The 144,179-nt window shown below is 38.4% G+C and overlaps 3 protein-coding genes across 6 annotated transcripts; 1 reads left to right on the plus strand and 2 right to left on the minus strand.

Moving 5' to 3' along the window:
- Positions 1–1,241: 1,241 nt before the first annotated feature.
- On the minus strand, positions 1,242–61,249 carry RAB8B (RAB8B, member RAS oncogene family). Its single transcript, XM_063089690.1, has 8 exons — positions 61,046–61,249; positions 19,104–19,164; positions 15,072–15,132; positions 10,724–10,801; positions 9,687–9,776; positions 8,403–8,468; positions 5,811–5,861; positions 1,242–4,586 (listed from the first exon to the last, which is right to left on the minus strand). The coding sequence occupies exons 1-8, from the start codon at positions 61,167–61,169 to the stop codon at positions 4,494–4,496; spliced, it is 624 nt and encodes a 207-aa protein (XP_062945760.1). The 5' UTR covers positions 61,170–61,249; the 3' UTR covers positions 1,242–4,493.
- Positions 61,250–85,926: 24,677 nt separating this feature from the next.
- RPS27L (ribosomal protein S27 like) lies at positions 85,927–89,232 on the plus strand. 3 transcript variants are annotated; one of them, XM_063089539.1, is made up of 5 exons: positions 85,932–86,035; positions 86,430–86,621; positions 86,888–86,996; positions 87,659–87,769; positions 89,032–89,232. In XM_063089539.1, exons 3-5 carry the CDS (start codon positions 86,978–86,980, stop codon positions 89,058–89,060), a joined length of 159 nt encoding a protein of 52 aa, XP_062945609.1. In that variant the 5' UTR covers positions 85,932–86,035; positions 86,430–86,621; positions 86,888–86,977; the 3' UTR covers positions 89,061–89,232. The 3 variants fall into 3 exon arrangements, with proteins under 3 accessions (XP_062945607.1, XP_062945609.1, XP_062945610.1); XM_063089537.1 differs by lacking the exon at positions 86,430–86,621 and having other exon boundaries at positions 85,927–86,035; XM_063089540.1 differs by lacking the exons at positions 85,932–86,035; positions 86,430–86,621 and adding an exon at positions 86,769–86,785.
- Positions 89,233–100,067: 10,835 nt separating this feature from the next.
- LACTB (lactamase beta) lies at positions 100,068–116,622 on the minus strand. 2 transcript variants are annotated; one of them, XM_063090516.1, is made up of 6 exons: positions 116,217–116,622; positions 115,624–115,690; positions 114,071–114,261; positions 113,421–113,772; positions 112,061–112,226; positions 100,068–100,780 (listed from the first exon to the last, which is right to left on the minus strand). In XM_063090516.1, exons 1-6 carry the CDS (start codon positions 116,571–116,573, stop codon positions 100,255–100,257), a joined length of 1,659 nt encoding a protein of 552 aa, XP_062946586.1. In that variant the 5' UTR covers positions 116,574–116,622; the 3' UTR covers positions 100,068–100,254. The 2 variants fall into 2 exon arrangements, with proteins under 2 accessions (XP_062946586.1, XP_062946587.1); XM_063090517.1 differs by lacking the exon at positions 100,068–100,780 and having other exon boundaries at positions 112,097–112,222.
- Between the last annotated feature and the right edge of the window lie 27,557 nt (positions 116,623–144,179).

Raw genomic sequence — 144,179 nt, forward strand, 5'->3', positions numbered from 1 at the left:
AGTATCAACAAGGCTGGTGCCATCAAATTGTGTTATTTCCAAGGGAAAACCAAACTACAGAAATTAAATGTGCAAGAACTAAGAAAGAAGGATGATCAATTTAAGGCTACAGGTTCTACAACAGAAAAACCTCAATGTATTCTGAACATTCTAAGTATGAGCAGGGGATCTGGCCATTTTTCCAAGTTTTTAAGCAACTCTAGATCAGATATAAAGTTTGCTAAAACATCTCAAGTCTACCATAGTTTGAATCATACACTTAGATTTGTAGAAACATTTTAAAAATGTAAAATCCATTTCAGAAAGTCATGAGTATTTTCATTATGTAGTTTTTATTTTAGACGAACATTATTATAAAAAAAAAGTTCACCTGGAATAAAATCCATTTAAAAAAAAACAACACACAGCAAGAGTATCAGTACATAGTTAATCAGTTGGCTTAAACAAGATTAACCACATGACAGATCCACTTTATCTTCAGGAGCTTTTCACATTAAGCCATTAGAGCAAAAATAAAATGTTTAAACACACACAGTAGGATAATTCTATGGAAAAACTAGATATTTTCCACTAGAGGCAGGATTTTAGTCAAACAGTTTATGGAATTTTGTATTAAAAGAACTGCAGTATCAGCTGCAAACAAGATAAAACTCATCTCTAAGGCCATAGGAATGAACTTTAATAATTAAATTCACATTTTTAAAAAAAGGTAAGAAAATGAAATAAGTTCTTTTAAGTCTTGGCCACAAGAAATACAATTTCATATGGCACACACATTTCAAAAAGTAAAATAAAATCTGAATATATCCTTAAAATAATTGTTTGTAAATTTTTATTTCTGTACATTTCAGTCACTCAGATTTTTTCATAATGAACATGACACCCATTAATTTTTAGTCTTAAAAAAAAAGACTGATTCTACTGTGAAACTGTGCTAGGATTTGACATTTTATTAGTATGTTCTGTTCCTCTAGGTCCCTCTGCATTAAGGGATTTCATTTCTAGTTATTCCTTTCCACCCCTCATCTACTTTTGGATGTAATTAGAAAAAAGGAATCTTTTCTGTTTAAAAAAAAAATTCTAAAAAACCTGATTGCAGAAATGAGCACGTAAAATTTGAGACAAGTAAACCAATATAAGAAAACGTGGGTTTTAAAGTTTTAAGCTTAGAAGCTCATCTTTAAAGATTAAGAACTAAATTTACAAAGGAATCTAAGTCATGAACTTGAAAAAAATGTCTGCTTAAAAGTATCACTTACTGATTACAAGAAAAACTTTATAAACCTTAATACAGACTCAGCATTCAGAACCTGTAAAATGGAGTTAGAATCTTTTAGAAATTTCTGCAAAAATGTATCTATATTGCACAACTAAATTTATTAATGGAAACAGGGAGATAATACTTTTTTTATGCTATTGAATATAACACATATCTTCTATTCTAAACTAAGATACCTCCTACCTTTCCCAAAGATGCCTTCAGTTCAAAGCAAAACATATAATCTAAATTTTGTTGAATGCTTAAAGGCTGGCTCACTGTTTTTCTACCAGGTATTAGAATACTAGTTAGCTAAATGAGGTATAATTAAAAAATAGTTCTTCAAAGTAAAGAGTATAGTCTTCTGAAAAGTTATAACAAAGAATGCACAAAATGTTCATGTAAATAGTAAGAAACCCTGCAGCATCTACTAACGGATGCACAGGTAGATTATTTTATCATAATCTGTCTGAAGTAAAATATAGCTAAAATAAGTTCCCAGTGAAACATTTTAAAATCAACTGATTTACATGCTACTTACATTTTCATTGTCTGATGCCCCTCAGACTCTTATTTGAAAAGGTCTAGTCTAATCATTGTCAAAAATTAGCCCATTGATAATAAAGTGCAGCCACTGAACCACTAATACTGCTGCAAAAATCTTCATGTACCTTATCCATAAGACCACAAAAATGTTCACAAAAATCTAGATTTCTTGTTTCAGCAGGGAACAGACAATTATTTGTCACTAAACTCATCTACAAATAGAAAAAATAATGCACTGTATGTACATTATTAAGCAAAGTGAAATATGTATTGGGTCATTTTACCATGCAGAAAGTGAATTTTCCTATGGTCTTAGCTCAAATTATATACAATTTAGCAAAGCTAAATGTAAGAAAATAGCAAGGACAATTTATATCTACATAACAGAGCATATACTCCCAATTTGCTGCTACTTCAAAGAGCACTTTTAGACTCATCTAATTTTTACAGGCTCTTTCAAAGGGAAGTTCATGGAGACTAGTTATTAACCCATATAAGACAAAAGAAGAGAAACATTCTGTTAAGGAAAAAAGAAAAAACAAAAGCTAACCACAGAATATGTCAGTTTTGGTTTGCGGACAACCCCTGAGATATAAACCAAAGTGTTAAGACACCAAATAGAGGTAAATTATTAAGAGAATTACATTCATACATGGTGTCATAGCACTTGCCTTTTAGACAGTACTTTGTTACCATCCAGAAAGCTTAACTGCTTGGATTTTCTTTTTAGAAAATGAGTGAATACAAGATGTTTCTAAGAAATTATTTTTTCTTTTCCAATATTTGTCTAATTTGAAGATGGTAAACTTATAATCAATTTTCAATCATGAAGGTACTGATTATACTGGGACACAACAGGTGACTTTAAGCCTATATGTAACTACAAAAAAAAAAAAAAAATCAAGGAGGCTGAAATTTGTCAACAATAAGTTTAGTGTATTCATCAAAAATAGCTCTGGTATATTTGCAGCTACTGAATTGTTCATAAGTTTTCAAACAAGTAGTAAAGGTTGACTGGTTCAAGCATTCCTATTATATATCTTAATTTGAAGCAAATTAAGTGATAACAAGCAATCCATTTTTACTTCCATATCTTGTCCTTAACTATCAAGCATGATAGCCTTTGTGAAGCAAAATAGGCATAATGGGAAAAATAATTATTAACAGAATTCATTTCCCTAATCATCTCTTTATTATCCCCTTCTGTGTTATGACAGTGAAGGCTAAATAACAGCAATGACATAATAATCTGAATTTGGCACATAAATTAACACTAAATACTTTTTTTTTTTTATGTGATGGTTTTATCTACAAAAGGTATAGCAGTACCAGTGTTTGGTAAGAAAGGCAACTAAACTTTTGGTTGGCTTTGGCCCAAATGACTGGACCAAGTTCCACAGCAGTGAACCTAAACAGATGGAACTGGATTCTACACATTCAACAATAGCTGTTTTAAAACTGAAACTTTGATCATATATTCTCTAATGAAAAGGCGAGACTTTCCTAGAGGATGCACTAGGTCTAATTACTTTTATTTAAAAAAAAACCCCGCCCCCCCCAAATAAAAACAGAACCAAAAATCATTATTTTCACCATTACCAAGAGCTATCTCTATTAAATTTATATCAACAGGTTAACCTCTCTCCCTCTAGGTAAGCTTTCTGCAAACTAAAATGTAACTTTTGTTAACTCTTGCAGACAGGGATTATGATAGGAATTCGATATTACAAATAGCCAGCAAGCTAAGGGGTAAACCTAAGAAAATATATAATACATATTCTGATGTTAGATGCTGAAATAAAACCTTAAATGATACATCTCTCTGCCTGTGTAAAATTTTACCTTAAAAGGTTCACAGATAGAAACAGACAACAATGTTCGAATAACTGAGGCATTACTGTAAGTCAAACATGAGAAGGAATAGCAAATACAAACCCCAGGAAAAGTGAGATTATGGTGATTTCCAAATTCAGTTTCTATAGATTAGGCATAGGTAATCAATTTAAAAAGTGATTCATTCAGCTACTCAGACCCTGGCAAAATGGTCAGGAATGAAGCAAAGCTCTTAATCTGAGGAAATGAAGAAATGAAGAAATTGTGGCCTCTGATGAATTGATGGGCATTTTAATGAATTTTTTAAAATAAATTTTATCGGAATTTAAGATTCTTATTTAAGAAATCACAAATCAAAGCCCTTAAATTAAAACTACTAATGCAATAACATTTGGCTGTATGAACCAGACCAAGTTTCCTTTTAGTATGTTAACCTGTTTTAAATGTTCTGCTCTCTTTTAAACATCCCCAAATGTACACATTTCTCTAGAACTTCATGACACAACAGTGTGCAAATATGATTCTAAGATTGTGCTATAATAGGGAAAGGCTAACACTGATGTGCAAAGTGAAAAAGAAAGATAGCAGCTTCTGCAACAGGCAATAAAATAAAGAAAAAACAAGTTAGGTCCTGCATGTGTCTCCACTTCATTGCTTCCAGGTTTGAAAAAAGGAGCCTATTCTTTTGCTAGGTCATGAGGCTGGAATCCACTTGACATTCTGTGTCGAGAGGTCTAAGTTCAGTGGTGCTCTCAGCAGCAGCCGGGCCGTGTGATTCTGAGGCTGGGTGACCTGTGCTTTCAGAGAAGCAGGAAAGGGCCCTGGAGGTGTGCTGCAGTCTCTCAGAAAGAGTTCATCAAAGTAGAGAACAACGGAAGAAACTGGTCTTCTTTGATCGATTTTCTGTTATTTTCACTGGTCCGCCTGCCCCTGCTGAATTGCTGTCATTCTAAAATATAGAAGATAAAGTTACTAAGGAAATGAAAGTTTCATGGTTTAACCCCAATAACCTAGAAAATAAAAATAACAAACCAGACCATATGAAATGTGTATTGTAGTAAAATGTTTATTCATTAGAGTATTTTATTAAAAAGGAAATTAGTTAAGCTCCAATGTTATCTTTTTCTTTGGAAACAGTGAATTAAAACCAGAAAAATGTCCTTAGATAGCACTTTTGATGTTAATAATACATTAGATAGAAAGCTCCTATTTCTAGTTCAAAGAAATTATAACCAATGGAGTATAAAGTTTCAAGGGTAATGATGGAAACAGTGTTAAGATACTGATATAGACAATCCTGTCAGAGGTAAGCAGAGTTGGTAATATAAGGTATACAATTATATTCAGGACTTGGGTTAAAACAAATATTCAAGGCTGTCCTAATGGTTCATCATACTTTAGCAACTTCAAGATCATAATTATATAGATAGAGATATCTGTCACATGAAGACTGAACTATATAATTTCATGGCAAAAATGTAATTTGTACCATTATTATTTTCATTATTCTGATAAAAATTCAACTAAAGACGACTTAAAGAGTCAGCTGAAAAAACTGAAACAGCTGCAGTTCAGAATAAGAACCATAAGGAAAGAGAAATAAAAATAAAAATTCAACCAGATGAATATCTAAGTCAGGAAAAAAATGAATTTAATGTGTGCAGTGGATTGAATTATGTCTCCACAAAACTCACAGAAGCTTGAATTGTGTACCCCAAGTTTTATGTATTAGAAACTTGGTCATCACTGTGACTGTTAAGAACGTGGGAAATCCTAATATGTAACTGAAAGCTGGAGCCTTGAAGCTGTGATTAGATTGTAGGATCAAACTGTAGTGAATGGATTAAAACTGGTGGTCAGGGGCGTGGTTCTGAGGGCTATAAAAGAGAGAGGAGAGTTTGTCTTTCTCTCTGCTCTCTCTGCTTCCACCATCTTACAATGTGAGATTCCTGGGACACTACTGCCACCACTAGATGGACTTTGGACTTCCGAGACTCAGAAACTGTAAGCAATAAATTTTGTTCTTTATAAATTACCCACTTCTGTGTATTTTGTTATAAGCAATAGAAATGGACTAATACAATGTGATATATTATAATCAAGCCTATGCTTTTTATCAAATGCCAACTTAAAAAGCAGCATAATGGAAATAAAAATGATAAGCAATACAAACCATTTTTCTGTTGAGTTTTGTCATTATATCTCGTGCAAGTGTAAAAAATGCCTAAAGGTAAAACAAAAATTTTCATTATTATATATTCATAATATATTTAAAAACAGAAATATAGAATTTTTCATTATTTCTTCATAAATATATTACTTTAAAGTTTTTAATTGAGAAAAGACCATAACTGTAATCATAGTATGCATATGAATGTTGTATGCTCTTTTAAAATTATTCCATAAACGTTTTCTAGTGTTATCAAACTGTTATTCATTCATCAAATATTTTCTTCACATAATATCTGGCACAAGTTCCTAATATGACATGTGCAGAATTATGAGTAGCTTCCTCAGTACACCAAGAACAAGACAGAGCCTCTAAGCCACCCCCGCATCCCCGGAGTGGGGCACAGTGCCTGGTCTGGTGTAGGAGATGCTGAATATCTGTTGAATGAATGAATGAATGATTATGTATCACCCTATAGCTCTAAAATCTGTCTTTACAAAAACCCCTACCTTTTATTTCTGACATCCTCTTTCAAATTACTTTCACTCTTATACCTAAATATGTATAATTTTCTGTGTCTTAATACTGCAAAATCCCCACAATTCCTGGAGTTCAGCTAAATTCCCCACCATGGAAATCAGTTCAAATGGAAGCAGTACAAATCAGCTTGATCTCAGTAATATTTTATTCGTCCTGTCTCCTGACCCAAACAAAACATTTTTTAAACCCATCATTACTTTGCTTTGTTTCTACAGAACCAAGAAGTCTTAAACCTTCTTCAGTTGACTCTATACTAAACTCACTGTTATGTCAGCCTCTTTGTTCCCAACCACTCCTGATCCTCAAAAACTATTCAGGAAAAGGATGCTTTCCAATCCAGTTAAATAGAAACAATATGAAAACTACCTATTATTACTCATTGTCAGTGTCTCACTGTCACACTGATCTCTGATGAGTCTAAGTTTCTAAATAAGTCCATCTAGTTTTTATGAGGGTAACCATACTAATTTAAAGCTCTGGGAAAACTGCTAACTTCTGTGGAACACCTGGCTAGAATAAGCAGCTCAGGCAACTCCCAGCTTTATATTTCCATAACTCAATGCTCTCTCTAAGCCAAAGCTGTGATTAGGGTGCACATACTAACAGAGACTAAGCCTGCTCCCTTAAGCCAGGGTATGGAGTTCACTCCTTGGAAGCAATCCCATGTGGGTCATCTTAGTGAGCATGCTTTTCTCCCATCTCCATCAAACTGACTTAAGAAGCTCCCCTTTTCTGATGGAGAAATATCCTTTAGTGGAGAGCAGAAGGAAGCATTTTTCTGCTTATCTATGCTTTTGTAAATAAATCAGTAAAGACTTCCTGTTTCCTAACACCCATTAGCCAACCTGAAAAAATGAGTGTTAGTTATTTAAAACAAAAAAAAAAAGTTCTAGGGGCCAGCCCATGGCTCACTTGGGAGAGTGTAGTGCTGATAACACCAAGGCCACGGGTTCGGATCCCTGTATAGGGATGGCCAGTTAGCTCACTTGTGAGAGCATGGTGATGACAACACCAAGTCAAGGGTTAAGATCCCCTTACTGGTCATCATTTAAAAAAAAAAGAAAAAAAAAGTTCTGGTCAGTGTCAACTGGCCAATAAATTCAGTTAAGTCTCACTTTTTAGCCATTATGTTATGATGAACAGCCTAAGAAATCAAATGTTTAAGAGACCATCAGTATTGAGTGAATTACATTAACACATATTACATGTATTATTTTAATGATCAGTTTAAGAAACGTTTTTGGAAAAAAAAATACCATCAACAATTTTGCCCTTGGTGAAGAAAACCTATTCTTAGAAGACCTTAGATGATTTGGTTTTCTTTAACAGCTAACTTAATGAAAATTTATTAAAGCTACTCTCTGGTAAGCACACTTTATTTCTATTAAATGCCATTGTGTTACAATGTATCATGCTTAATCTACTTCAAATGTATACACTAAGGGAATCTGTTCAATAAACTAAGAGTTTAATTCTCTCTTGAGAGAGTACAGACATGAATGTAATTTAACTCTTCTGCTACAAGCTACCATAGGATGACATGAATAATGACAAATGAGCAGAGGACACTTCTTGGTCTGCTAGTCCAGGATTTCAGCTTCCCAAATAAAGGGCAAAACTGAACTTTAAACTGAACTACTATAGTGGATTTTTTTTTTTTTTTTTAAAAAGATGACCGATAAAGGGATCTTAACCCTTGACTTGGAGTTGTCAGCATCACGCTCTCCCGAGTGAGCTAACCAGCCATCCCTATATGGGATCCGAACCTGTGGCCTTGGTGTTATCAGCACCACACTCTCCCGAGTGAGCCACGGGCTGGCCCACTATAGTGGATCTTAACTGAGCAATCTTCTATAACCCATATGGAGGATGGATGCTAGAAATTCAACAATCAGAATCCACATGAAAGTGAGAAGCGTGAAAGTGCATGAAATGGAGGTGGGTCAACACAAGGCATGCACTAGGTCAGAAGATACCAAGGCTTTGAGAGTTGCTTAAATACAGGCACCTAAGCACTGGTGCTACTACACAAGTCTCCAAATGTTTCCTTCTTACCTCCTCTACATTTGTACTGGATTTTGCACTTGTCTCCAAGAATTTAATCCCATAGTCAATTGCTAACTGAAAAACAAACAGAAACATTTAAATTTAGGGAAAGTTGCTTGAACATATAAAGCATTTATATATTTTTAGGTTTTTGAAATACCCAAAGGCAGGTCAGAACTCCTGTTCTTCTCAAATTTCTTTGCTTTCTTTTATTGCATTTGGAATTTAATAATTTAACTTGAAATCATCTTAAGGAAAATGGTATAACTTCCATTTAAAACACAATTTAAGTGTTTTCCATTGTATTTTTTGTTCTCTAATATACTTAACAAGAAAAACTATCAGATAGATTCTCACCCCTGCCATTACCTTGGGATTCATTTGCCCCTTTTATCTCCTTCAAAAGTACAATTCTTCAACTGACTTTTAATTATTTTTTTAATAAATTTGTCCATAATGGAACAAAAGCCTAAATACTGAAGTATTCATTGCTTTGATTTTTGTTGATTGAGACAAATTGTGAACTAGTCCATACTTCCATCACTCCGAAAAAGTTCCCAGTTCATTTACAACACTAACCTTAAGTGAATGTTTTTAAGGGAAAAAAGTTTGAAGTCAGATTGAAAAATAAAATGCATTTTGTATGTATCACTAAAAACAAGGCTAAAGCAAAATTCCAAGAGTTAAAAAGTGAAGACTCGAAGTTCAATTTAGAAAATGCCATATTAGTAAATATGTACATAAAATAAGTTCTTTTGCTTCACAGGACACAAAACAGAGACATGCCTACACATGACCTATAAATTACGTCCACAGCTGGATCAGTTACAGGGAGTTTATCCATAACGACCTAAATCTAATGTGTAGTAAAACAGTCTTAGAAAAGACAATGAATTGTAAAATGATTACTGTTGAAACTTCACTTATCCTATTACTTTTTCCCAAAGAGAATGAATTACTTTAACTTCAAAACTGGGTATTTTCACACAGATCTGTGCAAAATAGCCTGAACTCTAAACTGCAAGACTCTTAAAAAGGACCAATTTGTATCACTCAGAAAACATTAGCAAATTCTTTAGGAATGAGTCATGACCACACAGTATATGGAGTTGGATCACGAATACTAATTCACACCATTCAAGTATGGCTTACATCTCTTTGTTGTTGATATGCAATTTTAAAGAATTAAAACATAGATATTTTAAAAACTTAAATCGATAATAAAATAATACCAAGAAAATAAAGGCTTAATGTGAGTAGATTCCAATCTTTATCCATTTAGTTCAAATTTACCTTCTCCCCTCTTTCTTTTGACACTTGTCTTTTGTCATTCATATCACATTTGTTACCCAGGATCATTCTTTCAACATCTGAAGAGGCATGCTGCAGGGAGAAAACAGTATGCTATAAAAACAGCCTGAGAAAAATCAGTTATTCAATAGACAAATCCCAACCTTTCAGAAACACATCCATGCATTTAATAATAAGACAACACAAGTCCTGATTCAGAGAAAAAGTTTAAAGATGGGAGAAGGAGAAAAGCTACAGCCTAAGAGCCTTCACAGAGCCTGTGCAAACCATTTTCCCAAGGGCTCACAATCATTCTTGTGTCTTTTTTTTTTGCACATGAATAAGCAGAAATAAAACTTATGATTATCTAATGACAAAACTTCCAAATATTTGTTTCAAAGAAGGAAAAGAACTTGCTACTGAGTGACCAAGTGAAGAAGGTATTTTATTTATTTAAAAAATAAATTCATGTGGGTTAATATAAACGTGTATAAAATTATTTCAGAGTCAGACTTCTTTCTTAAATGTCAAAGACATTAAAACAATCTTAATAGCAATTATTCCGGAATTGAACCAAATTTCAAATATCTCAGATGGAGAAAATATTAGAAGGGCAAAATGTTAGATGGGCGAAAAGCTGCTGGAGTAAAGATATATTTATGCCAGTCAAACAGCATGGTGGAATAGCTAGAACCTGGGAAGCAGATGCTTTAATTCTGGCTCTACTTTTTAAAGGCTGTATGAGCACAGGCAAGTTATTTCTTTCTGGCCTCAGTTTCCTAGTGTGTAAAATGGGGTCTTGGATTAAATTGTTTCCAAGATCCGGCCAGAGTTTCAATTCTGTAAAAATTCTCCTCTCTCCCACCCCCTCAGTAGTCAGACTGGCAGCACTAGAGATCTAGCCCTTTACGGAACTCCTCAGCCCAGCCTGCCCAAGCCCTACTTCTTAGTAGTTCCAATGCCTCTGAGAAAGTCAGAAGGGGCCTTTTACAAGCACCCAGCAGGACTTCTTGCAGGTATCGTTCTCTTTCCATACATACCTCCTCAATGTTTCTTATCCAATTTTTAATATTGTCAAAAGATTTTTCATTTGTGATGTCATAGACCAGCATAATTCCCTGTAAGAGGTAAAAAAAAAAAAAAAAGATCTTTATTTAGTACTTTATATAAAGTTATAGTATATAATGTCAATGTACTCCTTCCCTCCAGAAACCTTTTGTTTGTTCTTTCTTTGTCTTGAAAAGGGGGTTCATAATAAATTTGAAAAGTACAGAGAAGTAAAAATAAATAAGTTCTTTCATGGTTTCATCACCTAAAGAAATAAAAACCTCTGTTAACATTTTTATTGTTAACCTCTAATGAATTAGTGATTGCAGTAAAGGTGATACACCCTTTCTACCTGACTGCACTTGATAACAATCAGTACCAACTGGAGCTGAAAGTGTTTAAGTTAAAACAGAGATAACATTGAGAGTAAGCAGTAATCACTTCCATTGTGAACTTGTTTATTCCAAGTAGAAACCGTCTTGCTTTTTACTCTTCTACTAAGATTGAGACCACACTGCTTTAAAATTATTTCTTTTTATATAGTCTGATCAAAATGTTGCTATTTATCTAAGTAAATAACAGACACTTAAAATATAATGCATCTGTTATACCGGTTAAATGAAAAGCATAGTCATATTTTTAAAGACCCATATCTGGTATTTCTAGAAGGTTTATTTTTACCTTGCAAATGTTTCAACTAGCATCTGAATGCTAACTATTCCAAAATCAATTTCTTTGGTCCACACTCCTGTACTAAGTGCTACAACCACTCACTTGTCCATCCATTCAACAAATATGTAGTGAGCACACAGTAATGTGCCTGATACTAGGTTTTATCAGCAGTGAACAAGATAGACAAGGTCCCTTCCTCTTGTGGATGGCTAGCAAAGAAAACAATGAACCAATAATTATACAATGAGTTATGATTTTGACAATTGCTATGAAGAAGTCCGGGGAGCTCTGAGCACATACGCTAGTGATGTAATCTAATCTGGTTGAGAGGCTGGAGTGATCAGGGAAGGCTTCCTTAAGAAAATGATATTAAAGTCAAGGCCTGAAGTGGGCAAAGGGGTTGGGGCTGGGGTGAAGAGGGGAAGTCCACAGTGCATGGGAAATAGTAGAAACATTATAAATATCTCGCAGACATTGAAGGTCCAGAGCCCACTAGACTGAGTGAAAGTCAGCTGGGCAAGAGTACACAGATCTAATGGGAAAAGGGCACGAGATGAGGCAGAAGAGGTGGCAGGGGACAGATATGCCTTAGAGACAGACCACTGTCCAGACATCGGCTGCTAGATAGCCCCTGCAGTCACTGCAATGAACCAATAATTATACAAAAATTACTTAATTTACAACTAAGTAAAACATGAGATTGCCTTCGTCCCCTCTGAATCCTCTTTTCGTCCTTGTACTATCATTTTGGTGAAGGGCAATACAGCCCATCCAGCAGCCCAAGCAAGCACATGGGAGTTATCTCTCCGCCCATAGCTAATCAGTCACTAAGTCCTGTAGACCCAATGACCTCAAAATTACCAGAATCTGATCCCTCCCGACACATATGACCTCAATCAGATTCTCATCAATTAGCCTTTACTTGGATTACTGTTAAAATCTTTAATTGATCTTCCTGCTTTCATTCTTAACCTCCTCTAATCCATTTTCCATAAGGGCACCTGAGTTATCACTTCATTGCTCAAAATCCTTCAGTACCTCTTCATTACGCTCACAATTAAATTAAAATTCTTTAGCTTGGCAGGCAAAGTCCTTTGGGTCTGGCCTCCAACTTTATAAGTAAATATAAAATATAAGTAAATATAAATCATATAAAACATATATATGTGGGTACTTCAAAAAATTTATCAAAACATAAAATTGAAGGATAATATGAATCTTCCCATGAAGTTTTACAAGTACCTTTGTACACACACAAAGTAATCCAGGAAATTGAACATCAACAGAAGTTATCTCTCAGGGTGATGGAAGTTTGGATGGTTTCTTGGGATTTTCAAAGTTTTCTATACTACCTGTATCCTTTTTGCAAGTGGAAAAATATATGTTATTGTTTAAATAAAAACAATGTTCTCCTCTATCCTTCCTCGTCCCAGCCTCAAATGCAAATGCTTCACTTTGGCTACATGGTATAAAGAAGATTTTACAATTCTCTCAACTTTTTCTTAAAAAAACTCAGAGTAGAGAACTGTATACTTAAAAATGGTTAAAATGGTAAATTTTAAGTTAAATCCACAATTTAAAAAAGTGGATTCTGAATAATTCCCAATTCAAAGTGTTTAGCTGTCTAAAATTAACCAAATAACTGTCATAGCTCTACTATCCTTTGGGCTGTATGAAAATCTTCATCATTTACATGCCTTTGGCATGAAATTTGGACTGGATGAACAGTCTTGATCATTTACATACCATGTCCATCACGGCCTTTCACTTCACTTGGTTAGCACAGAAAGTGTGAACACCATGTTGTATTAAGAACATAGGCTCTGGTACATTTCAAGATAGCCAGAAAAGAGGATCTTGAATGTTATAACCACAAAGAAATGATAAATGTTTAGGTGATAGATATGCTAACTATTCTGATTAGATAATTATAACAATCCTCAAATATAAATTAAATAACCCATGTCAATGACCTCTTTCCTCATACCATAAACTAGAGCTGGACATCCCAGTGAAACATGTACTCCACATTCTCAGTGTTTCTGCCCACTCTCTACTGAAAATAAGTGTGCAAACAGCACCAACACATCACTCCCAGAATGCAAAAAACTGGTCAAGAAAGGCCTGTGTGTCTAAGATGCCACTTCAGAATTACCTGTAAACTACGCCAAGTCATCCCTGCTAAGATTTTCTTTTTACCCCTAAAATTGTTCATGGGGGAAACAAACAAACAAATGTCTTTCTGGCACACACAAGTCCCTTCCTTTTGATTCCAATCTAAGCAAAATAGAGAGCAGGTGGCAACTGTCTTTATTAAAATGATGACCCTTTACAATCTTAAAAGTATTACAGTAGGAATGTGGAGAACACATACATATAAAATGGTTAGTGGTATGCTACAGCTTTAAAAAGGAATCCCCAATCTTTTTGTGGGGATAAGTTACTGATACTCAAATAATCGAGGGTGAGTGGCAGTGGAGGAGGAGGGGAGGGCAGCAGGATAAAGAGGGACCTGTGGGTTCAGATCACATCTTCCTGGAGGCAAGGGGACAGTGATCACCCCTACGGCTCTGTACCCTAGCACCACTCCCAGAAGTCCAACAGTCTTTTAAGCAATGAGCTGGGGATGATGGAGGCTGGTTCTCCACAATCTACCAGGTTGGGCTTCATGATTCCAATGGCTCAACCTTCCAAGACTCTCTGAGCATACTGGGTTTCATCATAATTCAAGGCTCTGACTTGTGGTTAGCTTAAGCCTAAAAGCCAGATGTAAAGCCATGGTCTGGGCCTGATGTTCCACACATAGCTCAGCATAGCTCTGCTTCTTTTTTTTTTTTTTTTTTTCTCGTGACCGGCACTCAGCCAGTGAGTGTACCGGTCATTCCTATATAGGATCCGAACCCGCGGCGGGAGCGTTGCCGCGCTCCCAGCGCAGCACTCTACCGAGTGCGCCACGGGCTCGGCCCAGCATAGCTCTGCTTCTAAGCTGCCAAATTCACCACTGTACTCCCAGCACCACAAAGGTTCTGCCCAGAGCCAAATAGCGATACAAATGCATTGAACAGATGAAGCACCTTAGGATGGAAAGGAACCAAATGATGAACTTATAATAATAAGGATAAGGCCAGGATGCAGCAAAGAAGAACTCGGTAGTCAGGATTCACCAGATTCTAAGCCTCAAAGACCCAGAGATCATTTGGCTACTTCCTGGCCAGCTGGCAGAATGCTGGTCAAGCATACCCCAGAGAGATGAGCCAGGAGCAGTGAATGTTGTGGAGGTGGTGAGAGATAAGGGATGCTGGTGGCATGGATGAACGACGAGAGCGTGAGAGAAAGAAATACTTAGTCACAGGGCATGTGGTTTGCTAAGACTGCCAAAAAGCATTAATAAAAGGAAAAATAAAAATATATAATCACCTCAGAATATGTGGAGGAGCTCTAGAGCATCTACAAGCTAATCACCTGATTATTATTATGAAAACCAATGGCAAAGTATACAGTTACTAAACATAAACCAAACCAAAAAACGCTTTGAATGTCTGTTTCCACATCAAAAAATTTATTTTTCTCCATTGTACCAGACTCTGGCTTGAATCCTATAATCTTGGCAAATAAATATTCATGTTTTACTTCCACCTGAAGAATTACAAAACCCTAAAATACACTCACCATGGCTCCTCTATAATATGCCGTCGTGATTGTTCGGAATCTTTCCTGACCCGCTGTGTCCCTAAAATGTGAAACAAAGGAGGGGGTGGTTTTAAAAGTCATCACCAGCATCACTGAAGAGAGACCACAAGTGGTAGGAGATATAATTCTGGTCCGCTCACAGTGCAGTGGGCACAGGGGAAAGGGGAACGAGACACAAAGGAACCCACTGTGCATCTGTGAGCTGGAGGTGGTGGTGGCCACAGGAGCTTGGCAGGAGCGCACAATGACTTAGATGAAAAACTTGGACCTTGATGATAAAAGCAGCAACAGGAAAACACAGGCCCTGCTAAGAACTGGCATGTTATATCAGTTGAACACATGTGGGAGGGAGCAGGAAATAGTTCTAAATTCTTAGACTCCCAGAGGTAGTTACAATCCTTTTCATAAGTGCTTAATAATTAAGGCATTCTACTTTCTTGACTGAACGTCTGATTCCTGTACAAAGTAAGCAGTTGAGCTGGACTTACTACTGTGTATGTTCTGCTCAGCATAGTACAATTGAATGGCTCTCCTCAAGAACTTTTTTAGCTATGGAGCCCATGATTTCATAGGAGCCAGGAGTTCAATGCATGTCAATACTTGACAATGTTTTCAAAGCCTTTTAACAATGAACCACGCCTCGAATTACATAAACTTTCATATATTCTTGCTTTTTAGCTGATGGCACAGCAGTAAAATACATTCTGAAAAATACAAGTTTCTAATTACATTTATAGAAGAAATCCTAAAAAGGAAGTCAAATTTCGATATTTGGCCAAATCAATATTTTCAAATTTGCCACTTACAACCAGAACTAATTCATTACCTGTGCTACTAAGACAAACTAAATTGTACAATTTCATTGCAGGGGAAAAGGAGGCATTTGTGGAAATGTATTAGAAATCTAATATATATCAATCCCTAACAAGAGATGAAGGCCTAAAGGAAATATAATAAATTAATAACAATAAATACCTTAACATTTATGTACACCTTACAGCCCAGTGTGAGGGGTATTACCATCACCCTCATTCTGCCAAAAAGGAAACAGGTTCAGAAGGGCTGTGGTCCCAGCTCTGCCTCTAAACAGTTCTTACCTTTGAATGGGACTCAGACATCTTGGGTCTCAGCTGTTCAGCACAGGGCCAGGCCTCACACCAAAGCCATCTTACCCTGTCAGTCTCTCACTGATCAGGATTAGATATACAGGGCACGTGTTTGGGGCACAGGAAACAAATCATGGGGAAAACAGAAGCCAAGCATCCTTGAGCAGACTAACCATATTTCCTTGCTTTGAACACACTACTGATTTAGAATAAGCTTTGTGTGAGGATGCAAGAGAAATGCAGGTTGTGAAGACTGAATGGAGACTTTTGCTGCTGAGAGTAATGATAAATAGATAGTGGCATGATATTTTGGCTACTCTATATTAAGTTCTAATTAGCTGATCACCCATAGGCTCCTAGATACACTCCTTATTGCTATGATCAAGACAGTATAACACAGAGTCAGAAATTCTCTTTTGAAAATTTTGTTTCATATCTTTAAAATATTTGGCTCCTTGCTAAATACCAGTAGATGAAAAGGGCAGCCTGTGGCAACCTTCACAGTGTTTTCCAATGAATACGTACTGGGAACCACTCACTATATTAGGCCAATACATGAAGCTGATGATATGTTCCAGGAGATCTGGGTAGTCGTCCCAGCTTTATCTCTAACCAAGCCATATGCCCTCAGATGGCCGTAGCCACTCTAAGTCCTAGTTTCCTCCTCTATATAAGAAGGACTGGGGGATTTCAATATAATATTTTAATTCCATCCCAGTTCTGAGATTAAAAGAGGAAAAAGGGCCCAAGGAAAAAGCTCATATTTGTTACTTTACTATTTAGCCCTGTCTCCTTCTTAGTCTACAGTGCTCTGAATTTCTAAGCTTTGTCTATTGCTGTCATCATTACATGTTAGATCAGCAAACATCACCAAAAACATTCCTCAGGGCTCCAAACCTATATGGCTCCATGCAAGACACGGTACTGAAAGAAATCAAACAAGCTTCCAGGAGGTTAAAAAAAATCTAGGAACTTCTGAGTTCAAGTAAAAAATATTCAGATTTGCAATCTGAAAGAACCATGTTTATTCACTGTAGTTTGACAAATTCTTCAGGAATTTACCAGCCTGAGATGAGTGATAATAAGGAGATCTTCGCTTTGCATATTGCAATATGAGAGCTGGGAGACGTGCTATGTACTGAACATTTGTTTTCCCCAAATTCATATCTCAAAGCCTAATCCTCAAAGTGATGGTATTTGGACGAGGGGCCTTTGGGAGGTAATTAGGTCACGAGGGTAGAGTCCTCATGAATGGGATTAGTGCCCTTATAAGAAGAGACGCGAGGGAGATGATCTCTCTGGGGGCCATGTGAGAACACATGTGAAGCAGCTATCTGCAAGACAGGAAGCAGGCCCTCATTAGATACTGGATATGCTGGTGCCTTGATCTTGGACTTCCCAGTCTCCAGAACTGTCAGAAATAAATGTTTATTGTTAAAGTCTATGGTATTTTTGTTACAGCAACTGTGACAGTACGATATAGTAAAAGATGTATATTTCTGGTTCTTGGCACACCTCCTAAAATCCTTGGAATCTCCAAAGTGATAAGTTTCTTTTTTTATGCGAATGAGATGACTAGTGGCTGAGGTTCCTGGATAGTCTCAGGATGAGAGGGCTGGTTGCCAGGAGAACCAACCAAGTGATTAGAGGGTTGAAACTTTCGGTCTCACCAGGCTGAAGGATGAGTTGATCACCACTGGCCCATGATGTAATCAATAATGCCCATGTAATGCAGCTTCCATAAAAACCCAAAAGGACTGGGTCTGGAGAGCTTCCACATAGCTGAGCATATGGAGATGCCTGGAGGGTAGTGCACGTGGAGAAGGCATGGAAGTTCCGTGCCCCTTTCCACATGCCTTGCTCTGTGCATCTCTTCCATCTGGCTGTTAATCTGTATCCTTTGTAATATCTTTTATAATAAATTGGTAAACATATGTAAAGTTTTTCCTGAGTTCTGTAAGCCTCTATAGCAAATTAATTGAAACTGAGGAGGGTACGATGGGAACACTGATTTAGAGCTAGTTGGTCAGAAGTATTGGTGACAACCTACTACTTGTGATTGGCATCTGAAGAGGGGGCAGACTGGTGGGACTGAGCTCTCCCCTATGGGATCTGATGGTATCTCCATGTAGATAGTGTCAAACTTAAGTTACAAAATGGGATGCCCAGTTGGTGTCTGCTGGAGAATTGCTTGCTGTATGGGGACAACCTCCATTACATCTGGTGTCGGAAGTGTTGTGCTGACTGTGTAAAAGAAGAAAAAATGTCTTTATATCTTATAGAGCAGCCTGAATTGATTAAGACATGACTTTCTCCTCCTTATTTCCCAGTCCAATAGTCCTCATTTTTCTATTTAATGAGAAGAAATATGCAAATAAATTATAAAATATCAGAGATGGAGAGAAACTCCAATGTCATCAATCCAACCAATTTACAAATGAGTAAAAGCAGACCCTGGGAGAAGGGAAGCAACTGTCCCAAAGCGCTCAATTTAGAGGCATCATGGCTAGAACCCAGGTTCCAGGTAGGAACCCTGCACTTCCTGTTCAGGTTCCTATCAATTGACCATTTTGCCTTATTTGATTTCACAGCTGCAACAACTGTGATCAAGAAGTTATTTACATTCTTTAGGATTTAGTTTCCTCCCCTAAAAGAGTAGAATTTTGGAAGAATGAGCTCTCAGTTCTCTTTTGGCTTCCTCACCTTCCCACTCTTGGTGGAGGTAGCTTTGAAAGATGCTCAATACTTAGCCATTTCCCCTTGATTCTGATAAAGAAAAGATGTTTTAGCTATCACAAGATGCCTCTAAACTCATCACAATTCACATTTTAATTCTCACTTCTCATGCCCGATTAAAGTAGAAACTGTGTACACACAATTTTTTGTTGTTGTTGTTTTTACTTACCATATCTGAAGCTTAATTTTCTTTCCATCTAGTTCTATCGTTCTGATTTTAAAATCAATTCCTGCCAGAAAAACAAAGAAAGTTATGCTAAGTTTCTTCAAATATAATCCAAGTCTTATTAGGAAGAAGACAAAGATTTCTATTGAAAAAAAGCCCTCCAACGCACTGGAAAATGTGAGCACAGGGAGGGTGTGAATGGTATGTTTCCTCTGAATACAGGCTGAAGAAAGGAATGCTAATTACTCTGCAAAGAATTCCCACACATGTTAAATGCAACGTATTATATGCCTCATTATTTTGACACAAATGGACTGAATCCTGCAAAGTTACGTAATTTAGATAGACTGACAACATGCCGTATTTTCTACTTCCTGAAATACATATAAACAATGCTTCCTACCCCTCACCCCTCCACCCTTCCCTAAAGAAGACTGTGGGACCTCTTTAAAATATCTTTCTCCATCTCCTTCCATTTGTTTCTTCAGAACCTACAACTAAGAAAAAGAAAAAGAAGAAAACCCCCCACCTATTTCATGGCAGAGAAGGAAAAACCTGCATGTCTATCTTATACAGTTAGCAAGTATTTTATATACATTTTAATAAATGTTCCCCACAGATTACTGGCTAGAGCTGAAAGAGCTAGAATGGGTTTTAACCCTGGCTGCACTTTAGAATTAATTACCTGGGGAACTTTAAAAAATACTCATGACTAGGCCTGCTCCCTTCCCAAAATTCTGAGTTTCTGACTTAATTGGTCAAGGGTGGGACCTGGGCAGTAGTAACCTTAAAAGCTCCTTCCCCAAGTGATTCTAACCTGATATCAAAGTTAAGCACTCAACATGGCCTGACAGGAAGCATGTGAGTCATTTGGGGCTCTGGCACTTCAAAATTCAACTTCACTCATTTCCTCTACTATGGTAGCTCAAAATGTTTATAAGAGTTGTGAACTCTGATATTTACTTTTGTTTACGCTGCTGTCAAGAGCCAATAGACAAGTGCTGTAGAACACAATCAAATTTCACATGGAAAAAAAAGCAAGCAGGGACCTCATATAGGTGACATTTTTAGAAAGTAAGAATTTCACTAAAAATGAAAAAGAAATCATTTATATTATTATCAAAAAGCACTGAACTGGGAAATCAAAAGACTTAGATTGTAAGAGTAGGTTCAGTCATTAACAACTTCTGGACAGGATGCTTAACTGCTCTGCACCTCTATACCCTCATCCATAAAAAAGGTTGAGAGGATCTAATTAGATAAATTAGATAATGTGTGTGAACACACTTTGGGAACTCTAAAATTCCATATAAACCTAAGAGATTACACATTCAGATTCTATTATCTTACAGCTCTTGTCACTTCACGCATGGATTATTTGTAATAGCTTCCCAGGATGCTGTGCCAACATCTCTCCCTGGTCTAATTCCCCTTCATATCGCTGCTAGAATAACTTTCAACAATCCCTGTGGCAATGTCACTGCACTATTTAAGAAGCTGTGGATCCAACCTCTTCAGCTTGATGATACAGCCTTTTCCACCACATGCACATTCTACTGACACTGCAAGCCTCAGAGCTTCTCCAACTTAGGTCTTGTGTTTCTGAGTGGGCTCCACACTTCCTCTCTTCTGCTCCTGCATGGCTACCACCCACTTTGCAGCCTTCTCTGAGGATGCCACTCCACCCATGAACTTCTCTCCCTTCCTCTTTCTTCAGCTTTCCACTCAGCCGTGTCCATCCCTACCTCAAGGCCTGGCTTTTGCACAATGATTTAATCCTGTCTTATTGGGTTGCATTAATATATTGCTCTGTAATTGCTCTCAACTCATGCAAGAGCTCCATCCTCTTTTTGCTAGGTAGGTTGTGCACAGAAACATGTATATAGAAGATATTAAACTGAAGGTAAAATACTCTTACATATTTAAGTGGAGGTGAAATACTGTTAAATAAAATTATGGGAGGTCATTGGTTCTGGATTGAGCTCCTGCACTAGGTCCAAACTGACCAGCTAAAACCAAAATGGAGTCACTCATGCTAAATACCTCATAACCAAACTGAAATTTAAGGAAGTAGAAAGAGCCCCAAAACAGACTGGTTTCTCCTTAAAACAGGAGATTCCAGTCTACCTGAGTCAGCATAGTAATGAAGTCTCCTCTGCTTCAACCCTTACAAAAAAGTGACCTGAAGTAACCTGTTCACCAATTAGCTTTTTTTCTATTGTTCTGTTTCCTTGTTCCCACCATACAAAACCCACTGTTCTGCTGTTGGCCAGTGGGAGCTCTCATTCTATTTTGTAGAATGGAGGCTGCCCCAATGCATAAATGGCAAATAAAAGCCAATTAGAGCTATAACTGAATGTGTTGTAATTTTGTATTTTGACATTACTAAGTGTGAAGATGGCTTTAAAAAAAAGCTTAGAAGTTCAGTTTTCCTAGCGTGCTACAGCAACAGTTAGGATGCTAAGACACCTTATTCCAATAAGAAAATGAAAATACTTACATTACAATTTGCTTGACAATAATATCAGTAGAAATATATAGTGGATTAACATTCACTTTAAAATTTAAAGAAAACATTACTTCCTGAGGCTACTCCAGGGATTAAAAGAATAATTAGCTGTAAAATGATAATATAATTATATCAACTCGGATGCTTTCAGCTGCAAATAACAGAAACCCCAAATCAAACCAGCTTAAGGTAATTTGTTGACTCATATAACAAGCCCAGTGGTGAGCCAGAGCTTAGGGATGGCTTAATCTAGTAGTTCTGCCTCATTTTCTGCACCTGCCTTGGATCTGCCCTTCTGGGAGTATCAATTTCATCCTCTGACTGATAATACTTCCGACCACAACACCAATACCAAGAAGAAGAGATCACCTTCCTGTGCCTCTCTCTTAAAAGTGGAAAAATATTTCCCCAAAGCCTCTGACGACTCTTTCTTCATGTCTCATTTCTGAACTTATAACCATGAGAAAAACATGTTCCAGGAGGCTAGGACTGAGTTCCTGAGCCAATCACTGCTGTGGGGAGTTATCAAGATTGGATTAATTTGAAGCCATCCCTAAATTTAGATTCATCAAGGCCAATCCCTGGAGCTGGGTCATTCCCCCAATCCCACAGGGCTGCTAAACATAGTAGACAGAGCGGATCAACCAATCAATCAATCATAATACTCTCTTCAATAATACTTAAATCTACCAGTTAATAAAAATTTATATTTATAGTTTTATGAAATGGGCAAATCATAACAGCTACCATTTATTACCCTGACATGAATATCATTACATTTAGTGATAAACTATAGAACTTTTCTAAGGGTAGTTTCATCTAGTGTTCAGCCAAGAATCAGAAAATAAGAAGGAAAAAGCAAGACAATGAGCAACCCAAGTAGCTGCCATGACATCTCCATGCTTACACTGTGATCGTCACTGCGAGGAGAGTCCCCCATCCCACAATTTCAAACACCTGGCTTATCCCCTGGCCCCAGATGATTAGAGACTGAAAAGGAGAAGGCTGTCAAACCAACAGCAGCAAGAACCACAGCTCGTACTGACAGCAAGGAAGCAACTTAACTTTTTTTTTAATTTAAAAGAACTACAAAATCTCCAAAAACATAGTTTTTGAAGAGCATTGCATGTAGGGTCAAAAAGCCCTCTAGATTTCAATAGCCTTTCAGAGAGCATCATTTTTCAGCAGTACATAATACAGTAATTCATGTTCAAAATGACAACCCTGAATCATCCCGACTCATGAGCAATCCACGACCCACCAGGCTATATGCAGCCTGCCCACCTGGCAACACAACCCAACTAAGTTCAGGTGACAGATTCCAAAGTTGCTGCCATGTCGCTCAAATATGTCCCAGCACTAATTTTTTGATGGCTTTAAAGCAGTCCCAGTTTCCTCATTAATATTTATCTACTCAATAAAATAGTAAATCTAGGGCCGAGCCCGTGGCGCACTTGGGAGAGTGCGGTGCTGGGAGCGCGGCAACACTCCCGCCGCGGGTTCGGATCCTATATAGGAATGGCCGGTGCACTCACTGGCTGAGTGCCGGTCACGAAAAAGACAAAAAAAAAAAAAAAGTAAATCTAAATTTTAAGAAAACATTCCCAGGGAACTCAAAGCCATTTTCACTTTGAATTTAAATACACACACACTCTCAAATAGATTTTTAATTCTTTTCTGAATTGATTCTTATGCTAAACGGTTGACTAAAACTGATATACAATATATTATACATTATAAGGAAGCAGAGAAACAAGTATGAAAGAGAAGCATAGAATTATAGACCTGGGAAGTACCCTAGAAATTGTTTAGTCCTGCCTTTCCTTTGTGGCTAAGAAAACCGAGGCCCAGGGAGATGATGCAGCAATTTACCCAAATTCACAAAGACCAGTGCAAAAAGGGGTTAAAATCAAATTTTGGTATTTAAACATCAAGCCTTCCCAAAGAGACATGTACAAGAACATCCATGTCTCAGTGGGGAAGGCTTCTTTTTAAGGGTCAAAGTAAAACAAGGGTAACAACTGAAATGTCCACTAGTAGGAGAAAACCTTGGTATACAAGGGAATGAATACTCTGGAGCAGTGAACAAGAGCAGCGTGTATCAACATGGATGAATCTAAAAAAACAATGTTAAGTGAAAAGAACAAGTTGCAGAAATATACAGTTAAACCATTTCTGCAAAATGTAAGAAAAATGTCCAAACAATAGTATGAATCATTCATATATACATCAATGTGTAATTGAGGTGTAAAACATGCACAAGGATGATTAACAAAAAATTAACAATAACTTATCTCTTCAAAGAAATGGAAAATGAGGGATTCACAGGATACTTTGTCTCGATAATTTATTGTTTCTAAAATTGAGGGATGGCCAGTTAGCTCAGTTGGTTAGAGAGTGATGTTATAACACCAAGGTCAAGGGTTCAGATCCCCATACTGACCAGCTGCCAAAAAAAAAAAAAAGCTGAGTGGTGGGTATATGGACATGGGAATATTTTATGTTAGCTATACTTTTATATGCCTTAAATTTTTCAGTTTTTTAAAAAGCAAATATTAGTTATCTAGAAAACTGACATATAGAAGAAAGCACACATTCACTAATGATACTAGGAAAATCAAACCAAATTTTAGAGATAAAAGGCACCTTAGAAGATTTAGTCAGGGGGAAAGCAGGCACTACCACCGTTGTTCATAAAGAGGGCCTATGAGTCCCAGGTGACCAGGTGTACCTCAGAGGAAATGGCAAAGTGGTACTTGAGGTCTCTGCATCGTCCAGGCAACCCACAGGACACAAGAACTGGCAGATACCTGGCTATAAGGCACTAGTGAGAGATACGGAGTGAGCACTTACCCAAAGCACTACTTACTGTGGCATAGTTGGAGGCAGCTAGAGGGAGCGGCTGGGTCAACAGAACAGAAAAGGAAACTTTGAACTTGGCCCAACCCATAGTTAACAGATGTAACAGGGAAAAGGAGCTTGGAATGAGCAGTATTGGGCCACCTTCAATTCCAGAAATTATACATAATTTAACATGGAGAAGGAACAGATTGACAAAACTTTTACACTAAAGTCAAATTAGTCAACAGATGTTAATAACATAACCTTTTCTGAGAATATGAGGTTGCCCCTGGGTTTGTGAATGGGTGAAAGGATATGGAGTATGGGAAACAGTACTCCTCCCAGCCTTGGGAACTCTCTGGTTAGGGCCAGCTAGTTCTCCTGACATTCAGTATAAGCTGTGACTTGATGCATTTTGCCCTGTGGGTGCTGCAGCTTAGAACACACACAGCTCTCTCTTCTAATCTTGGGCACTAACTTGGTACTTGGCCCAGGAAGATCTGGGGTAAAGAAATAGCAGGGGCCTTCAGCTGAGGTTTTCTACACCTGGTTCCCACTGAAGTTCTTTTAAAAGTCCAATTTAGCTGTAGATATGAGAACCATAAAAAAATTCAGATTTCTGGGGTCATTTAGTCTTTCAGTGAATGACAACAACAAAAGATTTCAATGCTGGGTTTATTCACAGTGCTGCACATTTTTCTACAGTGGTTATCTATTCCCTTTGACCCACTTTAAGAAGCAGAAGTTTAACACTGCTTTTACAATTAAAAAGAAAAATGTACTTTGTTTCAAAAGTACACTTGGAAACATCTGTGATCCCAGGCTATCTCTATATGGGTTATGTGGTTTCTCTATTTACATTTCAGAGATCTTCCAGAAACAGGAAAAAAAAGTTTCCCAAATATTGAAATCTATTTTAAAGAAATGCGACATTCACTTCCTTACTCAGGATTTTTATTATTAACAAAGAGACGGTACAGACGGATCTTGCCAGTTTTGAAATTTTCTCTGGCATCCATATATATAAAAAAAGCTCATGCTTTTTTTGTGAACTTAAACATGGAGGTTAATGAAATTTTAGAGTAGCTGACTTTAGGATAATTAGTTGAAGTATCTAATTAGAAAAATGGATTACTGAAATAGGAAAAAATGAGTCATAGACTTAAGCTTTGAAATATTTTTTTTTTCCAAAATAAAGAACTTGGAGAAAATGTGTAAAAGTAGAAATAAAATTAAGAATGTTACTTAGATTGAGAGAGGGCCCGCAACCAGGCAAGCGACAGAGCATGAGCCACCCCGCCCTCGCCCGCAGGCAAGCAACAGAGCACCACTGGGGTCCTGAGGCAGGGGCTGCGGGTCACTGCCCCTGCCTGCAAGAACATCGTAAATGCATTTATTAGCCACATGTGTTTCTTTGGGGTGTGTAACTTGTCTGCTCATGTCCTTCACCAAATTTCTAAGATTTTTCTAATTCATTTTTAAGAGTTCTTTATGCATTAAGGATGTTAACCTTGTGTGTTAAATTTCTTCCTTATCAATTGACTTTAAATTCAATTTGTGATGTTTTCCTTCATTTGTACATTGAGAAAATAACTTTCTATCTAAACATTAAATAATAAAAAAAAAGTTCAAGGCATTATTCTTTTGCAAATAAACATTATATGTTACAAAGCTATTTTCACCACGTATCAGTTTTGCTGCATATATTTTGAGCTATTTAATTTTTTGTATATTTATATTAAAATTTACAATTTGTTTTCTTATTTGAAAATAAGAAAGTCTAAAGTTTAGAAGGAAAAACACATTAAAAATAAGTTTAGAAGATATTTTAACAACAGTGTGAAATGATCACTGGCAGCCAAATATGTTTATGTTAATTTTGTTAATCCAACAGATGAAAAGGGGGATTTTTTTAAAAAGGTGGACTAACAAGTAGTCTGCAAATATAACTTGTCCTTTGGCAAGACCCTTGATATACTAAGAAGATGGACTAGAACTTCTCGTATTTCTTTGGTTCTTCTATTCTATGCATAAGAAGTGGTCAATTAAAACCCATTTATGGTATAAATCAACAGTCACACACTTACCACTTCCTGCTGAAAAAACTGCATGGCTTCACATTGTTTCAGAATATTCTACTTGTTACTGAATTAAATCCAGTTCTTGGCATTCTTCATGTGACAGCTGTACCCATGAAATCTAACCATACCAACAAAAGATAACTAACTCATAACTAATTCTAGAAATTAGGAAGAATTTACTAATTTTTCTCTGAGCCATAAACATGCATGACAGACACAAAAATAGTGCAGTTAAGAATAGATTTAAGTAATGGCTATATTTGAGAGTTTCAAAAGAGCTTTAATCTATAAGATAAAAATACAATGGTATAATCCTTAAAATGTCTTTAAGAAATAAAAGGGCAAAATAAATAATTATGTATCAAATGATAATAACTACTAAAGTATAACTATGGCTAAATCACAAATAAAAGGTTTTTAAATGCTAGAACTACCAAATTTCAAGAAAGACAGAAATAGCAAAGTGTAATAACACAGATACAACAACTCAGAAAAAGTATGCACAAACACCTAGAAAACACTGAGAATTTTAAATCTGATTAAGGAGCCAGTAGAGATTACCCAGCATTCAGCTCACCACTTGAGAATGGCCAAATGAATGCATGACAAGTCTCTTTTGCAAATCTTGCACTTTGAAAAGGAAATGTATTTTAAATGTTACTCAATCTGGAAGTAGCAATGAGCTTGATGATGCCAAAATGTGGATTTTAGAAATTTTCAATGAACAGATGTTTTACCTTCAATAAAATTTCTTTCCGTAAAGGGTCTAATTTGTGAACTAACCTTTCTTGAAGAATAAAAGTTCAGAATGCCTCTGAGATTTCCATTCCTGTCCCTATTATTAATTCAAGACTATCTCAAGAACCAAACAAAACAAGTTGCATCTCCTCTGCTCCATCCATTGTTTCCAAGAAAGTGTAACTTTGTGGCAGGAAAACCCCTTTAGTATGAATCACCACCACTTTCCTAAACCTAGAATTTCCTTGTTTGTACTTTGACAACTCAGAGTCAGGTCTGTTTCATTTAAGGGTGAATGGACTACTGTAGTCACTCAAAAATGGAGGATTAAGAAAAAAGCAAATCCCTGATTTTAGGCACTATTGCTATGGGAAAACCATACTGCCAAATCACTGGATATCACTGGAAAAAACTACAACTACATTCCAATGATGTTGCACCAAAAATGCAGCAAAACTGATCCTTTGGATCTTCCCGAGAATTGACTAAGTATCACATTTTCCATTCACTTAGAGGTAAGTGAAAGCTAAAAAGAAAAAAAAATTATTAAGTAATGGAACTAAGTAATAACACTACATAGTGTAACTAACTAAAAACAAATATCTTTCCCCCCTCTTTTAGAATGAGTTCTTAAAAGAGGAAAAATAAAAAAGATTATTACCCATGTAATATACCAGATAGCAAGTAGGGTTAAAACAAACTTTAGCTACAATTTTATTATTTTCCAGAAAAATTCCCAAGCTACTTTGTTTAGAAAGGTTTCAGCTTATATTGGTATAAATATAAAATTTAGTAATTTTCCTCACCCAGTTAATACAAATCAACAATTTTGGGGGGTGGGATGGGGGGGATGTTCTATACCAAATTACTACAAGCAGAAGAGAAGAATCTAAAGTCATACTCTGTCTCCTTCACACCCACCTCCCCCTTTCCATCCTTTTCTCCCACTGACTTTTCTCCAGATAAAAGGAGAGTGATCAGAGATTACAAAATAAACAAACATAACTGCAAACTCACAGTGCTCTGAATCTAGTTAGCAAGAGCTTTTCCTTGATCAAAACCAACATCAATGCTACAAAAGTATGGTAAAATTAAGTAGCACTTACAGCTCACTGCATATTGCTAATGAGTATGGTTAAAACAAACAGATAGAGTATATGCAAGTAAAAGGATGAGACAAAAATCAACAAAAATGACAGAAACAGCATATAATTTTTCCCAATCAAAAATGAAAAACTACCAATGACTATATCATCCAAATCTGTAAGCACAATCCCCTATGATGCAAAAGTTTAAAGTTGACAACACTCTATAAAAACTTCATACACATAGTAAACACTTCCACAAGCTGATTATGCATATCTATTATATGTAGCCATTCACCTTAAAATTATTAGGACATTTTTCTAACTTTATAGGGTGTATAAAGGATTCTGTCCTCTACAACATCCTTGGCATAGCTTTTAAAACAATACAATGTTACAATTGAGTTGGTAAATCCAAGATCATCTCTAACCTATGTTTTAGATTTAGGGATGCAATCTGGACCAATGAAGGAACTTGAACACATCATATATTCTTTTGTCTCCCCTGCTCCCCACCTAATTGCCACTTTAAGCTTTAAACACACAAAGAATGAGTAATAACTATATTCAAAACATAAAATGAGTGGTTTGTCACTCCCTCCCTTCCCCCCAGTAATTAAGGAAGAGGCCTTGGATATTATAGGAAGAAACTACACAGTTTACACCGACTCCTCCACAATCATGGATAGAACGATTTAACCTTGTTTCCCTTACCCACTTTCAAAATGGACATTTTCCCCCAAATCCTGGAGCAGTATGTTAAGGAACACTGAATGTCTATGAGCACACCTGTTTTCCTCAGTCAGATTTTTCAAAGATACAAAGTATGCTTTTTAAACAGGTCATCATCAAGCCCAGCTGACAGGCATGTAAGATGCAAAAGATTCATTTGGAAGTCTCTAGCCTGACCTTGGCCCCAGAGAGCAGTGGTCCTTATTTCCTACAACAGAATACCTGGGAGTGGGCAACCAAGAGCTATGTCTTCTCTTGGACAAGCACAGACACACTTCTTTGAAAATAGCTCCCTCCGCCCACCTTATTCCTCAAAGCTGAAGCACCCATGAAGGCTATGTGTTTTATTCACCATGAAAAATATTCTGAAGTTACTAACAGTGGTCCTTGATCATTATCAAGAAAATTGGAAAATATTGTTGTTATACTGTTATAAAAGCAGCAAAATATAAAATGCCCTGTGTCTGCAACTATGTAGAAAATATACGTAGAAATGGAAAGCAACATGTAAAACAGTAAAGTAGTTATGTTAGGTAAGTATGTTAATGTAATATGATTTTCAAAATTATGAACTTAATATTTTCTCTTACTCTTACATTGTCTTTGCCTTAAGTGATTCTGAAGAGAATATCACACATTATGGTTGAAATTGTACTTACCACAACTATAGTTCACATTCTGGATTAAAGAAGCTTTTGGGGGCTGCCCTTGCAAAATCTTAGCATTGAGTATAATGTTTCTATGGGAAAAAAGCATAAAAAAGCACACCAGACAACCAATCACATGCTCTATCTGAAAGAGTTGGTTTTAACTGGGGACTGTAATCATTATCTACGTAATAGCCCAGACAAATTTGTTTCTCTTTCCCCAGTCCTGCAGTTACAGTTTATTTGCTGTCACCTGCAAAAGAACTGTGTGGGAAACAAAGAAAGCGATAAAGACGTGCACGTGCTTTCACATGATGCATTTTGTGGCATTTGTAGAAACACACCCAGGAGGTAAGGCATCGTCTGCAGATTTCATTTTTCCATGCTATCCCTGTCCCTAATTAATGCAGATAATTCTGAGTTTGCCATACTATAATTTATTAATCATATTCAATTAATCTAATCAGCTGTAAAACGGGAGAGGTCAACAGTGCAAGCTTTAATAAAGTGAGCTCATTGGATTTTAAAATCTGCTCAGCTGAGGAACATGGTGAATTCCCACACAGATAAAGGGAAAAAGGGGCCTTGGTGAATAATCTGCTTTGCATATTTTAAACTCATCTTTTTGCTCATAAGGCCCCAAACTACAGGGGGGTTAAAAACAAAACAAAACAGCAAGTGTACACAGTTTATTTTAAAAGTAAATTTAGAGATATGCAGGTTGAAGAATTCTGGGTTCTTAGGTGTGCAGGAGATGGAGAAGGCCAGAAAGTTGCCATATATACATAGCTGAAAAAATAAACCAACTAAACAAAATTGATTATCATGTTGAAAAATCTACCTCTGTAATTGAAAAGTTGGTGTTTTACTGATCCAAAAGTACTCTGGCAGCACCCTAACAGTAACCCTAAGTTACTAATATAAAAAACAAAAACAGAACTATATCCACTCACATGATCAGTTCACAGACACATTGTAATTTCAAGGCAGCCTGGGGCAGGATTTCCACATCTGGTGGTCACAATTTTAGTGCTCCCAGTTTGACCAGCATAGTCATTAAGTCAGGAAATGCAATGCATACGACAGTGATGCAAAGAAGTTAAGAAACATGAAACACAATGATTGTGTATTTTTAACCCCGAATGTCCTGTCAGCAGAATGAGGAGCATGAAGGAAAATGTCACTGGCCATTTTGGAAACAGAAAAGATCACAACCATTGGACTGCAGTTCTTTACATGAATTTCTGAGAGTGACAGAAGAAAGCAGAAAAAATGTGTACATTCTGAAAAAGTGATATTTAATCTACTTCGGATAAGCAAGGTATGTTTTGAGATTATGATACCGAAGTCAGAGACATGGCAGATGTGGCCTCTTCTCAGATTTAACAACCAATTCCTCAGCCTACATGTGAATATAATCCATTTCTCAAATGACAGAACAGAAAACTGACTGAGGCTGCTTCATTTTAGCTACATAACAGATATGGTTAAAGAATGTTTAATCACATATGATAGATACAATAATAAGGTTTAGCTTAATCAAATATGTCACATTTAATGAAAATCAAGTTGAATAATTCAAGGGCAAATTTCAATATTTAATTTGAGAAAGAATTATTGAGCACTTTCATGAGCCTGACACTATGCTAGGCACTGAAGAGTACAAAGATGAAAAGCTATGGGCCTCAAGGAACTCCTAGGCTAGTAGTCACTAAATTTCATAATATGAAAATCCTACTCTATACTTGTATCTTTTGTTAAAAAAAACATTGTAAGTTTTGCTCTTCAGGAGCAGGAACTAACAATAGATGATGAACGAACAGTAAACATGATTTCCTAAGATATGAAACTGGCTGCTTTAATTCTGTCATTTCCACAAATATATAATTATCTCCCCAAAGGCTGAGAGTAAAGAAGTGGCATTTGTGTGTAACAAATGGCAAAGAGGGTAATAGCAATTTTTCATGTTGTTTAGAAACAAATTTGGCTTAAAATTTAAGACAGTAAAATAAAAAAAGTACTCAATATATGAGTATCATTACCTTCATATTCCCTCCTAGCTCTCCAGTAAATAAACTATAGTCCTGGTCAAGTTTGAAATTCTCTCTGAATTCTAAGAGCTTTGATGGATGACTAGCTAAAAATAAAAATTATCAACATTTTTATAAAGAATAGTAATATTAAAAACTCTTAACAGTTTTAAGTTATATTAACAAAGCCTAGGGTGCTCAGCAAACCTCTGTAGCTCAGCTACAGTCTTAAATTCCTGACTCCAAAGTCTTTTGTTTGATAAGCATGATGATACTATATTTATGGTGTTCTTACTATGTATGAGGTATAACCCTAGGAAATAGTATGCATTATGCCCCATTTCACCAATAAAGAACCTGAGGCTCCAAGAGGTTCAGTAACTTGTCAAAGATGATAAGCTAATAAGTAGCAGAGCTGGGATTTTAACCCATGTCCACCTATCTCCAACACCTGAGCTCCCTTCATTGGGTTAGGATGAAAATTCTTTGTCTCTAGTGACTCTAACAGGAGAATCACCTTTTAGAGTCTGCCCTGGAGGTACTTGCTCAGATTATAAAGGATTTGGGAAGAACCAGTTTCCAAGAGAATCCTGAAAGCTAAACCTAACTAGGTCATGTCTAGATCACAAAAGGAAAATGGGTCCACTCTTGGTGGGCCTGAAAATTAGGTATTAGTTCTTTGAGACTCTCAGCCTGCTTTGTACAGACAATTTATAAAGAATTCTTATTTCTAGATGAATCTGAAATAGATCTGATTATCCTGGACTCCATCCATGTAGGTCTGTTTTGAGTAAGACTGAATCTCTCCCAAGGCTCAAAATAAGGGATGTTCAGGAGATGGGGCAATAGGCAATTTTCTGCTCATGTCATTGAAATTCACTCCATGTTAGCCTATGTAACAGGGATTGTGACACTTGTGCTGCCCCAGGTAACATGCTCTTGGTTCTATAGTAAAGCTAGGAAGAATAAAAAATTTTGAGATACCTGGGGTATTACTAGTGGGGTATTATTACTATACTCATGGGCCATTTGGAGGATACCTTTTAAATGCACATCAATATCTTTCAACATGAGATGAATACTTTATACTCATACAACTTTATCTAATTGTAGGTGCATCTTCCAACTCTGTGTTTATAATGAGAAATAAACTATGTTGGAGCAAGTAGAAATGCTCATGAAATTGAATTATAATCAGCTGATAGACTGTTCTGTAACATTACTGAGACTCCCTGCACCACTTGAATTAAAGCCTGATAGTTTATAATGCATTTCCTTGTTTTGATCATCACAGACAACCCTGAAGATGTAAATATAACTGGAATTATAAGTACCTCCATTCAGAGACTAAATGACTTACCCAAGGCTATAGTGCCGTAAATGACAGGGCTAGGACCCTAACCTGGATCCAGTGATTCCAAATCCAATACTCTTTCTACTACATCACACAGCTTCATTAGGAGACATTGTGTGGGATAATAAAATGGGCTGTTTTATACCTATTTCTTAGGCCTCACTATAGAAAAAACAACAAAAAAGATTTTTTAAAAACACCCTTTTTTGGAACAATGTATTAGTAAGGGTCTAATTAGGAAAAATAAACCATTTCAAGTATTTACAACCAAGGAATTTGATAGAGGGAATTGGTTACACAAGCCATGAAGTTGCTGAAAGTCAAATTGGGGATGGTAAAAGGCTTAGCTGTAGCAGGAAGCCACTACCACCCCTATGCCAGAAAGTCAAAAGGAAGAGATGTTGTTACTGAAGCTGAAGGCCTAGAGTCACCTGACAAGAGCATGGAACCATTGTAGGTCTGTCAAGTGGGAGCTGGAGCCACACAAAAACAGTCTCTGCTGGAGAAGCCCCCAGAGGCAGAAAGGGAGGAGAAATACCTTGGTTTCCCTCTTTCTCCTCTTGCACACTCTCCTGCCAATGTCCCTGATTGGCTGAACCCAATCTGAAGCCAGCTGACCCAGGACTACAGTTAACCCTCCGCTGCAAGAATCAAATGTGTGTGACTGTTGTATGCCATTGAGATTTTGGGTTGTATAATAGCAAAAGCTGATTGATACATACCTCCACAAATAATGTCAAAGTAGGTAAACAAATAAGCAGACAGAAAAGTGAATAAATGAAGAAACAAAAGTAAAATAACAGTAAGAATTATTTTCAATAATTGCTTTGAGAAAAACATTTTCCCCATTTATTTGTGATCCTAGGGTGGAGGGCAAGCACGTGTACTGACCCCCAACCATGCCATGGTCCTGGAGGAGAAGTATATTCACAACCTGTTTATGAATGTGCCAGGCTCCCCAGCTAGAGGTGGAAAACAGCCCCGGCTATAACGATCTTGCGACTTCACAATCAACTGGGCAGTTCAGGACAGGATGACCTGGTGAACTAGGAGTGTCATATGCTGGCAAGACAGGAACAAGGCCTTCCAAAAAGGAAGTTTGTCACTGAGTCAGCAGTGTCACCAAGCCCTAAGCCAGAGCAGTACTAATATAGCTCAAGGGTAGCCACTGACAAGGCGACTCCAAGCTTTTTCCTTACAATACTTTTACCACAGTACTAGCTTCTGTAACAATACTCATAGTACAGCCTCGTTAGTTACTTAGAATCCCTCCCTTCTCCCAAAGTAGACTGTAAGCACCTAGACTACAAGCACCGCAGGATGTGGGGAAGCTTTTTAGCTTGTGTAACTCTACAATTACCCACCTTAAAATACATGGCCTCACCCAACATATGCAACCATATTTTCACAATTCCTCGGCACACAACCTCAGAAATGCCTCCTAAATATTTTTCAGGATTCCCCCACAGTCTGGACTATTCTCCATCCTTCCCCTTTGTATCCTAACTGTGGTTCAAGACTCAGAAACTCTACCTCCTCTGTCCTCAGGTATCCCAGCTGACTCTGCTCACTCTCTACCCTAAACTCCTACAGAATTTAGAATAAATATCATTAGAGATGGCATGTATTTTTATTGTTTCACATTATAAGTTTTGCCTTCCCAATTAGACTTAAGCAGAGAACCGAGCACTGTACACAGCTGATTGAGTAGGTGCCCAATAAATGTTTAAAGGGATGAATGAAAGACAAGCCCTTTAAAAAGCAAGATCCTCATCTTTTACTTACAGCACTTCTTTTGGAATCTCATTCCTGTTTGCCGAGTAACAAGCACTCAGTAAAAACTTCTTGACATTGATTAATTACTCTGAAATACAATCAGGTTCACATGTATCTCCCAGTTGATCCTACTGGAATCTTAATGACTGGCAAAAGAAGTTACATATTTAGATAACTTTAGGTGATACACACAAAACACTACTAAGCATATGTAAGGTAGATGTCCTTATTTTAGAATGGAGAATTCAGTCTCTTCCAGAGAAATAGAATTGAATAAAAGGTTTTGTACTACAGTCTTAATTCTAATCCTTAAAATCACATGTTAATTAAGACAGGCTTAGGGGTTTAGGTGATTTCTAAAAATTCACATACAATGAAATAAATACCAGTTCTGTAATTATATTAGGAGGACTAAGAAGTGCTACCTACCACCAGGGGGAAGAAAAGAATTGGGTATTTCATGATATTTAGGAAGTTTTACTTTTTTCAGAAACCATAATTTTCTTAACACTTGAACAACAATCACAAAACTGTATGCTGCAGATGTCTCTATGCTGTGTGGGAACTTCTGCCATGGCTCCAACAACCAGAATGGCTTCCAGGGTTCACGTAGAAAGAACAGAAAGCAGGAAACCAAAAAAGGAGAGAGACAATAGGCTCATTACCCAAGAGACCCTTACAAAAACACAGCCAACAGAGCCCAAAGCTGAAGCCCTCCATCAATAAAGGCTTGACAGTTAAAAGGCCCAGTTTTCTTTCACGGAAAAAAAGGCATTTGTCTGGTCAAATACAGCCTCCATAGAATTGTTTTTGAAAAAACTCTGAGAAGAGCTTGAGCTGAAGGGCAAGCTGAGCCTTACAGCAGTGGCGTTCTAGCTTTTTTGACCCACAGTTAAATACTTTTTAAAGACATTACACATACGAGTATACTTCAAAAAGTTCATGGAAAAATAGAATGAAAAGATAATACAAATCTATCCATAAACTTTACGAAGACTCCTTGTATATAGAGACTTATGTAACTGAAACAAAAGTTTCATAAAACAGCACTTGACCTTTAACTCTTTGTTACTCTTATACACACAGTGGACTCTGTACTGTCATTTCTATTCTCTTATGTTCTGGTTTATTCCTTTCCTCTCCATTTAAAAAAGAAAAAGAAAAGTTGGTTTGGACACACTAAATTGACTTCATGACCCAATAATGGATTGTAACCAACACTGAAAAACATTGTCCTAAAGAACATTCTGGAAGTCAACCAAAGGTCACATGTTATTTCTTTCTTTCTTTTAAATCCATTACTGGTAAGAAAAGGCCACTCTGGCTTCACTTCTTAATGAAAGAGAGAAAAAAATGACAATTTCAGGGCCTTGCAATATAGTAGGCACTAAAAATATTTCTTAAACTTAAGAAACCATTAAAAATTGGATTTTTTCCCCCTATTTTGTGGGTAAAGTAACATAGCAAGGAGCAGGGAGGCAAAGACTTAAAGGAGGAAAGGAGAATCCCAATAATGGAAATACTGCCTGAGCAACATGTCCGATATTTTGAGCATGACATTGCCAGGAGTTCTGCTTCTTCCATCACCTGAGACGCTTTGATCTGTCAGCCTAAGTCCAAAAAGCAAAAGAGAGAAAAGACCCATCACAAAAGGGCAGAACTCAACAGAGTTTGGTAACTTCCCTTACTCTAAATGAATAAAATGAGGACTTACCCTTTAAATGAGGGCATAAGTGCCTGCAAAATCAAGGACTTCTGCTTAAATCAGTCCAAAACGGCTAGAGCACAAATTGTACAAAAAACAAAACATAGCCAAACAAAATGAACATCAGATTAGATAACCTTGTATAATGGGATCAAATAATATCCCTCAAGATACTCTCCGGAGACCACTGCTCAACAAATAATGATGCTGACAGCTATAATGGGATGGGGCTATTGTTAACAAAAATAGATATCACTCCTCAAAAACCCACTTAGTGCCAGGCACTGTGCTAGGTACTTAATATAATATATCACTATTCTCATAGCAAACAAGCCTGCATGGGGGCATTTATCCCCATTTTATACAAGAGGAAACAAAGATAAATAATTTGCATATAATGATACACCTAGAAAGAGACAGGGCTGGGACAATGAACTCAACTATGATATTTTAAACTCTCCTCTTCCAGTGGCACATTTCTTTGCCAGCATAAGGGATATGAACATAAAAATAAAGAATGGATAACCAAATGTACAATATACATGGATTATAAGAAGGAAGGAAAAAAAGGAATTGGGTCTTGTAAATAAGAAAGACAAATTATTTCAGAAAACAACAGCTTCATTTAGGTTGGAACTTAAGCTTTAGCTCTGTAGTCCTAAGTGCCTATTTTAATAGTAGTTATTACTATGTAAGCTCTGTACTGTCAATCTAGGGAAAAGAATCTTGCCACTAGAAAGAAGAATTCCAATTTCAAATTGAGAGTTTGCTTGATACAAATATTTGATACAGAAATTAAGTTGCACGAATATAGCAATCTACCCCTGACTCCCCTGTCTTTATCAGATTTGATTTTAAATTGCTTAGATTTTTTAATTTCCTTAAATTAAATAAATAAACCCAAGTAAAGGGAATCAAATTTACTAAACGTGATGTTTGAATTATACATAGGGCAAACCACTCAGTTTGCACATGGAGCATCTTCACTGAATGAAACCTTTCTTAAGCTTGGGGAAATCACTCAGAGATATTCAAAATCATTAGTCCTTTGATCTTTCATTTGGTTTCAAATGGCCATAAATAACACCTGGAAGCAGGCAAGAGAGCACACCTGGAGTACTAAGGCAAGGAGCCAAGGGAAGCACCCTCTGCCCAGAAGCAGGCAAGACAGCATGCCCAGGGTCCTAAGGCAAGAGCCAAGGGCACCTCTCCACCTGGAAGCAGGCAAGAGAGTGAACCTAGGGTCCTAAGGCAAGAGTTGAGGTCAGCCCCCACCACCTGGAAGCAGGCAAGAGAGCATCCCCAAAACACTACTTCAGCATGGGTTGCCCACCACAGCCACCATCACAGCTTTGGCTGCTGCAAAAGCATCTTGATGCCACAGCAGTAACTTCAGACACCATGCAAGCAGCCCATGAGACACTCAACTGCATTGACACAAGGAGAGTCACCAGTAGAGACCACAGAAAGAAGAGGACATCTCTTTCCTCTAAGCCTAACCCAGAGTAATAGAAGAAGCAACTGTTCTACTGGATGACCAGATGTCACTATAGAGATACTAGAAATACAAAAACCCAAGAAAATATGATACCACCAAAAGAATACAGTAATTCTCAAATACCAGATTGTATAGAGCAGGAAAACCTTGAGAACTGAAAAGGAATTCCAAGCAACAATCTTAAGAAAACTGACTGAGTAGGAGAAGATTCAGTGAGACAACATAATGAAACAAGAAAAAAATCCAGGATATGAAGGAAGAAATTTACAAATAGATTAATACCTTAAAAAAAGAATGTAGCAGGGCTGGCCCCGTGGCTCACTCGGGAGAGTGCGGCACTGGTAGTGCCAAGGCCGCAGGTTCGGATCCTATATAGGGATGGCTGGTGCGCTTGCTGGCTGAGTGGGGTGCAGACCACACCGTGCAGAGGGTTGCAATCCCCTAACCGGTCAAAAAAAAGAATGTAGCAGAACTTATGGAACTGAAAGTTTCATTCAGTGAAATGAAAAACACAACCAATAGCTTAAGCAGCAGGCTAGAACAAGCAGAAGAAAGAACTTCTAATCTTGAAGACAGTCTTTTTGAAATAACCCAGGTGAGAAAAAAAGGAAAAAAGAATTTAAAAAATGAAGAAAATCTAAGAAAGCTAGCAGACAACATTAAGTACACAAACATTTGACTCATGGGTGTTCCAGAAGGGGAGGAGAAAGGAAAAGGCACAGGAAACATATTCAATGAAATAATGGAAAACTTCCCAGGTATAGGGAGAGACATGGACCTTCAGATGCAGGAGTTTCAAAGATCCCCAAACAGATTCAATCCAAAAAGATCCTCTCCAAGACATATTATAGTCAAACTGGCAAAGCTCAAGATAAAGAGAGTATCTTAAAAGCAGCAAGAGATAAGCCTCATCTATAAGGTAGCCCCTATCAGACTAACAGCAGACTTCTCAACATTAGAAAAAGGGGTGATATATTCAGAATACTAAATGGAAAGAACTGCCAGCTAAAAATGCTATACCCAGCAAGGCTATCCTTCAGAAGCAAGGGAAAAATAGTGTATTTTCCACACAAACAAAAACTGCAGGAGTACACCACCATACAACCAACCCTACAAGAAATTCTTAAGGAAGTCCTGCATCTGGAGTTCAAAAAAACATCAATCACTACCATGAATACATTAGAAAGGACAAAACCCACTGGTAGAGCAAAACTCCAAATGAGAAAGAGAAAAAATTAAATCTTACTACCACAAAAAAAACCCCATAATGGCAATGTAATAATGCCCCTGCTTTATTTCTGATTTTAGTAATTTCAGTCTTCTCTCTTTTTTTCTTGGTCAGTCTGGACAAAGGTTTACAAAATTTGTTGATCTTTTTCAAGGATCAACTTTTGGTTTTGTTGATTTTCTCTATTGTTTTTTTAATTCCCTGTTTCATATATTTCTGTGGTAATCTTTGTTATTTCCTACTTATATTTGCTTTTGATTTGCTCATCTTTTTCTATTAAGGGAGAAGTTTACGTTACTGATTTGAGATTTTTTTGTTATCTTTAATACAGGTGTTTACAAGTATAAATTTTCCTCTAAGCTCTGCATGAGCACTGCGTCCTATAAATTTTGATATGTTGTGCTTTGATTTTTATCTTAAAGTACTCTCTAATTTCCCTGTGATTTTTCTTTTTACCCACTGTTTATTTAGGAGAGTTCTGTTTAATTTCCACACATTTGCGAATTCTCTAAATTTCCTTCTGTTATTGCGGTCAGAGAGCATATGATCTTAGTATTTTTAAATGTATTAAGACTTGTTTTGTAGCCAAAAAGACAAAACAAAACGACAATAACAATAAAACAAATGGCCATAAATAACTCTCCAAACTTGGTCAAGGATCTGGAATTGTTATACACAGTACCACCAAATAATAGTCTTCATTAAGGCATTCTCATTGAACCAAAAACACAGTACATAGTGAAATAAATGTTTTTCTTAAATGTCTAGATTGCTATTGGAATAAATGTCAAGAAAGATTAGAAAATTCTAATGGAAAACCCTCATGCTCCAGTCAATCTTTTAAAATGTAAAGGACCTTTACTTTTACCTCTTTTACACAACAAGAAAACAAGCATCCCCATTACACCAACTTAGTCCTCAAACCAATGGGCCCCTATATGTACCATCTCTTCATCAGTCTCTTGGAAGTACCTCAGTATTCCTTTTACCTGACTGATTATATATGACTTCTCTGATGAGATGGCTGATTTTTCTTTCTGAAGATGAAGGAAACTACCATGGGCTCAGATTATATCATAAAATGAAAGAAAATCAGATTCGGTGGAACTAAGAGAAACATAGATGTAGTCAACTCATGTGCAACTAGTCAAAGTCAAAATTCTACCCAGAAAAAATCCCCCCTTATGGTAGTAGCAAAGACTGCTGCATTGACACCATCTTATGACTGAAGAAGGATGAATACTTTACAAGTCAAAACTTTTAAATCAGTGGGACTCAATACTTAACATTGGACTGAAACATTTACATGACATTAAAAGAGGAGAAAAGTCAAAGCAGATAATATATGTGAAAAATTATAGAGAAGAGAAACATATCCTGTGGTGCTAAGATGCCAATTTTCATATGGACTTTTGGATAGGGTACATTTCTCAGGCCAAATATAATATGGTTCCTCTTTCCTCTGCATCTTCTGCCAATTCTCACTTCAACTTTCAGTAAAAAGTAAAGGGCTATAAAAATAAGACTTAGTTGACAATTCCAAAGCTAGCTAAAATTAATAAAAATAAAAATTATGAGGACCCTAGGGTACTTTTCAAAGTAAACTAGAAAGAACTCTCCTTTCACAGTCCATTTTACAAGTAGCTAAGTATATTACACAAGGACTCTCCATTCCTTAGAAGACTACAAAGAAATATAATACACGTATGACAAAGGTAGAGCATTAGATCAGTTAAATTTTTACATAAGTATAAAAACTACGTCCTACTCTTTACAAACTTGACATTCACCAGACAGCAGTTTTTCACTCAGTATCTTTGAAAACCAAGAAGTAAAGTGAAAAATTCCAAGACAGCTTTTGGAACACTTTAATCAATTGAATAGAAATATACAAATGAATTTTAAAGCAAAATCAATGCATCAATGAGTAAGATCTAACATGAAAGTACTCACCTCACACCTCACAATGAGACTATGATCAGATGAAGGCAAAAGTCTAAATCACAGGGTAAAGGAGGGATGGGTATGAGGGAGGGATTGAATTATCAAGAGAGAGTTCTTCAATTTCCAGATTCCCAGGGCCCCAGTTGGTAGTTTAGGACAAATGTGGTATTTGGTCACAAATAGCAACAATAGGTATCTTTTATGTCTGGGATGGGGAAGGAGCTCAGAACCTGTGGAGATTGCAGACTCTTGACTCTGTGATAATGAGACAGAAGAGCTCTAGATACCCTATTCAGTTTTAAAGATATTAATAAACAAGAAAAATATCAGCTGGTTAGAGCATGGTGTTAAACACCAAGGTCAAGAGTTCAGATCCCATACTGGCCAGCTGCCACAAAAAAATAAAAAAATAAAAAATAAATATACATAAATACTCTTATGTGTTTTCCACAGAAAAAATGCAGTTTTAAGTTAGGAGGAAAAAATAAAAAACATGAGGGCCGGCCCATGGCTCACTTGGGAGAGTGTGGTGCTGATAACATCAAGGCCATGGGTTCGGACTCCTATATAGGGATGGCCGGTTGGTCCACTTCGAGAGCGTGGTGCTGACAACACCAAGTCAAGGGTTAAGATCCCCTTACCAGTCACCTTTTTAAAAAACAACAACAACAAAAACATGAATTCTCAAAAGCAGAAACTCACATTTCAAGGGTTACATAAGAAAAGAGAAATGAACTGCTGCTGAAATTGGAGGCAGGAGAACCCGCCCTGGTCATATCCATTGTCAGATGCAAAAGCTTTGTAAAGTGTTAGAAACTGAGCACACCAATTTCCAAAGAATTCAACATCATTGGTGAATTCTTTCTCAAACTGAAATTAAGCTCTTGGATAAATGCATTAGACTCTACCTCCCACACTGTAGTAATTTGAAAACAATGACCAACTTGAATTTTTTTTTCTTTTTTTTTGTGTGTGTGACCAGTAAGGGGATCGCAACCCTTGGCTTGGTGTTGCCCGCACCACGCTCAGCCAGTGAGCGCACCGGCCATCCCTATATAGGATCCGAACCCGCAGCCTCGCCGCTCCCAGCGCCGCACTCTCCTGAGTGAGCCACGGGATCAGCCCCCAATTTGAATTTTTAACCACTAGAAATTTCTACATTTTACAAAGTTGGTAGAGAGAAGGAAGCCACTTTTGTTTTGTCCTTGAGAGCAGATATGAAAGATAAGAATACATGGAAAATGTAGAAAAATATTTGGAAAACAGAATTAACTCGTTTTAAGTTTCAATACTCACATAAACAAAAGCAGTTGGAAAGAACTCATGTAAGAATGCCCATAACCAGAAGGAAGATTGTTTTGTTTCGGGTTTTTGGGTTTTTTTTAGTATCCACATTACAATGTAAATTTGCAACTTAAGCTTTTATCGTTATTTTAAAAATGAAAGCTGCATCATCTATAGTCATAAATGCACAGCCTACTGAATTTAAAAGAGGAGCGCATTCCAGTTTTAGGTACAAGTAGAATGACTAAGTAGACTTGAACAACAAACTCCTTAGGCAGTACCGTGAATTTCCTGAGCTTGTGGTAGTATATGGAGGACCATGATTCACTAAGCACCAATCATTGCTCCCCTAACCTAACTTCTACCTCCCTTCCCACATCCGCCTTCCACACACATCAACCTCGTTTTAGTAGAGAAATAGTGCCAAGAAGACATTTATCCTCATTGGATTTTATTGGAAGGAGGAAATCAGAAAGAAATCATCTAGTATAACTTAGTTATGATTTCAACTACCAGCTAGGAACCAGAAAAATGAAAATTAATTTAATCTGAGCACAGGTTGCAATTCTCTAGTTTTAAAAAGAGAATAGTTAGAACATAGAGAGTTCCCTTTTGATTCCACAGAGGAGGGAGGGAAGAAAAGAAGGGAAGGAAGAAAGGAATAAAGGAAGAGAGGGAGGGAGGACTTGGGACACTAAAACATGCTTTAGGTTTCTGCCAAAGTCTTATAAAAACCTAACATGAACCTCATAGTTAACTACTGACAGTGGCATGTGCTTTTAATTATATTCTGAAAATGTGCAAGCAAGCAAGGCAAAATTATATCATGGTTCTCATTTACATTTATCATTCCCTCACTATGGGAATATATAATCACTTACAGACATCTGTGGATAATTATATATGAAGATGGGCCTTTCAAGATCAAGTTTAAGAGTTCTAGTGTCTTTCTATTCATACTCCAATCACGAGGCAATTTACTAGAGCTGCTTTAGTGAATAGGGAAATATTTGGGGAAGTCCAAGGCTTTCTCCCTACCATGTATGAAAATTTCATAATAATAATTTCCTTGACACCTCCCTGACTTCCCACAATAAAGCTCAAAGAGGTGATATTTCCTTTCCCGTATCTAGTTATAAGAATCACTTTGTACTTTACAACACTTTTTAAAATAAGGGTTCTGTATTTTTTCCTTGAATCAAACGTGATGCCAGATTATCACTATTATATCTTGACTTTTCTGATCCCCAATCAGAACTCCCCTTCCCCTATTTGAAAGTGACATTTTCTAGTATAAAAAAATTCCAAGAAAAATTGGGTTAGACTACAATAAATATGAGTCACAGCTGAATATGAAATGAAACAGAAAATGTGCTGGTGAAATCCCTCCCTTAACTTTATCTCACAACCCCAGATGTCTAAAAACGATAAACATGGTGACCTATCCAAGAACAAACTGGATATCAAGTTTTTGCTATTGTTTAGTTTTTTGCTGTGACTTATGTGAGAAGTTCAGCATGCTCTGCTCATTAGTCACCAAGGATGATTCCACAACAACTCAGAAGGAAGGACCACAATACATTGTGCAGAAGATGGGGAGGGCTCTCAATGGTGCTGAACGATCAACGAGGGGCGTTTCATGTTCAGATATGATAGACATGACATGTACTGGTCAGGTAATACATGACACTACTAAGGAAAATGTGGTGCTTGGCAAAAAATCCACCAAAACCATGACTGGATCTAACTGGAAGTTAATTTTGAACTCTACCACACTCACTTTTACTTTTAACAGGATATATTTAAAGGAAGTATTTGCTAAATACTCATAGTACCAAGAAGCTTTATAAAGAAAATTTCAAACTAAGGCTATTTATCTCTAAACTCTTGCTGAAACATTCTTTCCTGTTCAAATGGCTACCAAAGTTAAGAATATAACAGAGTTAAATAAGCCTGTCATTGAGAGATACACTTAGTGTATACAGTCTGGGGTGGAACACAGTTATAATATCCCAGTAAGTGAGACAGGAATCTCCCAACCTCCCAACTCAGAAAGGGATAAGAACACACACAACCTGCTGCAGTTTCAGACACATCTGTGAAGCATGTCCCCATAATCTCAGTGATTTCTATACTTCTGATCTACAAAGGGTATTCATTCTATTATTTGTGTCCTTGTCAAAAAAGAAAAGTTAGGCCAGAGAAGCCAAAAGAGATTTTAACGCAAGACACTTAAGCTAATAAAAGCAGAGTTGATCTTTCACTTTTATTTGGGCTTTTGCAGATAAGATACACATCTCAAACAAGCCATAGAATCTTCCCCCAAATTATGTTTCTGCTTTTATCTTTTGATATTGCAAGGGCTCCAATGGGTCACTTGTGTAGTGGTATCTTTTGGTAAAAGAGGTTTCCTCAGGCTGAATTAAGCCCTGGCTGTTAAGCTAATTAGAACCATATCACATAACATTTTGAGTACGCTGCTCGAAAACGCTGTGGTGTGATGTGCAGCCTTCATTCAATTTAAGAGACAATTCAAATTTCTCACCTTTTATTTGCATAGCAGTCACTCGTAACACAACCAGCCCACTCTTAGAAAAAGAAGGCCAAGACTGGCTGCAGCTGCCTCCAGTGCCTTCACTACTCACTGCCCCCCACCCCTTTTTTAGTAGAAAAGATAGAAGAGGCAGTGGCATACTCTTCCTGCTCTTTTCAGGGTTTTCCATGTCAGAGTCCTGCCACCTTTTCCAAGTCCAAAATGATCTTAGTACTTTGTTGGAAAAAAATAGAAAAATGGCTCCACTGAAGGTCAGCAACCCAGAGATAGATGGTACTTGGACAACACTGGAGGTTGCCTCAAGCCTATACCAGGAGGCCTAGTTGTGGTACTGCCTGTCTTCCATCCAGGTTTGCTTTTACACAACTCAAATGCAGTAACAAAAGATTCTGGGGTAGAGGGTAGGGGCAGACAAAGCAGGAAGAAAAACCTAATTCATTAAAAAAAATTGTTTTTAATGAAGAATGAAAGTGGCAGGACTGTATATGGCACAAAGATGGCTTTCCCATAGACACAGAGAAAGCTTCATTATCTAGATCAGGCCAAGATTCCCAGGGTGCTGACAGCTCTAGAGAGGACCAGAGGCAAAGAAATTGTAGACTATTACCTGGGGAAAAGAAGATTGTTAGGGCCTCTTCTATCAAATTGAAATCAAAATCAACTTTTCAACAAAGGTTTCACAGAAGAATGCCAAACCACAACCACAGCAGGCCTGAATCCTACTGAGATATCTAGAGTTGCAGTCTAAGATTATTATATCTTTAAAAGATAAACAGGCAATCATTTCAATATGTTTCAGCAAGCAATTATAATTTTAATTTCAGAATCATCAGAAAAAATTTCTAAGCTTTAAAGGTCCTCTTTCCCAAAAGATGAGAGTTTTATTTCATCAAGTTATTTCATCGGTATTATCCCGAAATTTCAATTCAATAACAATTTTTTCGAGTACTAGATATGTACCAAGTACTATACAGTGTTTGGCAATGCTAAGAACACAAAGTTAAAACAAATTTATGTGCTAAAGAAATTTATCATGGGAGTGGGGAGTTGGGGAAGTAGAGAAGGAAGACGGTTCTATGTGGCTGTCAACTGTACATTCACTCAACAAACATTTACTGAGAGCCTTCTATGCTCCAGGAACTGCACATTTATATATGGACATAAATGAAGTTAGCAGGCATGTATTACTACAGATAAATGCCTGGGGTAGAAAAGAAACAGGTTGGTTTTATTGCTCTCGCATCTAGAAAAAGACCACAAGCAATAACAGGTGATAATTACACATCCTTTGAAGCTTATGTATGTGTTAATGGATGAGATATCACTATTGCAAGATCCCAAGATCTCTTCCTCAGAAGGAAATATAGTGTTAGTTCATTTATTCAACAAACAGATACCGTGTGCCTGAGCATCAGGTAAGCGAGTGCTGAAGGGACAAGTCACGGTTCCTAGGGGCCGGCCCGTGGCTCACTTGGGAGAGTGCGGTGCTGATAACACCAAGGCCACAGGTTCGGATCACTATATAAGGATGGCTGGTTCGCTCACTTGGGGGAGTGTGGTGCTGACAACACCAAGTTAAGGGTTAAGATCCCCTTACCGGTCATCTTTAAAAAAAAAAAAAAAGGTCACGGTTCCTGTCCTCCAGGAGGTTCCAATCAGGTGTGATAGGTCCTGAAAGCTTCTTCTCTTTCCACCATTTTGGCACATTTCATTGCTTGGTACTGAGCATTAACTGAACCCACCATTACAAATCTGTATGCTTCATTAGAGAGTAAAACTCTTACCATTTAAACATTTTTAACAAGATACCTTTCTGTATAAATCATAATTTTAGGGAATGGACTGAATCAGAGAGTTCCATGGCATGGTTTCTCATTGCCATTAAACCCCAAAAGAACTCTCTTAAAACCGCTGCAGCTTAAAACTATAAATAAATGGGTCACTTCCCTGCACATAACCCTTTCATCTACAGTCAGAATTAAATCTATCCTCCTTACACTGCCCTCGAGGCCCTTCATGACCTGGTCCCTGACATCTCTTGTCCCATCCTTGATTATATTTTTTTAACCTCACCTGCCTGGTCTAAAGCAAGTACTATACCAAACCAAACCCAGTTTGGGCTTTATGCCTACCACAGTCCATGTAATCATTATGTACTAAATATCATAAGGGGGAAAGTGTTACAGGGGCAAAAGAACATGTTTTATGTTCATACTGGCACATTTATTGGCACATTTATTTCCGTAATTCTCTTGATGAGACAGTATAACGATTAAAAAGAAATAGCATGTATCCTTACTGTAAAAGTATGATTGATGACTTTTTTGAGATTGAAGTATCATCATCTCGATTATTAGGTAAAGAAAAACCTATTAATGAACTTTCAAGTTGGGTAATTTACTTCATTAAAATCAGCTATGGTATTTCAAGATTTAATGTATTGTTCAAATTCATGTATGCAAACAAACTCATTAAAATTCAGAAGACTTCAGCTCAGAAGCTCACTGCACTTAAAATTCAGGGCCCTAACAGAGGGCATTGAGCTGGAATATTTAAATTGAAACAATTGTCCCTTCTAGACAGGGCTTTCTACACTGTTTTTTGTTTTTGTTTTCATCCAAAGTAGAAATTCAAGATGCCCTAAGAGTTTGCAGCAGTTGGAAGGCCGAGAAAAACTTGCTCCTTATGTTACACTGACATGCTGCACCCAAGGTCAAGGGCTGCTTTTCGATACCTTCTTCTGAGGTCAGGGATAATCACCTTCACTCTGAGAATGAGTTTAAAGAAAAATATTTCTAATTCTAGCTTTGTAAAATGCGTGTAGTCCTAAACTTTAAGAACCAATTTTCTAGAAAACTGAAGCACATGCCATGAAGTAACCAAAATGTTCCCTTTCAAATTGTTTATGGAACTCATTCTAACAGGTGCTTCTTAAGTTACAAAAACCCCTCACCATTTACTGAGCCTTGCTGCATGCTAGGCCCTGTGCTAAATGCTTTACTACATTACTTCATTAAACCACCTCACAATCCTTTGCAGAGAAAAGGAAACTGAGACCAAGAAGGTTAAAGAATTTGGTGACATCACCCAGCTGGTAAGGAGTGAGGCCACAGTTCACCCTGCACCAAAGATCTGTGAAGATAATTTTTAAAAAAATTTCTGAGCCAATGTTGGGGCAGAAAGGCATAGAGGTTAAAAACACTATTCAACTATTCTGGGCCCTAATTACTTCATTTGGAAAGTGGGGATAATAAGAGAACACAACTAAGATGTTGTTGTGAGGATTAAATTCAAGAAAATTTTAATGCCTAGACCAGGACTTGGTGTACAGTAAGCACTCAAAAAATGTTAGCTCTTATTAAAATCAAGTGCTGTAACAATGAAGCCCCCCAAGGATTACCAAGGTTTTTATAGCTTTCTGGGTCTGGAACTACCCTCAGTGAACTAAGACTAATTTCATTCATATACATTCACACACATCCTTTTTTGTGTGTGTGCTTCCCGTCTGCCAAAGATAATATACACACAATAATGCATTTAATTCTCAACTAAAACAAAACAAAAAATCTTGCAAAGGAGTCACTATGCTCCTTTCATCAGTTAAAAAAAAAAAATGGTAAAACAATTTGCCCAAGGCTCTCAAATAGGAAGTATAAACGGTTCCCAACTTAAAATGGTTCAACTTACCAACTTTACCATGGTATGAAAGTGATATGCATTCAGTAAAAACTGTACTACTTCGAGTACCCATACAATCATTCCACTTTTCACTTGGAGTACAGTATTCAATAAATTATATGAGATATTCAACACTTTAGTATAAAATAGCCTTCGTGTTAGATGATTTTGCCCAACTGTAGGCTAATGCAAGTGTTCTGAGCACACTCAAAGAGGGCTAGGCTAAACTATGATGTTCAGAAAGTTAGGGGTGTTACATGCATTTTTTGGCTTCTGATATTTTCAGTTTAGGATGGGCTTATCGGGATGTAATCCCATCATAAGTCAAAGAATATCTGTAGTACAATAAGGATTTGGACTTGGGAGTTGCTGTGTCAGAAGCCCAAGTTCTTTTATCTACACTGTTATTTTGAGTTCTTATGTCTACTTTTTCTATTTTCTCAGTGAGTCCATTGGTTGTAACGTAGGATCAGAGTTCTGAAAGGGACTTTAGAGTGTATCTAGCACAATATTCCTTTTTTTGCACATGAAGAAATGGAAGCCCAGATTTACTACTGACTTGCCTGAAGTCACATAATAAATGTTATTTCCACAGGATCTCACACTGCCACTTTTTCCTCTCAGGTGTTGGTAGCCTGCCTCTATGAGGCCCTCAGCCCGGCTTCTCATTTTTTAGGGGAAGAGAGAAACCAATGACTACTGTATAAATCAAAAACGCAAAGGCTAGGTGAGGGCCCAGAGGCTCCCCTATGAGGCAAGTTCATGAGTTTCAGCAAGTAGACTTCGTTATGTCAAGTCTAGCTGTTTCGGCTTTTCTGCTTCCTGGCTCATAGCAGCATTCTGGAACTGAGAGTTAACAAACAAATCAGGTGTTAGTCTAGTTTACAATGCTGCTGTGACTCTGAGGAAAATTCTGCCAAACAGGAGTTTACAAACAAAAGCTACAGTAGATACAATTTCACCCTCAAAAAAAGGACAGGCGAACATGAAGTTTAAACCTAACTTGCTAAAGGAAGGTAGCTCACAATTAAGGTAGCTGTTCCTAGCCCATTACAGTGTCTCTAAGGCCAACAACATCCAAGCATAACAAACTGATGGCCACCTGTGGAGGCAATGCTGAGATTTCTGATATAATTAGTCTCCTTTTCACGAAACAGTAGGATTCATAATTAAACTCTGTCCCTACCTGCCCCCGTTCTGCTGTGCACATAGTTGATTGCTTCCCAAGGGACTGGGTTGGAGGCCAGGAGACAACCCAAAACCACAAGTCCACTGACCTGGGGCCAAAAGGCAACATGATGCATGTTTGCATTAGCTATTACTGGGGCTTATCCAAGGAGAAGTTGGTTTCATCTTTCCACTCAACACACTTCCCAAGAATTTGTTGGTCAGTTTGCATGGTTCTTACAGACCACTGAAAGGGATCGCTCCTATGGCTAAGTGCCCAACACACTGAGTCCCATGGAAAACTCCAGCACCTGTTCTAAGAGGAGCAGGTTGTTGTGAACAAGGTGTTGTTCAGAATGAAGTGTGAGGCTAAAGTCTTGGCTCCTCTACCTACTTACTGGACCGATCAAGTCAATTACCCTCTCAGAACCTTAGATTCCTTGTCTAGAACATGGAGATGGTAATCTCTTTCCATCTTGTATGATTAATGAGGAGTTTACATCAAGTAATGTAAGTGAAAGGACTTTGTAAACAGTAAAGATCCAAGTGAAGGGAAGGGATATCTGTCTTCTAGCCTCCTACTTGTTCTTCCTTCAGTGGCCCCCACACTGCCCTCAGGATAAAGTCCAGGCTCTTGAACTAGGGTGAAAAGCTCTTCACAATCTGCTCTCTTTACCTCTTCTCGCCACCTCACCTAAGGCTTCAGCCAAATGGGAGGTCTTCAAGTTCCTCCACAGGGCTGTGCTGTCTCTGGCATCTGCAGGAGCCGCTTTGCCTGGAGATCCCTCCCTGCTTACTCTTTCCCACTCTACCCAACCAACTCCTCCTTCAAGTTCTGATTTGAGCTTTGATGTAATTTCCTCCTAGAAGCTTTCTCCTATCTCTCCTAGGCACTCTCATAACCTCTTAAATTTATCCCTTTGTAGTCCTTTCATTACTGTTTAAATTACCTGGATGCTCATTAACACTTTCTCCTCTTAAAATTTTATGGACTAAAAAATGTTGTTGACTGAATGAGTAAATTTAGCAAAAATATTAATGACTTAGTGTTTTAGATGAGTAGTTGGTCACTCACAAATCACTACAGGTCCCCCATCCAACTTCATAAGCAATAAGGAAAAAAGTTCTTGAAGATCTAGTTCAACCTCACCACACCCCACCCCCAGCTCCTTTTCATTGAGAAGAAAACAGGCTGTGAGAAGCTAAAAGGCTTGACCAAAAGCAAATGGCTAATCAAGGACAGAGATGTACATAGATCCTAGATCTCTTAGTTCAGTTTCTTCCTTTTCTCTCACAAAATGTTAACTATGTCTAGATTGTATGCTAAACCATCAGTGTCTTTTCAAAGCAAGAGAACTGAAGGCAGATGAGGTGTAAAAGAAGAGACTTGAAATCAGAAAATTAATGTTCAATATCAGGCTCTGTGTGACCTTGGGCAACTGCTGTGCCTTTGGGCTTCAGTTTCCTCATGTGTCAAATGGAAATTTAGCACCAGCAAAAGACTTCCAATTATTTTAGATTACTTTTCACCTACCACATCATATTTTATGTGAAGAAAATTAGAATATTTGAAGACGCTTTATATATCTCTTCTCAAAGAAATATTTTCACAACTTTCGAGTAGTTATTTTTCTGGTGACATTTAATTTATTACTTAAACCAAAGCATTTTTAAGGACAGGGTTCAAAAACAGTAAGCAGTTTCTTTAGTACTACAAAAATGTTAACCAATTTATAAGATCAACACAGGTTTGTTTGAATTAACTAATGCTACAACTTCTCCCTTCTGTCTTCGTGTCATCAAAATGCTAGTATTCACCACTGCAAAGAATCCTCGTCCACAACCATTAACTGAAGAATGAAAAGGACCAACCTTTTTCTTCACAGACGTTGTTTGATTTCACAGACTCACAGAATGCTGCAGCCAGAAGAGACTAAAAACCAGCGAAGCCTGCACCCGCCTTTCATGATGAGAAAACAGGCCAGTCTAATGTCTTTGGGAGGGGGCTTGTACCATGACTGAATGGAAACATGCACCAATTTTTTTACAGTACTTTATTTTACAATAATTAAGAAATGATTTGAACAAAAAATGTGGTAAATCCTATAATGAGATCACAACTTCAATTTAAAATATAATGGTGTTTATCAAAGTTGAAAGCTGAAGGGCAAGCTACAGACATACTTCTGATGATATTATATACGCATTTAAAAATTTAATTATAATGGAATTTTGGGTATGTGAAAGAAATTATTTCACTTTTCCTACAAATGTTTCATGTTATTATAAGACTGGAAAATTTCAAAACAACGTAAGTAGACAAAATAGAAAAGGCACTAATTCAAATTATTTTGTTTGTGAACAGCACCCTGGTCTGTGCGTCACTGTTCATTACTGGCTATGACAAGCCCCAGTTTTTTATTATCTAGTTCTAAACAATATAAGAGAATCATAGCAGTCAAAGGTCACTATTAATTCTCAAACTATTTTAGGCAGAAGTTTCTAACTCCTCACCTAATAATTTACTCCAACTGCTAACAAAAGCAAAAAGGAAAACAAAACAAAACAAAAAAAGCTGAACAAGTAGCCAAAGAAACCGATAGGGGAGGTAGAATGAATGTTGTTTTTATTCTTCTCCTCTTACCAACTCAATCCCCTCTTCCCAAATCCTGGGATGGGTAAGGTGCTAATGGGTAGTGAAATGAGAAAGTGGTCTGAGTCATTCCAAAAATGGAATAGTTAGCTCTCAATAAAGACTTGTTTTCCATGTTATATCAAGATTTTATTCAGAGACCTGTACAAGAGAAAAAGTAAAAAAATTTCTTGTTGAAACCATAAACAGCTGCCCCATCCAAATTTATAAGCAATAAACAAATTATAGTAGGGTTAATCACTGACATCTCACAATGCAAACTGTTTTTTTGTGTGTCATGGATTTTGTGCATTTGTGCATATGTGTGTATGAGGAGATTAGAGTATTTTACAATACCTATTCCAGATAAACAAATATTTCATAGGGTCATAAGAAAATAACTTACAATTCAACTTTTAAATAGATCACCTATACGAGTATTTCACATCAAAATTTGACCATCCATCTTCAGAGATTGTCCTTCCATTTTATACATCAGGAAAATATCTATGATTTATTAAAATAATTACTGCCAAGTTCTTTATCAAAATATGTAAAATTGTAATGTGATGTGGTAGCCATGGTAGTCTCAGTTCTGTCAGCAGAAAGCTGTGCAACTATACATTGCTTAATAGCTCTGTGGTTGGTTTTTATCATAAGGCAGGATTTCATACCTAACCCAGTTTTTGCAAAATGCTTTGAAATCCAGAGATGCTGTCATGAGACTACAAGCAGCACCGTTATCCAGTCTATCTTAGTGATAGCAAGCCTAAATTTGATGAACATGATGACATGCAGAGCTAGCATTTACCCTGGCAGCCAAGAAATAAAATTCTGGGCTGAGGAAGATGAGAGCTCCCTGGAGAAAGTCCAAAGGTTCAGCAACAGGTAAATACCAAAGTGCCTAATTAAACCGATGCTAAATGCTACAGGTAGGACAGCGAGAAAACACTTCATCAGGGCTAACAGGGCAGGGCTGCTGGGAGAACTGTTTCTAAACTATTTCTACCACTTTATGTTGCTTCCCAAAGGAAGTCCTGAGTAACTAACTACGTAACTTAAAAAAAGCAGATTTATTTCCCCCGCTAAAGACAATTAGGTACCGACTACCTTTTAGGTTCTTATTGATTCAACTCAAAATAAGAAAAATCCCCAAACACAAAATTGAACACATGAAAAGGACACATCTCCAGACATAACATGTCCAATAATTATTCACTAATAATATTGTTAATACTGAAATTTGGCATATTGGACAACAAATAGCTACCTATTCACTTTAGAAAACAGCAAATGTACAGGATGTTGAACCCTCTTTCTTCCCTCATTGCCCATAGCAGACCTTAGGAATCCATCCCAGCCCTGTCTTTCTAGGCTCAGATTGGACCTCAGAACTATACAGAACACAGCATTCTAGGCAGCCACTACTAATCTGTCAGTATTGGCATTTTTTCATCCCAATTTTGTATATTCCTCAACACACTTTGCTAAAATATTGAAATGGGTCTTTAAAGAAAGCCACTTTGTGATAGTTTCAAGACTAGAGTAAAACTTCATTTAAACAGTAAAATGGTAATCTTTTTTCCTAAAATAAGGGCAGAAAACAACCATAAACATAAGTTTTACTCTAGATATATGCTGTTGCAGTGAGATATACAATCCGTTTTATACAATAAATGTTCATTCACATCTTTTTAAAAATAGAATTTGGCTTTATTCAACTCAAACACCCAGTCCAGTTCCAATCCACTCACTACCCTGTCACTCAAATGAGTGTCGGGCAGAACACAGACAAAAACACAGCTCCATCTGCTAATTAAAAATGGGCATGAAACTGTTAACAGGCATCTGTTGCATTGTTTGAAGCTTAATGGGCAGAGACAAAGCTGAAATGGCTCTTCTAATGCAAACCCAGTGATTTCACTCATTTTCTATTTGGTATTTATGTTAGTGGGGGGTTGGAAGCAGGGTGTTAAAACAGCTTATTATGGAGACAAAGATAAGTGAAATATCTTTCATACTCTAAAACAACTCTTTCAAACTAATTATAGAAAGATATACAGCATTTTGTACTAGGGGAAATACTATTCTTGCGTTAAAAATTCAAATTAAACACTTTTAATCTTAACTCAGACATCATGTAATCATCTATAATACTATGAAAGGTAATAATAATAAATTCAAGCAGTGCTTTACAGCTCATATAGTGTTTTCACAATTTATCCATCCATCCATTCATTCATCCAGTTGAGTAGTCATTTAATGGGCCTTGAAGATTTAAAAGGTGAATAAGACTTGATTCCTGCCTTAAGGAACTCACAGCAACCTGAAAGGTAGGCACAATTTTATTACACCCTATTATAGATGAAGGAACTAAGGCCAAAGAAGGACAACTGACTCACCAAAGGCCACAAAGCTAGGAATGGCAGATGCCTGGACATGAACCCAGATCTGACTCCAGACCCATTGCTCCTCTTACTTCAACATGCTATCTCTCTAACACCCAAACATGAACCACTCCACTTCATCTTCCTGGAAAAAGAAAATTTAGGGTTTTGTCATGCAAACACCAGCTCTGACAGAGGATCCATTTTAAGTACCATAACCACCATACATCCTTGACCATCAAGCCTGGTTTGCAAGGTGGTGTGGCTCATAGGTCTCATCTAGCCCACAGACATGTCTGTTTGGCCCTTACTGTAATGGCCCTCACACCGGTTTTCTGCTTTGCTTCTGCTTTATTAATTGCCCCTAAACTTGTGTTTTTATGAGAAAATTTCAGCATATCTTGAAATGTGAGAATATTTTCCAGCACGGCAATGGTAAAGCGGCAGCTGAAAAGCAGCCACTCCCTTAGGGAATATACTGTCTGGTTTGCCAGGATCCACACGACACCCTACTGCCTCCCATTCTGGGCCCACTCCCCTAGTCATAGTTTCTACCTGACCCATTTGAGTTTGCAATCTATGTTACCAGTCTATAATCTTACCCTGACTTTCCTTTTTTATCTTTCCCTGGTTACTTTCGTTTTAGAAGCTCAATGATTTCATACTCCACAATAATATTCACCACCTAAAATCTACTTCCCCATTCCCACTCCAACCCTCTTCTCATCCTGCTATGAAAACTCTGCTGAAAAACGTTCCCAGGTAACAACTGTAACACACACAGGAGACCTGATCCCTAGAATGGAGCTTTGCACAGGCAGGCAGACCTAGACTACAGCCAGCCTCGGGCCATGCCAGCAGCTCCCTGGTCTTCCACGTCAGGCCCTATGGGTTCTTTTCAGATTCACTTATTGGATTCAATTAAAAAATGAACTGCTAGATTTTTCCTCGTCTTCAAGGACTAGACTTATTTCTTCCTAAAACAATATTTCCAAACCTATTTCCCTCCAACTTTTCTCAGTGGATCCAAACAATCTTGCTGCTATTGCCAAGAGAACCTCCTACCTGACTTGCTGCCATGTAGAACAGCTGGTGAAGCTCTTTATTAAAGTACACTTATTCTTAAGATAGATCCATATCTGTACCCAAGACTCAGTTTCCCCACACCCATCCTTAATTTGTAGAAAGGCTTTTTTCGTTCAATAGAACACAAATTGAGGAGGTAAATTTAACCCTTTATCATCAAGTATTAAATTCTACTTTTCCTGAACTAGCATTATTATCAAAGCTATCACTTAGATGGGAAGTCTACTGACAGCTTTGAAGGAACACAATGACATTAAAATAAGGCTTTATGTACAAAATGTTCAAATTGAACTTGCATGTTCCTTGCATATTTTTGTTTGAGAAACTGAAGCCAAGGAAAACAACTACAAAAATGAAAATCAACTTGCTCTAAATATCTGGATTACGCTCGGCCAAATGTTGGTATCATCTTGGATAAAAATGTAAATATGACAAAGTTTGTTTTTCAGTCAATAAGTCCTGATAAAAGCTTTGAAATGCTACCAACAAAAAACAGTTTTTAATTTTAAGCAAGGGTCAGCAAACTTGTTCTACAAAAGACCAGTCAGTAAATATTTTTAAGCTTTATGAGATACATATGGTCTCTGTTGCATATTCTTCATTGTTTTGTTTTATTTTTTAATAACATTTTAAAAAATGTAAAAACCATTCTTTGCCTGTGGACTGTACAAAATCAGGCTGTAGGCCACATCTGGCCCATGGGCTGTAGTGTGCCAACCCCTGACTTTAAGGAAAGTGAAGCAAAGAAAAATATGCCATGTTAACAGAATAAAACATCTAAAAGTGCTCTGAGACTATGCTGCAACAATTACCAACACACCGCTATTAATGATTTCATTAGTTATTTTGCACATGGAAGGAATTTTAATGACAGAATGCACTTTGATCTAATAACCTGCAACTACACAGAAAAAAGGGCAAAGGACAGCTATGTGCTGAGTTATCCCAGTATAAATTCCTACAGAACTCTGTCACTGTACTAACATTTACTATTTCTCTGAACAGACTTAGCTAATCAAAGTGGAAACATCTTAACTTTCCTCACATAAAGACATATGTGCAAAATCTAATTCCTCCCTGGGAAAGGTGATGACTTGAATTTATGGAGAGGATCATAGTGATCAGAAATAGCAGCTCAACTGTGAAAAGTGACACAGATTTGGATCTGGAGTTTCACTAGAGACTCTGCTACAAACAGCTGTGTGATTTTGAGGGCGTCAAGTAAACCTTTGTTTTCTCATTTATAAAATTGGGGCAGAGGGACTGGCCGGTTAGCTCAGCTGGTTAGAGTAATACGTTGATAACATCAAGTCCAAGGGTTCAGACCACCGAACCGACCAGCCACACACACACACACACAAAAAATTGAGACGGAGGCATAAAGTATACAATTTCTAAGACTTTTTCTGCTGTCAAACTATGACTATACTAAATAATGAAACCACTCAGGAAATACCTAACAGGAAGAAGGGGGCAGGGCAGGGGAGAGATGGCAAAGGGAAGAAGCTTAGATTGTCCTGTAACAGGACAGGGCTAGATTATCTTCTTGTTTGGTACAGGGCCATTTCAAGATGTCGATATGCCCTCATGTCAATATTAAAATGCATTCACATCCCATAGTAAATATAATATACAGCTAACTGTATTTCTATACCTAGTTGTCTTAATGTTACCATTTATAGACATTTAATTAACTGTTAATTATGATTATATAAGGGTTTTTTTTAAGCCAATCAAAAATTTTTTCAATTTTCAAACATTTGAACTGAAAGGTTAGTGGGTCCTAGGCACTGGGCCTGTAATTTCAAATGGATAAAACATTGCTACAAAAACATTTGTTCAAATGGATAAAATATTATCTGATATACTGGAAGATCCCCAATAAATCAGATAAAAGAAAATCGACCTTCCACCATCCCAAAGAGCAAAAGGGAAATAAGGGGACCTGAGATATCACAGAAGATAGCAAGACCTTAGAGAAGTGAGAAGAAAGTAGCTGTGAGACAACTGTATATGGAATCAAAATGACTAATTGTCTCCTTTTCATGATGACAGAACCCCTATCAAAACACTGTTTTAAGAAGGCAGAATGTATCTTCTTAAAATGTATCTTCATGGGAAGAAACAGACACGCATACATATCTATCAAAACATACACAAACAAAAACCCCAGGTGTTAAGAAATGAATCTTTCCTGTGATGTAGAGTTTATCAAGTGCTGTCAGCAATGCTGTGACAGACCTTATCAAAACCCAGTCAGAAAAGGCCAGGAACTTACACATCTAGATACCTGAAGAAACAATTATGACTGAGGAGGACATGGACCACCAACTGTCACCATGACAACTTCAGATCACCTGTGCATGGGTAAGGGGCTTGGGGTAAGAGGATATTACTGTGAACCCCCCAAATCTATGTTTGTACTCAGTGAAGAGTCTGTGGAATTTTTCACTAGAATGGTGTTAACTTTTACATTATCTTCCAAACTTAATTTTAACTGCAAAGCATTAAGTTTCAGGTATATAAATTCTTCTGCTGTTTGAAGGCAGTGGGCTACCACTTCCTGTTGGAGCTCTGGGGCTAAGTAAGAGGCACGGGATTTCCCCTCCTCTATGTCAACTGAAGACACAGCTCACAGCCTCTTTTTACTATATTCACCACACAGAAAATATAAAGACCAAGATCTCACATGAGATTCACCCCTTTTAATGGGTACCTCCTAGTCTAAACTGTTTTAGGACACTGGTTTTCATACCTTAATAGCTGTAACCCTCCAAAGAACTTTTTTCCAATCATTTAAAAAAAAAAAAAAAAAACCCACTCAAGAAAAGTTCTAATCCTTCAGAATGAAAAGCAATTTTTAAAAGCTGCTATTTTAAAAGGAAGCAGACACTCTTACAGGAAATGTGGGACAAAAATTAACACAAAAAAGAGAAAATTAATAACACTATTACAAACAAACAAAAAGTCATCAAAGGAGCTTAAGACAAACAGCATCAGAGAGATTCACTCACTCTCAAGGCAGGAGGATACTTCTGGGTGGGTTGCACATAGAATGAATAAAAGGCCACCGACTTGACTTGTTAGAAATTGTCCTTTATCACCTATTCTACAGTATGCCTTCAAAAATGAAAAAGAATTATTTGGGGTTTTGAAATTAGTATCAGAGTCAAAAATTAACTCCCTTTAGTTGTTGTACCAGCTCCCACCAAATCTCTTAGGAATGTACTAGAGAGATGACATTTAAAATCTGCTTCCTCAGAAAAGAAAAAGTCCCACTCAAGACTGACTGCCAAGAACTTGGAAGTCAAACTTCCCTAAGCCCAGACATCATAACACCCAAGAGGGCTTAGACCATTCAATTTGTATGAAAAAGGCCAGAATGAACAAACCATAGCCTTTCCTAATACTTGAATTGATGAGTGTGCTATACCCAAATATTTTTTTTAAAGATAAATTATCCTTAAGACACACAAATATTTAAACACTTTGTTACCAAAGCACTAGCTCTCTACTATTTCCCAACCCAGAAATTCATGGTGAGATATGCTGAAAGAACCATTTGAAACATGCCTAAATAAGCTACTAGTAGAGGTCAGAAACATCACCCGGACAACCAAAAGCTGAGATTCTTAAGGTACTTAATTAACTGAAGCTATTTAACAAGGGAAATAATGTTAAAGTCACTTCCATAGGCAGCTTAAAACCAGCTTTGATTTGCTCTTCAGTTTAAGGTGAGTTAGAGATCTTGTTACCTGAACACAATGTCTTCCAGTACAAAAGTAGGAAAGACAGCTCTCATCCAAGATCAGAAAAAATTCTTAAATCAATTGGAAGTAATTGGGGGTGTATATTACATGTTGTGATTCATTTAACAAGTAATAATTAGAACCAAAGCAAAATAGACAGGGAGGCAGGCAGAATGTAAGATCAATTCCTTGGCTGGGAAGTTATTAAACATTCAAAGCCAAGAATTTAAAAAATTAAGAAGTGTTGTTTCTCAGGAAATGGTAGTAAAGGGGTGAACCATATTTTCCTGACCAGATCATTTCCCAAAGTCACCAATTCCCTTAATACCCATTAACACTCGTGGAACAATTTAACACTCCATAGACATTATCCCATGATTAGTCACTTTTTGCTTTCTCCTGCACTTGATCCAAAGACAGTAAAGAGAACATGGTAACCAGTGCTCCCAGTTACTGGAGAAAGTCGTGCCCCCCATTGCTTTCCATTTCCTCTCCCTTTTCCATCTTCTCTGTCTTCTCTGCTCAGCCTCTTTTTACTATATATGCTGCTTCCCATTTTCCTTTCTATCTCACACCCAGCTCTGCTTTACTTTCTCCACCAAGTATCCTCATCCCGCCCTCTGGTCCCCTGAACTCTTCTCCCACCTGCAATTTTCTTCTGTCCCCTCCCATGGCATCTGTCCAGACTTCTTGTAGCCAGTGCCCCCTCATCTGTCACCTCCTGATCACTCATTCTCAATTCCCTTCTGATTACCTACTTCTCACCTCTCTTATCCCTTGCGTCCTCTGTCCCTCTACTTCACATCTCTCTCATGCCCCAACCCTTCATTTCCCCTTCACATTTCCTTCCTCTTTCCTGTCGTTTAAACCATGTTCACATCCACTATCCTCTTCTCTTTCTCCATGAGATTTCCTGTGCACCCCCCTACACTGTGTCCCTCTAGGACCCCTCCCTGTCAGTCCCCGAACCTTCTCGTTTCCCCAATACCCCTAGTCCTTGTTCCTCTGCTCCCCTTCCCTTTCCTGTGCCCCCAAGTTCCCGCTTCACCCCCTAGCCTCACGTTCCCACCCGCCCCTCTCCCTCACGCCTTCGCGCTCTCTCACTGCCCGCACTGCCCTGCGGTCCCCAGGATCTCCTCTCCGGGGCTCCCGAGGACGCCCCCCCCCGCCCTCTCCCCGGTCCCTTGTACCCGCCCCCCTATATCTCACCCCCAGTCCCGGGCCGCAGCCCCTCCCTCACCGATGGTGGAGATGAAGGTGGTGTTGAAAGCGTCCTCTGAAAAGCGGAACAGGAGGCAGGTCTTGCCCACTCCCGAGTCGCCGATCAGCAGCAGCTTGAACAAATAATCGTACGTCTTCGCCATCTTCTCGCTCCGGCCCTCTGACCGGGGAGCGAGAGAAGGCCGCTGAGAGAGGCTGGGAGGGGGCCGCGGGCCAGGGGGCGTGCCCGCCGAGCCGCGGCCGCTCGCCCCGCCCCTCTCCCCGCCCCTCCACTCGGAGAAGGCTTGCGCGCCCCGCCCCTCGAGGCCAATCCGCGGGGGTTTCGTCATCACCGCCCGCGGCCCGGCGCTTCATGGGACTTGTAGTTTCTTCGTGAAAACTCGGGCGTGCCCGGTGTAGACTGTCCAGGCGGCCCAAGCGGATGAAAGATCTGCTCTGGGCGAGGGTGACTGGGTGGACTATGCGTTTTCTCCGGTGGTGGGAAGGGAGGCCCCGTTTGGAACTCTGCGCGTTGCGCTGCCGGCGCTTAACTTCGTTGTTTCTTTGTGTGCTGGCGCCTTTCAAATCCAGGACCTCGGAATCTGACTCCCGTAGTTCGCGCATCTTTTCCGCTGGCACCCGGAGCACAGATGCTCTCTTTCCTTGGGGCTGTTGTGGCGCAGCCTGCGGATTAGCTGCAGAGTGTATTATCCAGCTTCTCCTCCAGTTCTAGCCCCGCAGTCACAGAGCTGGGAAAGAATGATTACCGTGCTAACTTAAACCCCACTCGTGCCCCCTTCTTCACGCCACACAGAACAGACCCCAATACGATGAGTATTTTAGAGGACCTGCTACGCTGTCCGCTCCCCTCTGCCCGCAGGAGGATAGACTAAAAATCTGGGAAGGCTTGTGCTACAGTTCTGCGCCCTGTAAAACTGCAAACATCGTGTGAGGCGGGCACTGTAGCCATGGGAATTTAGAGAATAAGATTTGGATTTAGTCTTGGCTCAGCCGCTTAAGCGCTGTGACAAGTCACGTAGGCTCTGTACACCTGTTTTCTCACCTGTAAAATGGTTGTAAAAAAAAGCTATTTGATAGGGTTGTAGTGAAAATGAAATGAGATACTGAATGTGAAAGCATTTTGAAACCCATCAGGCACTATAGGAATGTTAGTGGTGATGACTATATTCTTCACCTCTCAGTAGGGTCTCCCTTAACGATGACAAATGAAGGGGGGAAACTATTCTGTTATACTCGATGTAAACCTTTATTATGTATTGTCTTAGACTAATTCTTTGTTTTTTGGCTGTATCGTTCGGTCCTCTTTCATTCCCTAGGGGCAGAAACCCAACCAGATCAAGCTCTCATGAAAGGGGGTTTACTGGTTAGGGTTTTGTGAAAGCAAGTAGATAAGGAGGTCTGGGACCAGGAGCTCCATCCTGTTAGGGCTTTCTGTCTGTCATCTTTTCTTCTCCCTTCTTATTTTTAATTTCTAATATGTCAAATACTGACAGACAAAACTCACATGAAAAAAGCTCTTTAGAGTTCTTAATAATATATAAGAAGAAAAAGGGGTACTGAGACCAAAATATTTGAGAATCACTGGCCCGGACATTTGCCTTAGATATAAGGAAACACTTTCTGGAGGGTTAGAGGTTATTAAAGGAACCAGGGGACTCAAACATTTGTGAAATAAGAAAAAAACTTGTACAGTTAATTGAACAAGAGCGCAGCAGGCTTTTCTGAGACACACTCTGAGTACCTTGTGACTTCATGTACAAGGTCTGGATATTTCATTCTCAGTCCTATTGTGGTAGAAGACTTAGTCGGCCCTAGTATTGGCCTTCACCTTCTTTTTTTTTTTTTTTTTTTTTTTTTTTGTCTTTTTCGTGACCAGCACTCAGCCAGTGAGTGCACCGGCCAGTCCTATATAGGATCCGAACCCGCGGCGGGAGCATCGCTGCACTCCCAGCGCTGCACTCTCCCGAGTGCGCCACGGGCTCGGCCCTGGCCTTCACTTTCTATGTGGATAGAAGATGAAATGCATCATCATTAACTCACACTTATTGATCCTGTAGTACTCAGAGAGCTGCTGCTGCTGTTGTTTACCAATGTCTAATCCTTAGAGCCTGCTTGATGGGAACAAAGAGGACAAAATCACAGAATCTGCCTCCTAATAAGGAGGGATTCTGCCCTCTGGCACAGGCTGAGCCTCCTTGCCCAAGCCAGTCCTTGGCAAGCCTCTGAACTTGGCTTTAGCCAGGGTCTAAACAAGTGTGGACAGCTCAGTTCTATACCTTCATCCTCATTCCTGGAAAAGAAGGGGGAAAAGTATTCAAAGACCAGTGGAATCTTTTTTTCTTTTTAAAAATGTGTACTTATTAAAATAACTTTCAGACCTACCAACTGTATGCAACTATTGTCATTCTCTTTCTGTATGAATAAGAATACACTGATATGGTAAAGAACTTAAGTCCAAAAAAGAAGCTAGGGGCCAGCCCGTGGCTCACTCGGGAGAGTGTGGTGCTGATAACATCAAGGCTATGGGTTCTGATCCTATATAGGGATGGCCGGTTCGCTCACTTGGGAGATTGTGGTGCTGACAGCATCAAGTCAAGGATTAAGATCCCCTTACTGGTCATCTTTCAAAAAAAAAAAAAAAAAAAAAAAAAGAAGCTAGAGTTAGGAATTTTAAAGTCCCTAAATTTCCATTGGGGAATTTTTGTTAATTGATGGGAATTTAAAAAAAATAATTCTGTCTTATTTTCACTTCCCCAGTACTACCAAGCATATGTATTGTTGGGACTTTCTGGCTGGTAAGTTTCTGCACCACTGTTGAACCATTCAACCATTTTGATATATTGACACTACTTCCAGAAGAACCAGATTTTTTTCTTTCACATGTTATTAATGTTCATATTTTGAGAAACAATATGTTTTTTAGAGATCAGATTCTGGCAGTAGTAACTGAGTACTATTGAATCAAGGCATTTTGCTCAAAGGACTGGACATTAAGTATATTTGTAGAGCTGAGAGTACCACAGGTGACAGGTTGCTGGTTGCCACTGTTCCTTCTTTCTCCAAGAGCTTATCAGTGGACCCCTTTCTAAAAATCCATGTTACAATGATCTGAGTAAACCATATCAATACTTTTTTCCAGTTGCCCAAACCCACCCAGGAAATGCTACATCACTGTAGAGCAGTAGGCAGACCAGCACATTCAATTTGCTTTAGAAAATGTTTACTGAAGCCTTCTGTAGGGTTAACACTGTACATGATAGCTTGACTACAAAAATCTGTATGTCCAAGGAGTTTATCCTCTGTGGATTTTGTTAGGCCAACACTCTTCCCATTTTGGAAAACTGTCCTCCCCCACTGGTGGCTATGAATCATGGTACTTCGCTCCTCCAGCCACAGAAGTAGGCATATGACCCAGACTGTGTCAATCTGAGGTCTTCGCTGTGAGCTTTCTAATGAGGTTGAGTGATGACTGGTATGAGATTATTTGAGCTTTAGGCTAGTTTTGATCAGAGCTTTAGTTCATTTTCCTGTGTTCTCTTGTTCCTGCGCTCTCTATGTTGACTTTGCCTTCAGGCTGGCTTTTCTCATGGTAGTAAGCAAGACTGCCATGTTGCATAATTCCAAGGACATTATTCACCTCCCACAGTAGTTTATTCATCTTGAGGGTCAAAGACCTCCCAAGAATCTACAGACCTATTCTTGAGGGTCTGTGCATTCTCTATGCAAATTTTCAAAATAATTTAAGAATTTTAAAACTGTTTTACTTATTTATTTTATTTTAAAAAGATGACCGGTAAGGGGATCTTAACCCTTGACTTGGTGTTGTCAGCACCAGGCTCTCCCAAGTGAGCCATGGGCTGGCCCTTAAAACTGTTTTAAATTACACCATGACACTTGATTGCAAGAAATGTCATCTTTCTTAATTGCTTAAATAGAGTTAAATTTGTCTGAGACCCCTACTTGTTAAGGGCTGACAAAACCAGTATCAGTCATTATTGGGAATTTTCTTCCTCCTAATTGTATCCTATAAGAATACAGGAACTTACATGGTCCTGAAAAATTAAGGGCAAAGCAGCCTCTGACCATCAGTCTGTACCCGTCAGGGTTGATGCTTCTGTCCATCCACTCTTGGGTTCTGGCCCTCTGCCATCTGTTGAGCACAGCTGTCATGGTGGGCCACAAAGATGTTCTTTATGGTGATTATCTTCACTGAGTGATGACTCAGCTGTCGAATAAGTTCTCTGTTATCGAATAGTTTGTGTACGTCTTTGTCTTCTCCCTTAAAACTTGAGCTCTTTGAGGAAAATGGCATTGCTAATTTCTCACTGCATCTCCAACATGCTTAGCATGATACTGTACACATAGGGGGCAGTCAACTAAGTTGTCGAATGAATGAATGAACATTTGACTGTCATGCCAACAGTCTATCTAATTTAAAAACATCTGGGACACCTTTAGTTTATTATTTGCTATAAGACATTATTCACAAAATATCTAGGTTTCACCTAGATATTTTGGGTCTCACCAATACCTTTCTATTTATACTTTACCTTGTATTTATATGTTATTCATTCTATAAGTGCACCATTCACTGTTGTGTTTAAGAAATCAGTGTGATTATATATTATTTTTCTAGCTTGTCAAGATCACATTGAATGATAAGTCCTTAAAAATGCCAAGTTCTCTTATCACCTCTGTGTCATTCAAAAAAATGCTATTTGTTTAGTAATATTCAAGTGATATAATTCTATCATTATCCTCATCAGAGAGAGACTAACCACTGATAACTTTCTACCCACTGATATTTCCTGAGCAATCACTGAGTGAATAATGTCCACTCAAACAAACATTCATTAAGCTCACACTATGAAACCAGCTCAGCAAGGTCACTTAGAGGATATGAAGAGATCTATCATGTGGTCCCTGCCCTCTGTTTGCTATCAGCTAATTGAGGGGAGAACCACAGTGAAAAGTTCAACAATAAATGTGAGGCAGATATTTGGCTAGTACATGCTGTGTTTACTCTGATGGGTCAAGAGTCCATTCTGATTGCTCGATTTTTAATTTGGATTGGGGAGGCATCCATTCTCATTGGTTGGATGTCCATTTTGATTATTTGAGCATCCATTCTGATTGGTCAGGCTTCCAATTTGGTAGAGTGCTCATGTCAAGCTGATTGTTACATACTTTGTATATTACCACTGGATGCAAAAGTTAAATAAAGATGAGATGATACTGCAAAAACAGATTGCTACATGAAAGTACAGTATTTGCTTGACTAACAAACCTCTACAAGCCTAGCTTCTTGTAACAAAGTCAGCATGGTGTAAAGGTGATGGAAAGACATTGTGCATCCCTCAGCCCTGGGTTAATGAACATGACTGAACAGGAAGCTGTCTTTGGCACAAGTCCCTAGAATATGGACAAGGGCCAAGGTCAATGACCAGATGAAGCTGAAACTCTTTTCTTGGGGTTCTAGTCACCTAGAATAGAGAAGAAGACACCCAAGTCGCAACTCTTCTAGGTGGCTCCATTTCTGGATAGGGGCCAGCCCACAGAGATGGGAGGTGCAGCTTAGCATGCCTGGAGAGTAGGGCTCAATATTTTACTCTACTAAAGTGTGGTTTAGAAGGAATCCATTCCAATACCTCTTGTATTATTTCTTTCTCTGATAATAAAGTTTCTGACAATAAAGTGTTAGTAAAATTCATTCCTTTTATTAACCTAGGCATTGCTATTTTGTAGGATTTTGTGTCAAGTAAGGCATAAGTGCAATAAGCACTGTGTGTTTTGGGTAGAGCTTCTTGAAAAGGTGAGGGATTAAAGAAAGTCTTTTGAGGCCAAATTTAAAATGGACTCTGATCCAATAGCAAAGTCAAGATGTGCCGAAACTCACAATCAACATCATAATAGATATTTGGATGTTTATGGTAGTAACAGAACACTAAATGACTTCAATAATAAAAATACTCATTTAATTACATCCTAAAAGAATCAGATAAACTCGTAGGTCTAGTGACTCGTAGGTCCAGCAGCTCAAATGACACGCCTGGGACCTGGTTTCTGTCTCTGTTTCTTAGCAATGCTTCCTCAAAGTAGCATTTATTTCAACAGGCTGGCCATATGTGGTTGCAAAACATCTTCCTGAAACTCCTTGCTTCCACATTCAAACAGAACAGAATGTAGAGAATACTGTTCCCCAAGAGTTCAAATAAATGCCCTGATACTGAGTTCCATGGGCCTTGACTACCCTTCCCTGAACAAATCAAGAGCCCAAGAGAATGGCCTAGGTCAACTGGCTTAAGGCATGGAATTGCGTGTAGGGTCAATCTCACCCTAAATATAAGGTTCTGTTAGAAATAGAGAAGACAGGAGGAGACAAGGCTGGAGAAGCAACAAATCAACATGATCACCTGTGTTTGTGTCAAATACATATGGATATTTTGAACCCAGGACTTATTCTCTTAAACAGAGGAATTGATTTTTAACTGGAAAGAAGGCAATTTGACCTCCTTGAGAAGGGGATGGCTGGTCCAAAGCCAGAATTAACATAGGCACTTGGACACCTGCTCCCTTTTCTACTGTTCTTAAGCAAACAGTTAACGTTAAAGCTCAGGTTAAACTCTTTGGCAGCCTCTGACAAGTTCGTCCTAGGACTTTGTAATGGAAAAAGGATTGGACTAAACATCAAGTGACCTGGACTCTGTTTCCAGCTCTGCCACTAACTAGTTCTGTGACCTTAAACAGGCACAACGACCATTCTGTGCTTCAGTTTTCTCTTCTATAAAATGAGGGGGTGGGGTGGGATTAGATAATCACTTTCCATCTGTAAATTCATTTAAGCTCCTGAATCCAGGCTTCCATAACAGATGTCCTGAGATCTGGGGGTGCTGGTCTTATAGACATTGGTCTCCTAGTCCACCTAAACACCCCGGTGAAACAAGGGGGGTTATCAGCAGCCTCAGAGGCTTTGTGGGTCCCGTGGAGATTATGCAGGGTGTGGTGCTGGGAAAGGAGCCCAAGACACCTAGTTCCCTGTTCTAAATAGCATTCAATTCACCCTTATGACTCAGTTATAGGTACTTCTCTCTTTCCAAGGAGTGCAAAGTTTCAGTCCTTTTTGAGATAGCAACAACAATTTTTTGGGTTGCCAAACTATTGAGTTAAGAGAAAAATGAAATTCTGCTTTGTATTTTGAGTCAAATTCAATCAGATTCCTGACTGCAATTCCTACTTAAAATGGATAATCATTTCCTGAATAATCTTAAACACAGACTTTTTATTTTTTTCTTCCTAATTTAACAGCAGCCAGGGTTTAGAAACAGAGTTTATCAGGGAGCATGTTGAATTGCTCCAGAAATTATGATAAAACATCCTCTCTCTTTGTGAAATTCCTTGCTATCCCAGTTCAGACAGAACTGAAGAGTTAATATACAATCAAGTAGAGTTCTTTGATTACTCATTTTAAAGATTTATAATTATAAATGACAGTGATAACCTAATAGAGTGCTGAAGAAATAAGGCTGAATAGGTGATTCCTTTGGGCCAGGATGAATATTCAGATTAAGAACAACTACTAATGAAATCCCAATCACATAGACATTTCCCATCTATTACTTTCTGAAACTCAAATAGCTATATGGCCTAATTAGACCTGTTCAGGGGATTATCACAACATCTTATTTCTTCAATGAATGGCATCGTTTGGGGTTTAATATTTATTGAGGCTTTTATGAAACAGAGAGGTTTCCATATGTCTCTAGAGCAAAACATTTGTGTTCACCATCTGCTACTCAAGAGTAGTTTTGTAGAAAAAGAATGCAAATTGCTTGGTTCTTTAATTACTCTAAGGCTAGGCCATACTATAGTTGTGACTATGGGATAGCCAATGCACTGCTGGGAGAACAATGTTGTTTACTTAGCCACCAACTTAAAGAATTCTTTACAAGCAAACAGCATGAAAAGAAATTGAAGCCTAAAATTATTTTTCTCCTTTTAACTTGAGGCAAAAGCCATGTGAAGTGATGTGAGACTTTTTCAAGCTGGCAAAAAGGAGACACTATCTAGAATACTGGGCTTTACAATCAGTATAGCAAGTATCAGTTCTCTTTCCCTAGTCCTGATGCCAAAGGAATCTATGACTCATACTTCATCCTTTAAAAAAAAAAAAAAATCAAAGGATCTCCTCTGGCTAAGTAGCAAAAAGTGGTAATTTATTCTTTGTCACCAGGAGCTAATTACCTGGGCTTTGGACTCAGTACTGTTTTGTTTCTCCTTCCCTTTTTCTCATCGGCTTCTTGAATTGTGGATAATTGTCTTTTCATAATGTCTGCACTAGCCTATGGATAGAAATCGTTAGAACAATATTTCAAACCAGTTTTGCTTAATCAGGAGTAACTTTAACCACCAACGCTTAACCAAAAGTGAAAACTCTGGAGCTCAGGGATTATCTGTAGATTTCAATTACTGATGTTTTTCTAGCTCCCTCAGTAAAATTTCATTCATCAGGGGTATTAGAAAACAAAATGTAAGAAACCAACAAATGAAGGGACTTTGTCTGGCCACTGACTAACTGTGAGATCCTTTACAGGCTACCTAACTTAAATGGACCTCTGAGTTCTAAGACTATTTTCTGCTTTAAGATGCTATAAAACAAATTACTATAGAGATTGTTTATTTCAGTGTTTCTCAAAGTTTGTACCTCAGAACACTAAGTGAATCAGCAATGCTAGCAGGTGACAGTAGAAGAAAGGGTTTTGTGGTTAAAGTCTTTTGAGAAATGCTGCTGTCATATTGTTTTGATGATGTAGCTTCTCAGAACCTTTAATATGGTGAGGTGCATCATGACTCCCCGTGACAGGGTGTGGCACACATCTGTTCCCACACTCCTTTTTGATGGAGCATCTTATGGGACCTGCGTTCTGCAGAATGTATGTTGGGAAACTCTGATGTAATCTAAACCCTTACTTTTAGATTTGAAGATACTAAATTATAAAATCCTACAGTCAAGTTGAAAATCAGCATGTTTACAAGAAGCTGTCAGAAAGGAAGGCAAATCCATTACCAGAGTTTCTGACAAACTGGGCCAAGAACACCTGTCCCTGCCTCCCACGTTTCTCCTGAGTCCCAGGGCAGGGCTCCCTGCTGCTGCCTGTCACCAGCACACCCACAGGAAGATCAGCCAAGGACTGGGGACACTGTGATGGCTGTGTCCGCCGCACCTGGGGCAGCTGCTTTACCCTCAAGTCCTGGGGGACTGGCAGACATTGTACTAAAATGAAATGAAAATCACCTTATGTGAAGAAGCGCATTTGCCCAGAATTCTGAAAGTGCAAAAAACTAGATTCTTAAATGAATATATTGTATGCTGTGTTTTTGAGAAAAAGACCAACATCAAGTAATTAAACTAACATTCATGGTTTTTCTTTCATATAGTTCTGTGTTTTGAGTGAATTATAGGATATGTTAGAGGGTCACATCACATATCATGCCACAGTGTAGGTTAATTTCCTACACTGACATTTATAGTGCTATAAATGATCTGCACAATAAAATGTTTTAGAGAGAATTAAATTTCTTGAGGGTATGAATTACATTGACACTGTATCCCTAATGACTAACACAGGGCTTGGCATATATTAGCCACATTGTGATAAATATGTTTGCATTAATTAGTAAACTATAATCTAATGATTGGGTTGAATAAAATTAAATAATGGTAATAATAAACTAATAGTACTAATGGTATCCTATGTTTTCAAAAAAATCTTACAGATTCCTTGACCTATCATGGTAGAGGACCATGAATTCTGGCTGAGGCTTGTAAACAAAGGCTATTTAACACTTTTCATTTGCAATCTTCTGGTTTCATAAACAATTGCACTATAATGTGTTGTTTCTTTTAGATAATAATAAATGGAATCTATATTTGATTATGTTTGACTTTTGAACACACACACACACACACACACACACACACACACACACACACACACACACACACACACACAGACTTAGAACTGGAAGGAGTTGGTAGATACTTAAGGTCTTATCTTCCAGTCACTGCAGAATTCCCCTTTGAACCAGTTGGCCTGTTCTTAAACATCCCCAGAGATAACACACATAATAACAACCCTGAAGAAATGTCAGATCCTGGAGAGCCTTCTGAGTCATCAAAGAAGGATTAAGTCATGTTGGTAAATTATAGTTTGTGTTCTATATTTTCATTCATTTAATAAACAAAATTTTTAGCACCTACAATATATAAAGCAACTTACTAGGTACTATAAAGGGAATAAACATAAAACTGTTACAGACCATCCCTTAAGAAGCCTATAGTCTTACAGGAGAGGTGAGGCACACACATAAATAATTACAGTACGGGCCGGCCCTGTGGCTCACTCGGGAGAGTGCAGCACTGGTAGTGCCAAGGCCGTGGGTTCAGATCCTATGTAGGGATGGCCGGTGTGCTCACTGGCTGAGCGTGGTGCAGACAACACCGAGCCAGGGGTTGCGATCCCCTTACCGGTCGAAAAAGTAATAATAATAATTACAATACTATGTAGAAAGGATTAGGATATGCTGATAATGTGCTGTCATGTTAGTTTATAGTTGTTTCAAAACTAGTAAATATTACTTTCAAAACTGGTAGTCTATAATTAAGCAGATTACCCAGTGTATTCGAACACCCCATTCCCTATTTTGTATAAATGGAATGTTACAAAGCCTGATATCAATGACATCAGGTTTTACTAGTAGTCATCATTATCACCCAAGAGCTGTGCTTCTCATTAGATGACAGGACAGGACCATCCCAGCAAGGTCTTGCTGACCAGCACTGGATCCTTTACTTCGGACACACAATTCATCTTAACTGGCTGGGCAGGAGGATGAATCACAGTGACATGGGCACCTGAACTGTGTTAGGGAAGGCTTCAGAGGCTTTCAAGAAGTTGGATATTTGTGCAAGCCAAGTTGTCAAGTGACAACCAGAAATGGGGTCAGTAAAGGCACACATATTGTTCCTGGCTCTGCAGAGTGGCTCTGTCTGAACAGATAGTGAATCTGTGGGGGAGAAGGTTAAGGAGGCAGGAGGAGGACCTGTCTGTCCATACCCCAGAAGTGACCACCACCTGATGGTGTGAAACAACTCTTTCATTCTGATTTGTGCAGTATTTTTATCTCCATCTTAAAAGCAAAAATTTTCAAAGGAAATTAATTGATACAACCAACCTCCAAAAAATCATTAAAGAATACATCCTTCATCATATATTAGGAACAATGCTGTGGGAGAAGGTTGGACTAGCCCTTGCCTGAGCTAAGAATCCAGAATTTAATGCTGTTAGCACTGAAATACACGACAACAATAAATTAGCATCAAACTACACAATGTACACATTTCCTTGTTTACATCTTTTGCCTTGAGAATTTGATGATAAAAGTACTTTTTTATATGTGGACATATTTCCCTTAAAATTAAGTGTTGTAAATAATTAATTTAAATAAAAATTGAGACCTGAGTTAACAATAAAGAAGCTCATAATATTATCTTCTTTGCATCTCAAGCCAGGATTGGGATCATAATACTGATTCAGAGGAAAATGATGTGGACAGAGGGGTCTGTTTTTTCCTACAGCGTCTCTCAACCTTGGCTGACCCAAGAACCCCCCACAAAGAGCAACACAGCACATGCCCGGTGGCCCAGGGAGTAAAGCTTCCCTTCTTCCTCCCTCTCGGTCCATTCTGGGGAGGCAGCAGCAGTAGTACCCACCCTAGGATCACCACCTAGAGTTTTTTATGGGAACTCATCCTCTCTAGTAGAATATTTAATTATAGAGCTCATTCATGTGGTTTCTGGACCCCTATCCCTACTGGAGATCATGACTACTCCAAGAATAAGTAAGTTTTTGTTGAAAGCTGCAGATAAAACACTTGAAACTTCTCATGTTTTATAGTTGAGGTAGAAATTATTTATGGTATCCAAATTTGTGCAGACTCTAATATTAATTCATGCTTTTGGCTTATATATCATTTGGCCAGATATGAATTGCTCTTAGGTCTTGGCAAGAGGGGCCCCTCCCCTGGGACCGACTATTTAGAGAACTGTACTCTTGCCCTCTTCTGGTCACTCCTCCTAATGGGCAAGGAGTCCACAGGCCAAGAGGATTTACTCACCCAGAGCCATGACACCGTTAGGCCATACTCCAAGTACCCAGACCCCAAAATTCCCTGCCAAAGGCCCCACTTCCGAGACTGCTATGGGCCTCTCCCCCTGATCTACTCTTCTGAGGGTGGACTATACAATTGGTGTAACACCAGAGGCCAAAGTGATGGCCAAAAGGGGGTGGAGAAATGGCCAGAGCTGGACATATGGGCTGGGATCCACATCATGTGTGTGTGAGGCCCTTCGTGGTGTGGACCAGACCTAGGAGCGGAAAAGAAGAGCATGGGTCTGGGCCAGGACTGCTCTGCTTGAAACACAGTGTTCTGGTGTGGAGCTCTGAGAAGCTGGAATACTCTAAATTCAAACTGATTTTCTCTGTCATTATAAATGTGTATCTGTCAAGGTAGGAAAGTAGTTTGTTGGCTTTGGCTGTAATTTTGAAATATTTAGACATATGACATATGAGTTTTCATTTTCTCTCTTACTCCAGGCCCACAAAATGTGGGACGGGCACTGCTCTTGGAATAGGTTTGATTTTGAGTTTGTCTGAAATTTTAATATAAAGGATCTGGTGATGGGGAATGAAGTATGAGTAGTGGGTGGGCCATTTTATCACCAGGTCAAATGCAGCACTGCTCCCAAGCAACATTCCAACTATATCCCAAAGTCCTGGTCCTGTTTCCTGGCCTGACAGGAGAGACTCTGTGGGGTATGTGTATGTGTGTGTTTGTGTGTGTTTTGCATACACTGAGAACCAAAAAAATATGACATGGTTGTTATCAAATAATTCAAGTCCCACACTGATGCCCTAGTCTAGATTGCTTCTGTTGCACTGTCAAGCCCTTCTTCCCAGTTGACTCCCTTAAGCTGCCCGGAGTTCAGAGCTGGGCACTTTGAGGGCCTCTTCCAGGCAAAGAAGAATGAATTAGAAAGGGAATTGGGCCAGGCTTCCTTGATTGAACACCACTTCACTTCAGCAAGTCCCTAAGCCTCTCAATCTGTTTTGTCAGCTATAAAATGAGCAGACTAATTCAGCCCTATCTCAGAGGACAATGAGTGGCAGGTTTAATTAATGATGATTGTGACAGGCTTTGTAATGTAAAGTTGTATATAAATGAAAAGGGGCATTAGAGCTATTTTATTCAAAGTTGGCTAAGTTTGGAGTGCATCCTGCTCTCCACTACCAGGGTTAAGCCTCTTAAGTCCTGATCACAGACTACTGCAGACTGCAGGGGTGTGGAAAAGTAGTCTGGGCTTGCATTACCTGAATGGAAATCAGGGCTTGATAATGGGAGTGGAGGCAGAGTGCATAATCAGTGCACGCTTCAGATGTCTGATGGCAGGCAGCACCACGACCCACTGAGTCCAGTTGGTGGCGGATGATGGGCTGGTTTCTGCAATCACAGTACAAAGGACAAGGTGCATCCATTTATCCCAGGGACTGTTCTGGAGAGATCCTTGAGATCTAAAGTGTCACGCTAAAGTGTCAATCTTCTTTCTGAAGATCTCCTCTGCAGTTCTATTGTCTCTGCCTTAGTTTGTTGGCTGACAGCTCAACGACATTCATACGAAGCAAATCATCACTTTTATATTCTTATATACTTACATCATATACTATATGACCTTTCCTTCCCTTAATCTCCCGGAGCCTTGTATTTCTAGGATGGCAGAATGTATTCAGTGTTGTATTATAATTATGCTTGTACAGCCTCTTGCTTAATACTAGACAACCTTGAGCTCCTTGAAAACCCTAAGGTCTTAATCATTTTTACACAGCCCTTGACGTCACTGCCTTCCTTATAGGAGACACAAAAAAATACTTCTTCAAATGCATTGAAAATGAAAAGATCTAATGAATGATGAAAATGATAGAAAGGCCTAATGTTCATTAGAGAGCTTCATTTTCAAAAATTTTAAATTCTTGTTGGAAGACCTACATATATTACATTGGTTAATATCAAAGTATTTCAGCTTTAGCCAGATTTAGGTTTATATCTTGTTTCTACAAGTTACCATTCATGACACCTTGGGAATGGTACTTAACTGTTTCTGTGCCTTATTTTCCTCATCTGTAAAATGGGAATATTAATACCATCCACCTCATAAGGATGTTATAAAGATTAAACAAGATAATCCATGTGGAGTACTTAGCACAGTGGCTGGCACAGAATAGGCTCTCAGGTGATATCATCATCATCATCATCATCATCATAGCCTAAGAGTACAGCCTTCGGATTTTCATCTTCTCACCCCAAATTTCAGATTTTATCTTTTGGCCACTTGAAGAAGTATGAATAAAAGAGTTCTCACTCAGACATAATGTGAGGGCTGTTTAAAAAGGCACTTTGCGAATGAATCACTTGTGTATTATGCATAATAACTTTGTTGATTATAAAATACATTGTTTGGCACATGTAGATCCTTGTAAACTGACCCAGTCTCAATGTACCTGGTATGTCTTTAGTTTAAATGGGTTCTCCCCTCAACACGTGGTCCCCAGATTTGATCATTCTACATGAAGAAATGTGTTTTTTTGGTAGATATTTGTCATCCATTTGCTGAAGTATATGGAGAAAATGTTTTCAGTTAACAAACTATGTCTGGTTAATGTTCAGTGTTTCAGGGAGAAGACAGAGCAAAAATGAGACAGCCCAAAGGGGAGGACTTGGAGCTGCCAGCTGCCAGCTGCCAGGCCAAAGACAGTGGTGCCAACCGTCTGGAGGGAGTAGGCACCTTGTGAGGTTTCCATTCGGTCTATTTCTCCTTTCCTAAGAGCTTACCCCCAGCCCCCTTCCACAGGGAGCCACTATCACCCCAAGTGCCCCTAAATCTCTGGCCAAAGATGATTGGGGTAGACACCTGTGACCCAAGTGTAGACAACCAGATTCTCTCTGGAGCATCTGGAATTGGGACACAGGACTCTGGTCAGTCACTCTTGACCCTGGAACTAGGACAGCATATAATAAGGGGCTGGTGTGGTCATTTTCACTATGTACCCCAGGATGCAGAGAAAACTGGGCTGCGGAGAAAGGATACTGAAACAGTGTCAGGGAGAAGGAGAGATGAGAAGCTAGGTCGCCCTGAGAGAAAAAGGGATTTGGCAAGAGCATAGCTGTCTCCATTCCCAGTGGCCTCTTAAGGCTTTGTTCCCACCCCCAGGAGGCCCCCTGCCCTTCCTGCCCTGGCCCATGTCCAGTGCACTCTCCATTTTAGCTCAGGTAAGTTTGAGATGTCTTTGCCACTTGAAACCCATGGAGCCTTGGCTAAGTCATTGGGCTGGCAGAGAGAAAGGCTAAGCCAGGGATTCTGGTTGCACAGAAGGGATCTGCCTGGTGATGCACTGACCTGTCAAAATCAGACATGCACACAGGTTGTTTTTACTGATGATAAAATTAAATGCATCAGATTCATGGTTATTCCTGAAAGAATGTTCTTCTTAGTCATTTCCAAATACACTTTGTTGTGTAGTAGGGAAGTGGGTGGGATTATAGAAGGCACATCCAAAATTTTGTCTAACCTTGAATATTTCTACAGGAGTCTGTGTACCTGTGGCTGTCATTGGCAATGTATGTTGCAGCAACAAAACAAAACAGGATAGGCATTGGTCTTGTCAGTTCCTGTAACAATTGGCCAGCCCTCATTGCTGGGGCACTCGACACTCATCCACAGCTTTGACCCTGCCCCAGATTCAGGGGGAAACCTATGTTTAGCTGAAGGTTTTAAGGAGCCCTGTTTCAGCAGTTCAGATGACACAGTTAGGTTACCCTGTGACTTTTTCTGCTCTGAACAAATGCTCTGGTCCTGGCTTCTGAGCTTCTGCCTTCATCCTGGGATTGAGTTTCAGCTCTGATTCCCTGTTGTAGGACTCGAGTCCTTGATTCCCCAGGACTCAGCCCCAGTCTCTATAACCCAACCGGGACCCTGGGCCATTCAAAATCAGGACTCTAATTTGCTTATACCTGTTCTCCCCAGGTAATGCACCTGAAACACAAACCAAGCTGAGACCTTGCTACCTGTTCCTTATCCTGCCTGGGTCACACTACCAGTCCGAGTCACTCACACTGTTTTTCCCAACATCTCCCCACCATTCTATCACCTCCACTTTTACCACTGCCAGTAATCATGTTTGCTTACTAATGGGACACCTACCTTTTGCCACCTGCTAGGTCTTTCTAAACTTGACGCTCTCTAAACCACCATATCACCTGTTATGACTCTGAGAGTACACATGGTCCTGCAGTTCTGCCTGCCTGGCAGACCTCCTCCTGCTGACTTCAGCTGGGCACCAATCACAATGCCTACCACACAGCAAGGTAAAACAGAAGCAGTATGGTAGAGTGGCATAAGAATGACAGGAGCACAGGCATGTGATCAAACCTGGGTTCAAATCCTTTCTCCTCCACTTGGACAAGTTTCTTAATTTCTCTAGAACCCAAAAGGATTGCACCAGAAAAGTGCCTGGCAAAATTTAGTAGGTATTTAATACAATACACCTGTCTTTCTTTCCTGCACTTAGAATTTTTAACAACTTTATTGAGATATAATTCACATACCATACAATTCACTGATTGTACAGTTCAATGGTTTTTTAGTACATTCACTGCACTTAGATTTCTTAAAATGCCATTACAGCACAAAGGATATGAGGTTCAATAACAGTTAAACAAACAGTGTATTAGTCCATTTTTGTTGCTTATAACAAAATACTTGCAACTGGGCAATTTGTAAGAAAATGAAATTTATTGCTTACTGTTTTGGAGGCTGGAAAGTCCAAAGTCCAGGGAAAAAATCTGATGAAGACCTTGTCGGTGGTGACAGTGACCCAGGGGTGTCACATGGCAGAATGGCAGAGCAGAGAGAGACAGACTCTCATTGCTCTCCTTTTAAAGCCCCCAGAACCACACCCATGAACTAGGGCATGGTCTTTACAATCTAATCACCTCTTCAAAGCCCCACTTTTCAATTATCATAACAGGATTTCCCACCCTCAACAGTTACAATGGGGATTAAGCTTCAATGACTTTGGGGGGCCATTCAATCCACTGCATTTAGGATTTTGGTCAGCTATAAGTTTATGTAAATCAATAGTGTGATACTATTGCATTGCCTGAAAGCTTATATAAGATTGGGCTGTATTGATACACATGTAATGATCAGAACAGGACAAATAACGGTTCCCTGTTATTCTGAGCTGGCAATGGGTTCAGTCACTGGGCCTATTTTAAGAGGGATATGGGCAAATTGGAGCATGTCCAGAAAAATGTGAAAAGAGTGATGACAAACTGCAAATACTGTTTGTAGGAGCCAGTGGTACTCATCCTGGAGAAATAAAGCCTAAGAGGAGATGAAACACCATCTTCAATTAACTCTAGAGCTGTTGTTTGGAAAATGAATGGCATGTATTTCTATGTTTCTTCCCTAGACCAGAACCTCAATAGGTCAATTTAAGTTAAGCAAGCAGATTTTAATATGATATAAGGAACAATTAGAGCTGTCTAAAATTGGAGTGGATTGCCCCTTCCTAACCTGAAATTCTATATTTAATATATTACCATATTGTTAATGAGTCAGAAATCAATGTCTAATAGAGCTCTTACTGTGTGTAATGTGTTGTGCAGGTGAAATGATCAAGTAGGTCAAGTCTTCTTTCTTCAAGGCCAATTATCCAGTTCATGGATTAGTCTAGCAGTTCATTCTTTCTCCCATTTTTCATTTCTGTTCCCTGATTTTTTATCTGAAAAGAGAAAAGGAATCCCCAAAGTGTTAATATGAATATTTTATTAGCAGTTCTGGAGATAATGGAAATACTTGTCCAGTTGACCCTTGAACAATGGTGGAGTTAGGGACATGAACCCCCCCATGGAGTCAAAAGCCCCCCATGGAGCCAAAGTATAAACTTTGACTTCCCAAAAACTTAACTACTAATAGCCTGCTGTCGACTGGAAGCCTTACCAATAACACAAACAGTCAATTAACATATATTTTGTATTTTATATGTATTATACACTGTATTTTTACAATAAAGTAAGCTAGAGAAAAGAAAATGTTGTGAAGAAATCATAAAGAGAAAATATATTTACAGTATTGTATAGTATTTATTTTTTAAAAATCTGCATATAAGTGGACCTGAACAATTCAAACCCGTGGTGTTCAAAGTTCAACTGTATTCCTAAAATAAGACTTGGGCATTACATTTCAGGAGATTATGCTCATCTCTTCCCAACTCTCTGTAAAGTGACTTCACTTCAGTAGGTTGAAATTGGCCGTGGTAGGAATATTTACACTACAGAACTGAGCTACTGTCATAGATCAGCATACCCCCACCCTACCCTCCTCCAGCTCATTTACTAGTGCCCCACTGCTTGAGAGTCTTTGCTACCTAATGACTACAGAGTTGACCCTATTAATAATGATAACAGGCCTTCCACTAGATTATTGGACTATGTGACTCTATAAAAAATATATTTAGGGCCAATGTATTTAACTTTCATGTAAGAGAAATTTGGAATTTAAGTAATTTAATTTAGTTAACTAGTTTCAGAAGAGTGAAATATTTAGGGGAAAATATTTGGAGAAGACTAGACTCACTCTCAACTGCCTTCTAGGCCACATATTTTTTGTTCAGAAAAACCCATAATAACCATGGTCTGTACATTTAAGGAGCCTATTATGCACAGCTACTTGTGGAGTGACCATGTAACAGATTAGGAAGTCATCTCCAAAACAAAGGCCCTCTGGAAATAGGAACACAAAGCTCTCTGCTGGCTAGCACTTGTCCTGCACAAGTGGCTCTTTGTGCCACCTACTGGATTTTTGAAAGAACAATCTCTCAGCTTTTGATTCAAAGGTAAAAAGACTTAGCATGAAAATACTTGCATGGAATATATTCATAATCTTCTTTAAGGCAGAACTATCGTAAAGACATTGCATTTTACAAGTCATTATGAGGGAAATCACCATCATCCCAAGATTCCCAGAGCCAAATGATTATTGTCGACAAGCATTAGGAATTACAGTTAGCATTTATTGAGCACTTGCAGTATATTAAGCACTATCTCATTTTATCTTCATATAACCTTATGAAATAGGTATACGCATTTTCATTTTACAGATGGGGAAACAACTTAGGTTTAGTGGCTATTAGAGTTAAGTTCCTGTGCTCTTAGGAAACAGCGTTTACATTGCCTACTGCTTTGTATGTAGCAGACATTCCATACACCCTTGAATAAGTTTCTCAATGTGAATTAATAGAGCACCATTCTTCTAGTACTTGGAGCCCCTTAACCCATTAGCCTTTCAATCAGATTTTATCTAATGGAAAAACAATACTTTTCACTTATCTTGTCTGTATACACTTTTCAAGGGAAGGAGAAGCAGAGCTTACTTCTGTGTCTCATTAACCCCACAATGACTTTGAATTATTTTCCCAATCTTAGAAACAAGTTAACCGGGACTTAGCCAGAATTCAATGATCTTTTGGTCTTTTCATCACACCAAGTTGAGACAGAAGAATGATCAAAGTTATACATCAAGAAGGATCTGTAAAGTTATGACCAAAAGAGGAGGATTCTGGATAAGCCAGAGATGGAACGGTTAGACCTCAAAGAATGGCTGAGTCAGTTATGTTGAGTATAGTACTCAGTGGACATTTTTTTTAAGAAGCCTGTGGACTTTTAGGGAAGCGAAGACGTAAACACAGGGAAAGTAAAACGGTAGTACAAGAGCATAAAGAAAAAGCCCACACAAAACAGCAATGGTTATTAAGAAGTGATTAATGTAGGCAATAAGAGTTCAGAATAGGGAGAGATTACATTTGCATACATTTATGCTGACCTCAGCATCTTCATTAAACGTCTTTACTGGGAGCTGTGGGGTTACAATGAAGTTTGAGAAAGCACCTTGCCTCTAAGTAGCTCACTTTCTTCCCTGGAGATTCAGGCAGAAAGTGAACAGGTTTGCAGGAAGCAATAGAGGGGAGATGAGGAGAAGGCCAGAGACCTGATTATCAAGGTGGCAGGATGGGTGCTGGGAGATCTCACCTAAATACCAAGCCTGGATATTTTGCAATATTAATTAACACTTTTTTATCTCTGTACTTTCCCCTCTTTCTCCCTGTTAGAGGGTGAACAAAACCAACACCATTTTTGTGCCCCGCCTGCCATGTTGACTCCTGCTTAACCTCATTCTTTGCTTCATTGACCAGTTACACCTTAACCTTAGCACAAGTTGTAAAAGAAACATAGGTTTCAGGAAGTGAATGGTTTATTACAGCAGGTGGTATCAGTAGTCTGAGCACTAAAATCAGAAGACCCCCCCCCAACTTGTGAATCACAAAGACACCTGTTGAATGTTATCAACTTATTTTTCTTATGATGTTTCCTCAAAGTTATTTCTAGTAACAGGGGCTTTGCTATATAAACATTATCTACCCTCAGAGAGTGAGAGCTCTCATCTGCTGATATCCGATTCTTCGGTGTGTCCAGTTTTTTTTTGTCTGTAAGTCATCCCAATTAGTAAATATCTCTGATTACCAAATAGACCTGTCCTTCTCCTTCTTTGGACTCAAAGTACCTTCAAAATTTTTGAAGCCATTATACTTTTATACTTTAAACTACTCCTTGCACACTCCCTTTAAGCAATAGTAGCCTGTAGTTCTTTCTGAGCTTTGCTTTTGCAAATTCTAAACCCTCCAGAGAACTTTCAGCAGTGGTTCTCAACCCTGGCTGCTCCTGGAATCACCTGAGTAGTTTAAAAATACTGCCACCCAAGTCCCACCCCCCAGATACTCTAATATAATTGACCTGGGCTGCTCCTTTGGTGATTCTAATGTGCAACCAAGTTTGGATATGGTTAACTTAAAGGGTTCCTGGATATTGTAAGAGAATGAGATTTGCTGGAATGAACAAGCTATCCTGGAGAAACCAGGGAAGAGGGATGCTTCCCTGCTCCCATCCTGAGAAATATCCTTAATTTGTTACCCCGGAGTAGCAGGAATCTGGGTTCTGGCTTCCTGAAAGCCCCACTGGGGAGACAGGAGGACTCCAGAGAGAACGACAGTGTGATGTATAGGGGGTCAGTGCTTCTCACACAGGGATATACACAGGAATCACCATGGAATGTGGTTAAAATGCAGATTCTGACTCAGTAGGTCTCAGGTGGGGCCTGAGAGTCTATATTCCTAAAAAGTTTGTAGGTGATACCAATGCTGCCGGTCTACAAAGTGGCATGGATTTACATGGCTAGAATTATAGGCCATCTCCCTTAAGATTCTCAAATCCATTTTAAGCAAAGAACAGGAGGATCCACAGTCTGTCAAACCTGAAGGATCCCACAGGCAGGGACAATAGACATTCCTGCAGTGACCTGGTTGGACTGATGACTGAGGAGCAGATGGACCCTATCTGCAAAGCCTTCCAGGCTGAAAGGAGAGCACACCCTGGAGGGGGATCCCCATGTTAGGGTCCTGGCAGATCACAGATGGCCCACTCAAAAGGGATGGATGACGAGTTTCCTGAAGGGACTGTTTACAAGGTTGGGGCAGGGTTAATGAAAACCAACAAAAGACTGCAAGATACCACCCATCAGTTGTAAGGGCAAAAAGGAGAGGAAGTGGTAATGGAAATCTCATGACAGCTATAAGAAAGGGATACCTGAAGCAACTGTTGCCTTTAAAGAAACAGCTGCTTGGGAGAAAATGGCTCATCAAGAATAGATCCAGGGGAGTAAATACCCCAAAATTGTTCTTCTTCTGCCCTCTGATTTCCTACTGATGCCTCCCATTGGAAACCAGAGGGCAAGGGAACCCAGTTGATGTAACCCATCAAAGACATCCTCCTGGGCACAGAGCAGGGTGAAGGATGGAGAGCAAATCTGGTAGGGAACACATGCAGAAAACCTAGCACAATTTCCAACAATGAGGTGAGATGTTCTGCCAGCCCAGCCCAATGGGGGCTTAGCCTTGGTCGGGAATTAAGTTGGTATGGAAAATAAAGAAATGACACCAGAGTTTGCATCTGAGAGTCTTACCACTTATGGTCTGAGAGTGTCAAGCATCCTCATGAATGACAGATGGATTGATGGCCTGAGAGTGTCAAGCATCCTCATGAATGACAGATGGATTGCAACCCTACAGTTGGCACTTTGGGGACAATGGTTGTGACACTGTTGGAAGACTGGTATGCAAAAGAGAGTCAGCTTTTCAGTAGTTGCTCCTGATTTCAGGTATGTGTTGAGAACAAGCCATGAGTGCTTTGAAACCTATCAACAGGTGGATAATAGAAGGAAGAGAAAAAGAATGCAGCCTAGTTATAGTTTGCTGATGACACAGATTTCTCTGAAATTCTCAGAAAAATATATAGGCAGGGGTGTGAAAGATATCTTTAGGGCCCCTCCTCACATTATGAATTGCTTAAAAACAAAACTAAACCTCTGACCATCTTTCTGGAAAAAGATGGGCACAAGCCTGAAGAACTTCAGCCCTAGAGAAAGGTGGGGATCTGATTTATTTAGAACAGCTCTTGGGGACCTGAAATCTAGTACCAGTTGGATTCCTGGCTTAACCTGTCTGCACACCTGTGAGTTTCCCCAGAGTCTGAAGTTGGTAAAGGTACAAGGGAGTAGAGATGGCTATACACTTCTGCGGTGAAGGGAGCCAGGCACCAAATAGGAGATTTCATCAGCACTTTCTTAGACCTGGCCAGACAGAACAGCTGGAAAGTTCTCAGGGCAATAAACAGAACAACAACTGGTACTTTACAGGTCTTTGGGAAGCCAGGTGAGAGCTCCTCCTGCAGGATCCCTGAGAACAGTCTGCCAAGGCAGAGGGATGCATGCCCCTTCATCTGCAATCAGTGCAGTGGCCTGGGGACATTTTAGGAGAAATTGAGCTTTGGAGGAGGAGGTAGAGTTGTAAGTAGAGTCTGGGTCTTCTTGACCTCAGGAGTTGTATTTCACATGCTTCTCCTGAGTGTCTGAGAGGCTGAAGGGTTTTAACACTATACTGGGCATTGGTTAAAGAAATGAAGAATTAGGCCTGATCATTAGAAATTGTTCTGAGACCTACTACACATTAAGTGCCAAAATAAATTCTAGGTTAATTAAAAAGTTAAAGAATAAATATTACAACAAAAGAATTAGAAGAAGAAAATATCTGCACAGGCAAATATTTATTTGACCCGAAGGTGACCAAGGCCTGTCTAAGCACAATAGCAAAACGCAAAAACGAACAGACTTGAAATATGTGTCTATGTGCATGTGAATATGTGATATTAATAACCGGTATGATTAATAAAATTACCAAACATAAAATGAATAGGAAGTAAGTTGGGAAAAATGTTTGCAATGTATATGATCAATGGTTAATATTCTTAATACAGAAGAAGAAATAAAGAAGAAATAGATGGCCATCTCAATAGAAAAGTGCTAATAGCCAATAAGCACATGAAAAATATTAATTAAAGCAACAGTGAAATATGACAAAATACTTTATAGTTCTTCTGGATTGATTAAGACTGGGAAAAACAAACTATCCAGTACTGTCAAGGGTGCAAAGAAAGGGGAATTCTCATACCTTTACATCTGAAATGTAAATTGATTTGACTTTTTTGAAGGTTAATTTGGCAGTTTATGCTTTAAACCTTAATATGTGAGTAACTTTTGACTCAGCAATTCCTCCTCTGGAAATTTATCCTAAGAAAATAATCAAGGAGGTACACAAAAACTTTCCTACAAGAATGTTTACTACTGTGTTGTTTAATAATGAAAAATTGGGTGGAGGGAGTATTGAATGTTAAGATTTGACAGAGCTGGGTGGTGGGTACATGGGTCTTCATTATTGTATTTGTTTTCTATCGTTGCTGTAACAAATTACTATAACTTTTTTTTTTTTTTTTTTGTCTTTTTCGTGACCGGCACTCAGCCAGTGAGCGCACCAGCCATTCCTATATAGGATCCGAACCCGCGGTGGGAGCATCGCTGCGCTCCCAGCGCCACACTCTTCCGAGTGCGCCACCGGCTCGGCCCAAATTACTATAACTTTAATGGCTTAAAAAAACAAAAATTTATTATCATACAGTTCTGTATTTCAGAAATCTGACTGGGCTACAACTGAGGTGTTTCTTTCCGGAGGCTCTAGGGGATTCAGAATACATTTCCCTCCCTTTTCCAGCTTCTAGAGGCTTCCCACATTCGTTGGCTCACGGCCCCACCTCTTCCCATCTTCAAAGCTAGCAACATAGCACCTCTCAGAGCCTTCTTCCATCACATCTCTTTTTCTCTCCTCTGTCCCCCTCTTCCACTTTTTCTTTTCGTGTGTGTGTGTGTGTGTGTGTGTGTGTGTGTGTGTGTGTGTGTGTGTGTCTCTCTCTCTCTCTCTCTCTCTCTCTCTCTCTGGCAGGTACAGGGATCCAAGCAAGCTCTTGACTTTGGTGTTACAACTCCGCGCTCTAACAAACTGAGCTAACTGGCCATCCCCCTTCCTCTCTCCCACTTTTAAGGACCCCTGGCCGCGGGCGCTCTCTCTCTGCGGCCTGAGCCCGAGACGGCTCCCCGGCCTGACATACAACCGCCTGGGTCCGACCCCGGGCACCACTAGTTCGCAGGATTTGGAGCACTCTTATCGTCGCCACCCTTGGAATCTTCCTTCGCCCAGGACATCTGACCTGGTTGGGACGTCCCCCACCACCACCGAGAGGAGCGCCTAGAGCAGACGGGCCCGCCCGCCGCTCCGCCCCTCCCAGCCTCCTCTATCCCGGAAGTTGATGCCGAGCGCCAGATCGCTTGCGGCTCGGTTGGGGTGTCGTCTGAGAGACCTGGACGGGCTGGGTTTGCGAAAAGATCAGCATGCCTGTGAGTTGTTTATTTCGAGCTCTGGGCTTGTTTGGGGCTTCTCTGTCGAGGGGTACAGGGAGCGGGTGAGCCGACGGCTCCCGGGGCCCATGGGGCTCCCTGCGGAACGTGGCGCGGCGGCTCCTTCCCGCGTGGCGGGCTTGTTGTGACTTGTCCGGGCAGCGCGGCGTGGCGGGCCCTGCACGGGCGTGGAGCCGCCTGGGCTGCGATCTGGAGTTGGTGGCTAGGAGGGGAACAGCTCCCTGGGTAACTTACCTGTTTTAGTTTTGGGGGGAGCCCACGAAGCTGTAATCTTTGGGGTCTTTTTGCTTTCCTGTACTCGCACACTTGTTTTCTCTCGGAAGCGATTTCCTGCTTGTTTCCTCTTTAAAAACTCTTCGCAGTTGCTTTATAGATTAATTCCATCGAGGACGGTCACGCCTCAGCCACTTAGAGTTCTGTCAGATCAGATGTTGAACCCTGGGGGCAGAAGTCATCCTGGCGTTGGCGTTCCCTGGACTGCTTCAGCGATTTCTACTCTCAGCGAGTCCAGGGTCGGGGTCACGTTCTTAGCACTACAGTTTTGTTTTTATTGAAGACTCATTCAGTTGAGTAAAGAGAAACACAGTTCACCTTACCACATGTGTCCTGATCGTTATAAAGCCCTTTTATCGGGACTTTCTGAACGCAAGCATTATAAAAAGTATTGATAGAAAGTTATGAACAGGCTTTTAAAAATAACGTTAACATCTCAACTGTTGCCTCTGCCGAGTATGACCGTTATTCCTGTCTTTGCATGTATATTTCACGTATGGTTAAGTGTGCCAGCATTGTGGTTTAATTACAGTAGTAATCATATGCTTTTTTATTCAGTTGGCTAGAGATTTACTACATCCGTCCTTGGAAGAGGAAAAGAAAAAACATAAAAAGAAACGGCTAGTTCAAAGTCCAAATTCTTATTTTATGGATGTGAAATGTCCAGGTAAAATTTCAAATCTTAATTGTTAATGTGGTGTGTATATTTAGATACTTTAGGACCCTCTGTTGAATTCAAGTGAGATTACTGAATTGGAAATATCATGAGACATTTTCGTGATCATCGTACTCAAAACATTGTGAAACATTGGTTGGGGGAGGTGAAGATGGGCACCCAAAGGAGATATGATATTTGTCTTACTAAGTCTTTAAGCTGTCCAGATGATTTTTTTTTTCCATGGTGCAATGAAAAGTAAGTTGTTGATACTTCAGTCTAAAGTTGTGTTGCCCAGTGTGGTGGCCATTAGCCATATGTGGCTACTGAGTTCTTGGAATGTAGCTAGTCAAAATGTAGATGTTCTTTAAATATAAATTACACACTGGATTTTGAAGATGTACCATGAAAAAAAAAACTTATTGATTGTATGTTGAAATGAGAATATTTTGGGAATATTAAGTTCAATAAAATATATTATCTTAAAATAAACTTTTAATGTGGCTATTAGAAAAGTTATGTTATGTATGTTGCTTGCTGTTGCACAGCACTAAAGTTCTTAACGTTTTACAGGAAATATGTAAACGACTTACTTTTACATATTACTAGAAATATGTTGAGTAGGTGCTATGTTTTCTTCTGCTTTTCACTTTTAATACTACCTATCTTTTTAGGTTGCTACAAGATTACCACGGTTTTCAGCCATGCTCAGACAGTGGTTCTTTGTGTAGGTTGTTCAACAGTGTTGTGCCAGCCTACAGGAGGAAAGGCCAGACTCACAGAAGGTATATCATTTAGCATTTTCCAACCCATGAATAAGATTTTATGATTATTAATGCCTCCATCTTTACAAAAAGTTTAGAGAAATTTTAAATTCATGATTACCAAAATAATTTTTATCTTCCATTGTGTGCTATTTCAGTAGAATACCCTGTTCAGTTGGATAAGTTTATACTCTTGACTTTACAACTGAATCCTTTATTATTTTTCTTAGTTTGGAACACCGAATTCTTTTGTATTTATTCACTTAGTTTGCATAACTTGAAATAAGTTAAAAATGAATCAGCATGAAAGCAAAAGAATAACTACTTAGAGTAGGACTTAGGGATTTTTAATACCATAGGATTTAAAAATTTCTCTTGTAAATATTTTGTTTAATATATATTTGGTATGTATGACTTAAGATAGTTTGCCAGCTAAGCAACAGATATTAGTTGTCTGTGTAAATTAAAATCTGTATAAATTAAAATTCATAAATTTTTATGAGCAACTACTTAATGGCTAATATAAAAATCTAATTTTAATTCCTTTTTCACTTTACTGCAGTAAGGAAAAAAACAATTATGTATATAGTTTTCCATAGTAATACTTGTAGATTTACAATTCCATAATCATATTTGAAATTTGCTTTTGATATTTTGGGGACCTGTGAATTCCATGTTGTTTTCACTGGAAGAGTTACAAGTGGATTGGCAGCAAATCCAAGATCTATTTGGCATGACCTGGTGAGATCTAAGTAGGAAGTCAGCTTACAATATTTATGAGTAATATTGCTCTTAAAGTGTACTTGAAAGATTTCTGAAACCTTTATGTCATGTTGTGATCTTGGAATTTTGTTCCCATATTCTGACAGATGGTTCAAAGGGTGCCTCTGTACCAGAGTTTTCCTAATAGATCTGAAAAGAACTCTAATCGAAATTACTTTCTTGGGAAAACTATTTAGAGTAGTTCCTAAAATTAAGAGTGCATCTTCTGACAGCTTGCATAAAACAGTTCTAACTGTTGGATTCAGGCTCATTGGTCTTTAACAGACTCCGTTACGGCATTTGAGAAAGAGGAGTGACAGTTATAGTCATATCAGAATAAACTCAGATATAACAGATTTTTTATAGCAAATTTCTGGTATAAAAGGAAAAATAATGTATATATGAATATTAATCTAAGGTTCCTAAAACTTAAGGTTTTACTTAAAATACTTTTTGTCTCTAAAATTATACCTAAGATAGAATAGACTTCTGTTTAATATACTCTCGTGATTCCTTTGCAGGGTGTTCATTTAGAAGAAAGCAACACTAATGATCCACACAACTTCCTGAACGTGTGTTATCTCACAGAAAGCCTTATAATAAATTTAGTAATTCTAGTTACACTATCAAGATAATGTAATTATGTTTGATTTTTTAAGGTAAAAAACAGTGATCTCCTATTTTGGTGTCAGTTTTTCAATAAAGTTTTGATTATGGGCAAATTCTCCTTTTTTTCTTTTTTTTAAGTATGTGAGTGTGCTATACATTTTAATATACTGTGTATGTGAATTTGGTTTTAAACATTTAAAAATGTATTCTGATTAGTTTTCATCTCATTTCAAGAGTAGAAACTCTAAATATTTGATTTTCAGTCCTTTTACAAATTGCTATGAATGGGACTAAATTATTACAAGTGTAAAGAAGTCCATTATTTGTTAATTTGAAAGATAGTTTTGCTATTATAACTATGGGAACATTTATATAAGTACATATTTAGTGCAGTAACAATCACAGTGTAATGCCTTGGATTTATGTGGGGATGATAGCTTTTGATAAAGAAAGAGTAAAACCTATGATGAAAACTAATCTAGAGGGCAAATCCCTGAAAATTCCCTCGGAAATAGGGTTAAAAGAAAGTATTGTACTTTAAAGAACACATCTAAGGGTTAAGTTACTTGGCACTGGGAACGGAATGGTGTATGAAGTGTTACTTCATTATTAATCTAGACAGTTACTGGGTTTGAAAAATGCTTAATAGGACATTAGGACTTTCCCAAACTTCATGGTCAGCCACATTATTCCTTACTGAATATTTTTAACACTATTTATATTGACTTCATTTTTTTTACGTAAATGTATTTTTAAAGGAAACTGCCCATAAATGGAAAAAACAGTTACATAAAGTTAGCTAAAAATAAAATGCAATTCTTGGTCTCTGACCTGATCAGATAACAGATGATTTTGTTTCTGGTTTGCCCCTGTAAGTCATCCGATAAACTTTTTTTTAATTTTATTTTTTGATATATATATATGTACACATACACACATATATATACATATATATACACACATATATATATGTATGTATAATTCAGATACCTAAAATTCAACCTTCTACAGTGTAAAATTCAGTAGTTTTTAGTGTATTCACAAGGATGTGCAACCATCAGCACTATCTAATCCCAGCCCATTTTCATTATCCCAAAAAGAAACTCCATACCCATTAGCATTCACTCCAATTCTTCCTCCCTCTCAGCCCTTAGAAACCACTAATCTACTTTCTGTCCCCATGGATTTGCCTCATCTGGATACTTGATATAAATGGAATCATAATATGTCCTTTTGTGTCCGACCTCTTTCACTTAGCATAACATTTTCAAGGGCCATCTATGCTATAGCATGTATTAGTACTTCATTCTTTTTATGACTGAATAATATTCTTTTGTAAGAATAAACAAGATTTTGTTTATCCATTCATCAGATGATGGACATTTGGATTGTTTTCACTTTTTGGCTATTACGGTTAGTGCTGCTATGAACATTCATGTGCAAGTTTTTGTGTGGACATATATTTTTAATTCTCCTGGATATATAATTAGGAGTGGAATTGCTGGGTTATTGTGGTAATTCTGTATAAAACTTCTTGAGGAATTGCCTGTTTTCCAAAGAGGTTGCACCATCTTACATTCCTACCAGGAAAGCACAAGGGTTCCAATTTCTCTATATTCTCCCCAATGCTTGTTATTGTCTGTCTTTTTCATTATAGACACCCTAGTGTGTGTGAAGTATTATTTCATTGTGTTTTTGATTTGCATTTCCCTAGTGACTAATGATGTAGAGCATCTTATCATGTGCCTATTGGCCATTTATATATCTTTGGAGAAATGTCTAATTCAGATCTTTTGCCTATTTTTCAATAGGGTTGTTTATCTTTTTATTGTTGAGTTGCAAGAGTTCTTTATATATTCTAGACACAAGTCTCCTATATGTATATTTGTAAATATTTTCTTCTATTCTGTGGCTTGTATTTTCACCTTTGTCCTTTAAAACACAAACATTTTTAATTTTTATGAAGTCTAATTTATTTTTTCCTTTTGTTAATTGCTTTTTATGTCATATCTAAGAAATCATTGCCTAATCCCAGGTCATGAAAATTCATACCTGTTTTCTTCTAAAAGTTTTATAATTTTAGTTCTTACATTTAGGTTTGGTCCATTTTAAAGTAATTTTTACATATTGTGTGAGACGGGTCCGACTTCATTCTCTAATTCTTTTTTTTGTTTTTTAAAAAGATGACCAGTAAGGGGGATCATAACCCTTGACTTGGTGTTGTCAGCACCACGCTCTCTGAAGTGAGCGGACCGGCCATCCCTATATAGGGATCCGAACCCATTGCCTTGGTGTTATCAGCACCACACTCTCCTGAGTAAGCCACGGGCAGGCCCTCTAATTCTTTTTAATGGTGCATAATAGTCTGGATATTTCATATAAATGGAATCATAATATGTCCTTTTGTGTCTGGCTTCTTTCACTTAGAGTAACATTTTCAAGTATGGAAAACCGTAATTAATATGTATTGAAGTACCACAATTAATAATGGCACTTTTATTTCTTGAGATAAATTTCCAGGAGTGGGATCGTTTGTTAGAAAGGTAAATGTATTTTTAATTTTAACAGATGATGGCCAGATTGCTTTCCACCAGCAATATATGAAGGTAGTACTACTCTTCTTCATCTCTTCCATTAATAAATATTAACCTCTAAGTTTTTTGCCATTTTGATTGTAAGAGTTATGTATCATTGTGACTGTGATTTGTATAGCTGATTACTGAGGAGTTTGAGAAGGAAAGAAGCTAGAATAAGCTACTGTCTTCCTAGAATTCCTTCTTATTTGGTTTTTTTTTTAAAAACAAAACACTCCATTATTAGAAATATGGTTAAAAATAGTTGAAATATAGTTTCCTACTGCTGCTGTAACAAATTACCACAAATTCTGTGGCTTAAAAACAACAAAATTTTATTATTTATAGTTCTGGAGGTCAGAAGTCCAAAATGGATCTCTTGGGGGCTAAAATCAAGGTGTCAGTGGAGCTGCATTCTTTATGGAGGCTCTAGGAGAGAATCTTGTCTTTTCCAGCTTCTTTAGGCTGCTTACATTCCTTGGATCATGGCCTCACATCACTCTGACCTCTCTGCTTCTATCCTTATATCTCCTCTGACTGACCCCCACCTTTCTCTTATTAGGACCCTTGTGATTACATTGGGCCCACCCAGATAATTCTGGATAATCTCCTATCTTAAGGTCCTTAATTTGATTACATCTGTAAAATCCCTTTTGCTATGTACGGTAACATATTTACATGTTTTGGGGATTAGGATGTGAATATCTTTAGGGGTCATTATTCTGCCTACCCCAAAATATAAAGTTGTAAAATTTTACACCAGATTTGGAAACAGATTCTGGAAATTATATCTTTGTAATTTTCAATGGAAAAAACCTTAAATCTTTGTCTGGAAGGATTAGAGTTCATTATTACATTTTACAAAGAAGAAGGATAACTTTTGTAGAATAAGGACCTCACCTTGTATCCTTTTAGAATTTTATAGCTACATTTTTACAACTGTAAGCATAAAGAATTATATCAAGTCATGGTGTTTGCTATGGATCCACACTTAAATAGCCTTTGAATCTTGTTTCAAATATATGCCAGAAAAAAACAAAAACAAAGGGTATGCCAGAATAGCAAATTTAATCAGTTTATTTCTGTTCTACCTATTCTGGCTCACTTCTTCCCTGCTCTACCAGGTCTTTTTTGCCTAGTAAAACCACACTTCGGAAAGAAATGAGGGAGAATAGTCCTGTCAGGATTAGTTTAAAACCTGTATTTTAAATTTTTCTTAGGGAAACAGTTTTAGTCTGGATTATTCTATAGGAACAGAAATTGGTGCTGCCACTGCTTTCTGGACCCACAGCACAGCAAACACTTACCTTCAGCTCTGCTCAGTACTTTGTATCCATGAATGTCTTTAATTTTCTTATTTCACATTTTACATATCATGCTATATGTTTAGATCAGAGAGGGTGTGTAAGAGCATAACTCTACTGTGTCACCTGTCTTGTTGTATTAACTTGAAATTGTGTATATTTCTCTATTTGCAGCCAGATTTGCTAGTTAAAAATCCCAATATATATTTAAATTTATTCATTTTATGTGACTTTTTTTCTTTTAACTAAACACTACATTGATAAAATTGCCACTAAGTGTGAAGTGTGATTTTTATTGGATTGATAAATTTTGAGATGCTTTTTTATGGGAAGGCAGGATAATGATTAAAGCAGGCTTTAGAGTCAGATATAGCTGAGTTTCGAACAAGTTCTAGTGACCTTGGGAGGAATTAGGATAATAATTTCTACTTACTAGGATTGTTTTGAAGATAAAAATGAAGTAACATGCAAATTGCTTAGCACAATTCCTTTCACACAGTAAGTGCTCTGTAAATGTTTTTTAAGTAAAAAAGGATCTCGTCTATTCTAAATCAAGTACTTTCAAGTTCTGTTTTTTTCCCCAAATTATTTCCTCATTTCATTACCATACCAGATCTTAGTTGTGCTAACTATTGCTATTAAAAAAGCCACTCCCAAATTTAGTGCCTTAAAATGGTGATTTATTATTTCTCATTATTTTGTGGGCTGGCTGGTTACTCCACTGGTCTCACCTAGGTTCACTCGCGCAGCTGCCTTCAGCTGGAGGCTCAACTGGACTGGAAGGTCCAAGATGGCTTCAGTTACATGTCTGACGGCTGCTGCTAGCTGGCAGCTGGGGCAACTCAATCTCCATTTGGCCTCTAGTAAGCTAGTCTGGCTAGTCTGGCTTCCTTACATAGCATTCTTGGGGTAGTGTTCTCAGGGGGTGAAGATGGAAGCTTGAAGGCCTCTGACAGCCTAAGCTCTAGAACTTGTGCAACATCATTTCTACCACATTCTAAATGTCAAAGCAAGCCACAAAGCCAGCCCAGATTCAAGGGAATGGAGAAACAGCTCCACCTTGGGATGGAAAGAGTGGCAAAATCACACTGCAAAGTTGCATGCACAATGTAATGGGAGGAAATTGTAACCATTAAGCAATTTGCTACACTTTGGGAGAACTCCAATATTTACCAAAGTTACCCATTCCCTAATCCATGAACATGTCCACAATCAATCTTAAAGAAATGCTTTATTTTCCCTGGTCTGGATAAGCACAGACTATAAGTGGAAGATTTATAATAGAGGAAAAATACAAATGGCCAATGAACATATGAAAACATGTCTAATTTCATTAACAGGTAAATGCAAATAAAAATAATCAGATGCCATTTTTCATCCATCATATAGTCAAAAGTCAGATGTTAAAGTGTCAGCACACAAACCACAGAATTAGGTTCAACCACATAAAATTGCCCATAAAGTGCTTTTGACCTACAAAAATAGCAATTTCATATGTTCAACCCAGGAAAAGGATGTTCCTTACAGCATTGCCAACAACAGTAAAAAACATCCATCAATAAGAGCATGGATAGTGCAATATAATATAGTGATATAATGAAATAATATTGCAGTTACAATAAACTGGATTTATATGTATCAACTTGACCAGATCACAAAAACAATGTTAAATTTAAGGGAATGTAGAAAACATGTATTATGGTACTATTCATATAGATGTAAATAATAATAATACTATGTATTAGATATGTATACGTATATATATATATAGCTGTGAAAGTATTATACAATGAACTGGGAGGATATACACCAATTCCTGATAGCAGTTGCCTGCTTGGCAAAAGGAGTGGGACTTTGGGTGGTAAAGGGGTCTTCAGTTGTATGCTTTATTATCTTTTTAATGAAAATAATTTGACTAAATGTTAATGTTTTAAAATCTGAGTATTGGGGATATGGTGTTTGTCATGTGAATCTAGTCTTTTTTTGTTTGTTTGTTTTGTTTTACAAAATAAAGATCAATTTAATACAAGAAAAGTAAGGCAGATCATTTGTAGCCAGTGATCACCTTGACAAGTTGTAAATTTCAGTAAAAAGAACAAAAACACAAGAAACTTTTGTCAAGTTCTCTTGAGTTCTTTTCCCTAATATTAAGGATCAGCCATACCATCAATACCAATCTGGGAGAGGTGGAGATTTATCAATACTGTTTCTAACAGTATTAGCTAAGAAAGAATAGAAATTATTGTGGTAAAAATATCTAAATAGAAATTCTTAATTGGGTGTCTGTGCCCCCTTAACATTTGTATATTGGCCCATTTTCTGAAAAGGTTCATTGCTCTTAGAGTTTCAACAAAAATCCTAAAAAAGATTTAAAATAACTAGTCTAAAGTAGGTGCCTTGTTCACAGTGCACTCACTAAATTCACAGGGCTCTTCATACTTTGTGGATCCTCCTGCATCTATAATTTAAGCCACACTGCACTTCTCCCTGATGCCCAGATAATGTTCTTTTCTCATTCTTCTCTCCTAATTTAAATGTCACCTCGTTAGGTGCTACAGGCAGTTGGTCTTTCATTCTGTGGTCTCTGTGCAAAGGTTTAAAAGTTTGTATTGATATTACATGATCAAATTAAAAAGATGTACCTATTAATATCAGAAACTTTAAAAAAAATTACCACTAATTTGATTTTCTTTTAATCACAATATTTAATGCTTATTTTAAATTCAAAATGACATTAAAGGAAGGCATGGTATTTTTATGTTTATCAAAGAGGACATAGGTTGAAAAATTTGACAAACATGAATGCAAGACCTGGAGATCAAGAGAAGCCAGAAAGAAATAAGGAGATGAAATGGATCTGATTTAGGGAGCTGCTCTCTTTATACTTCAACCAACTCAGAGATATCCATCTATTTACTTTTATAGATTAAAGTGGAAAGTGAAGAAACAAGGCTCATGACTATAGAAAATTCTTCTTTTATTAGAGTATACAAAAACTTGGATTTCTTATTGAATTTTCCTGAACTTAGTGGCATACTGGTAATCTCCAGTATATGCTATCTATGGCTGTTAAAACAAAAATTTCCCAATATGTTAACACTACAATAAGCCATTTGTGGAGCCAGTCTCCAAGACGGCTCTCAGTGATCACCATCTTCTGGTATTCATGCCTTTGTATAGTCCTCTACCACACTGAATCAGGGCTGGTTTCTGTGACCGATAGAATCTCGCATAAGTGGGCCGGCCCATGGCTCACTTGGGAGAGTGTGGTGCTGATAACACCAAGGCCACGGGTTCGGACCCTGTATAGGGATGGCTGGTTGGCTCACTGGCTGAGCGTGGTGCTCACCAAGCCAAGGGTTGAGATCCCCTTACCAGTCATCTTTAAAAAAAAAAAAAGAATCTGGCATAAGTGATGGCATGTGACTTCCAAAGATAGATTATAAATGGCATTGTTTTTTGCCTTTTCTCTTCAGTCACTTGCTCTGAGGGAAGCCATAATATAGTCAAGCAGACCCATAGAGAGGCCCATGCAGTAAGAAACAGATCTCTTTCCAAAAGACAGCAAGTAAGAGGCCTCTTGCCTGTAATCCCATGGGTGAGCCATCTTGAAATCAGATATTCCAGCCCCAATCAAGCCTTTAGATGACCTAAACCCTTGCTGACATCTTGTCTGCAACTACATGAGACATCTTGAGCTCTAATCACCCAGCGAAACTTCTCCCAAACTTTTGAAACACAGTAACTGTGAGGTAATAAGTCTAGGGATAGTTGTTATGCAGCAATAGATAACTAATACACACTATACTTAATGAAAAAGGTCATACACAAAAAGCCACATATTGCATGATTCCATTTATATGAAACATCTATAACAGACAAATCCAGAGAGATAGAAAGTAGATTAGTAGATTGCTAGTTGCTGGGGCCAGAAGGATGGGTATAAGGTTTCTTCTTTGGGTAAACATGTTCTGGAATTGGATAGCAGAAATGGGTGCACAATCTAGTAAATATACTAAAAAACCATATATACAAGTGGATTTGGAAATTGGAAAAATATTGAAGAATAGTGTTAGTGAAAACCTGAAAAGCCTTGAAGAAACTGTTTAAACTTTGAGGAGAATGCAGTTTGGACTGTTTTAGTCTGTTTTGTGTTGCTATAACGGAAATACCTAAGACTGGGTAATTTATAAAGAACATAGGTTTATTTGGCTTACGATTCTGGGACAGCTGCATCTGGCACAGGCCTCAGACTGCTTCTATTCGTCGTGGAAAGCGGCAGGCAGCAGATAACATGCCGAGAGGAAGCAAGAGAGAGAGAGGAGGTGCCAGGGTCTATTAAACAACCAGCTCTTGTGCGAACTAATAGAGCGAGAACTCACTCATTAATCTCCCCTCCCAGGGAGAGCACTAATCCATTCATGAGTGATCTGCCCCCATGACTCAGTTTCCAACAATGTCACATTAGGGATCAAATTTCCACATGGGATTTGGAGGGGACAACACATCCAAACTCAATCATGGACTTAAGGAAAAGTAAGGAAAATCTTATTGGAGATTGGAGGAAAGGGGATTCTTGTTATGTAGTGACAGAAAGTTTGGCAACATGTCACCTGCAGTAACATACAAAGTAGAAAATGTGCTAAATGAACTGGGTGATCTAGCCAAGTGGATTTCCAAACACAGTGTTGAATGTACCTGCTGGAGTCTTCTTGCTGCTTATACCAACATGCAAGAGAGAAATAAGCTAAAGGAAGGACTATTAAATTAAAAGGTATCAATAATTGATGGTTTAAAAATTCCCAGACTTGGGCCGGCCTGTGGCTCACTTGGGAGAGTGTGGTGCTGATAACATCAAGGCCAAGGGTTCGGATCCCTATATGGAGATGGCCAGTTAGCTCACTTGGGAGAGCCTGGTGCTTACAACACCAAGTCAAGGGTTAAGATCCCCTTACTGGTCATCTTTTTGAAAAAAATAAATAAATAAAAATTCCCAGACTCTTCAGATGGCAATAGGCTAAAATTAAGAAATGGCTTAGAGGCAAAGATAAAATCAAAGGCACTTCTAGGAGAACATAATCTAAAGATGAAATTGAGGGTGTGACTACAAAATCCTTTCTTAAGACTTTAGAAAGAACCCAGATGGTGCCTTAGAAAACAATTTAAACAATAGGGCTTATTAGAAGCTTAACAGTGTTTTCTCCAATTGTCTGAGCAGAATCCCAAGTTAGAGAAGAATTAATTTTCAAGGGATTCGGGGGTGTGGCTTTTGTTTACCGGCATGAATTCCAACGAGATTTGCAGGATACTCAAAACATTAAAAAAGAAAATTATATTCGCAGAGACACAGCTATCTTAGACTGAAAGTACAGAGAGGGAACAAAGAGGCCTTTGGACCCCCGAACTTCTACAAGCAGAAAGCAGGCTGAGAAAACCATTCAGCTGGAAACACACGCTGCCCTTCACGAAAAAGGGCAGAACCAAGAGACCAGAGAACATAGCCAAGAGCCAAGAATTATTCCTAAGCCATGAGTACTAATCAAGGAGCTGCCAATCTATGTCCAATTGGGTTTCAGAATTGCCAAGGACTCCTGTATGTCTTCCATTTCTCCACGTTTTAAGCAGAAGGGTGTATAGTAATTATCTTAGCTCTCTTGTGCCATTTTATGCTGCACATGTAGGGAACAAATAACCTATTTTTAGTTCACAGGTCTTAAGATCAACTTGAGTTGCTGTACTTAAGGAACTACCCCCAAGGAGCCTCATTCGCACTTGAACCTGATTTAGATGATAAGATACTGGGCTTTGAGCTGATGCTATAGTGGGATAAAACTTCTGGGGGACTTGGCAGGAGGTTAAGTGTATACTGCATGTGGAAAGGACATGAATCACTGGAACACTCTTTGTAATCCCTCCAACATCGTATCAGGTCCTATGTTACATATGGAATATGGCAAATGTGATAGTATGTGACTTCTGCTTGGCGCTTGCGTGCGAGCTCTCTCATCACTTGCTCTGGGGGAAGCCAACTGTCATGACCTTAACTGCCATGACATTAAGATACTCAAGCAACCCTATAGAGAGGCCTATGTGGTGACAAAGTGAGGCCTCTTGCCACCCACCAGCTAGAGGACTGACTCTTGCCATCTGTCATACAAGTGAATGAACCATTTTTGGAAGTAAACACAGCACATACACTACAGATATTGTAGAGAAATGGGATAGCCTTAGTAGGATGTGAGGGCAGACAGGGTGTTTTTCTTTTCTTTTTTTCTTTTTTATGGTATGGACTACAACAGCATGTTTGTATGAAGATGGGAATGATTCAGTAAAAGGAAAACTTGGTGGGGCAGGAGAGAATAAGGATAGTTGTTGAAGCAAAGTCTCTGAGAAGGGAATAGAGAGGTGAATTTTTATCATTAAATGCTTATGCAGTAGTCTCTCAGTATCCACGGGGAATGAGTTCCAGGACCTCATGAGGATACCAAAATCCATGGATGCTCAAGTCTCAGATATAAAATGGTGTAGTATTGGCATATAACCTATACACATCCACTCCTATACTTTAAATCATTTCTAGATCACTTATAATACCTAATACAATGTAAATGCTACGTAAATAGTTGTTATATTTACTATTTAGGTCATAATGACAAGAAAAAAAGTCTGTACATGCTCAGTACGGATGCAATTTTTTTCCTGAATATTTTCTATCTGCAATTGGTTGAATCCATGGATGTAGAACCCACAGATACATAGGGCTGGCTGCATTTCCTCCAGCCCCAGAGAGTCCTTTAGATAACTCCAACCTCTTGTCTGAAGCCTACAGAATTCCTGAGCCTCAGAAACCATGAGATAATAAATGTTTGTTCTTTTAAGCTGTAATAGATAACTAATATACCATTTCTCATAATCTTGTTTCTGCTATCATATTAAAAGGATAATATATGGAGGCTCCTGTTAGATGAGATTTTTCTCTATATTACACAAAGTCCATATTTTTATCAGAATATTTTATTTCAAGAATTAACTTTTTTCAAAAAGTAAAAACAATATAGTTACTTCCCTGAGTATAAAGAACTAATTTTACAATAAAAGACAGTTACAAAATCAAGCAATTAGAGGTACATAATACTCTGTATTCAATTATACTCTATTACAAATTTATTCTTAAAAATAGCACATATTTTAGAACTTTACTGTTTAAAAAAAAAAAAACCACAAAAAGCAGCTCATTTTGCATCATGATGTTAAGGTATCAATCTGATTTGTCTTTATCAAATTCCAGGGCAATCTTTAAAGCAGTGCTATTGAGGCCAACAGATTGCATGTTACATATGATAGAAACAATTATTCCTCTTGGGGGAACCTTGTTATTTATAGCCTCTGTGTCCAGTTCTTCAGGAAGGATCAGCAGGACACTACTGGCACCCACTGCACCTCCAGTATGTGAGGCATAATGCCGTTGCTTTCTACAAGAACCATATGTTTGCTTCTTTTCCACAACACCCCATGCCATTGCATATTTACCCTCCTTATCCCAAGACATCTCTGTGTTAGGGACTGGTGTCCAAATCATAACCATTGTTTCTGGTTTGAGATACCCAGGTAAAAGATTTTCATTTGAGTTCTTAAATAGCCCAACTTGGTAACCATACAGCATTGCATTCCCAAATTTCAGAAGATCACCCACTGTAGACAGAAATCCACCACCAGCCCATTTATAGGAGTTATCCACGTAAGGTGTGTTGACAAGACGTCTCTTTTTATTGTAAACATAAAATCTAAAATGAAATAAGAATGGTCATTAAATACTTAATAGTCTACGATTGACTTTACACATGAAAATGAATATCAAAATGTACATGGGACATTGTATTTCAATATAGTGATCACGCATTCTCAGAAACTATAAACTAACCACTAATTTTCAGTATGATTCAGATACTAATGACATACAGATTATCCTGTGAATTAAACCATAGAAGGTGGGTTTTTTCTATTGGTATGGCTTACCCATGCTGAGTGTATCAAACTTTTAATACCAGCAAAATTTTATTAATATTACACATGATATATTTACTCCATGCATACGGAGAAACACCTGTCATTGCAGACATTCCTAGTCCTTGGGCTTAACGTTGAATCATGTACCACAAGTGAATTTTATAACTAAAAGTATGAACATTGTGATGTTTGGGGATAAGGTTAATATTTTTAAGAAGACTAGATTTCTTGGATTAAAGTACCATGTAAATATCATGTATACTGATGTGACATGGTACTTTCTTGGTGTAGTAGGAGAGGCTGAGTTAGCAAACCTCAGTCTGAATTCCAACTCTCACCCTTACTAGTTATGCTTATATTATTTGATTAACAAACACACAGTTCTTACTATGTGCCAGGCAGAACTATGCAAATATGAACTAATTTATTCTTATAACAATGTTAGGAGATAGGTATTATAAATCCTTATTTTTACAGATGAGGAAACTGAGGCACAGGGAGTATAAATAACTTGTCCAAGGTCACACACCTTTCAAGCGGCAGAGTTGGATTCAAACCCAGGCAGTCTGGCATCCCTATTCTATGCCGCCTCTCTGTTTCAGCATCCTAATTTATAAAATGGGGATAAAAATACCTATTTTGCAGAAATAGGAAGATATATATATAAAATGCTTTGCATATTTCTGGTAGGTACTTAAATAAATGATAGCTATTATTTATTCATGAATCTAACAATTAGTGATGGAGCACTTACTATGTGTTTTGATGACTGGATAGTGTTTAAAAAAAAAAAAAAAAGACAAAGCGCCTGCTAGTATGAGGAGACTGTATCATAAGTATTAGGTAAATGAATCGAAATCATAAAATAATTAAACAAAAAAAATGAAGCTTTGCTCATAAGGATCCTTTAATTCAAGATTCATAATAAAGTAGTGCTCTTAGGTTTTCAGTTTGCTGCCTGCCTCACTTCTGATGATCTTCATTTTACCTCGGCTATTCATAAGCACTGTCAGACCTGAATCTCACCATCACTTACTGTTTTATCTCTAACATCTCAAACTCACAAATTTCTTCCTATGGCTAGGACTTCCAGTTGTTCCCACTCTACAACTGAACCTGCTTTCTGTCCTTATTGTGACCTCTATCTATTTCCCTTGCCTCTTCCCTATTTTTGGGGATCTTTTAGTTCTTACTGATCTCACCTGCTTTTTCTGTTTTAGCCTCAACTATAATATTATTGGCCACTTCAATTATTTCAGCTGCAGTCTTATTAGCACCTTTGGGTTCCTCATTCTCCTGACCTAATCCCACACCAATCCACCAATCCTGAATGAATCTATGTACCCCTCTTCCCTTGATTCCTTATCTGCCAAGAAATCCATATATCAAAGCTGACTGACATCACTTCATACTCTTACTAAGGGTCTTCACTGCTGTTATTAAATCTTTTCATTCTTTTCCTGGTTATTTCCTGGTTATTTTCTTCATATCAGCTATTCCCAATCTCTTCCACTCTCAATCCTCTACCCCAATTTAGCCCTAGTCAGCAGATAACCATATCCTTTATTTTACTAAGAAGAAGGAGGCCATCCAAAGTGAGCTAGAAATTCCCATCTTCATCTCAAAATGTATTTACATCACTGTCTATTATTTCTTCCTTCTCTCTAGTCACTTAAGAAATTTTCCTATTGTTTTTAAAACTAATTCCACTCTGTGCATCTTTGATTGCTTCTTTTTTGCCTCAAAAACCTTGCTCTATCCATTATACTCCCTAGATTATTTTCTCTCCTTGATGTCTACTCTGTACTCAGAAGCCAGAGATTATGTCTCCCCCTTCTCCCATCCATTTGAAACCTTCCAACGGTTACCACTGCAATGGGAATAAAAATCCAAACTTCTTACCATGGCCTACGACGCAATTGTGGCCCTCAACAGAGGTAGTACTAACTCCTTAAGAGAATTTTGGAGAGGTGTTTTTAAAGTTGTCACAATTATTAGAGGGCTCTTACTGATACATAGTGGATAGGAGCTCAAGGGTCCTATCAAGTACCCTGTGATGTATGGAAAAGTCTCCACACAATGATGCATTCTCCCATATCCTGCAAGACCTTCACCTATCCCCTAAGATATTCATGTAAGTAAAAAATGGGTTTATAACTAGCAGAATGTAGAAACCTCTGTGTATTATATTTAAACATAAAATACTTTTTGCACTTTTTTACTCTACCATGCATTTTTCTTGAATGTTACCATGCTGAAAATTGAAGGAAAAACACACTTTATTTTGCTCAAAACTTTACCTAGAGTTGGTCACCAAGGACATGAGTTGAAACAGCAATAAATTCACCTATATCAGTCTGCACTGGAAGTTCACATTTACAATACTTTTATGTATTAAATTGCATCTTATTTTATGTCTTATAATGTCATAAGTAAACTTTAACACATTGAAATACCTATTATTTCTTATAAATTATATTCCTTTTACTTATTCTTTATATTGCAGAGTATTGAGTTTAGGACATATTAGCTATGGCTTTCATTTCAGGATATTTGTTAAATTAAGGGACAGCTTTAAGACTCACTGTCCAGGCTAGCTGGTAAGCCCAGTTGGTTAAGAGCATGGTGCTGATAACACCAAGTTCCAGGGTTCAATCCCTGTGCCAGCCAGCTGCCAAAAAAAAAAAAAAAAAAAAAGAAGAAAAACAAAAACTCACTGTCCAATATGATTTAGCCCATGCTTACCTCTTTGATCTCATCACTAATAACACCTTGCCTCACTTCTTTCATGCCAAACTTATTTCTGAATTTGCAAAAAGGCAAGCTAGCTCTCCTTGTCATTCATGTCTCAGCTCAACTGGCATGGCTTAAAACTAATGTATTCTAAATAGATCCCCCATACTCTCTCCTTGTTACTTTATATCCCATCACCCTATTTTATTTTCTTCATATCAATATCCAAAATTCTTATTTAAATTATTTGTTTACATGTTCACCTGACTCTTCCCATAGAATGTAAGTTTCATAAGAGCAGGCACCTTGTCTACCTTGTTCATTGATGATTCTCCTGCCTAGACCAGTACTTGCCACACAGTCAGTGCTCATTAAACATGTTGAATAAATGAAAACATCACCTGTTACCCAAATATTTAATGAAGACATCTTATACAGCACTGGAGGGACAAGTAAAACCATACACTGTGACTACTCTCCAGGGGCTAACGGTCTTCTTGGGCAATTTAAATTTCAAAGCACCATATGAATCATCTGGAGATTTTGTTAAAATGCAGATTCTGCTTCAGTAGGTCTGGGGAGATGCCCCAAATTCTGCATTTCTAACAAGCTCTCAAGTGATACCCATGCTACTAGTCCCTGGACCACTGTCTGAGTAACAGGTTGTGGGATGACTAGCAAGATGGATGTGAGGAGTCTTGAGCACTAGTGATAATGAGCATTGCTGAAATGGCAGTTCACAGAGGCCAGGCTGGGGAGCTTGGGACGATAAGTGGCAAGAGGTAATGCTGGAGGAGTAGACAGGGGATAGATCACAAAGGACCTTCTATGCCATGCCAAGAACTTCCATTCCTTCACTTTGGTTGACAAAATGCTCAAATTTCCTCCAATGGAAAAAAAATTTTCTTCCTACAGCTTCCAGCTACCAGTCTTTTCTCTATATTTACCCCTGAACTACATTAAATAGTCCACACCTGCTGTTTCCATGTACTCACCCCTCTTCATTCATTCTTCAACCCTCAATATCTGGCTTCTGTTCCCCATCATTTCTAAACAGCTCTCTTGTGGGTTACCAAGGATCTTCCAATTCCCTTTTTATAGCCCTGTCTGATTTATCCCCTGTAGCACTGTTAGCCAGTACTTCCTAGCACTCCTCGCAGGCCATTGTGCTCTCTAAGCTCTCTCTTCTAGCTCCCAATCTTATAACTCCCTATTACTCCTCCAATAACTAATGTTTCCAGTTACCAGGTCTTTTCTTCTACAGAGATAACTACAAATTTGCACCTGTACCACAACCTCTGCTCCAAATTTACAACTGGATTTTCTATAACATTAGTAATTCTCAAATTTGGTTTGGGAGAAAGGAAGAAATGTTTGTTAGAATCATCTGTAGGCCTCCTCCCTTCAAAATTCATAACTTTGGAGGGTCTGTGAACATACACAGTTAGGAAAATGACTCCTCTTTCTTCTTTCAAGATCCTTATATGTTCTCTAAAAGTCCAAGTCATAGTATTAGGTGAAGTAGGGTTAGCAGTTAGGAAAGAAGTGGCCACAGGTAAGTGTCTGAAGATTTAAAAAAAGAAGTCTACAGGGGATCTTAATATGCTCTTTTGAGAACCAATGGCTTGATATGTGGTCTTCTCATGTCTCAAAATCAACATGTGTAAAACCAAATTAATCTCTTCCAAACGTTCTTGTTATATTTCTTCTCTCCATTAAAACCCTCATTATAAAACCTTGGATGAATCTCTTGCCCTGAACTCTCACATCCAATAAGAAGATGTTAAATCCTATTTATTCAATGTCTGCTTTGTCTCTTACCCTTCTCCCTTCCTATGGCCACTCCCATATTTTAGGCCCTTATCACTTTCCTTTTCAACTCTGATTGAACTTTTAGTTCCAGCCAATCAAGTAAAATCAAATCTAAAAGAAGCTACATAATAGAAATACATTTTCTCACTGAGAAATATATTTCTTAGAGTGAACTCCAAGCTTGTCAACCAGAACTACCAATATTTTTGGCTAATAATCAGATTTCTGTAACTTCCTTTTAACAGTAAAGCATTTCAAATACTAGGTTGGAAACTAGAATTCCTCAGTCATTCTTCCTTTAAATATAAAAATATAGAGAATTCTAGACTTTAATCTAGAAATCTAAATTTTAAATAGGCAAATTTTAGACTTTAATCTCTTGGTTCCTTTTCATGGAGAATAAATTAGTAGCTTTTCATGAAAATAATTTTGTTCAGCTGAATGATAAACTTTATTATTTCAAATTCCTAGGGAATTCTGCTTAAAAGAATGGAAAATAGACACAAGTTCTTGGGTAAGGTACTGAGACATCTTTGTAACTGAATAACTGATGGAAAAATTCCAGATGACAAACAACCTCTTCCTACATATTTAAGAATCTCCAGATTCTGCACAAGAACATTATATAATCACAGAAATCTACATCTACAAACTGAGAAATTCAAAATATTTTTATTTTTAAAATGCTACTTAAATGCCTTTAGAAACAATGCATCACTTTGTATTTTACTGTTATGAGAAGTTTAAAAACCAACAGAATTTAAAACGCATATTATAAAAACCAAATCCCACTTTAACATTTTGTATTAATATTTGGATTGAACCTACTAGTAGAAAGTCCTGTCAGCTAAAGGCATAAAAAAGCTTGATAAGAAAAAATGCTTAATTCTGGAAGACACTCTAGAAAATAAATAAAAGGTAAAAGCCATATCTGTGCTGTCAAAATACAGCAAATTCTTCAGAAAATAAAATTCATTTTAGTCCCATCCAGTTATAAAATTAGAAATTTTTGTTGCAATCACTGGGTCAAACACAGAAAATATAAACAAGGTCTAATAATAAGATAATGCATTGACTAAGGATTTCCCTAGCGACAAACCAAGTATCTTTCAGTGGCAAGTACATTCACTCCACTCCCTTACGGATGTATTCTTAAAGAGTTATTTAGTTTACTTGTCTATACAGAGTATATTTGCTATACAGAATCAATATAGTTATTTGCTTATACAGAAGCAGTGTTCCTATTCTTCCATTAAGAAAATCCCATGTTTATTCAGGAAAACAAAGTACCCAGCTAAAAATTAATTCCCTTGCCTCCTTTACGGCTAAGTGTAGCCTTGTGGCTAAAATTCTGACCCAAGAAATTTAAGTAGTATTTTGAGGTGGGATTCTGGGGAAATACTTCAAACAGGTGACAGACACTGAGTGGCACTATTTTAAACACACAGATATATACACAGAAAAGTGATAAAAAAGATAGACATTTACTCTTGGGATATAGTAACTTTAAAAAGCCTTAGTCAGGATATTATAAACAGATTTATGATTATGCCAAGAAGTCAGTAGACTAAATAACAAAGCTGAAAACTTTATTTCCTGCCAAATAGTACCATGAATAGAAACATATACATTTAAGTTTTACTTTAAGGTTTTTTGTAAATATCTTTGAGAAGATTCCTTTACTCCCTTAACTCCCCTCAAAAGCTGGTGCTTTTAAATTCCTTTAAAATAATTATTACAAAAGAAGAAGAATCAGAGTTTTACTTATTTTTTAGCACCTGGCTGTTACGGGGATCTGAACCCTTATCTTGATGTTAATCAGTTCAATTATTTATTTTTTGGCAGCTGGCTGGTGTGGGGATCCTAACCTTCTGCCTTCGTGATAAAAGCCAGCCTGTCTTGCTGTTAATCAACACCACACTTTAACCAACTGAGCTAAACCAGCCAGCTCCCCAGAGCTGTTTTAGAGGCCCAAACAGATACTGTATCAAATAAAATAAAACCAAAACAAATAGACAGAAAATTTTCCTAGGTAATGATATTTCCTTCTTCTTTTAGTGCCCTATTTTATTTCAGCAGCCCATTTAATTTAACTAAGATGAATCAACTACCCCTTTAGAACCATTGGGTACTACCAAAAATCTAAAAACATAAAACAAAAACAAACCAACCAACCCCAGAGATCACAGGAACCACTGACACTAGAAATGGAAACTCACTGCCTTTTTTCAAAACATTGGAGTGAAACTGAAATTAACTCACCATCACATGCCATATTTTGATTTTTGTGCAAGTTACAAATTAATCACTCATCAAAAACCCCCAGAAAATAATAGCTGCTCTGCAGTCTGTACATTCATAGAGCCTTAATTTTCAGTTTAGAAAAGAGACTCAGTGAGTATACATAATGTCCTTCTCCCTCTTACATACAGATCTAGAAATTCATTTTCAAATGCCTAGATATAAATAAAAATAAGGTCATGCATCTATCCAATCTTCGCTAGAGAATTTTTAGATTCAACTGTCAATCTCTGGTATTTGTCATTTTTCTTACGCTTTCCAGAAGAATATGCTAGACGTAAAAATAATAAACACAAAGAATCTGAAGTGGTTGAGAACTGCAGGATATTAAAAATATTAAAATTCACTGCTTGTTGCTAACTTAATTTATTTTAGGTCCCCCCAAATCTCTTTTAGGCTATAGAGTTACTTGCAATGCATATTTAATCCTTTTAATAAGCTTGTAATTAAAAATCAGTAATTTTAACTACAACAGAGGATTGCATAGAACTAGTGTAGGGATACCCACTGTTTCACTGTTTCATCTATTTCTTTAGAAAGTACAAATAAACCATTTCTAAAGCATGTGCTAATGGAAATATGCAAGGTAAAAGTAACAGTTGATTTGTTAAATGTGGTACCTTTCTACCAAATTGAATAATAAAATGGAAAAAAACCCCACCATAACCATAAAACTCATATTAGTAAGTAGCCTCAAAATTCTCTCCCAAGTTATTATAAAAATGATAAAATTTTAGTTTGATATATTTCACTGAATGGCTTTCAAACATTTTTGTTTTACCCCAACACACAGTAAAGAATGTATTTTTCATTTTGACCAAATGACCACATGAACACCCCCCTGTCCCCCCAAAACAGAAAGTTTATGGAATAATACAGTGGCATAGATGGCTGGTTTTCCCCCAAATCGATTCTTCCCTTCTTCCTTAGTAAAAGAATTATAGCAAGACAGATGCCTACTCAGCTAGAAACTACATTTCCTAGCCACCCTTGTGGCAAGTGTGAACATATAGCTAAGTTTTTGCCAGCAGAAGGTGAGAAGTGAAGTGACACTTGCACATCTGGGCCTTAAGGCACTGAGTGCATGCTCCTCTACACTCTTCCCCCTTTCCAGGGAGTTGGGACACTAGTGGGACTGTGACGTAGCTCTGATTATATGGATGGGAACACTATTATGGAGAAAGAAGCAATAAAACAGAAGAATCTGGGTTTCTAAAGACTTGTGTGGAGCAGCACTGTCTGACAATCTGAACCACTTACCTCAGGAATGATGCATGAGAAAATTAAACTTTTATTTTCTTCAAGTGACAGTATTTTGGTCTCTCTTTGCTACAGCAGCCTTTTACCCTAAAATTTATATTTATCCTTACTATATGCAATGCACTTTATTATTTTCTATTCTTCTTTGTTCCATTAAAGAAAAAAATGCTGGTATTCAACCCACTAAATTGATTTTCCAACTCAATAATTGGTCATAACCTAGAGTTTGAAAACCACTACACTAGGAGGAAAAAGGAGTGAAAAAAAAAAATCAGTACAGAACATAAATACTTAACAAAATGAATAAATAGTTCAGGCCATAAGTAATCAAGAGATCACTGAACTTTGGCCATTTTATAAACTTCTGAATTATCTTTCTAACATTTGACATAACTGCCCTTTCATTAGCATTCTTTCTTTGTTCTCTCTGAATTAAAGATTTTCTGAAAAGTTACCAATATTTGCTTTTCAAATAATGTACTTTCTCCTCCAGTAATAAAACTTCAAATTACTTTAAAATGTAAAACAAATCTTTATTGCTTTGCTAACACTGTGTTCAACTAAACTTTTTTCATTTCCTGTAGAATCTCAAAGTTTTCTCCACAAAATAAGCTCAGATTTTTATAATTTAATGAAATAATTTTAAAATTCAAACACTTCCATGTGTGATTTTGGAGTATACCAGTTCAAACAAGGAATTTTTATGTATTTGGTCCACATTTTTAAAATCCTGTCTCATCTCAACTTAACATTTAAGTTTTTTTTATCACTTTTATATAGTTGTACTTATTTTAGATAATATAAATTAGTAATTAGAACTCTAGATCATAGAAAACCCCTCCCTAACATAAATCATAAGCAAAATATAAAACTATGAAAAGGCTAAAAAGCTGACTAACCCCTTTTCTATTATAGTGGTAAATGAATCAAATCTGACATTATCTAAAGTCATAACATTTTTCTCTCCTAAGGACAAAAATCTAGTTAATTTATCAAAGTCAATGTTCTGAAGCCTCTTCATAAATTACATTAAAGCCTGCTTAAGCAATTTGCCTAGAATTTTATTTGAATAGCCAACCCAAATTTACATAAGTAACTGCAACTTGATATTTTACATTTAAAAGCTGTAAAAGAAAATAGGGGGAGAAACTATGTTTCAAATGCTTTAAATTTAATCTTTATAATTAAAAAAGTACCTAAGGATGCCAAACTATAAAACAATTCTTTAAATCTGATATTTCTTAAGTGTTCAGTTATTTTAGTTAGATAGCACATAGTGTTTTTATAATACACCAAAAATCTTAATTACCCTCACTAATGGCATGTAGCAGGAGTCTACATATTCCAGATCAGAAGAGCATTTTAATGTTCACTGTTAACACACAAAATCAAACATAAAATTCTTTGATTAAAAATATATAAATACAATGACTCTGCTTATGTAAGATAGTTACAGTAGTCAAAATTATAAAGAGAGAAAGTTTCTACGGTGGTTACCAGGGTAGCGGGAAGTTATTGTTTAATAGATACAGAATTTCAGTTTTAAAAGATGAAAAGAGTTATGGAGATGGATGTTGGTAATGGTTACAAAATATTATGAATGTATTTAATACCACTTAACCATACACTTAAAACTTAAGATGGTAAATTTTATGTTAGGTATATTTTACCACAATAAGAATAAAAAATTATTAAAAAGTCAATTAACTACTAAAAAAAAAATACACACACACACACACACACACACACACACACGGGTAAGAAACCTAATAGCCATTTATTCTTACAAATAGTTTCCTTTTAATATTTTATATAGTTAATATTTTGAAAGCAAGATATTAAATACTGGTAGTGACAAATTATAACTCACTGACTAAAATAAGAATCCACGAGTGCATACTGTTATGAATAGATAAATACATAAATAAATAAGGGAGAAGGGAAAGGACTTTTTTATAACAGAATGCCAACTAACAAACATAGAATGAATGATGAAATTAAAAAATCACCATTTGGCAACCATCACTGAAATAACTGATTTAGTCACCAATCATCAATGGACGCTAAAACTAGTATAAAGTTTTGTGAGAAATAGGATTTTTACACAGTCTCAAAGTATCCCCCCCAAATATACTTGTTAATTACAAAGGAAAAAAATAGAAACTTTACACTGGAGAAATCTGACAGGCACCACCTCAACAAAGTGATTAAAATACCATCACCAATAATGGGACAAATAGACATCATGTGACTTCTGAGAGACATAACAACTAAATGTAATGTGGCATCCTGAATTGAATCCCTGAACAGATTTTTTTTTTTCTTTTCTTTTGCTATTAAGGTTATTGGAACAAGTGGCAAAATTTGAATGTCTGTAGATTTGATAAAAGCTTTGTGCCAATGTTAATTTCCTGAATGTCCTTTTTTTTAGAAAATACACTTTAAATATTTACAGGTAAAGGGTACCATGTCTGCAACTTATTTCCAAAAGGTTCAGAAAAAAACAGCATATAGATAGATAATGCAAATGTGGTAAAATGATGACATTTGGGGAATCTGGGTAAAGGGTATATATGAATTTTCATATTATTCTTGCAACTAGTCTGTAAGTACAAAATTATTTCAAAATAAACATGAAAATAATAAAAGGTAAACAAACAAAGCATTAGCTTTGGGATGATTAATGAGCAAATTACAGCTGCTCATGATGGGTACAATTTTGGTTTAATTATTCATGTGCTTGAATTATTATTGCTGCCTTTCATCTAATGATCTTGGGGTACTTTACAAACACATTTTATTTCCCTCACTTTATAGACAGAAAAATAGATATACAGAAAAGCTCCCAAACTGTGGCAAGTTGACTTTGGAACGCAGAAAAGGAAAATTTGTCTTTGGTATCATATTGTTAAGATGCATATAGCTAGACACACCAGAAAGTATTCGTTTACCTTGCTCTATTGTAAATCACTGGCTCATTTTCCTCCTGCACAGTTGTCAGCATATCCAAGTCCTGGAATATTTTCTGCATATAGTCCAAATATTTATATCCTGAAGCTCTTTCTACTATGGCTGCCAGTAGGGTATAGCCAAAAGTTGAATACAAAAACTGACTACCTTGAGAATTCATTGCAAAAGGGGAAAAAAAAGAAAATGATTGATTATTATTCAAAAATATGTAAAATATTTGCCCACTGAAAATTGGCATACCTTTAAAACCAGAATATTTTATTTCAGCATTTAGAGAAAGATCACAGATGATATGTCAACAAATTCAGTTAACTTTGCAATGGCCCTGCTTATTCCATGTCCCTAACACAAGAATAAAATTATGATCAGTATACTTAAAATTTCACATGGATCTACTCCTTTCTCTGATAATGAAATAAGTGAATAAATCCTACCTCAAAACAAAATAAAACAAACATCCTTCAAACTGACAAAATAGGAAGGAGCAGAAAAGCAAATTTGATTTCTTGGGTCAACTGTTCTGTCCCTAATATACCTACTACACACTGTTGAAGGAATAAATAGCTGTATGAGCTCTTATTTTAATAAAATCTATGTAGGCATAAAAACCTGTTTCAAATACATATTTAAATGCAAATACATATTCAAATATACATATTGTTTCAAGTATTTAACTATATCATTTTGGATTCTGGAAAATTAAGATTGTATGATCTGTACTAAAAATGTGTGGAAACTATTTTTTAAGACAAAGTCATAATTATATATTCTTTACTCTTATTATCTATATCTGTATAATATCTATTCATAGTAGAAACAACTTTTAAAATGAAAATAGAATAAAAGTACATAAGCCTATGGTAAACTAAAAGATATTAAGTGGTTTCAATAGGCGTATCAAAAAATATACAAAAACAAAGAATTATTTTTATAGATCTGCGTTATGGGAAATAAAATTAAGTTGATCAACACTAATTTCTTTAAGGAATGAAAGTACAAAATAAGTTGAGCAATTTAAATTCTACTTACTAAAATATTAGTAATACTTTATCATGTCTACTTTGGTCCAGGTTTTATTTGGAGAATTATTATTCTAACATTTCTCCATAATTTCCCATGAATATCATAATACTAAGAATCCTCTAAATGACTGGGTAGCCTCCAAAGAGGCTAAATCTAAACAACTACCTGCCTGGATGGTAGGCTTTATTAGGAATCACATACAAAAAGGCAAACCCTGGACTGGCCCATACCACAATCACTCAGGATGGTATCATTTTGGATTTCCTGAAAATTAACACTTCAATAATGATTTTGTTAAGAGAAGAAATTAACACTCACCAGGTTTAAAGAACAAAGGATCATTTTTAAATAATCTCAGGGAATCAATTGAATTTTCAAACTTTTCTTTCAAATATAATTCGCCTTGTTCAAAATCATTCTTTTTCTTGCCAGGTTTGGAATTCCGGCATTTGGCTTCATTATCCTGCTCTGTCTTAGCTTTAGCAGAGTCATTCTTTTCATTATTTTTGCCTCCTTTTTCTTTCAACTCTTTTTCTTGGTCAGATTCCATCGTCCCCTTCATCATCTTCAAGGCTTTATAAGCTTTCTCTTCTTTCACCTTTTTCACGTCTTTTTCATAATGACGAATTCCACTTAAATGGGAAATCAATAACCTTGTTGTGACAGAAACCTAATTATAAAAACATGAAAATTCAATTACAATATTAAACTGTACAATAAAAAGTTAGTAGCCTTGGAATAATGCCTCAGTAATATTTTCCATTTTGAACTGCTGCTGGAAAAATGTCACGTACAGATTCTTAGCTTCAAATTTCAGAAAAATACCTGGCTGATTATCATCTGGATAAAAAGAAATTAATCCGTTAACAACAACTGAAAACAAAGAATCCTATGAAACATGTTAAATATAAATTTTAGTAGAGACCATTTAACATGCAATTAGTGAAATGAACTATGAGTTTTACTACCTTTTCACCTTCATATTCTTTTTCTGGGAATTCAGGAACATAATGTTGTACTGGAATATCAAGATCCAGTTTCCCTGCTTCCCACAATTTGGCAAGAGCAACCATTGTGAGGCTTTTGCTGATGCTGGCAATTCTCATAACTGTCTCTGGCTTACAAGGCACTCGGTTCTCAACATCAGCATAACCTAAACCTTTGAGGAAGAAAAAAAAAAAAAAAAAAATTAATCTTAATTGGCTTCATAGTCAAACAAGTCTTCAAAAACTGAAATAATACTATCTTAAAACACCCTGTTTATTTATCTAAAGAAAAAGATATTCTACTTTTATAAGATACTTAAAACTGGACATGTAAGGGATGAGTCTTAGCAACACTGACAACAGTAAGCCTCACAATTTAACCTTATAACTAAATTGAAATTATACCTGTGTGCAACAATAATTTTCCATCTGATTCAGATACTAATTTTTCTTAGCTTATCTAAATAATCTGGTTGTTCCACATTTTAAATAAATTACTCAATGTTCTTTAAATAAAATATCACTATTCTTCTTCAGATTACAGACGGTCTCTGTCTTATGATTGTTTGACTTGATTTCTGAACTTTATGATGGTGTGAAAGCCATACATTTTCAGTAGAAATACTTAAATATTTATATAATTTTTGATTACAAGATTTTTCATGTTAGGTCTATTATTCAGGCTCCCATCAACTTCTCCTAAAAGTACTACTTTCTTTAAATGATGTCTGAAATGTCATTTTCTAAAAGTAGGATTCCTAAAAACCTGGATGACCAATTGGACTAATTTGTGTGCAGTGGAGAAGTTATAAAATAATACTTTGATAAAAGTATCATAAAATGAATAGAAATCCCTCTCCCAAAGCTTCTAGCTTCTGTTTGAAAAAATAGTTGACACCTTTGCCTAGTAAAAAGATAAAATAAAATAGATTGTAAACTCATTAAGGGCAAGGAATAGTATATGTCCCCAGTACTTAGTACAGTGCCTTTTACGGAATAGGTAATTCAATAAATTGTTGACTGAATTAAAAAAGAATATAGAAATTCTGACGTTTTATCTACCCATAAGGGTTATCTACAAATATGCAGTTAGCAGATTGTTCTACACACAACTTTCAGACCCAATAAATTCAGTCCTAAGAGGAAAGTGAGAGTAGAAACAAGTCATCTTTAAGACTCCAGGGCTAACCCGTGGCGCACTCGGGAGAGTGCGGCGCTGGGAGCGCAGCAGTGCTCTCGCCGTGGGTTCGGATCCTATATAAGGATGGCGGTGTGCTCACTGGCTGAGCGCGGTACGGCCGGTCACAAAAAGACAAAAAAAAAAAAAAAAAGATTCCAATTTATTTATTAGTCACATTTTAAATGTGATAAAAAAAAAACCCACAAACCCCCCTGATCCTTTATTCTAAATATTTTCTCTACATATGTTTGTAAAGGGAATAGCATTTCATGGGATTCACTCAACCAGTAAAACATCAATATTTTATTCACCAACTGGCACAAAACAAGCCACTAAATAACACTTCTGAGCCCACCTTCTGACCAGACTTCTTTTCCATCTACAGAAACTCCAACCACTATGCCCGGTGCGCCCACCTCATCCTAAGAGCGAAGGGGAAAAGAACGGACAGTTCAAAGACAGGCTGAAGAACCTTGCACATCCCGGGGCACTCTCACCTGGGATTTCTCAGGCCCCACCCACCTCGGCTTAGGCCCTACCCTCGGCCCGGGCCCCGCCCACCTCGGCTTAGGCCCTGCCCTCGGCCCGGGCCCCGCCCACCTCGGCCTGGCCCCGCCCTCAGCCCGGGCCCCGCCCACCTCGGCTCAGGCACCGCGGTGTAAGCTAACCGCGAGGAGAGCGCCCAGTTCGCACACTGGGGGGAAGGGGCGGTCCCCGAGCGGGCGGTGACCTCCGCCCCGAATTGGGCAAGCCCCAAAAGCATCTGATCATGACTGTCCGTCGAGAAACGGGAAATCTTTCTCGTCAGCAAGCCGCCGGCACCCCACCGCTTAGGGTGAGGTCCGCTCAGTCCCGGGAGATGACCACGAAAGGGCCCTATTCCGGGGTGAGCCGGAGCAGGGTGCCGGATCCCCGGTCGTCTACATCCCCCCTCCCTAGTCGCCGCACCTTGATCCTGTGGAGCAGGTCGCGGCTGCTCTCGATGGCTCTGGCGAAACACCTGGAGGGGGGCGGCGCCGGGGTCTGCGGAGACCTCAGGGCGAGGGGCTGCTCCTGCGACGACTCGGCCTCAGGCGACGCCTCAGGGTCGGGGGCCGCGGGGGGCTGCGCGGGTGCCGCGCCCCTCAACCCGCCTGCCAGCTTCACCCCGAGGGCCAGCCCCAGCCCCAGCCCGAGGCCCCCGACCCAGCCGTGGCCGAGCGGCGGCAGCCCGGCGCGCTGGTGGGCACCGCGCCGCCCGCAGCCCCAGGCCCGGCCCCCGGAGGTCGCGGCCCGGGCAGTCACGGCTGACAGGAGCTGGTACATGGCGTTTCTGGAGGGCTGGCCGCCTCAGAGCTCGCACAGGCCCAGCCGGTGGCGGCGCGGGAAGGGTGGGGAGGGGAGGGCGGGGAGAGCGGCGGGGACCGCGCTCAGACCTAGCAGTCGACGCCCCACGGCCGGAGCGCCGATCGCATCGAGCCCTTCCTCCGCCTTTCCCTTCCTCCTTGCCTTGTGTCTTGATATTTTTTCGTCTTTCTCCCCTTACTTTTTTTTTTGCTTTGCCTCCCCTCATCAAATGTCATCTCAGAGAAGCCTTCCTAGTCCTGGTCCCAGGGAGTTCTCGCTCCCATCATCTTGCCTCCCCACCGCCCCCATATGCACGCCTCCTTAGCAACACAACGTTGTATCGCAGAACTTGTCAGATTCCTTAACAGGCTGTGACTTCTTTGGCGAGCCGTGACTTTAACTTTTGGATCCTCACCTTCTGGAACAGCGCCTGGCACAAAACAGACGCTTAGCAGGCATCTCCTTTTTCTTCAGAACGCTATTCTTTTCTGTCTCTTACCATCTCCCTTCTTTAAGCCTAATTTCAGCTCTTTCCATTTCCCTAGACTTAAAAAAATCTCTTACTTCTGGAGGTTTAGCTCCTTATCAAACATAGGAAGTAATATCCAGACCTTATTAATTTTTTTGCTATAAAAAAGAAAAATGTTTTAAAAAATTTGTGCTTGAAAATTTTTAATCCGAAAGTAACTCATGTAATTTACAATTAGCTATGATTTCTGGGCATCTGTAAATGATCAGAGATTCTTGTAAAATAAGAAATCTAATCTCAAATTGCTACAAAATGTAAAACGTCAAAGGAAAACATACAAATGGCCAATAGGTGCTTTAAAAAATGCTCAGCATCACTAATCATCAGGGAAATGCAAATTAAAACCACATTGAGATATCTCACTCCAGTTAGACTGGCTGTAATAAAAAAGACTGAGAATAACAAATACTGACAAGGATGTAGAGAGAGGGGAACTCTCCTACACTGTTGGGGAGACTGTAAGTTAGTACAGCCACTATGGAAAACATTATGGAGGTTTCTCAAACAACTACATATAAGATCTACCATATGATCCAGTAATCCCACTTCTAGGTATATGCCCAAAGGAATGGAAATCATATCGAAGGGATACATGCACTCCCATGTTCACTGCAGCTCTATTTACAGTAGCCAAGATATGGAAAAAACCTAAATGTCCATCGACAGACAACTGGATAAGGAAAATGTGTATATACACTATGGAATACTACTCAGTCATAAATAAGAATGAAATTCTGCTATTCTCAGCAACATGGATGAGCTTGGAGAAAATTATGTGAAGTGAAATAAGCCAGGCACAGAGAGAAAAATTCCACATGTCCTCACTCTTAAGTGGGAGCTAAGAGAGAAAGAAGAAAAGAAAGACCACAGTGGTGTATTGGATTTGCAGAGGGAGAGAACATACCTAGGGTTGCCGGGCAGGGCAGGGGGAAGAAGGGGTAAGGGGAGGGAGGTTGGGGAGAGGTTGGTGGGAGGACACAGGGAATAATTACAAAAAAAAAAAATGTAAAACTTGTGTAATCCTAATTTAACATGTAAGGAAGTTGAAATATTAATTATGAAGGTAATTAAACATTTATACATTCCAGTTTTGCAATTTTATTTTTATATTTTGGAATATATATATGATTTGTGAGATCTTATAGGCCTATACTTTAGGCCTTGGGGCAATACATCCCATGTATAAAATGATGCTGTATTTTCTTGCAGGTGGAATATATACAGAGAAAGAGTTCACAGACTTGAATTGACAAGCTGTTGTCAGGAGAAAAAGCTGTAAACATCTTGAGGTAATAATTATTTAATTGGAGGAAAGGGCTATAATGGTGACCACACCTAGTGAGAAGATACTGGGGCTAAATAATTATAAGGTGCTGGGGCTACTCACAAAGCCCAAGACTCCTTCTTTCTCTCCCCAGACCAGAGTATCCTAGGGCCCAGAGGGTTTAGCAGTGAAACTCACAAAGGTCTCTGGAATGCCACCTGCAGTTAGAGGGTATCACCCTAAAATGAGAGACGGAGAGACTGGCTCTTCAAAGCAGAGTTTATTCAGGAGTAACGGGATTACATTCTGGGATATGTGTGCTATGATAGATCATAGGCTTATCCAAGGAGGTTGGGGGAAGGGAGGAGCTTTTAAAGATATACAAAAAGGAAGTCCATGTAGACTGTTTTTAAACAGAGACCATTGGTTACAGAGGCTTGTTGCAGGAGTTAGCATTAGTTCATTTGTGGAGATGCCATTGTTAGGAAAGTGTCCTTGGGCAAGCGGCTTGTCTGTAATAGTGTGATTTTGAGGAATTTCTTGCATAGTACCTGTCTTAGGCATACATGTGAAGGCCCCTCCTTCATGGTCTTTCGGCTCCACTTAGTTCGGGTTTGACATTAGTGACTCCATTTTGATACTGATAACTTTCACAGTTGACAGGTACATTCTGTCAAGGTGGTATTAGAGGTTCCCACTGTGGGGGTCACCACTACTCTAAGCACGTGACAGTGAAAGACAAAAAATTTAAAGAGAAAAATGTAAAAGATTTAGCTAATGGTAGTTACAAGTGCTCACCTTCCCATTCTTTTTAGAACTGTACATATAAGTTTTATGTACTCTTCTATACCTCTCCCTAGATGAGAAATGGAACAGAAACATAGAGCCATGTAGAGGAAAAAAGCCAATGTCCTGGTGGACTTCCAACTTAACGGTAGGTATACAGAGGCCACCTGAAGTATGATTTCTGTCAAGGTAACATAACAGGTAATAGATGTTCTCTATGCACATCGAGTGCCTAGGAGGAAACCTAAGCTGCCTGTAGACATGCTGGCAGGATCTTTACTATTACCATGGGGCAGGAGCCCAGAACCCTAGCATATGATCTGGCTTTGGACTGGGAGCCACAGAGACCAGAGAGAAGAAAAGCAAACCACTAGACAGGGAGAGGAAGAGGAAGGCAGAAAGAAAGAGAGAGAAGAAAAGGAAGAAGGGAAGAAACTTTCCACTAAAAATAAACTGCAACCCAAATTTCCAAAACATATGAAAAAAAGATTTCTAAGAAATACTGACAACAAAATCAACAACCAAAATGTGAAATCACCCCAGACAAAATGAAAGCAGTAGAACAATCTATAGGAAAAGAAGAGAAAAAGAGGTCATTCCCTGCCTTAAAAGTAGTGGGTGATAGAAAACGAAATAAATATATTTTTAAAGAATTCTCAAAAAGAGAAATGAATGTATAATATCCACAAAACAAACAAGGAATTATGAAACAAAAATAAGAATAAATGAAACAAGAACATAAAAATATGAAAAAGAACTTATCAGAAATGGTGGCAATAAAAAAACATGAAAGAACTTCAAGAGTACCACTTTTAAAATTAGAAGTAGAAATTTGGTGGACTGCCTCTATCTGAGATCAGTGTTTGTTTTCCCTTAGTGTTTACTTTTGCAAGCTAAACTTCTATAGCTGATCTAACCATTCTTCATATCTCAAGGCTTCCAGGCCCAGAACTGGCTCTAAGAACTAGACACAGTGCTTAATAGTCAACTGGAATAATGAGACCATCACCTCTCATCCTCTGGACAGTTAGTGCTTTTAGCAATTGAATCACATCATTGGTTCATAATGAATTTGTGGTCAGCAACAAAGTCTTTTTTTTACACAAACTATATAATCAAGCCCAGCTTCACTTTTGTATAATGCACTTGCAAGATTGATTTAACCTAACTGCAAGTTTACATATATCTCTATTAACCTTTATCTTATTGGTTTTGGCTTAGTATTTTCATTTGATATAATTTTTAATCTAAATTTCATCATAAATTGTTTCATAAACATTTTGACTTTCATATCATCTGCAGACAAGATAGGCAAGCCTGTATCTTGTTCAAAATATTGTGTAGGGGGCCGGCCCGTGGCTCACTCGGTAGAGTGCGGTGCTGATAGCGCCAAGGCCCCGTGTTCGGATCCCATATACGGATGGCCGGTTCGCTCACTGGCTGAGCGTGGTGCTGACAACACCAAGTCAAGGGTTAAGATCCCCTTACCGGTCATCTTTAAAAAAAAAAAAAAAAAAAAAAAAAGACAAAATATTGTGTAGGACTGGACCTCAGATAGAATCCACTAGTGCACCAATAGAAACTTCTCTCCAGGGGGTCAGAGTACAGTAGCCAATATTCTTTTGATATAGTTGTTCAAACAGCTGGGAACCCATCATTGTTATCCTGTGACCGGCTGTTGTGCAGTTTCTTACCACTGAGATAATACTTTTGTTTCCTATTCTTTTTTACTCTTCTGAATGCCTCACAATGTACTTTTTTTTAAAATTCAAAATATTTTAACATTTAGTTGTACATATTTGTGGAGTACAGTATATTTTTTTCAATACATGCATATACTACACAACGATTCACTTATGGTTGATAGTGTAGTTTTGTACCCAATGTACTTTTGATCTCAGGTTCATAGAAGACTTTTGCAGGACCCTACTCTTAATCATTCAACACATATTCAGTGGATATCTGCTCTTGGCTGGACAGAGTTGGTGCTTAAGTTACAGTGGCAACCCAAAACAGACACAGTCCCAGCCCTCATGGAATTTATAGGCTGGAGGGTAAGATAGTCACGAATCACAGACACACACAAATAAATGTAAAATCCCAATTGTAATAAGTGCTGTGAAGGAGAGGTTCATACTGTATTGAGAATTTATAATTGTGAGATTTGATCTAGTCTAGGAGATCAAGGAAGATTTTACAAATGAAGTGAAAATTAGATCTAAGACTTTAAAGATAAATAAAAACTAACTTGGTTGAGTATGGTCAGAAAGAGAGAAGTGTTCCATGAAAGACCCTATTGAGAGGATGAAAAGACAAGCTACATAGTGGGAGAAAATATTCGCAAATCGCATATCCAGCAAAGGACTAGCATCTATACTATATAAAGAATTCTCAGAACTCAAAACAGTAAAAAACCAAACAATCCAATTATAAAATGAGCAAAAGACATGAGGAGACATTTCACCGAAGAGGATATACAGATGGCAAATAAGCGCATGAAAAGATGTTCAAAATCATTTCACTAGGGAAATACAAATTAAAGCTACAACGAGGTATTACTGCACACCTATCAGAATGGCAAAAATAAAAAATAGTGACAATACCAAATGCTGGTGAGGATGCAGAGAAACTGGATCACTCATATATTGCTGGTGGAAATGGTACAGCCATTTTGGAAAACCGTTTGGCAGTTTCTTTAAAGACTAAATATGCATCTGCCGTATGACCCAGTACTTGCAATCCTGAACATTTAGCCCAGAGAAATAAGTACTTATGCTAATACAAAAACCTGTACACAAATATTTATGGCAGCTTTATTGGTAATAGTCTAGAACTGGAAACAACTCAGATGTTCTTTATCAGGTGAATGGTTAAACAAACCTGGTACAGACATACCATGAAATACTGTTGAACAATAAAAAGGAACCAACTATTAATGCACACAATAACCTGGATGAATCTCCAGAAAATTACTGAGTTAAAGCCGTACTCAAAGGTATGTATCTGTATGATTCCTTTTATACAAAATTCTTCAAATGACAAAATTATAAAAATGGAGAATGGACTAGTGGTTGACTTGGGTTAAGGAGGAGATGGGGTTGGGAGGTGATGGAGTTTGGATGTGTTGTCCCCTCCAAAATTCATGTGGAAATTTGATCTCCAATGTGGCAGTGTTGGAAACTGATTGAGTCATGGGGGCGGATCCCTCATGAATGGATTAATGCTCTCCCTGGGGGCGGGGGAATTAATGAATGAGTTCTCGCTCTATTAGTTCCCACCAGAGCTCATTGCTTAAAAAGACCCTGGCACCTTCTCTCTCTCTCTCTTGCTTCCTGTCACCATGTGATCTGCTTGTACTCGCTGGCTGCCTGCCACTTTCCGCCATGAGTAGAAGCAGCCTGAGGCCCATGCCAGACGCATCTGTCCCAGAATCATAAGCCAAATAAACCTCTCTTCTTTATATATTACCCAGCCTCAGGTAATTCTGGTATAGCAACACAAAATGGACTAAAACAGGAGGGAAGTGGGGGTTGCTTTAAAAGGGTGATATGAGGGATCCTTGTGATGATGGAAATGTTTTGTATCTTGACTGTAACAATGTCATTGTTCTGGTTGTGATATTGTGGTATAGTTTTGCAAGATGTTACCATGGATGAAACTGGGTAAAAGGTACACAGGATCTGTCTCTTTTCTTGGAACTACAAGTGGATCTACAATTATCTCAAAATAAAAAATTTAATTAAAAAAAGATGAGTATGAACCAGGCTGAATATTCTGAAACTCAAATGCAATAATATCTATCCCCTACTCAAAATGTTTTAAAGCTCACTTTACCAATCAAACTGCTGTGGTTGGATGTGTGGTAGGATAACATATTGAGAAAAAATGGGTTTTGTTTTATTTTTTCAGAATTGGGTTCTGCCAAGAAGGTAGCCTGTCTTCCGAATCCTGAAGGTCTGGGCTTTCTTTACCCTTAAAGAGGTAGTTAACAACTGCAACTAGTTATTTGAGAGGTCTTAACCCACTGAAGTATAAACAGGTTTTGTTTTTCCCGGTATCTTCTATCTGCTTTGCTTGGCCAAATCCTTCCCCAACTGGGTAGGGCAACATAAGTGATATCTCCCTCTGGTCCAGTACCTTTTTGGTCACATCTAGCTATCAAAACAGATTCCCCCTTCAATATTCTCCACAGGCCTGGGGACTTTCACAGAGCACTGGAACAGCAACTCAACCCCACAATCTTCTGCGGCTCTTATTTGATAATAGGGAGGGAGCCTCTCTTCCCTCCAAAAGATCGATAGGTGCTTTTTACCAACTTTGATGGTGGGGTTCTAATTGTATTTAGTTTGATTTATATAGATAAAAAGATAAGGCATTATCTGCATCCTGGGCCCTATGCACATTGATATTTTTATGAATAAGTAGAGTAATTCATAGTTGTTATACTCCTCAGCACTGAATTAAGATTTAGTACATACTTGTCATTGTTTTGTCCCCCACCCCCTTCCATTTTCTTTACTTGGGAGAATTTCTTATCTTATGAATCCCATCTTCCTAAGGGATAACAATAGTAATCGCAAATACTTAAATAGTGCTTATACTGTGCTAGGCACAGTTCTTAGCACTTTACATATATCATCTCATTTAGTTATCATAGTAACTCTAAAGGTGGATTGTGTTATTACGATTACTGTTCTATACACGAGGAAATGGAAATACAAGGAGGTTAAGGGATTTGCCCAATGCCACACAGCAGGTAGGCGGTGGCGTCAGGAATTGACTTTCCCAATCTCCCTCCACTTGGCAGCAGGCATGTGAAGTTGGCTCCACCAATCAGAGGCACACATGTTTGGAAGCTGTTGATGCCATTGAGGATGGTGGCCAAGACCTGGGCTCCTGGGCAGCAGTGGCAGGGGTTCTTGTAGCCGTAGCGTGGCCAGTGCAACAGGGCTGCCCACCTTACCGGCCTGTTCCTAGTGGCACAGCCACTCTCAATCCCCCAGCTTCTGCGGGTGCTCGAATATTCAAAAGACTCCATATGGATCACTTTACACCTGTTGTCTTGACATAAACAAAAATAGCTCCCCTTTCCCTCTCAAGTGGGATGATGAAATATACAGCCATCCCAGCCAATATGTTTTGATAAATTCCTTTTCTACTTGAACTGGCCAGAGTGGTCTTTGAATTTGCAGCTAAGAACGTGCCTGATACAAAAGGATCCTCAGAATCAGGCCCCTCCTTCCTATGTGGCTTATTTCTCACTTCTCTGAGATCTTATCTCAATTCTCTGAAAACAGGTGGCTCTTAAATGCCTCTAGGCCTTTGCACAGGCTTTTTTTTTCTTCCTGGGACAGTCTTTACTCTAGTGTCCAACTGGCAAACACCCTGTTCTTCCCTCCATCATGCCCTACGTTTCTCTGTTGTAGCACTCAGCCCCATGTTACGATTTCACTTAACTTTTTGGATTTGTTCTTTGAGATCTCCCTGCCAGTGATTTGTGAGTTCCTTCAGAATAGAGCCTTAGGTCACAACCTTCTACAGCCTCTTCCACACTTCTGCATACTATCTTTTCAGCCTGTTTCTTTGGTTCTATCTTCAAATGGAGACAAAATAGCCAGTGTACTGTAGGATTTCAAAGCAGGAAGGCACATTAGGCATTATCTAATGTAGTGGTTTTTGTGGGATGGGGCATTTGGAAATGTATCAGACTACTTTTTTGCTTATCATATGGGGGACAGGGAGTCCTGACATTTAGTGGAAGGGGACCTAGGATGATTTTGAAAGTCCTGCAACCTGTGGGACAGTCATGCTAACAAAGATCCTCTCCTGGACCAAACTTTAGCCAGGCTCCCATGAGCCAGCCCTCTTCTCGAGTAGGCCTCAACTTTGGCCTAAAAATACTTGAACAAACACTAACATTAGTTTCTAACAGCTCAAGGCAGCATCCCTAAGATGACCTTAACTCCCCTTAAAGTGCCTGCCTGAGAAAACTCAAGGCTGTCAAAAGAATTAACTGTTTGTCCCAGCTAACATCTGAGGATAGGGCCTGTCTCCCAATTTCTGTGGCAGGATAGGAGCCTAACTTCCTTAGACACCAGTTAACAAACCCAGATGGGTGTCATGTGAACCAACCCCTCCTTCCCTCTTTTTGTAATTTTTCACTTTCCTGACTCTGCTCAAGTCCCTGCCATGCCCCCACACAACTCTCTCATTCTCCTTTAAAATACCCAATCACCTCTGCACAAACTGGAATGGAGCTCAGCTCTTTCCCCTATTGTCAGCAGTTACTGAATAAAATCTGTCTTCACTGCTTTAACTAATGTCCGGCTGTGTTTATTTTTGACAGTGCACGTTGAATTGTTGGCCCAAAATATGAGCCTTGAGAAACAGACCCTTGTTTTCAAAACAAGGTCTTATGAGTGTGTTTACTTTGTGATAATTCATCAAGCTGCACATTTATGATTTGTTCACTTTTCTATCTGTATGTTATACTTTAATGTAATAGTTCATGTATAGTAAAATAAAATCCTAAAAAAAAGAGGATAATTTAAGAAAAATTGAAATAGTGTTATATGGAAAAAGCAAGACATTCTGAATTGCACTGGCAAAAACACAAACATGTATAAAGACTATGAAAACACAGAGGAATAGGAATTTGGTATGATTATAGATATTTTTAAAGAATGTTCTTTATTGGTACACTTAAAAAACACTTTCTTGGAAATTTAAATAAAAAAACACAAAAAAACTTTATAAAAAGAAAAAACTTTATTGAGATATAATTGAAATACAATAAACGGCACATATTTGAAGTTTACAATTTGATATATTTATATACCTGTAAAACCATCACCGCAATCAAGGTAGTGAACATACCCATCACTCTTTATAATCCTTTTCTTCCTCCTCACGTGCTTCCCTCCCTCTTCCTCAAGCAACTATTGATCTGTTTTCTGACACTGTAGATCAATTTACATTTCCTAGAATTATATACTGTATATATATGAAATCATATAGTATGCACTCTTGTTAACCTGGCTTCTTTCACTCAGTATAATTATGTAGAAATGAAGGCATGCTAATACATGTATGAACAGTTCATTCCTTTTCACTGATGGGTAGCATTGCACTGTATGGATATACCACAATTTGTTTATATATTTACCTGTTGATGGACATTTGGGTTATTTCCAGTTTTTTGTTATTACAAATAAAGCTGCTATGAACATTTGTATACAAATTTTTGTGTGAACATGTTTTCATGTCCCTTGGATATATACCTAGGGTAAAATTGCTGGGTCATTCTATAGCTCTATATTTGATCTTTTGAGAGCCTGCCAGATTGTTTTCCAAAGCAGCTACATCATTTTACTTTCCCAACAGCATTGTATGAGGGTCCCAATTTCTTCATATGCTTGCCAACATTGTCTTTGATAATAGCCATTGTAGCAGGTGTGAAATGGCATCTCATTGTGGTTTTGCTTTGCATTTCCCTGATGGCTAATGATGTTGAGCTTATTTGCCATTTGTACATCTTCTTTGGAGAAATGTCTATTTAGGTCTTTTGCCCATTTATGTAATATTCATGAAATGACAAAATTATGGAAATGGAGAAGAGATTAGTGGGGTTACAAGGGGTTAGGGACTAGGGTGAGGGGAGGAAAGAAGGGCGGTGGGTGTTTTTATAAAAGGGCAACACGAAGGTTGTGTTGTGGTGATGGAACTGTTCTTTATTTTGACTCTGGTGATAGAGACATGAACCTTACACATGTGTTAAATTTCATAGAAATAAATGCACATAAACTTGAGTACAAATAAAATTGAGGAAACATGAATTAGATTGATGGATTGTATTTATGTCAGTATCCTGGTTGTGATATTGTATACAATAGTTTTGTAAAGTGTTGCCACTGGAGGAACTGTTTAAAAGATACACATGATATCACTGTATTATTACTTAACAGTGTGTGTGAATCTACAATTATCTTAAAATAAGAAGCTTAATTTTAAAAATGTAAATTTAAAAAAACCCTTATCATCCTCAGAATGTTTTCGTGTCTCTTCCTGAATGTGACTATTGCACAACTGCCAAAGCCCAACTCAAGTCATGTCTCCTTCATGTAGACTTCTTTGATCAATATCAGTCCTAAATGTTCTCCTCTCTACCTCAGTCTTCTGTTTTCTAATTATTGTCCATGTCGATTCTTCTGATTTAGATTGCAAATCATTGAAGGCATAATTGTTGTACACATTTGTATCCCTCATGTACAAAGTGTGGGATTTTTTTTTTTTGTCTGATAGGTCTGAATTTGGGTGATGAGTTCTGAACCTCAGTTTCTTCATCTGTAGAGTAAGGCTAATAATAACTACATTGAAGGTTTATTGTAAAGGTTAAATGTGCTTCAACTTGTGAAAAGATAAAATATAAACTTCAGTGTGGACTGGCTGAGCAGGAGTAGAAATCTGAACTGTTTATTCCACTCTAATGTTATTTTTGGTGAACATTAAAAACAAGATGTCAACTACTAATATCCCTAGTCCTTTTCCTGCTACATGTGAACTAATCTTCCACTTGTACAGTTTGTTTTCCTCCTCACATCTCTTTCTCTGAACCTGTCAACTTAATTGTTTGATCTCTGCCCCAGTGATTAAAGACAAAATAGGAATTCAATTCTAATCATCCAAGGAGCCAGCCTATGCCCCTCCTGGATTGGAATTGAGAGAAACTTAGTGAATAGCCTTTCTTGAAATGTCTCAGTGCCTTTTAAAAGCAAGTAATCATGTCATACATGAATGCATTCTCTCTGTGATCACGGGAATTTTAAAGTCCTTGGTACTGGGACCAAACCCTGCTGACCCCTTCATGTCCTGTCTCTACAGATCAACAGAGGGTCTGAAATACCTCTCTGTAGCTATGTGGCTCCAGCTGACTGTGTTCTCCTGTGTTAGCCACAGGGCCTGATGGACATCCCCACTTAACTGATGAGCATGTTGTGATGCAGAAGGAATCCAATGTAGGAAGGCATTTTTTTGTTAGATGATTTCTCCCATGGCCTTAATCACAACTATCCCTGGATAGACTTACTTCCTGGGAAAGGATTTTTTTTTTTTTTGGTCCAAAAAGCAAAGAATGAGGTAACCTACATCTATTTTAGTCTCATAGCTATAAACAATTTCCAAATGCAGATGTTAAAAATCTAGAATCCATGGAGAACAGACAGATGTCCATGGAGACATTACCTTATTCATTCCATCTATGCTGCTCCGAGGACCTTCTGTAATTCACAGCATTTGGTGCACTGCTCCTGTGTGGAGCAACCCCTGCCTATGCCTCACAGGCTATGTTCAATTCACTGCAACTTATAAAACCTTTTACGCAGAGTAACTATGACATCTGACTTCTATGCTGGGGACAAACAAAAATGAACAAGGCCAGCGGACCATCAAGGGGCTCACATCAGCAGGGAAGACAGGTGGAGAGCCTCTGCATATGGTCGAGCAGGCTGTGCCCTGTACAAGTGAACCTGGTGGGGGCCAAGTGGGTAGCAATTCAGCCTGTGCTCCTATTGCCAAGCCATGTATGTGTCTGGCTCTGGAGGAAAGGGTGCCTTTTTCTAATATGCACAAAGGAGTCAGGTATGCTTCTGGCAGCCCTGAACTAATGTACAGACTTAGAACTTACTTACTGCTGTAAGTGTGATAGTAGAGGCAGATATCAGTAGCCGTGGGAAGGACGGAGAGAATAGGTGAGTCTCTCTGGGGGAAGGAGTTAAAGAGAGTGACATAGAGGGAAGGACATGTCAGAAGGGCCTTGAAAGAGGAACAGGAATTCACCCAGTAGAAAGACAAGCAAGGCAGGGGAAACAATGAGCAAAGAGGCAGAGGTTTGACAATGCAAGGCTTGTTTCCAGAATAAGGAGTGGTTCAACCTGGCTGATGGAGGTGACGTCAGAAGGTGGGCAGAGCCAGATGGTGCAGGCCTTGTAAGCCACACTGAGGATTCTGGGCTTTAGCCTGTAGGCTGCTGGTTCTCAGACATTGGTGTGATCTGAAACATATGCAGGGCTTATTACAACTGTAGTTTCCTTAGCTCCAGTCCCAGTGATGCTTTCTGCTTTAGCAGTTCTAGGGAGAGGCCCAAGAATAAACATTTTAAGTGATTTTCCTGCAGGGTTTTGACACAGTGGTCAGAGGAGAAAGCGTGCTGAGCAATAAGGGTGTTCACAGGAGTGTAAGCAGCAGTGCCTGGTGGGCTCACCCAAGCAAAGATCACCAGCTGCAAGGTGGAGGGTGACGGACAGCTAGTAGAATTCGCTTTACCAGTGCCCTACTCTTAGCAAGTTATCACAGAGACCACCTTTATTAATCCACCCCTAACTGTGCAGGTCAAATAACAGTTTAAAGTGTAATCAAAGCAGACAATAGGGACAAGAGGCAAAGATTTCAGGCCTGGCTTTACCACCAATGGGGTGGGACACTTAAGGCTAATAATTTTTCTTCTGAATCTCAGAGTCTATATTTATAAACCGGCATTCACTCTGATGCCCCTTTCAGTCATATGGTACAAAAATTATAAATCTCTCAGTGAGAGGTTTATTATAGAAGACGATGCTGGAGAAGATCAAAACAAAAAACAAAAAAACTGTAATAGAATTTGGAATAGGCTCAGAGTTGTTCTGGGGAAGGAATTTCTTATTTTTTTTTTTCTTTTTTGAAAAGTTCTTATTTTATTTTTTATTTAAAAAAACTTGTTTATTATTATTATTTTACATTCTAAGATGTTGCAGAGCAGTTGGGGGAGGGGGAGAAGGGACAGGGAGAGGGTGGGAAGAGGAGGAAGGGAGGGTGTGGTTGAGGCCATGGCACCCTCCTCATTCCAGCAGGGGAGCCCAGGGGGCTTCCAGTGGAGGCTTGGTTGTGGCTGGGTTGGATGTGGAATTTGGGGGAGCATGGCTGAGGCTGTCATCGCTCCCCCTACCCCAGTTTGGGAGCATGGGGGGCTTCCGGTCCTTCTGGGTTTTATGGGTGTTCTTTGGTGGTGTTAGAACTTTACTGATTAATATCAGAACTTTGTCTCTGTTCTGTGGGTATTTTGTGTTTTCTTTCAGTTCTGTGTGGATTATTAGCTACCCCTACCACTTACACTCTGCACTGGAACTAATTTGTTGTCCTTTGCTTACTTCTAAAATGGGGGAATTTCTTGTGGGGACCATCAGTTGAGCCCTATGTTTGAGCTAAATTGCTGCTTTGCTGCCGATTCTCTGGGGAGGGCTTTTTGTGAATCTCAGGTTTTAATTGTTGACCTTTTAAGCACTTCCAGGTCTTGTGAGGTCTGGTACACCTGGGTTGTGTGGAAACTATGGTCTGGGCGTGAGTCTTTTCAGCAAACTGCACCCCCAGCAGTTCTCTACTCCTATCCAGTCTCCACTGAGTGGTCCTGTGCTGATTGGAGGGCAGATCAGCTGTCTATGCTGTGCCCCAGTGTTCTCCCAGTGGGCTTGTCTCCCCCAATCCCCACACTCCAAACACTTCCCATGGGATGGGCCATGTGCCAGTCCCTTGCAATGACTCACCAGCCTCTGACTGGCTCCTTTTTTCTGTTGTCTGTGGCCCCTCACTCCTATGTGGGTCCACGGGAACCCTGTTAATGGTCTTGCTGGCCTGGGGGCCATCAAAGGCCCTCTTCTCCCCTGCCGCCCCCAACAACTCCATCCGAAGGGCACAGCTGCGGCTTTTGCCAGCTCTTGCTCCGTGTGCTCACCAGGGCTAGTCTTGAAGTGGCTGGGGCTCAAAATGGTCAGAGTGGTCCTTTCTTTCTCTCATCGTGGCTTCTCCTGCTTTCATGAACTCCGTAGGTCTCTACTCTTACCCTGAGCTCTAGCAGCCCCAGCTTTGCAGTCATTGCTTTTTAATAGTTGTAAATTGGTTGATTGTGGGAGAGGGTGATGCTGGGTACCATCTATTCCACCACCTTGATCAAAAATCTCCAGGAATTTCTTTCTGGAAGCTTCTTGAGCCTCTCTCTGTGCTTCATAGTGCCTAGCACAGTGCTCTGCACCTAGTAGGCAACACAATAAATATTTCTTACTAATGAAAAACATCTCAGGTGTCAGAATTAGATCTTCAGGGCTGGGCACATCTGTTCAACTCCTCAGCCAGTGCTTTACCCAGCCTGTGATAAGCAAGTGTTTAATATGGGGACCCTCCTATTTTCCAGACTTTTGTTAATTAAGGTGAAGGTTCTCAATGATCTGGATGTTTTCAAATATATTCAAGTAATAATAACAAGGCTGGAATGATAACCCTGAGGTGGTTGTAACTTATATGTGATTGGGTAGGTGAAAGAATTTCAGATTTTAAAGGTGATGAAAATTTCTTCTTGAACCTGAACAGCCTTTGACATACACAGACTGTAGCTGTAGAACTTGCCAAATGGAGTTAGTGATGTGGGACATTTGAAAGTAAAATAGAAAGCACAGACTAGAGAAATCAGCCTTTACTTTGCTGGAGAAATGGTCTTCCCACTCGTCACAAACCATTTTGCTATCTATATATGTATATATCAAAACATCATGTTATAAACCTTAAATGTATACAATAAAATCTAAAAAAAATTTCTTTTCATTCATCAGTTTGCAAATTAGAGGAGCTGAGACTAGAATACAGTTAGGCCAGAACCATGCAATAGGCACATTGAGCTAATTATTGGTCAAGGAATGCGCAGGGCCAGAGTGGAAACTGTGACCAGGGAGACCATGCCTTGAGAAGACGGTGTAGCCAGAGTGACAGGTGAGGCAGAAGCTGTTGGTGCCTTGCCCACGTGCCTATACCACATCTTCCAGCTGCCAGCACTTGCCCAAGGACTCTCTGGTGCTGGAGCCTGGCCTGCCCATGTGCACACAGGCAGAAAGTGTTGGAGAGTAACTGCTTCCCCCTCAAAAAACAAAACTGAGTGGAGGAGGTGTAAATGTCTTGGCACCCTTGCCCTCCAGGTGGGGTAACTGTCTCCCAGAGTTCCCTGGGGGGATTAAGCTTCAGCCACAGTGGTAACTTTTTTTTTTTTTTAAATTTTATTTTGTCGATATACATTGTGGCTGATTATTGCTCCCCATCACCAAAACCTCCCTCCCTTCTCCCTCCCCCCCTCCCCCCCAACAATGTCCTTTCTGTTTGCTTGTCGTATCAACTTCAAATAATTGTGGTTGTTATATCTTCTTCCCCCCCCCCGGTTTGTGTGCGTGTGTGTGTGTGTGTCTGTGTGTGTGTGTGTGTGTGTGTGTGTGAATTTATATATTAATTTTTAGCTCCCACCAATAAGTGAGAACATGTGGTATTTCTCTTTCTGTGCCTGACTTGTTTCACTTAATATAATTCTCTCAAGGTCCATCCATGTTGTTGCAAATGGCAGTATTTCATTCGTTTTTATAGCTGAGTAGTATTCCATTGTGTAGATGTACCACATTTTCCATATCCACTCATCTGATGATGGGCATTTGGGCTGGTTCCAACTCTTGGCTATTGTAAAGAGGGCTGCGATGAACATTGGGAAACAGGTATACCTTCGACTTGATGATTTCCATTCTTCTGGGTATATTCCCAACAGTGGGATAGCTGGGTCGTATGGTAGATCTATCTGCAATTGTTTAAGGAACCTCCATACCATTTTCCATAGAGGCTGCAACATTTTGCAGTCCCACCAACAATGTATGAGAGTTCCTTTTTCTCCGCAGCCTCGCCAGCATTTATCGTTCATAGTCTTTTGGATTTTAGCCATCCTAACTGGGGTTAGATGGTATCTCAATGTGGTTTTGATTTGCATTTCCCGGATGCTGAGTGATGTTGAGCATTTTTTCATATGTCTGTTGGCCATTTGTATATCTTCCTTAGAGAAATGCCTACTTAGCTCTTTTGCCCATTTTTTAATTGGGTTGCTTGTTTTCTTCTTGTACAGTTGTTTGAGTTCCTTATATATTCTGGATATTAATCCTTTGTCAGATGTATATTTTGCAAATATTTTCTCCCACTCTGTTGGTTGTCTTTTAACTCTGTTAATTGTTTCTTTTGCTGTGCAGAAGCTTTTTAGTTTGATATAATCCCATTTGTTTATTTTTCCTTTGGTTGCCCGTGCTTTTGGGGTCGTATTCATGAAGTCTGTGCCCAGTCCTATTTCCTCACAGTGGTAACTTGTATGATCACGCATCGTTTATCGTTTCTTTTCTTTTCCTGTCTCACATCCCCACTGGTGTCTCCTGGGATCATCTCCCAGAGAAACTACCTGTACTGGAATCCTTGTCTCAGCTTATACTTCTGGGGAAACACCAACTAAGACCACCAAGAGTGTGACGGGTAAGGTCACTGATTTGTAGTCAAAGGGCTAACAGAAGACAGGGCCACCATAAGGGCTTACAAGAATGAAGAGAAACTAGCTGAAGAGTCCAGCATCAAAAGAGGTGAGCTAGGGGAGACTTATGGGAGGCGGGGGGAGGGAGACAGGAAGAGGCAACCTTGACTGATGCCTACTCTGGGCTTACTTGTGTTTGGCACTAGACATACATTGTCTCTATCAATCCTTACAACAACACTATAAACTAGGAAGATGTCATCTCCATTTTCCTGATTGAAGGAAGTTAAGTAAATCATTTAAGATCATGTGACTAGCTAGTGGAGTAGAGAAGAGATTAGAACTCGGGTCTCTCTGGGACCAAAGTCTACACTCTATTCCCAAGAGCTTACCTACCAGCCCACATGTAGCTTTTTCTTTTCCCCCTTTTTTTTTTTGGTGGCTGGCTGGTGCAGGGATCTGAACCATGACCTTGGTGTTGTAAGGCTGCACTCTAACTACTGACATGTAATGAGTAACTATCAGTGACAGCCAGTGTGGGCTTTATGAGGAAGAGCCCAGTAGTTCCTCAGGCCAGACCAGGCTTCACAGTGTGGAAGGACCTTAGAGAAGTTGAGGTTGGCCACACTGGTTCTCAGCTTAGCAGATCCACAAACTTGATTTGTCAACCCCTCTAGCAGTGATCTGGCCTGGGGGACTGAATGACACCAACCAAACTCTCCAGAGACTCAGGTATGATCCAGGTACTAATCTGTTGATGAGATATCCATGTTCGTTGATGTATTAGGTTCCTATTGCCACTGTAACAAATTACCATAAACTTAGTGGCTTCAAATAACATGTACTTATTCTCTTACAGTTCTGGAAGTCAGAAATATGAAATCAGTTGCACTGGTCTAAAATCAAGGGGTGAGGGGCCGGCCTGTGGCTCACTTGGGAGAATGTGGTGCTGATCAAACACCAAGGCCATGGGTTCGGATCCCTATATAGGGAGACCAGTTAGCTTACTTGGGAGAGCATGGTGCTGACAACACCAAGACAAGGGTTAGGATCCCCTTACTGGTTATCTTTAAAAATAAATAAATAAATAAAATGAAATCAAGGGGTGGGCAGAGCTGCATTTCTTCTGAGAGCTCTAGGGGAGAACCTCCTTCCTTGCCTTTTCCAGCTTCTAGAGAACACCTCGTTCCTCAGCCCCTTCATCTACCTTCAAAGCAGCAGTGTAGTTTCTTCCAGGCTTTCTGACTCAGATGCTCCTGCCTTCCTCTTGTTATACTGGGCTTATCTGGATAATCCAGGATAATCTCCTTATTTCAAGATCCTTAGTTTAAACACATGTGCAAAGTCCCTTTTGCCACATAAAGTAACATATTCACAAGTTCCAAGGATTAAGACATTGGCATTTTGGGGGAGCCATTATTCAAACTACCATAGTTGGTCTTTTTTTTTTCTTCTCTCCCCTATAGCAGGAAAGGCTACATGTAAGCCAGTTTATGATCAGATGCTGCTTGGGGAACCTGAAACCAGAGTATAGGGTATATATGATCTCCATGGAAAGGGTCATCAGCCAACTGTGAACCAGTCAGGCACCAATCCACCAACCTACTAACAGGGAGTGCAAACATCTGACTCTCTGGCTTCCCTTCTTGTAGACACCATACACTTTTGTCAGACTCTGGTTCTGATTGTCAGGTTACTGCTGGACTTACTCCCAACTCTCTCCCCGCACCCTGACACATTTACAAATTATCTTTTATAGTTGCTCGATGGAGCCTGCCCCATCTCGGTTCTTTTTCATTGTGCCCATTAGCCTCTCTGACAGAGGCTTGTTAAAACCAGTCTTTAGTGACAGCATTTGACCCATGTAGTTGCTCACTGCTCCCTGCCCTTCTTTCCCTAACTCTCTGACTTTTGGTCACATATTCTAGGTTCCAAAATCTGCTCTGCCCTTCCCTTGTGATTTTGGCAACCTGTTAGGACTTTTTCCTCTGGATTCTGTGCACAGATAATCTCACTCATTATGTGCTTAGTTTTACAAATAACCTTGTATCAAAGTTTTGGGAATACCTGAACTTAGCCCCATTTGTGCTGACCTTTAAAAAAAAAGCTTCGATTCTTAATTTTCTATGGTTCTCACTCAATTTCTCTCTCTCTGAAAATCACTCAATAAATGTTCTGTGAGAACCTATTTATGTGCTAGATACTGGGAGAAGCCCTGAGGGTACAATGGTGAGCAAAGTGGCCCCTGCTCTTAGGGAGCCAGGAGACAATAGGGAAAATGGATCTTTATCAAATAATCACACTCCTGAATGTGTAATTATAAGTGTAGATAATTGCTCTTAAGGAAAGAAACGTGATTAATGAAAGCTTAAATAAAACAAAGAGACTTGCCCTAGATTGGGGTCCTCAAGGGAAACTTCCCTAAGGAAGTGCCCTTTGAACTGTGATCATAGGGTGAGTGGAGGGGAGAACTTGGGGGAGCTGGGAGGTGAATGTGCTGCTGCTTGCAGAGAGGAACAGAGGGGTGGGGGAGGAAGGGTCAAGGTGAAGCTGCAGAGGCAGGCAGGGCCGAGGGAAGGGTCTTGAGTTTTAGCCTAAGAGCTAAAGGTTTTAAGGAAGGGGAAGGTGGTGATGCAATCAGATTTGTGTGGTAAAACCACTTTCTGGTTATAGTGTGGAGAACAGATTTTGTGGGGAGGAGGTGGCAGAAACAGTGCAGAGAGCAGTTAAGAGGCTCTTGAGGTATCAGAGGCAAGAACTGAAGGTGACTTGACCAGGGTGATGGCAATGGAGGAGAGAAGTGGGTTGGTTTCTTGGGGGTATTTGGAGGCAAAAACCCAATGGGACATGGTGAAAATTTGAATATGGGGCAAGAGAGTGGAAGGTCGTAGAGATGAAACCAAGCTTCATGGCATATGTAAGTTACTACTAACTAGACTGATGTTTACATTTAATTGCAATGGAACATTTTTAAAAGGAGGAAATGCCAGTTTTTTTTATATTTTATGACAGGCCTAATGAGAAGAGCTGTATTCAGTGTGAGGGGGTTGCTCCATCCTTGGGAACCTCAGGCGTGACTGTGGTGGTGGCTTCTGGGGGAAGTTTACATATCCAAGTTCAAGTTCGTGGGTGGCCAACATTGTTGACGTTTTTACCATCAGAATCCCCTAACATTTTTTTTTGTAGTAGGGAGAGGACTGTCTCTAAAACCAAACCACCATCAAGAGGGGGCTGACCTTAGAATGGGAGGCTTACAATAAACTGGAGAATTCTGGGAATCCAACACCAAGAATGCTGGCCCCATTCCGCACTTGTGACTGTCTTCTGAACTTTAGGATTTGGCAGTCAGTCAAACCAAATAACTCTGGGGTACAAAACTCAGTGGAGTACAGAACAATCTCTGCCTCATTACTTCAGACTAGATGTTTCTAATAAGCAAGTCTTGGAATCCTTGCCCTTTTCCCTTTTCAATTAAAACAGATTCTCCGTTATAGTAAGAATCCATACAGACATTTTTTCTCAACTTGCTTTTCTATAACAAGGCATTTAGTTGCTTTATTGGGAGAGAATGTCCAAGATCTCAAATTTCAGTCTCTGGTCCTAAGTATCCTGGTGGCACCACTTGGATGTCCTAATTAAAGTCACTTGTTAAAGTGAGTGAACCCCTGTGGAACATCCAGTCAGGATCTGCTACCCAAGGGTCAGAGACTTGCCTCCCAGCTCAGCAGAGAGGCAGTGGGGGAAAGAAGTGTATACCTTAGGATAAAGCTGAGGCTCCCACACAGACAGCCTGGCCAGTGCTCTTGAAAGCCACCATTACTTTCATTCAGTCACAGATTATGGGATGGGGCACGAATGATGAAAGCCAATTAATGCTTGATAATGATTGCATCCAATGCACATCTAAAGAAGACCCCAGGGCCTCACAGTTGAGATCTACACCCACCTGAGCCCTGACCCCTCCTGCATCCCTACTTCACCATTAACATCTATGATTCTCAACCTTGGCTGCACTTTGAATCACCACAGGGGTGGGATGGGGGTGGGGGTGGGGGCTGTGTTTAAAAAAATGCCTGTGATTTTATTCATTACCATATGATATGCAAGTCACCCCAACTCACCCCATTTGTATCTTACCTAATGGCCTATACTGTGGTCACTTCAGCTCCATTCTGTCATCTGTTCTGCTTGCCCAGCACACACCTTCCTCCCCTCCCCCATCAAGACACCGGATGGTGTTTCCTGTTTGAGCCTCGTGCCAACCTGTGTCTTAGCACTGGAACCTTGTGCTGTTTAAGAATATAGATACTTACTCCTCTGACTCTCTCCTTTCTGGACTTCCCTGATTCCTTGCTCCAGGAACCAGATCCTGGCTCTGACCTGTTTGATTGGTGCCTACACCTCACATTGGGGGTTGTGAGCAGATATTTAGATCCTCATAAGCAATCTGTGAAGTAGGAACTAATACGGTCCTTGTTTTACAATTGGGGATACTAGTGCCCAGAAAGGTTAAGTGATTCATACAAGACCACTCAGCTCTGGACTTTACTGCTTTTGATTCTGTAAATGATTCTTTTGAATCCAAAGAATCCATTATTCTGATTTTAGCTGTAAAGTAGCAAAAATTACCACCCACTTTCATGGGTGGTGAGGATTAAAGAGATAGAGATGCAAAATTAATGAGACTAACATAAATAAGACTCAGGTTATCAGAAGCCAAATGAATAAATTGTGGCCACTAACTATTGCTCCAAGTGTTTTGTATTTGTCATCTTAGGCTGCCATAACAAAATACCACAGACTGGGTGGCTTAAACGGTAAATTCATTTCTCACAGTTCTGGAGGCTGGAAGTCTGAGATCAGGGTGCCAGCATGATCAGATTCTGATGAGGGCCCTCTTCTGGGTTGCAGAGAGCCCCTTCCTGCTGCATTCTCACATGGGGGGGGGAGGGAGGGAGAGGGAGCCCTGGAGTTCTCTGTGTCTCTTCTTATAAGAACTCTAATCTTATCTTATCCCTTATGACCCCATTTAACCATAATTACCTCTTTATAGGCTATATCTCTAAATACAATCGCATTGGAGATTAGGGCTTTAACATATGAATCTGGGGGGACAAAATTGAGTCCACAGTGTGTTTCAAGGAAATCATTAAATCTGAGTTGTAAAAGAGCACAAAATCATCTTTTTATTTGCACATTCCTTCCCAGTAACTCATTTCTCTGCTCAGCCTCCTTTCCAGAGGAATGGGGGATATATTTCTGTCTAGATTCTATCCTCAGGCTCTAGGAAAGGTTATCCAAACAGACTTGAATTGTTTCTTTCAAAAGTTTTTCCTGCCCTTGGCCTGGTTATTCACACAAAGACCTAAGGGATTCCCAGAGAAGCCCCCCCAAATTCTAAGGAGCTGGCTTCTACTCTGATTTCAATGTTCTATTCCATAGTTCACTCAGCCAATCTTTCCATCTTGAGGAAAGGGAAAAACTAAGTTGTAGGGCAGATTTTCTTATTCCCAGAGCCATGTTTCACGTTAGGTGAAGGGTTGGAAAACTGTCCCAAGCGCAGGCCTAAAGGACTCCTCCCAATGACAGTAATGGCCTTCAAAAGCAGCCTCCTTGGTAGGAGGTCAAAGGTTTAGCTTCCTTCCGAAAGATCCTAACTTCCCATTTTTATCTTAAGAGGCTTTTTTCTCATTAAGTTGTTAGAAGTGGTCTTTCTGGGAAAATCTTAAGAGGCCCTTACTGTAATACTTTCAGGAAGCTTAGAGGGCAGCTATATCAGCAGGACACTCTTGCAAAAGAAAAGTTAGAACATTTTAGTCAGGGACTTGAATCACAGTTAGGAAAATAACAGTTGGGAATTTTCTAGAAAAGGATGGGCAGTCTCTCAGAGGTCTACACCATCTGGATGAAAAGCCCACAGGAAGGAAGCCCGCATGGTTCCCTCTACTCTGGGTATTTGCTTTGGCTTCAGCAGGCAGACCAGAGGGTGACTTCCATCTGTGTTGCTTACCACTCTGTTGCCAAGATACCCTTTTGGAAACTTATTTTCCTCAGCACAACCCTGAGAGGGAGGGCTTCCTTAGTGCCTGTATGTGTGTGTGTGTGTCTCCTTAATTTTGTATCCTAGGTCCCTCACTCCCCTCACTCTAGTTCCACACTGGTTACTAATACCTTCCTCACAGGGATCTGTGAAGATTAAATTATATAATGTATGATTACATAAATGTATAGCACATGGAATGGATTCAATCAATGTTAGTTTTTCTTCTCCTCCTAAAAATACAATTTTAGGAGTGACTATAGCTTTAGGTATCACTTAAAATCTGAATAATGATAGTCAACATTTATTTAGCTCTCAGGTGCTGAGCATTGTGTCAATAATGATCATTTATTGAGTTCTTTCTGTATGTCATGTGCTTTATATGCATTATTGTAAATAATCCACTCAACAATTTTTTGAAGTAGGGATTATTATCATCCCCAATTTACAGATGAGGAATCTGAAGAGAGAGATTAAATAATTTGTTTAAGATCACACAGCTGGTGAAGAAGGGTAGAACTAGGCTTTTGGCTCCAGAGTGAGCCCTAAGAACAAAATTAGGGAATAAGACAGGTCCTGAAAGGGAAGAGGGAAGAATGAAAGTGTAAAATGTTTTCTTAACTTTTTTTGCCAAAAACAGTTGCACACTTTTTTTAAAGCTCCGTTTTCCAAGTGAATCCTGTGAGTTAGGTAGATGTACTTACTCTTATTTTACAGAGAGGCTCAGAGAAGTAAAATCTCTTGTCTAGGGCCACCTATAATTTTTCAGCACATGGCCACACATGTCCGTGTGAGTTTTCCATTAATGACAGTGCCATCATTAGGGTCTGTGGGCTCACGAATATTACTCCAGTCTCAACCAGAAGTCAAGTGCCAATTTTCTGCTCAAACTTGTTTTCTTGGGTCAGGACTTCATGGTGCTCCAGATCCAGGTACATAGAATTTTGGTTTTGTGGCTCTGTTTGCATTTAATATGTTTTGCTTTTGCAGCTGTATAACAGTTATAAACTGTTAGAGTTTATACATAATTCCATGTTATTGAAACATAAAATTATATATACATAATTTATATATATATTATAATTAGTTATATATATAATTAGTTATATTATATTTAAGTAGCATCACATAAAATTAATTTTAGTAAGCCTAGAGGTCCATGAGATATGTTTCTTTAAGTGTGCATAAGCACAAATCTGAAATAGTTCAAATTAACAGCATTAATTTAAACATTTTTCCAGAAACTGAGTTACCACTAATAACATTAATGTGATAATGAAGCTGATGGCAAAATTTCAGGTTGCTGCAGGACAATTTTTAAAAAACTAAAATCCTGACTCATGCAAATATAAAATGAACATGTATCAAATGATTTTATTCAATTCATTAGTTAATGAGGGAAACAGGAAGTTGTAAAGACTAGTTTAAAGAGTTTTTGCAAAGCTAGGTATTTATAATTTAATAAAGGTATGTTAGGATACAATGACTAAGTTAGATACAAAACTTGTTAATGTCCTCTAGGGCAATAAATGAAAACCTTTGGAATTAATCTTTTCTACTGGGAAAAATCATTTGCATCTCTCCTAGGCAAAAACCTACAAGCTAACATGTAATTTCATTAAGTCTGGCTCTTTCATAAACTGTGATTCCAATTAAGCATATTCACCGAGTTCAATGGTTCTCAGATCTGGTCCATGAGACCCCCTAGGGATCCTGGAGTAAAGCTGTAAAGGATCTTTGTGTTCAAAACTATTTTCATAATAATAACACTAACACATTATTAGCCTTTTTCACCATGTTAACATTTGTATTGATGGTTCAAAAGAAATGAAGGGTAAAACGGCTGTCACTTTCACATAACTCAAGACAGCGGCACCAAACTAAACTATTAGTCATTGCATTCATCATTGACATGCACTTGCAGAAAAAAAAGCCTGTTTCACTTAAGAATGTTCTTGATGAAGCTATAAAAATTACTTTTATTAAACCTCAACTGTTGAGTACAAATCTTTTCAAATATTCAGTGTGATAAAATGGGAAATAGACATAAAGTTCATATTTCTGCAGCATACCCAAGTACAATAGTTGCCTTGAGGAAAAGCACTTGTACAATAGAGTTGTGAGCTGAATTAGCCACTTTTTTTTTTTTTTAAATGGAACACTATTTTTACCTAAAGGAATGGCTGATAGACAAACTATTATTCTTCTGAGTTGGGAATTTGGCAGATATCTTCTTGAAAATGAAGCGAGTCTGTCACCTTAAGGAAACTGTATGACTTATTTGTTGCCAATGGTAAACTTGAGTTTTCAAGTGAAAATTAGAATTTTGGGATCTGCATCTGCCACCATAATCTTGACAGCTTTCTATTGCTAAAATACTTTTCTCAAGAGATCATGGCAATATTAATGAATGTAATTTTTGATATTGTATAATGAAATGTGTCAACATTTTGGAAGATCTGTACAACTCATTGAACCAATATTTTTCAAATGACCAATGTATGATGTTAGGAAATCTTACATGAGCAAAAGAACCATTCAAAATACAAGATGACCTAGTGGATTTTAATGTAATTGAATATAAAAAGTTCAGTGATATGGTTCGATTCTACCTTGCAATTAATGTTTAAGAAACTACTATTTGTTGAATTTTGGTATAGTATCAAAGAAGAACACCCATAAGTATCTGACAGGTGTTTTAAGATACTCTTATCTTTTCCAACTACATATGTGAAGTCATTTTTCTTCATATATATCAACCAAAACAATATGTCAAAATGATTGAATACATAAGCAGATACAAGAAACCAGCTGTCTTTCATATATTCAATTAAATAGGTTTGCAAAAATGTGAAATGATCCACTCTTCTCACTAAAGTTTTCTATTTTGGAAAATGTATTTTCATTAAAAATGTTATTTATGTTAATAATTAGTCATTTTAAAATGAATTAATAAATTTCTGTTTTAATTTCTCATATGTAAATATTGATAGATATAACCCATATAAATAAAAGCTCTTTAGGGTTCTCAATAATTTTTAAGAGTATAAAGCAGTCCCGAGACAAAAAAGATCATCCTTGGCCAGGTCTACTTCCCTGAATGATATCAAAGGGACATGCTGCCCGCCTTTTCTGGATATTTTTTCTTAACAGTTTTCTTCTGAACGTGGCATGCCTATACCTCATGGGCTGTGTGACAGCTCTGCATATCAACCAGTTTTCTGTATGAATGACTAGGAAAGTTTTTTACATGCAATGTTTTGTGGCCTCTCCTTGTTTACATATTAAGTCTACCTCTATTCTTTTTTCTCTAGCCTGTGACTATTAAAATAGCATTATTTGGCTCCAATCCTATCTAAACACAGTGCCAATGCAGACCCTGAAACCATGTATTCAGTGGCTGTCCAGATGACCCAGAATCTGCAAACATTAATCTTCTTTTAAATAATCATCAGATGAGAAGATAAAACTTGAAAGTCTGTAGATGCGTGAGGGTGAGTCTTGCAGATCTGAGCTAACTGGCTCAAGCACTGGCCCTGAGCCAGTAATGAACTGTAGAGAGGTTGGGAATGCTACTGTTGTTATTACCAATTGTGTGGTTACTGAGTGGTTTCTTAAGAGCTATACCTAGAAACCATCTCAAGAGTTGTTCCTTTTATTTCTATGCCCTGGGTCTCAGTTTGAAAAGTTTTCCTCTCAGCTATCTCGATCACTAAGGGACCAAAGATCTAAGTCTAGGTCCACCCTGAGTTCTTCCTCCCAAAGTCTCCATCAGGCACTGCATACACATCGTCTCCCTGTCATAGACGCCTCCTTGTTCCAGGTACTTAGGTGTAGAGTCATCTTCCTGCAACTGCCCCACACTCTGGCTTTATCACATTGCTATTAGGCTCTCGGACAGGTCATTGTATGGTCCCCCCCAGGAATGCTAACCATTTATGTCTCACAAAACATTCCTTTTTTCCCTTAAAAGTCAATCAGTATTTTCTCCCCTAATCCGGTACCTCAGAGTTGATATGCCAATATTCACTGAGAGTCTGGTCATGTCCTCTTACGTCAAGCAACTCTCAAATACTTAGTTCTAGCTCTGCCATTTATAAGCTGTGTGAACTTGGGCAAATCACTTAGCTTTCAGAGCCTCAGAGTCCTCATCTATAAAATGGGCATAATACTACATGCATTGCCTGCTGTGTGCAGTTGTTGTGAAGCTCAAATTTGATTAACAAAATGTGAAAGTACTTTGAAAATTATAAAGCTTAGTCAAATGCAAGTTGGTGGTAAAACAGATCTTGATGCACTTAATAGTCACATTATGATTCTTTTCATTGAGGCTAAACAAGAATGTCACCTTAGCACAGATCAACACAGAACATATTGAAGATTTAGGAACACAAGATTCTTAAGTAGAGGATGTTTTTCTGACTTGCTTCTTCTAATTGCAATATATCATATTTGAACATTATTGTGCCTGATGGATTTTTTTTTTGCTACCTATTACTCATGAAAATGAGAAATCATTAGCTTCTCCAAATAGATCAGGGCTGTCTCCCTGTTCTAAAAACAGGTGCTCTATAGAGCAACCAGATTAACTTAAAAATGGAATATTTACACCCTGAAAGGCAGTT

Source organism: Cynocephalus volans, chromosome 3 (assembly GCF_027409185.1).
Source record: "Cynocephalus volans isolate mCynVol1 chromosome 3, mCynVol1.pri, whole genome shotgun sequence".
NCBI lineage: Eukaryota > Metazoa > Chordata > Mammalia > Dermoptera > Cynocephalidae > Cynocephalus > Cynocephalus volans.

Excerpts from the sequence above, each read along its gene's own strand:
- RPS27L (XM_063089537.1), top strand. Across the intron at positions 86,997-87,658 it reads TATGGATGTGAAATGTCCAG|GTTGCTACAAGATTACCACG; the intron begins GTAAAATTTCAA and ends CTATCTTTTTAG. Across the intron at positions 87,770-89,031 it reads AAAGGCCAGACTCACAGAAG|GGTGTTCATTTAGAAGAAAG; the intron begins GTATATCATTTA and ends ATTCCTTTGCAG.
- LACTB (XM_063090516.1), bottom strand. The coding sequence starts at position 116,573 with ATGTACCAGCTCCTGTCAGCCGTGACTGCCCGGGCCGCGACCTCCGGG. Across the intron at positions 115,691-116,216 it reads ACCTGCTCCACAGGATCAAG|GATGAGGTGGGCGCACCGGG; the intron begins GTGCGGCGACTA and ends CTTCGCTCTTAG. Across the intron at positions 100,781-112,060 it reads GTGATTTACAATAGAGCAAG|ATTTTATGTTTACAATAAAA; the intron begins GTAAACGAATAC and ends ATTTCATTTTAG.
- RAB8B (XM_063089690.1), bottom strand. The coding sequence starts at position 61,169 with ATGGCGAAGACGTACGATTATTTGTTCAAGCTGCTGCTGATCGGCGAC. Across the intron at positions 19,165-61,045 it reads CACCTTCATCTCCACCATCG|GAATTGATTTTAAAATCAGA; the intron begins GTGAGGGAGGGG and ends TTTTTCTGGCAG. Across the intron at positions 9,777-10,723 it reads GGATAAGAAACATTGAGGAG|CATGCCTCTTCAGATGTTGA; the intron begins GTATGTATGGAA and ends TTCTCCCTGCAG.